The following is a 142,963-nucleotide window of genomic DNA, read 5'->3' on the forward strand; positions in this document are numbered from 1 at the left end:
CTCACGTGTTGTGCTTGCTACTATACAGGCGCGTGAGAAAAATTAAAATTATAATTGATCAAAGGCAAAAGCACGACGGCTGAGCGGTGGAGGACACACACTATGCTCTGTCATTAATTCCGCTTCTTCTTCTTCTTCTTCTTTTTCCAAATCATCATTAAACGATTCCAATCAAGTCCAACAAGGTTTAAACGTCGCTTTAAAAATCCATCCTTGTGTTTTTGTCCGCCACCGCGGCGCTTTCTGCCTCAAATGAACAACAAAAACACACCAACAACAGGTTATTAATGGCCCCTTTACCTCCGGTGTCTCCTCTCTCGCTCCCCTGGTTCGTGCCTGCTCCCCCCGCAGCAGACCCTTTTTTCTCTCCTAGCGGGATCCTGGAGGTGGTCTCTGCCGGCCGGACCTTGTCCCTCCTCAGCCAGTCTCCATCAGACAGAAGGGAAGCCCCCGGTGCCGTCCGTCCTGCATGCGCTCCTAACGCGCCGTCCAGCAGCAGAGGAGAGGAAGCGTGGATGGATGGATGAGGAGAGTGAAAGGGGGAGGAGGGAGGAGGAGGAGGAGGAGGTGGTGGAGGAGGAGGGGGTTGTTGCCTCTGGCTGTTCATCTTTTGTAATCAATCTTTTTAAAAGCACTAACAGAGCTGAGGATGAAACCGTAGAAATGCATGTTAATAACTTTTTTTTCCCATCACACAACCTTTTGCATAACGTCTCAGGCGTTCTTTAAATAATTAAGAGTGTTTCTGTACACATAGTAAGTAGCCTAAAAATGTATTTCATAGCAGTAAAAAGACCAAATAGATTAAATGTTTTAAAAAAGAATAGTCACCACAGACAAAAATCCTCTCTTTACTGTTTATATAGTCTAAAGAAACCCTGTTTCCTATAAAAATACACTTAGCTGTATTCTAAACACATGGTTCAAGTTGTGAATTAAGAAACTACTTGGTTAGGTTCAGGCGCAGTTGGTTAGGTTTAGGAAAAGATCATAGTTTGGATTAAAATAAGTACATTTGTTACATAACAGGTTGAAATAAGTTTGTTACCTAACATCAGTTAGATGCATTTATAAGTATGTTTTGAATGTAACATCAATTACGGAAAGTAGAGTATTCCTGGGTAAAAAAAAACAAACTAAACCTAACTGCCTAACTTCTTCCCGACATGGACCTTCATTTAAAACATATATGCGTCCCAGTGGATCTCTGGTAGAGCGCATATACCACTAAGGCTGAGTCCTTGTCCCAGTGGACCAGGGTTCAAATCCAGCCTGGGGTCCCTTTGCTGCACGTCTTCCCCTCTGTCTCCCTCTTTCATTCTCTCTGGCACTGTCTAATAAAGCTGAAAAATGCAACACAGAAAAAAAATGTTTTAATTAAAAAACGTATTAGCTACTGATACAAAAAAATGTCACCAATACATTTCTCTCGGAGCATAACTAACAATGCAGTTTTCTTGTGTGGGACATTTTTTTTTTTATCAGATATGAATGTTTTGGTCAATTTTGTGGCATGGCTTTTCACATATTACACATACCACTGTCAGAGAAGTAGCCTGTTGACATGTTCGGCCCACAGTACAGTCACACAGTCACGAATGCAGCCGGATGACCGAGGCGACATTCATTGGTCAAAGTTCATCAAAGTTGAACTCCACACAATGCAAAGATTGTCTGACATAGAAACGGGAGGAACATATCCATTAATGTTACATTTTTGCATGTGTAACTGTGCCCAAAAACACTATAAACAATACTCATGCTACTGATTATACTTATGAGCATAGAGAGAAAACATTAGAAAATAAGATAAGATCGCTTTATCACCTTAATGGTTTTTCATTTAACATTTTTTCCCAATTTTATTTGCATGTAAAGCACATGTGCTGCTAAAGCGTAGAGATAAGAACACCAGTGGATATGAAAGGAAAATGAACAATAGAGGAACATTCACACACACACATACACACACAATACAATTTTGGCACTGGAGCTTCTGTGTGATTGACAGTTTTATCAGTTCAGTTCAATATGCTAATGCTTTATTATTGGCAGGGGCTCCGTCATATTGCACACCCCCACTGCTGCCATAGAGGAGCAGAGCCAGATGGGAATTAGCTAAATGGTATGGCTGTCTTTTTAGGTGTGCGGCACAACAGGATCTGCTGCTGCAGCTGCATTGTAGGATGTGAGGTTGTGGGTTTGAATCCCATTTTTTAAGAGTCTTTGCATGCTTTCTAATAAAAGACACGGTGAGATTTTTTTTTGACTCAGCTAATGCCAAAATTCATTTAATCTAACTGTTGGCTCAACATCACAGATCACATCAAAGATCAACTGTATCAAATGATGTAATGCATCGTGTAAAAGGTTTATCCCATCAGAATGCTGAATCTGTTCCGTGGTGAATTTATAGCATTTACAAATAATATCATGCTGATCTTTTGAACATTATGTACAGAGAGTTTCTCCTTTGATATTCTGGATTTCTATTTCTGATTTCACCAACATCCCGCACACTGGCACATATGTGCAAGGAAATAATCATCCAGTGATGTCCATCATGATGGGAGACCCACAAAGTAAAGATAAACTGCAAAGGGCCAAAACACATGTAAAAATATTCAGTAAATAATGCATGTATTATACAGAATGTAGCTCATTATATGCTGCACATGCACAAAAGAAATGTCTGCCTATTACAAAAAGAACAGTACATTAGTAAAGCAAAAGGCGCTGTTAGCCGCTTTTCTTTTCAAAGCCATCTCAGCTTTAGAGAGGCACTAAACTGACTGTACTGGACCTCCTCCTGAGACCTCCATCTTCATCCTGATTGCATGCTTCATTGTTGTTGGTCTCACACTTTACACACAGGGGGACTGCTCATTGTTCTGACATCCAACTAGCTGGGTGCATAGAATTATGGATTCAGTGACTGCCGATGTGCTTCTTAAAAAATAATTGTTGTAACACTGTTAGGGAATAGTTCCTTTAGGCACAAACTCCACTTGGTTAGAGATAGAGAAGGATCGGATTCAGATTCTTTGGACTATTGGGCCGATGGCATGACACTGCACACAGAACTATCTGCTGATCTGCAGCCTGAAGTTTCTCTAGTTTTGACAGCAGAATGAGAATAGAAATAATCAAGGCAGTAGTTTGGGAGTTTTAAATGATTTAACATGCTTTACTGTACAAGCCCCACAGTAGAACATATATTTTACCTGTCGTGGCTTAAAAAAAATGCTGTCTGCTTGTCTTTAGCCATGCTAGGAGCTTGGCTCTCTGGTCCCAAAATATTGCAATAACTGTAGGATGGATTGAATGCCCCTCAGAATAATTATCTTAATAGTATTGCTTTTGATTCCCCGACTGTTCATCTCAAACAATCATCATGTAAAAGTTTTAAAAATACTTGGTTTATGACTTAACACCTGTAAAACTCTTCCCAATAAGTTCTGTGGTTTGTCTTGAGTGCTAATTAGCAAATGATAGCAAGTAGCATTGTAACATTGTAGCACATCTTGTTACATTTACATTTAGTTGTTTAGCAGACGCTTTTATCCAAAGCAACTTACAGAAAAGGGAAACAATCAAGGTATAGTGTGATAAGAGGCGTTAGTGCAGCAATAAGTGCTGGTGACGATTCTTTAAGGAGTAGAATTGTTGTACGGTGCTAGGAGAGAAATAGTGTGTTACCAGCACCTGTAGATCAGTGGAATACTGTGCTGCAGTACTTTGCATCACATTATGTGTGCACTCATCTCTATAAACAGATTCTGCAGCTGAATGCAGAATCTTTAGGCAGCAGGATAGTATTTTGGTATCGGAAGTGTTCTAGTTTTTCGACTCTAGATGTGATTGGACTTCAGTCTGAGTGGGCTTTGGTGTGTGGAGACCAAAACAGGAGGAACTGGCTATTTGTGAACCAATCCACCAACTCTGACCGGCGCATGGAGGAGGAAGTCTTGTCTGTTATCTGTTATCTGTATTCTGGCATTCCTAGATTGTGTGAGCACAAGGTAAACAAACCAGGGGCTCTCTCACAGAAAACTCCATAGCACTACTAGAGGTTAAAAAAAAACTCTGTAGGGAACCTTTAAATAGAAAGCTTCTTCCTGAATTATTTTCAGTACCTCAGTGCTATCCAAGGAAATCAAAACACAATTACCAGTAACGGTGACAAAAAGACAAAAAACTGTAACAACAGCACAAAAGCCAAAGAAACACTTAGAAACGCCAGCAGCATTTGAAACAGCACTGTGCGGACAATGAGACTACACTAATCTGAGATTTATCAAGCAAACTGTTCTTTATGAGGCATACAAACATATCGTGTGGCACAGCAGGCATTTTGACGCCGGTCCAGAAACACGTTCTTGAGATGAATTTAATCTGCGTAAAATCCTCTGGATCACGAGGGCGTTGCTTTCTGCTTGTCTGCCTGCTTATCTCTTTAGCTGGCTGTTTGTTCACCTGTCTGCCTCTCACTTTACCTGTCTGTGTGGGTTATAGTTGACTTGCCAAATTTCTGTCTTTCTTTCTATCAGTCCTGCTCGTCTAGCTGTCCATTTGGCTGCATGCCTATATTTCTCTCTCTCTCTCTCTCTCTCTCTCTCTCTCTCTTTCTCTCTCTCTCTGTCTGTGGCTTGTTCTTTCTACCCGCTCAGCTTGTGGGAAGGCTTGCAGCTCTGGATTTATGCTGCGTGTTGAATAGTAATGGTTTGTCATGTTGTTTTAGCCCACAGCAATCTGTCCAGCAAGAATGAGTGTTGAGTTTTTGGTGTGTGTGTGTGTGTGTGTGTGTGTGTGTGTGTGTGTGTGTGTGTGTGTGTGTGTGTCATAAATATTTTTCCGGCAGCTCTCTGTTATAAATGTGTTAAAAGGTCAGACCATGTTCCGCCTCCTTCACTTAAATAGAATTATTTTTCTGTACAACCAACACCCTGCGGGACTGTACTTGAAGTAAGTCCGTGAAAGTGTGTGTGTGTGTGTGTGTGTGTGTGTGTGTATGTGTGTGTGTCTATCCCTCCATCCACTCATCCATCCCTCCTTCCAGCCTGGTAAAGATGCTGAGCCTCAACAGTGTCTATATTTAGCTGCTGGTTCAATCAATGACGGCAGAGCCACAGCGCCATGACTCTGCATACTGATAGTACTACCGCCCGTCGACACCTCCGCTCACCTCTGGAGAAAGAGATAAAGCAGGACAGAGAGAGGCGGGGAAATAGGCAAATTAGAGAAATGATGACAAGAAAATGAGAGCAAAGCCACCAAAACCGACAAAAAAATTTCTAAGAGAGAGACAGACAGATGGGAGCTTAATCCTATCACATGGATAGAGGAAGACAGGAGAGTGAGAGAAATAGGCACAGAGAGGAAGAAAAGGAGGAGGTAATGATTTGTGAGGCAGGCAGGTGAAGAAGAAGGGGGATGAAAGGGAAGAGACAGGTGTAAATGCAGAGGCAGAGGGATCGAGGGATGAGGACAGATGGAGAGAGAGAGAATGAGGGAGGAAGGAGGAAGAGGTGGGGAGTTCAAACAGGCAGAGATGAAGATTCGGGGACAGAGGAGGGATGAAGACAGAGAGCTAAAAAAGTAAGAGAGAGAAGAAAAGCTGCAGTGTCTGAGGAAAGGGAGGCAGAGAGATCCTTAGAGATGGAGAGACTGAGGGAAGAGAGGGTGAAAGAGATTTCAGGGGAGGAAAAAGAGAAAAAGAGAGTTCACACAAGGGCAAGCAGAATGAGCTGTAACAGACTGCAGGGTTTTCTATAGCGAAAGAGCAGAGTGTACTCTACGGGTGTGCGATGTAGCCGAGTGGATTTGGAGGGAAATGAAAGCAAAGAGGCGAATAGAGAAGGCAGGAACAGGTACATTGAGAGAGAAAGAATCAGAGGGAGAGAGAGAGAGTATTGACACTATTGAGACTCTATTGAGATGTGACAAAGACAGATAGAGAAAAGAGTCAGAGAAAAATAGATGTATTTCTTCTGACTTGCATTCAAGCACTGTGTGCTGGAGAGAGAGGTCAGGATTGAGTCATTGCATGCTGGTGTTACACTTAATTCCGTCACCTGATTAGGAATTTAGACATACTATTCAAAAGTATACAACCCTGATTCCAAAAAAGTTGGGATGCTGTATAAAACATGAAAAGTAAAAACACTAACTAAAACAAAAAAGCTAGACTGGCTCTGTCAATGGCATAGACTGAATAAAACAAGTGGACATAGCCTGAAAATTGACATGAATGCAACAGTGCCTTAAACCTGAGTATCATGAGTTTATGGTCTTAATCACCAGTTTGGTTCAGTATTTTTTGTTTTTTGCTTTTCTTATTATCCTATATTGTGATTGTTTTTTGTAACTTTGGAGCAATCTGGAACCAGAATTTCATTCAGGATTAATAAAGTTATATTTTATCTTATCTTATCTTCAACACAGAATGATGAATCATTTTGTAAATTTAGAGTAAAATTATGCACCTTGCTATCCAAGCTAGCTAGCTAGCCAGCACTAGCGTTAGTTGGAAATATATAATTTGCTATTAATATGGCACCTGGCCCTGCCCAGCTGGTATTCTCCCCAGCTTCACCCCCTAAAAATGATCACTTCTGGCATCTCCCAAAAAATCTACCTACCTGCACATAAAATGGTTGATAATTAACATGCTAAAAATGGTTGTTTACAGATTAAAATAAAAATGTGTTAGTTAGTGAGCTTTAAAGATATGTTCATCTACATGTTGGAGTGTCCTTGGGCAAAACACTGAACCCCTGTGTGAGTATGCATGCATGGTAGCCTCTGCTACCAGTGTATGAATGTGTGATGTTGTAAAGCACTTTGAGTGGTTGCTATATATCCATACAGTTGTGTTCTTTCTATTTCTGCAGGCTGCACAAATACACACACACACACAGACGCATAATCTCTCACTGCTCTCACATGCACAAATTATATCTGTATCGGTTTCTCTCTGAAGACATGCATAAAAATGCAGACACACTCCAACAGAGTACACACACTTACACACACATGCTTCCTCTCTAAGTAGCCGTGAAAACTGGAAAGCGCCTTGAGCACTTGGAAAGCACTTGCTGTAAATCCACACTATTGTTATGTTTGGCTGTGATCCGTTCTGGGCTGGAATTACATGACGACACAGGAGCAGCACAGCGTCTCTCTCCGTCTTTTACTCTGTCTGTGTGACACACAAGCACATATACATCCATACATACAATCATACAGGAGCATTCAATCAACACATACAGGTCATGTTTTGTCATGTATGAGGGCCATCTATTGAATACAAAAATTCACACAGCCCTCTTTATCCCACAAAGCTGAAACTAATTCTAAACCCAAAATTGATTTCAGCTAATCTTGACATTAAATATTTCTTAAAGCGAGAAGATTAAATATAAGGCTAGGCACCTGGTTTGCTTAACTTCAATCTTGGAACCTATCGCCTATCGGTCTGATATTTATTTAGCCTCTGGGGCCAATATTTCTGGGGTTCTGGTGTAGCCAGCAGATTTACAGATATTGGCTATCCTGCCCCAGACTTCTTCTTCTTTGCGCTGGTTATTGTATACAGTATGATAAGCAACTTGAGATGCAACAAGTAGACAGTTTAGCTAAGTTTGCTAAGCTTTAAAAAATCAAAATCATCGTGGTACGATAGTCTACAGACTGACTGTTTAACTGCATTCAAACAAAGCCTTCTTAAACATGAGACAACAAACAGAAACTAGCACCCTTCCAATATCAAAAATAGAGAAAAATAGAGATGAGTTTAGCTTAGCATAAATACTGGAGATGGGGAAACAGCTAGCCTGGCTTTGTCCAAAGGTAACATTTAACACCTACCAGTACCTTCAAAGCTCATAATTCACACTTTATATAGAGTTCCCTGTCTTGTTATATTAATATGAAGTATTAGGTAGGCTAACCTTTATGCTAAGCTAAGTTAGCCAGCTGTTAAATGTAGCTTCTTATTTACAGTACAGTAGAGAGTGGTGTCAGTCTTCACATCTAATTGTGCTATTCATAGATAGATAGATAGATAGATAGATAGATAGATAGAAATCTAGATAGAAATCTAGATAGAATAGAGAAATCTTCTTTGCTGAGATCATTCTATTCATAGTTCCTCTCTGTTTTGCTGTTTCCCTTTCAAATCTGATCCATGCTCTCTGGAGAGGTTTGTCTCTGTGTGTGCTTTTGTGTGTCTCTGTGTTTTTGTTTGCATGTGTGTGCTTTCTCTCTCAGTCAGTTCAAGCTTTTAGAGCTTTGTTAAACACACTGTACACTCGCACAAAAACATGTCCTCAACAAATCCCTGCTCTGAAACACTAACTCCATGTAACCAAAGCTCAGAGACTCTCAGAGAGCCAGAGTTCAATTACTCCTCTCCCTCGCTCCGTGTCTCTCATTATCATCGTCTCCATCTTACAGACGTTGTTTATTGAAGGTTGCTATGTAACAACCAGCCCCTTTACCATTTCAATTACACAGCCCTGCTTGTGTGTGTGTGCACAAGCAGTTGTGTCCTCAGTGTTTGTGTAAGTGTGTGTGCGCGCTGTAATTTTATTTTTCTCTGTCCTCAGCTGCAGTATTTCACAGTAAAGCAATAGAACCAATCTGTGTCTAATCTGCTGCAGAGGCTTAAGGCCAGGTCGACTTCACCTTCCCCTGCCATTCAGACAACACTGTCACCCAGTTCATTTTGTCCTGCAGTGACGAGTTAGGAAACAAGTAACACTGCTTGAAGATTGAAAACACTACAGTATTTTATTAGAATTTATTCAAATCTAGAGGCTCTGAGACTTTGAGCTAAATGCTAGTATGGCAACATGCTCACAATGACAATTCTCACATGCTGATGTTTAGCAGGTTTAATGTTTACCATGTTCACTACATTAGCTTAGCATGCTAATATTTGCTAATTATCAGTGACCATGTACAGCTGAGGCTGATGGGAATATCATTAGTTCTGCACCCTGCATTCATGTGGTGTGCGGATAATCAGAAAAATACACAATCGCCCATAAAGTTAAAATAAAATATTTTTTCCACTCTTTCCATGAAATGATTGTGACAATGTGTATATCCTCTCAAAACTTTATACATCAAACCACAAATAACAGAGGATTGTGTCTAAAAAAATATTTTAAATAATTATTACAACTTCATGGGCTAACCCTAACCCTGTATGTTCCCAACTGGGAAAATTAACCTGAACGCCCCCTCAAGTTAGAACAACAACTCAGAAATTTTGGTACACAACTTTCAAAGATGATTTCTTGTTACACAAAAACAAGGCGGACTAATATAAATGTTAGGTTGATGGTAACGGTTAAATCAATTGTTCTCACACGTAATTTGTAACCATTATACTGTAACTGTGCGTTGCTGTGCGGATAGAGTTCCCAAAATTAGATAGAAAAGTTGTTTATTTCCATTAATCCTAATAACACGACAGGTAAAACAATATTTTAGCTGTCAGCGTGTAGTTTAAATAAAAATATAAAGCATATTCCTTCTAGAATCAACCTTTTTTCCACATTACAACTTAAAAGTCGTGAACACAATAAAGTTGAAAGAATGACTTCCCAGCTCAGGGAATGGGAACTTCCAAAGAGCATGTGAATGCACCATTTATAAACCAAAATATTGGATAAATTGTGGCTTGATAACGGTGGCACTAGAGGAGAGTTAAGGGATCATACTTTCGCTCTGTGCTCCAATGCTGCTGTGGCTAAAATAGTATAAAAGCTGATAAAAACAGAGAGTGGAAATTGGATCCAATTCAATCAAGGTATCATGAGCTTTTTCAAAATTTAAATTTCAAAAGAAGTATTTTCCATTTGTAGAAAAAACGTAGACACTTTATCTGTTTATCTGTCGGATTTACTCAAAAACTTGCATCTTGCAGCTCCCGGCTTCACATAAAAATCTGCTACACCCAGCTCTTTATCTACCGGCTTGTGCAGTTCCATTTTATAGAGACATAACTGCGTCATTGCAGTAACAGTGAAGATTTATATTAGGTCCAGGAAATAGCCGGGCAAAGTGGAGGAGAAATGGAGGACAGCGTAGGGCCAAAGATGCTACAGGCAGTTTCTGCTCAGAGTGAGGATGAGTGGGTCAGATCAACTGAGACTTTTCACTGGGGAAGAGAGTAGAAAGCATCTTCCAGAAAGAAAACCAGCTTCACAAGCCATCAAAGAAACTAGTATAATCCATGGAGTTGATGCATATACTGTGATCTAATACAAAAATAAGTTAATCGATCGCAACAATCTACTTTTCTCTTTAACTGCAGGAGAAAAGTGGTCATGGTAACAGAAAAATGCATAAAATGCATCGATACAACACGCAAAAAGACTTAAGAAAATAATATTCCATTTGTTGATATTAGACTAAAATATTAGCTCCATTGAGGTGCCCTTTAGCAAGAAGGGTTATGTACGCTGTCTGTGTATGACTGAGGAAGAAATGTACACAATAAATCCCATCATCATTGAATCGAGTATCAGTGATTAAGTGTATTAGAAAAAGTTATCTAATAGCTGGCGAACATGGAGGAGCATTTAGCAGCTAAAGAAACTGATATTTTTCTCTTGAGTTGGTGGAGTCATGGAGCCAGAAACTGTTTACTTACAACTTACTGATGATAATATTCAGTCTTGTATTAAGCTTGTTGGACAAAGCAAGGTGTGCGGTTTCCCCTTGCCTCCAGTCTCATGTAATGCTAAACTAAACTAAGCTAATTTAGCTCCATAATTAATCTACACACAAGATGCATGAGAGTTACATCAGTCCTCTCATCTAGGTGTCAGAAAGAAAGCAAATAATACATAAAGGTTGAACTATCAAACTAAAATGGAAGCAATATCTGTTTGTATGTCAGTGTATAACTGTTTGTGTAGGAGCCAAGATATCTATTTTTGAACCTGGTCTCACAGAAATCCGTGAAATAGCCACGGATTTCGCTTAACTCAAAATCCGTGGAATAGCCACGGAATCGCTCAAATTTCCGTGAAACTGACACGGATTTCGCTACAATGCAAGTTAATGACAGTCATGTCCCGTGGCTATTCCATGGATATTTGTTCCTATTGGTTTGTTCCAATTCACGTGACTTTCAAGGTTCCGGCGGTCAGAACAAAAAACATGGCGGACAGTTCTCTCATTTTTAGTGAAAAAATTAATATTTTGACTTTGTTTCTGCATAAAAATGGATTTTGATCACATTTCTAGCGAGAAATATATGTTTTATTTTCTAAATATTCACTCAGTGAATGTACATATCACTGTGTATGTTGGAATAGCCACGGGATATGACTGTCATTAACTTGCATTGTAGCGAAATCTGTGTCAGTTTCACGGAAATTTGAGCAATTCCGTTGCTATTCCACGGATTTTAAGTTAAGCGAAATCTGTGGCTATTTCACGGATTTCTGTGAGACCATGTTGCTATTTTTGCCTATGTTGCTTATTTTGTTAGGCTGCACACATCTGTTTGGTGTATGTCCCTTCTGGCGATGGGACAGAGGTGTGGTTTCACCTATTTACCTGCTCAGTTGTATGGTGGGAGGTAGAACACAAAAAGTATAGTTTGTTTTATTGACAAGCAGTTATATGAGAAAAAATAAAGAGTTTTTTTGTTTGCATAATAAACCAGTTTAACACATCTGAACTTCATGGATTCTCTGGAAGTATTATTTGAAACGCGTCACAGTAAAGAACACCTTTAGCCTCTCAGCGGCTTTAACAGATACGTAGTAGCTATAGTCGCTATAGTCTGCATGTTTGTCCTTCGTGTTGTGTAAAAACTGTTGATCCAATCAACTTCCTACTTGGCGGGTGTATTGCTGTGGACCCAAGAAAGTGCAGTGTTAGCTCTTGAGATCTACTGGATATATTAATTAGCTGTGTTTTATGTAAACACTGTAGTGTATTGAGAGGGGACCCTTATTATGCAGGGTAGCGCTTGATCTCCGTCGCTCTCTCCAAGAAAGAGACCAGCTACGTTATTAGCAAACTATAGTTTATTATTATATATAGATATATTTATATATCAATGTAACTTAGAATGAAAGTTTTGCTTCTGATAAATAGCTTGTTCCAAAATAGCCAGCTGTTATTAAATGACACATATAGTCAACCAGGGTCGGAAATTTACTTTTGAACATCTTTTGAACAAAATGTGAACATGTCACGGATCAGGTTGGATCCAAATGTAGCATAAGCGAAGGTTAAAGCAAGGACTTTTATTTCTCCAGACAAAGCAGGTAACACAGGAAACAGAAAGCAGGAACACAGTCTTGGAACTAGACTCTCTGAATGAAGCAGGATGAAGTCCTGAGCAAAGCTCTGAAGCAGGGAAGGCGAGCTAGCAGGAGAAGCCGGGTGAACTCTGAGCTCCTCAGGAAACTCCAGAGACAGCCGGCGAGTAATCCTCCACAGAGAAGTCAGAGCAGCCAACACAGGAACGGCGAAATCCAACCAGGAAACGCAAAGGCTGGAACCGGAGTCTGGGATGAATGGCAGGCAGGTTTACCAGAGCAGAGATGAGGAAACAGAGTCAGGAACAGACGGGATTGGAACCGGGATATCAAGCCGACGAAGAGCGCTGGAAAGTTCTGCATGGCACAACGACAATGTGGCATCTAGTGCTGGGCTGGTGGGGCTGTAATGCTGGAGCTTGATGATCTCTGAATGAGCTCCAGCTGAGCTCTGCAGGTGCAGCAGCTCTCCTCTGAGGGGGCGTGGCACGCTGCACCAGAGCCCATGACAGACCACCTACCTGCCACTGATAAATGTTCAAATTCACCAGCCACTCAATAGTAAATCATTATTTTGTGTCTGAAATCTACAGCCACTTTCGTATCTTAGCAGCATTTGGCAGGTGGCTGGTGCTACTTTTCCACGTTGGGTGCAACGATGTCAGAGCCGGACCAAAGGAACCATAATGTTGAGTGTGGAGTTGTTTCGATGAGCACTTCTCAAGAAAACTACAAGCAGCATTAACGGGGACCAAGCAATTACCCAGTTTTGAAAAGGCATTTTCTGTAAGTAGAGAGAAGGACAATTATATTAAGCGTAATAGCTTGTTCTCAGCGAAGTCTGACAAAATTATAAAACTGATTGAATTATGAGGCTTTGTGTTTTTAAACAATGCACACCTTGCCAAGGTTAAATGAGAATAAGTACAACCTTTATCTTTTCTACAAATGCTCCACAATTTTAGAACATATTTATTCCACAACCAGATTTAAGCAAAATTTGAGGTGTACTGCAGGTCTATTTTGCACTGTGCACCGTGTGCTCTGCTGTATTCTGCAGAGGTGTAGCTTCGATTAGTCAACGTGCCATTAGAGCCCATTACATTTAAGTGTGTAAGTGAATGTGAATAGGAAAGTTTGATTTAGTGGCTAAAACCATTATCGCTGTGAGGAATGAAACGGTCCCTGTGGAGCCTTTCTGCACATGTAATATTCTCTTTCCTGCTCTCTTTATTCATCTATGTCTGTCTCTCTCACATACACACACACACACACACACACACACACACACACACACAGGTTTCCTCTGGGACCCTCATCAGGCCAGCGAGCTCCTTTTAGCAGCTCCCCAGTTGATCTCCATATCTCTAATGAGATTATTGTAGTAATAGGAGAGATGATAAACCTATTACCCACAACCCACCCCTTGTACCCGCCGGCCGGTCTATCTGTTTGTCTGATTTTTGCACTTCTTTCCACCTGTGAGCTCTCGACCATGACGGAGGAGAGGGAAAAGAAACACACAGGTCACAGAAAGGAGGAGGAAGTGAAGAGGAGAAAAAAAGAAGAGAGACACAGAGGGCAAAAGAGCAGGAATGGAGAGGAGAGAAATCGATGTGGTAGAGAGCAGGGAGAGGTAACAGGAAGTGTGGGACAATTACAGACGGGGAAGAGAAATCGCTAGCAAGGGCAGCAGAGAAGTGGCCATTTAAAAAACACACGAGGGGAAGTCTTTAAAATGAAATCTAAGAGGATGTGGAGCATGAAGGATGGATGAACAGGGAGTGACTGGGAGAGTGGCTGTTTAAAGGTCATGTGTATTGCAGAGCCGTGTGCAGAGACATGGACTCAGTCCTCCTCTTTTCCCTCCTTTATCCTTCATCTGCCTCCATCATTCTCTTCCTACTGCCAGATTCCCCTTTTGTACTTACAGTCTTCATCTCCTTTCTGCCCTCTCGTCCTCTTTCATCCCTGTCTCCTCTCTGTGTCTGTCTATTCTTCACCCACGCGCAAACTCCCTCCCTCTATCCCTCCCTCGCTCTTTCTCCCTCTATCTCTCTCCATCAGCATCAAAGAGCTGTCTCTGTGGCAGACCCCGAGGGCACCTGCCTCTTGAGGTGGAATAAAATCATCCGTCCCTTAGTGCTTTTGTCTGTGTGTGTGTGTGTGTGTGTGTGTGTGTGTGTGTGTGTGTGTAGTCGGTGCTCTGAAGTGCAGCGAGGCCCTAGGCAGCGCTATAACAAACAAATAAACCAATGAACAAGCAGGTGAGCCTGGACCACAGGGTCATTTCCACGTATGGGTTTATTCTCCAAATGAGATTATGTTACAGTGTTGTCTGTAACCTTTACAGGCCAAATTAAATGTGTGTGATTTCTGCCTGGTTGCAGAGTGTGTCAGTCTGTCATTGTGTGTTTACGTCTCTGTATGTTTGCATGTGTGTGTGTGTGTGTGTGTGTGTAGGTGTTCAATGAGTGCATTGGGAATCTGGCACCTCTGGGGGTGAGTGCTGGCTTCTCAGCTGCACAGAGTGAGATTGGATTAGAGGTTCTGGCCCGCACTGTGTGTAAATCAGACAGACGCAAGATGTTGGTTCAACCAAGTGTGTGACTGAGTGTGACCTTCAAGAGGAGAGGAGAAGTGTTGCCAGACTGGGAGGTTTTCTGTCCAACTGGCCACCTTTTTTTATTGGGCCTGTAAAATTGGTCATTTGGGACATTTTAATTATTGAGGAGATTAACACTCACGCTGTCTCTGCAGTCAGTTTGCGCATTTTTATATTTGCTAATAAAAAATTACTTTTAATGACTGTAATGATGAATCTGCAGAGAAATTACCACCTGAATCTGCAGCTCTCCCCAGCAACTCCACTGGTTGCAAAATGAAGTCAGACATTATAAGGACAGCCTGGTCTCCCTCCCAAATCATTCAATACCGAAATGCACCAGGGTGCAACTCAGTATCAGAAAAGTTGGGAGTGAGAATGTGTTGGCAACCAAACGCTGAAAAAGACATTTTTAATGAACAAAACCTTAAAGTCATAAAGTGAAAATACAGTTTGAAAGGGTCAAAGTTATGAGACCAAACCACTAAACTGCCTTTTTTATATCGATATCGAACATTATATATAACCTTATTGACACGTTGTAGTGGATACGCATTGCTCTGCTTCTCTCCTGATGATGGCTCGCCTTGTTAGTAACCTGTCAATCAAAGGTAGCCACGCCCTCAAATCATACGATTCTTTAGATTTTTTACTAGCGATTGAGACCATAGTGTTTTCCTAAAAAAAAATTCTGAGGAAATAAATCAAGTGAGAAGTTTTCAAATTTTGCATTGAAATGAATGGACAGATATTTTTTGCAGCCAAACTTAGCGCCCCCTGCTGGAATTTTTAGTAGAATGCAGCTTAAGGCACTTCCTGGTTTGCCTCCATGCTCAGACCTGGAGGTTGCCGCCTAGTTTCAAGTCTTCTTCAATACAACATAATGTTCATTTTGTAAATTATGGTCCCATTTCAGTAAAATAGAAGACTAACCAGGATATGCTTTAGACCGCTGTTGAGATATGACTGCCATTGGCTGCCTATTTCAGACGGCATTCTCCCTCCCCTTCTATCCCCTTCTGCAATCTAATTGGCTGGAGCACCACTGCTGTATCAAGCCTTAGCACTGCCCAAGACTATTGTGATTGGCTTAAAGAAATACAAACAAGCAGGAGCATTTTTTTCCAGGAATGTCAGAATGATAATATGCGAGACAACCTTGTGATTGACAGGTTGCTACTATGGCATACTGTGTACCAAAACACACTCCAAGGGATCAACTGTTTATTCGTATGCACCTTGCTAACCAAACTAGCTAGACAGCGCTAGCATTAACTGATAATTTAACATCTTCTTCCCCAGCTCCATGCTCTAATCCATTAATGGTTACTTCTGATTCCAAAAAGCAAAATGGCGACCAGAAAAGGCCAAACTTGAACTTCAAAATGATCAGTTTTACAGTCTATGGTCTCACTGCTCTTATAGTGTAGTTTTTGGCCACAACAAGCAGCCGAATTGTGCAAAAAAAGCTCTACAAACTGACACTCCCTCCTCAGCAACAAACAACAGACAAGCACAGTGAGCGACTAGCTGGAGATCATAGCGGAGCATTTAGCAGCTGAAGAGACAGCTAGTTCCCTCAGGAATTAAAACAGAGCAAATAGGAAAGTGAATATTGGCTGCCTTGACAACCAAAGACGGCTGACTAATGACCAGCAAAAACCAAATGTCATTTCTGTTCATTAGCTGAAGGATAGCAGTATTTTTTCTTCACATTAAATTTAGATCAGAACTCATTGCTTGTTAATAACAAATAATACATCTGTTCATACCGAAAGGAAAGATTTATTCTGTTTCATGGAACATTTTCCAGGAGACTTTGGGTTCAGCCTACATATAGCCTCCTAACTAAAGAAGAGTTAAGAACAGAACATGTCTGGGAGGCTCTCAGGGGCCAAAATCCTCACCAGGAAAAAAAAAAAATATATATAAATATATTATACTATACTCCTTATTTTTGGAGAATGTAACCAACTAAATAATTTATTTAAATCCCCAATCCTGCTTTCGGTTTTAATCATTGAGACTGAAAGCTCAATACGAGTGATTTTCACGTCATAATTGAAATGATAAAACCCCTAATATGCCATATTGCCACAACAAAAAACTTTTCCAATAGAAACATGTAGTCAAATCTGAAGAGAAGAGAAGAGAAGAGAAGAGAAGAGAAGAGAAGAGAAGAGAAGAGAAGAGAAGAGAAGAGAAGAGAAGAGAAGAGAAGAGAAGAGAAGAAACATCTGGGTCAACATGCACTAAAGAGAGCTGAATCATCAACATCAAAGCCCAAAAACCTGGTAAAAATTCATCAATGTTCAACACACAATGTTTTCATGTATCCACCTACGTTACAGGTAGGTGGATACATGAATACATCAGTTTTTGATGTTTCTAATGTGTATGTATGTGTGTATATACATATATATAAATATGTGTATGTGTCTGTGTGGTGAGTCAGAGAGAGAAGCAGAGGAAAGGATAAAGAGGAAGGGTGGATGTTGGACATCTATATGAGTCCTCTATCTAATGAAAGTCATTAGAGTGAAGCAGGAAAATCAGTCAAATAAAGCAAAGAGGTTACTGCTCAGTCCTGGATGAGAGCCAAAAACCACCACTACACACTGTAATTCACTCAGTGCGTGCATGTGCATGTGTGTGTGTGTGTGTGTGTGTGTGAGAGAGAGAGAGAGAGGGGCAGAGAGAGACGGAGACAGAGAGAGATGGGATGAGATAGAGAGGGTGTATTGATTGGTGGGTGTGTTGAGAGGGGACCTGAACTACAACAGCACCACCTCTGACACTCACACACAAACACAAACACAAACACCACCTTTAATAACATCTTCACTCTGTCTCCAGGTATATTATGTGTTCCAGCTTCTACTGGCTGTTGTGCTGCTCATTGATCGGTTTTATTTTGAAAAACAAAACAAAATCCCTTTGATCGTGTGTCAGGAGACACCAGTGTGCTAAACCCTGCAGGTCACTTCTTCAAAATGCATGAGATCTGACTGGCTTTTTAGAGGAGGTCGTACAGACACAACAACTGGGGAAACAGACCATGATGTCTGTGATTTTGAACATATACAGTATTCATACTTCAATACAAATCTGCTCAGCTCTTTGTGTGTGTTCAGAATTGATAATAAACATAATAATATACAGACAGACAGGACGGAGAGATACAAAAGATCTTAAAAAAAATAGATCCTACAGCCATCAGGCTGTCTCATTCTAATAGAGATTCTACCAGACTAACTGAATTTCCCCTCGGGGATAAATAAAGTAATTTTGATTGATTGATTTTTGATTGATTTGATTCAGTTTTCACAATAAAGTTTCACTATGGTAGTGGTTCCAAACCCCTCTTGTGTCTATGACAACCAATATTTTCTTGATTAATTACTCTTCCTAATAGTTTGTTCTTAAACGGGTTAGTTGATAAAATGGTGAAAAATACAGGGGCTTCGATTGTTTTGTCTACAGCATTTATCATTGCATAATACACCTAATTTGTTGTTGCAGATTTTCGTTGTTCTGTGTACAGTGTTGTGACTGTATAGCCTTTTGGTGGACTCCAGACTAAATCTTGAACCTTTATTCAAATCAATAACTGCATCAATATGCCAGCACGATTAGAGTCCTGAAGAATAGGAAGGCAATTAAAACTAACGATGTGTTTGTGTGTGTTAGACTGGTGATCCGTTCATTTGAATCTGCATTAATTTGATGTTAATATATATCAATAAATATTTTTTTATTTTTTTTACAAGAAAACTATTAAAATTATAATCCCTGTTGTTGTTGTTGTTGTTATTATTATTATTTTTATACTTTGTTTGTATATGTCTTTCTTAATAGAATAAAAATAAAGATTGTAAAGCCTTTTGGTGAACTCCAGACTAAATCTTGGACCTTTATTTTAATCAATAACTGCATCAATATGCCACCACGATTACAGACCTGAAGAATAAAAAGGCAATTAAAACTAACGATGTGTTTGTGTGTGTGTTAAATTCAATATTATATTTAATATTTATATTAAATATTTTATGTTAATATATATCAATAAATATTATTATTTTTACAACAACAAAAATATTATTAATGATAATACTTTGTTTGTATATGCCTTTCTTAGTAGAATAAAATAAAGGTTTTAAAGCCTTTTGGTTTGAGACTTCTGGTTTCATTTCGTCTGCTGCCCTCTAGTGGATAGACTAAAAAACTACATATTCTCCCATAATGCACTTCGTCGGTTAATACCCATCATTCCCCGCTGCCAGCCCTTCGCACCAGTCAAGATGGCGGACAGACCAGGTAAAACATCGTGTCCTCTGCTTAAATAATCACAAATTTTCTCTATAATGTGTTTTGTCGTCGGCATATCTTTAAGTGTTCGCAGACAGTGTGTGTTTAATTGTCTGACGGACCGTTAATGGGTCAAATTTAAGTGTTTTGTGTGACTGCAGGCCGCATTGAATCCTTTGAGTCACGTCAAGGACTTTGCGTGTCATTGATGGTTTTGCAGTTTAAATTAATCTACGAGTCTCTTTTGGACATTTCAGTGTCATGCACCGTTAATGTAAGATCCAGATATGACTTGCTGTTTGTTCGAAGCTGTCATAATTCAATTGTGTTTGCATATTTAAGTTGTATGACCGTTTCTTTTGGCTAGCCTGCATGATAGCCTGCAAACTCAGTGGCCGTTAACCAAAATTGATGTTAATGTGGTTAATTTAAACCCTTAAACATATTAACCGGAAACATGTAAAACACGAAAGGATGCTCTTTGCTTCACAGTTTGTTTTGGACGGTGGGTCAAGAGTACTTATCTCATATTAGCTGTCATTTCTGTCATAAAGCTTACACTGCTGGTTAATTTCAAATGTGTCAAAAGTTAGCTCCACAGATGAAAATAAAGGTTAGTTTTAATTGTAGGTTTGAGCTACTGCAACTTGATTTAGGTATTTACCGACTGAAAAATGTTGCTTTACATTTTAATGAATGAAGTTGTTGACCAATTTGCAGGATTTAGGCCTGTAACCCATTGCTGGAAAGTAACTAAGTATATTTACTGTGATTACGTACAGTTATAGGTCCCTGTTTTGTCTCTCGAGTTATTAAATGTTAAACTACTTTATTCTTCTACGTCACTGCAGTTCTGAGTAAATGATTTAAATTTTCAGGATTTGTTTACTGTTTTGTCTACTAGTTGTTTTGCACATTCAGATTCATGGTATGAAGTATTTTCAACAAATAAATTATTTAGCATTATATCTACCCTGCAGTAAATATAAAGTAATTAAATGTATTTTACCAGCTGCAACATCAAATTGATGAACACATTAATGCATTAATAGGACTAGTACAATATATTATTCTGAAATTGGACATTCTTCACAATGAGTACCTTTTCTTTTGAGGATATTCTTATACTAGTTTTGTCTGTAAAATGCCCGAAACTAGTTAAAAATAGCCACAAGGACTCAGAGTCCAAGGTGACATCTTCACATTGCCTGTTGTGTCAAAGTAAATAAAAGCATCAAATGTAAAAACTTTTAATCAGGGAAAGTGTCTTTTTGTTATTGATTAAGCGATTATCAAAATATCTGACAGATACGTAATCAAACCATCTTTGTTGTCTCCTCTTTTGAATAGTTCCCGTAGCTGACAAGCGGCTGATGGACGTGAAAGTGAATGAGCTGGGAAGCTGGCTCAGTGGACGAGACTTCACCCCCAATGGCATCATCGCAGCCATCCGCAGGGGTGAGGAAACCTGTTCTCACTTTAACTTTGTTGTGGACCCAGAAACACAAAAAATATCACACCAGTTTCAATAACAAAGGCTCTGTTAGAGGTTTTCGGAACACTAAATTTTTAATATTTTATATAGTAATAATAATTAATTAATAATCTATATATTTAGATATTTTTATAATAAATTATAAATAAATTGAGAGCGCTGCAGCCACAAAATGGGCACCGTCAATGGAAGTCCATTGTCTGGCAACATTATGGAAAGGATGCTATCAAGAAGTGTTGTTTTGAACTGGTTGTTGGTATAATGGTAGAAACATAAGGAGTGTCAGGGAGAGTTTGTATCGGTAGTACAAAAAGTGCAGCTTAGTGTAAAGTATTTTTAGTCTCATGGCCGAATATCAAGATGATTTCAGTAACGCCTTTAAATTCGGTGGTCCTGAATACACAGATGAAGTGCTCCTATGAATTGAAAAGTGGATGAGGAGGGAGAAAAAGGGGGCAGAGGGTGTGTATCGGCTGCTGCAAGAGACTGTTGGTGTTCCTGTGGGAGCTGGAACCTGCCTACAGAGGAAAAAGGTTTTTATTTAGAAAAGAGTGTGACCTGTTGCTGCCTGATATTCAGAACAAGACTTGGTTAGACACAATAACAGTCCGGATCAAGCGAAAGAAGCGTAGTATTTCTCTGGGTCCTTTCCATAATGTTGATGGACAGTTATACTAATCTGGATGTACATTGGAGGTCCCCGTTTGTCACATCGACAAGGAAATTGGGTCCAGGTTAAAAAATAAAGTTTAGTGTAAGAGGAAACCCCTTAAGAACTTTAAACGTCATTTTTAAATAGGCCCTGAAAACAAGATGCATAATGAAAATGGCTAGATGAAACACTGGAGAATGTGTTTGTAGCCCACCTCATTTAGGGGATTTCTTCTTTTCAAGCCAATATTACACATGCTCTTTCTCTGCATTTCCTCTTTCACCATGTTCACATGCATGTGAAAATCAGCACATGTAACATTTGCATTAAGTCCTTAAAGGTTGTTCACAGGTTTGATTAGCTTTTACACTTTGAGGAAGACACAGATCTTCAGGGATCAGCTGTTGCTCATGTTTGTTTATTTTTTTCTCTTCCAGGCCACGACAGATACTACAACAGGTATTTTAATGTGAAGAAGGGAGGCATCGGCGGTTTGGCTATGGTGGTGGTTGCCTATGTTGGACTCAGCTACCTGTGGGAATACGACCACATCAGTAAGAAATGCATACAGCCCCTTACTTCCCTTTTTTAGGATGCTTTACCTGATACTTGTTTTGCAAAGAGTAAATGTCACTTCTCCAGTAAGTTAATTTTAACTTCTTTTACTCCATCTTCTCTTGCAGAACATGATCGTTGGAGGAAGTACCACTAAGCTCCTTCAGCAGCCATCAGACCTTCAGGGGTTGAACTTCAACAGCTTTGTTCCCCTGGCGCTTTCAACTCTCAGCTCTGTGTTAAATATGTGACTGTTGTGACCAATAAACAATACTAAGATTTATTGTTCGATATCTTGTTTTGGTGTTTAGTCTCCAGTTGTTTGCTGCATTGAAATTTCAGTGTTAAATTAAAATTCTCAACTATCAGGTGTGGAGTAGGGATTGACCAATTATCGGCCGCGATATTAAGCATATTTACGTTATTAGGCTCTGATGCAGATTTATCTCCATACAATCTTGCTCACCCACTGCACTATTTGTTAGGCTATTACTTGTGACAATGGTCTGAGTGCAGTGTTTGGAGCATTATACCTGACCAACACCAGGGGAGGTGGTCCACATTACATTTAAAGGGGTTTGCATGGGAAGGCCAATTGTGTTTTTAATTAAGATGTTGAAAGTCTATTTTTCATCCAAGTCAACAAATCATTTAAATAAGTTACTCTAATTTTTTTTTTTACTGATTTTCATGTTAAGGACTAACATGCATTTGTCAGTTCCAAATATCAGTTATTGGTCTCCTTCATATCACTTGTAGCTGTCTTACTGTTGTAGTTATTTGAATGAAAGTCTAACAAATAACATTTATTTGTACAGATTGAGTTCAGACTGTCAACAACAATGAAAGTAATCCTCTGACAATACCTTTTTATTCTTTTTTTCTTTGAGCTGAGCTAAACTGTTGTCCTCCCACATATCCTCTTGGGTACAATCTGAATGATCTGTTTACTCAGATTGAACATCACAGGGCTTTCAAGCACAACTGGTAAATAATGAATTACTTCCAACATTTAAAATGTTTGCCACAAAAGTGTGGTTATGGTTAGAAAGTGTAAAATTTGACCATATTGTGATGAAAACAACCCATTGGAGTGTGGATTTGGGCTCGGATTAATTACAGTAGTTTGTGTACAAACTGCATTAATTTATTCCTACTGGCATTTATCATTTCTGTTTCACTGATAAACATATGTATGCCCTCTGTTGGACCCTGTGTGTGATACAAATATTGTAGAAAACTCTGAAGACAAACACACAAGTCATTCAACCACAGCCACACAGACTGTGACCTCTTTTTTTGTTCTTTGTTATTTTCATGTATCCACAAAATAGAAATAGTAGCTATGTTTATCTTTCCTCCTGCCTGTGTCTGTATGAAGTGACACACACAACAGTGGCAGTCAAAGTCTTTCAACTCAACTTGAGCCGGTGGAGCAAAGGGGCTGCCTCTCTTCTTCCTCTCGTCTCCTCTGCTCACGTCAGGGGGACTGAGCTACAGCGAGTGGTGACCTCGAGGCCGAAGGTTACTGTCCACTCAGGAAGGCAAGATGGCCTTTAGTGCATTTGTTGGCATAGTGGCCCTTCTCTCCACACTGCAGACACAGGGAAGACAGAGAAAATAATCTATTAGTGGCTCCCTATTAAAAGCAAAAGAAAGATGAAAATGGCAACTGTTTTCTTGGCCTGGAGCAATCGTCCACAGACAACAAGCACAGACTCCAGGCACATAACCCCAATAAAACAGTCAGTATAACATAGGGATGGGCGTTTGGAAGAAACCTGCCATACATGGGTAAAATAAAAGATATTTATACAGTACTTTGCAAAAGCCTATTTTGATAACGGATGCTTTTATTTTGAAAGGACAAAAAGAGACTTCCTGTCAATCGCAAAATTATATCAACTGAAATGATACTGTAAAGATAACGTCAAGGAGATCAGTGTTTTATGTTTTAGCCCCCGAAGAGGCATGGTTAGTTTTCACAGTAATCTTCATATTTAAATATGTTTTGTGTTTAAATAAGTAAATTAAACTCAGTCATTCATGCTACTAAGGTTTGATACAGTAAGCTAGTTTTGCTCAAATTAATACTCTTGTATTTCTCTGTGTTCTATAATTGTTATTGCAACTTTCAGTTTGCAAACTGTACCTTTATCCAAAATAATTCTCAGCTCATAGGCTTATTCACTTATGGCTACAGAACTGAACGCTCGGCCGTGTTTCAGTTCAGTGATACTGATAGGCAGTCAGAGATTAAATAAAAAAATACACAGATCGATTAAAAATTCCATGTGATTGACCAAATTCTTAATGACTATTCATCAATCATTGATTAATTATTCCCATCCCTAGTACAACATAAAGGTTATACAAGAGTATAAATAAAATGTAGGTTTATGGGGGTTTGGTACACACAAAGACAAATGTGCTTTAATATGAAACCCATTTCTAATTTCTATTAAACATTTTATTATTAATTTACTTAACTGTATCATAATGACGTATAAAGCCTAATTGAATACTAATGCTTCTATAGGACTGATGTAAAACCATCAGCAAGAACGTTGACTATTTCTATATAGTTTTTCCTGATTGCCTGTCCCCAGGTCAGATTCACCGCCAAAATCAGACAAAATGATTTACAGCAAATTGGCCAAAACAGCCCTTATTTCCATTTTCACAGGCAATGAGAAAATTGTTTTGTTTTGTTTTTTTACTTTTGCAATATATTATATAGCTTAAAAGGGACAGTGATAGAGAAATAGATCCTAAATTGGCCCTCTTCATACTGAACAGGTTTGTAATATGTATATGTTTTATGTATTATATATGTTCATTTTTTAAATACATTACATGATGTGTTTTTACATCAGTTTAAGGTTCACCATCTTCATGTTGCAATTCTTAATCTTGCCACAAATATTTGCTCAGCGCTATGCATCCTGCAAACAGCAAGACATTTAGATAAAAAACCCTCAAAGTATTAAAATATATCACATCTTTCTTTCACTCACTTCTAAAACTAATGCATGTGCTCGCCAAATGGCGATCTTTATGATGCAAAGAGGTGGCGTTCAAGAAACGGCAGGAGACGACTGTTGAGATGACTCACCTTGTAGCAGGTGACCTGGTCCAGTGGCCGAGGCCCTCTGTTGCCGGTCATGTTATTTTGCTGAGGAGCAGACATCTGTGTGTGGTTCTGCATCCGCTGGCCTGGACTGGAGTTTGTCAGCTGGATCAGAGAGAGCGACGAGCGTCCGATGGTAGGCACAGGCTGCAGCGGGGAAAAAATGTTTTATTCTACTGTTCAGCAACAAAGTAGCAGTTTAGTAGCACAGAGCCGTCACTGATGAAGAGGCTTCAGCAGATGTGAGATTTGGGGTGTTTATGCCTCTCACCTTTGTCTGGTTCTGAATTTGCTGTGGTAGAGGAGGCTGTTCAGAAGCTCCCATCGGCAATTCAAAACGAGGGCTGTGGGAGAACATCACACTGTTAAATCTGCAAAACTGTGAGGAGAGGTCTGACTACTCTTATTTTATTGCCAACTCAATCTCTTGTTAAAATATATATTAACGGGTTACATAACTCTTCAAAAAAAAATAGGCAGGAAGAGAACTATCCAAGTTGTGGCTTTCATTTTAAACACATTTCTTTTTTGTCAGTATCAAATAAAAATGAATACATACTGCATAAATTTACAGGATTTTCCCTCTGGACAGAAGCCCACCAGGTAATTCATACAGATCACTCTTCTTGTGTGTCTGTGTCTGCAGTCAGGACCTGAGACAGGAAGACGGATAAGGTCACGAACAGAAAGTAAAGTGGCTGTTTTGCTGCTGATGAAGAAATTCAGACCACCAGAGAAAGTCTTGGTTTATAAATCGTATGTTTATGGCTTGTTAATATTAGTCTGCTGGAGGGTTTTGTGAGCAGGACGCACCGTGTTTGCAGAAGCCTCGGTCATACCAGGGACAGTCTTTGATCTTGGACTCTGGATCAATGTGCAGGAATGGACATTCCTTGTTGCTACATTCGCCTGCCAGAATGAACACCCACACATTAAAAGAGGAAGAAATACTAATTCTATAAATTCTATACTCTTAAGAACTGTGTGCTGATCAATCGTCACAATGCAAATATAGTCTTGGTGCATTTTTGTGTGATTTTGTAAAACATCAAGTCCACGAACCAAACTTGGAGTAGAAGTAACATTCAGGCATCTTGGTCATGTCGTATTCATGGAGAAACTCGCACTGGTCTCCCTTCTTACAGAGTCCTCTGAGCCAGTGCTTACACACCACCGTCTTCTCTCCACTGATGTGACGGAACGGACACATCCCACCTGGCAGTGTGGGGGGGGGGGAAGATGTAACACAGACAATGGCACAAATTTCCTCTTTCCTTATTGGACATCCAGTGTTCTGCCATTTTTTCCTCAAATAGTGTGACACCATTTAATCACACAGAGGATGTTATTGTGATGTAGCTACAGGAAATGCATTATATTGGTCACTCAGGTTTACAAAAAAAAAAAAAAAATTTGACATTTCCAGCACATTTTTTTTATGTGGTCTACTACTTTTGAACAAAGGATGAGCAGGATGGATATAAAGTTGGTGGTTTTGTTTTCAGTTTTTATGGCACTAATATGTGGAATGGGAGCAAACTCCCTTGTGTTTCTAGGATTTGAAGGCATTCAGAGTTTAGCTGGGCCTCTGTTGGGAGGATTATCCCCTGGCACTGTTTTTTGTATAAACCAGCTCTATTTTGATGCCTTTTAAAATGCACTCTGGTACCTTATATGTATTCAAAGTACAAAAATGCATTCCAAAGTACACTATTGTGAATCTATATTTATTCATAGTGAACTAGGAAATGGTCAGAGGGTCACTCAGCACCCTGCAGCAGGCCAGATTTGACTCCTGTGTCATAAGTTGAGTATCACTGTATTCAGTGGTTGAATGTAACTAAGAACTGTACTTTACTTGAGTATTTTCATTTGATGTAACTTTATACTTCTACTCCACTACATTTAGCTGCCATCTTTAATTACTTTTCAGGTCAAGAATTTAACCCAAAACACATGATCAACTTAAAATAATTAGACTTTTTTATTTTAAATACAACCTCATAACAGTATATTAGGTAGATAAAATTAGTCCTATCTTTAAATAAATAAAAAACCTTATGTAAATGCAGCAATACAAATAATCTAATTATATATTTAAAATAAATGTAACAATCTGAGTGGGTCCATTCTACATAACGATTACTTTTACTTTTGACACTTTAAGTACATGTTGATGCTGATACTTTTGTACTTTTACTTCACTAAGTTTTGAATGCAGGACCTTTACTTGTAATGGAGTAATTTCACAGTGTGGTATTAGTACTTTTACTGAAGTAAGGGATCTGAATACTTCTTCCACCACTGACTTTATTAAAGAGTGGGACCTGTTGCTGCCCAACATTCTGATTTAAAAACAAGACATCTCCTTTAGCAAGACTTTGAACATTTTATTCTATTTTTTTATTAATCATTTCACCTACTGATATTATTTTCATAAACTAAAACAAATCATCATTTTAACAGGATACAATTACACTTCAATGAAAGTCCATTTGAGTGGACTAAACAGTAGATCTCAGCTGATATTTGAACATAAGACATTATCTTTGCTTGGATAATTTATTTAAAAGGGTCTCATTTAAAGATGACATTTGCTGCATTAAGGGAAATGTAGGATCCAGTGTTTTTGGAGCTTTAGTCGTACTACAGACTAAGAGTGAGGATACCTCTAGCTCTGCTGCTATCTGTAATCCGACTCCCATGATAACCATCTTTTGTGTAGGTAAAACTAAAGTGCTGTGTTTGTGTCACGCTGTGTTTTTACCTTTCACACAAGCAGCTCTCATGAAGAACTCACACACTGCAGACCCGGACTCTACAGGGACACATGGGCACATAACATTATTAAGACATGGGATTAAAGCCAACATAACCAGTCACCTTGTGTCAGTGTCCACCTGCCGTTAGTTAGCATCAGTTAACTTTATACTATAGTTCACCTATAGCGGCTATCACAAGCTAGCATCCCAACACTTACTGTCCATGCCGGGGAAAGGTAGCGGCTGGGCTCCTAGCTGCTGCTGCACAGCCAGCTCCAAGTCAAACTTGAGGTGATCCACGTTAGCCAGCATGTCCTGCATGTCTGCGGTAGTTTGTCGGGCTCCGCGTAGAGAAATGCAAGTTTCTGTTAGCTAGCTTGAGGTTGAGCTAGCCAGGTAGCTAGCTAGTACTTTCTTCTGCAGCCAGCTAAAGTGGCTAACGAGGCTAGCAAGGCTAACCGAAAAGCTAACAACAACCAGCGAGCTCCCTGGTAAGAAACCACAACAGCTACGGTTCTTTGCAGCTTTATGGGTCTGTTTTAAAGAAAGACACCGACCATTAGTCGTTCTATCAGTGTTTGTTTGTCACGAAATGCTCCTTGTTCAGTGGATGGAAGGCGCGCAGACTGACCTCTGACCTGACGGAATAAGACCAGACTAGACGATCCCCGAGTGTTAAATTAACTCACGGATTAAGAGCTGAGAGTAATTTATAAATACTATTTTTTAGGATAAATTAACATTTTTCATCAAAAATAATTAAGTGGAAAAAAAGTAATAATTTCCCAAAATACCCCGTTTTACCCTAAGAAATAACCAAACCAAACATAAATAAACAATTTAAATCACAAATGTTTTCCTAATTGTTGATATTTTCCCCTATTCTTTTAATATGTATTTTTTTATATTCTATGTTTTTTGTTGCCATATTTAATTATCAGTAAATGTTAAAATACAAAATGTCTAAATATAACTTCTGCATACTGCCAGAAAAAAAAAATTAATTATTCATATTATTTATTTTGTTATTCATTTGCTACATAGAAATAGAAATGTAGTCTACGGCGTCTTGCATGTGTCACGGAAGAAAAACGCAAATGATTCATTAATAAACACAACTTTAATTCCATATTTTTTTGTGCACTTTTCACCCTCATAAACTCAATAAACGCTTAGATTTATTCTTTTTATTTTGACTTCAGGATTTGATTTTTGTTTAGGTAGCTCATCAACACAATGCTGTAACATTTATGTATATAGTTATAGTGACAAATTAACCAGTAATACATGAAATTATTTTTTATAAATTTTTCTTTTCTTTTTTTCTTAGTTGTGCAAGAGCAGAGACCAGTCGTGGTTACAATAATTGTATTCTTTCTTAAATGCTTAGGAATTAAATATCTTCATATAACCCTGGACATTCCAGGTAGTCATATGGTTGAATACATTTATGTGGTGGTATTTTTTAATTTTTTTATTTTTTTTGGTATGGCTCTACTAATGCTAGTCGAAAAAAGTTTCCCCACTTTGGTTTAAACTAAATTATCATGACAAATGTTGAATTAAATTTTGTACAAATATTCATGGTCCCCAGAGGATGAATTATATTTACTTTGGTGACTGTTGGTTGTTTTTAGTACTACCATAAGGTTTACATCTATTTTTGTCTCTACAACTATTGGATAAGTTATAACTTTAGTGATCTCTGAATCGTTCATTTCTAATATTTCCAATTTAGCTTCAGCTGGACTTTGTGTTTAGTGCCAATTAGTAAATGTGAACATGGTAACACACTACACATTGGGGAACATTATACCTACTTCACATCATCATTGTTAGCTGATGTTAGTAGTTATCTCAAGCACATGCTGCATCAGTGCAGCCTGTCAGAGCCATTAAAGCATTATGTTTTAGCATTAATTTGTCATAAACGTAATCTTATTTGCACCAAAGTCCCAAGTAAAGACAAACACAATGTGCTTAACCTAATACCACACAAACAATTATAATATTTCATGTCTTTATTGAACACATCCATTAAACATCCAAAGTGATGGTGGAAAAAGTAAGTGAACTCTTTAGCGTAATGACTCCATTAAGAGCTAATTGGAGTCAGAAATTAGCAGAGATATTTGAAAAAAAAAAAACAGTCAATCTTTTTGAGTTTGCTATTCACAAGAAGCATCTGCTCATGTGACCCTGCCTCGCAAAAAAGAGATCTCAGAAGACCTGCGATCAAGAATTGTTGATTTGCATCAGACTGTAAGGGGTTACAAAGTAACCTCAAAGACTTTAGGTATTCACCAGTCCACAGTTAGACAAATGGTCCACAAATAGAGATGATTTAGTGCTGTGGCTACTCTCCCTAGAAGTGAGTGCCCAGCCAAGTTCACTCCAATGGTACAACGCAGAAAGATCAGTGAGGTAAAAAAGAACTCCAGAGTAACAAATAAAGACTTGGAACTGGTTAGCATCTCTAGTCATGAGTCTACCACACACACAACATTGAACAGGAGGAGGCTGCTGCTTTCCAAAGACACATAACTGCATGCCTGAAGTTGGCCAAACCTTGACACAACACTACTGGGAAAATGTTTTGTGGACTGATGAAACTGAGGTTGAATTGCTCATGAAGAACACGCAGAAATAGGAATGGTGTAAAAAAAGGCCCTGCATTCCAATATGAGAACATTGTCCCAACAGTGAAGTATGATGGAGGAGCATCTTGATTTGGGGACTCAAGGACTCCTACAGGTTAATGTCAGGGTGGCTGTCTGCCAGCTGAAGATCAGAAGAAGTTGGGTGATGCAGCAGGACAATGAAGTTAAACATCAAAGTAAATCTACTTCAGAATGACTTCAAAAAAGATAATCTGCCTTTTGGAGTGGTCCAGTCAGAGCCCAGACCTCAAACCAATAGAGGTGCTGTGGAATGACTTTAAGAGAGCCGTTCACACCAGACATCCTCCAAATATATCTGAACTGAAGCAGTCTGACCTGCACTCATCCCTTGTTCAATGGTACATTTTTTCTCAGGGAAGATGATTTTGGAGGGAAAAGGACTGTTTGGGCACTTGTTCTTATAATCTTTGCATTTAAGCGATGAGTGCAGCTATCAGAAGTGTTTGGTTGAGGTTATTGCTGCCAAAGGAGGTTCAACCAGTTATTAATTCAAGGGTTCACTTACTTTTTCCACCATCACTTTGAATGTTTAATGGATGTGTTCAATTGAAACATGAAATATTATAATTGTTTGTGTGGTATTAGGTTAAGCACATTGTGTTTGTCTATACTTGGGACTAAGATGCAGATCAGATCACATTTTATGACAAATTATTCAGAAAAACAGGTAATTTCAGAGGGTTCGCATACTTTTTCTTGCCACTGTATGCTGTCAGGGCCATTGATTTTGCAGAGGTGTTACGCTAGTTCACATTAAAATTAAATTATCATACAAAGGTGTGGTTTTTATAATTAACGATTCTTTAATGAAATGCAACAATTGTGGGTTTTTTTTTACTTCATCAGTTACCATTCATTACATTGCATGTGTACAGTATGTGCTCATATGTGAAAGTAATTGTCACAGTTTGTGTTTCGCTCTGCAGTAGTCTGTAAGAAAATTTTGGGATTGTAAATTAAATACAAAAATGGTAATTTCTGACAAAATTAAAGCTTAATTGTGATCGTAACATTGGATACCAAAGCTACAGCAGAAAAGAAAATTCCTTCAAAAACAGCAAAGGACACATTGGAAGACAATGAAGATTGTAAATCTATCTTTAGTCGGTCCCAAGCTGAAACTGAGCTGCTGTGAAGTCCTGAGGAAGTATGCTGATTTGAGCAGTGACAGACTTAACAGGTGTACATTCAGAACAATTATACACACGAAACCATCAAATTTGGCAATATAATGTTTGTTATAATTATCCGTCCAGCATCCATCAGTGTAAACAGCTGCCCTCTACAGCTCAGGAAGGCCAGGCATGGGGAACTGACCAGCGAAAGCCTCCACCTCTGCTCTGATCTCTGAGACTCGCTGCTGGAACTTCTCTCCCTGGCCCAGCGCCTGGACAAACTCCTTAAGAGGGGCTTTGGGATCCAGGCTTCTCTGCAACTCCAAGGTCAGCTCAATACCTGCAGGAGGAAGGAGAGCATGGAGGGCTTTCAGACTGCAATCCTTCTGCAATTTCATCTACGTGAAACCATGTTTTATTTCTGACGAGGGCACCAAATACTGTGACAGCCATAAGCCTTAGGCCCCGTTCACACGAGGACGGTCTGAACAAGACGCAAAAGTGGCGTCGCGTCTTCACTTTTTATTCCTCGTTTAGACGAGCATTTTCGGGAGGAAATCTGCGTGCATACGGTGACGCAAAAGTGTGTGAAATTCGATTGTATACATTCCAGGCGGCATCACTTAAAGCGATAAGAGCATCTTTGGGCATGCAGAAGTTTTCACGCCACACATTTCCATCAGCTACTCCTTCCACAAAGTTATCCAAAATGTGATAGAGGTAATTACAGATCCTTCTCTGTTCACTAATACTACCTCTACATATCCTGTACATTTGGTGGAAAGACTCCTGTAAGTTTATTAGAGCTGCCAGAGCAGCTTGAAGGTCCGACGCATGGAAATAATCCCACGTTTGTTTATTTTCCTGTACTGGAGCATGTATGTGAAGTTAACACGTACGTGACGTGAGCAGATCTGATCAGAGTTTTGCGTCTTGGCAGTGTAGACGACATGCTACGGCGGAACGTATTTAACTTTTCCACTTTGGAGGGTTGTTTCAGATTTTTGCGTCTTCAAGCCCCCAAAACGCCGTCACCGTCTAAACGAAAGGCACTTCCGATAAAATATTTTGTCGTTTTTACCCGTGAGCGTCCTCGTGTGAACGGGGCCCTAGTTTACTGAGATTCACTATAGGGAAGAAGCGAAGCAGAGGTGTGAATCAGAAGTAGCAAATTCACATCACTTCATTGCTGCAACAGAGAAAAAAAACACAAAATTCACCCCAAATTTAAGCTTCTTTTATTTTTCCAGCTGTAACCAAAATCTGGCTAGCAGCAACCGTTACACTTCTTTATTAACCATTAAAGAATCTTTGGTTTTCTGTGTAAAAAGCAAAATGTGAAAAGGGATTCTTTGTGGTTTTACAGTGAGTTCGCTTCAGTCAGCATGACTTAAAACACCACAAATCCAATACTCTGGCAACCCTACAGTAGTCTTGTCATTTCTCAGAGAACATCTTATTTTAGCTTTTTTTTTTTGTGTGGAATTTTTCATGCTTTTTATTGAAAGTGACAGATAGAAAGGGGGAGACAGAGAGGAGGACATGCGGCAAAGGGAGCTCAGGCCGGATTCGAACCGGGCTCTGCCGCAGCAAGGACTCAGCCTTAATGGTAAGTGCTCTACCAGTGTGAGCCACCGGGACGCCCCTTATTTTAGCTTTTAAAAAAAAAAAATATATATACATAGGGCTTTGAAAAGGTTACCTCTGTGAATGAACTCGGCCACCTTCTTGAAGTCGCCCTCTGTCAGGCCTCTGGAGGTCAGAGCTGGAGAACCGAGCCTCAGACCGCTCGGGCGCAGAGCACTCTTATCCCCTATTCAAACACATGGATATTAATGGAAACATTACAAGTGGTGCTCTGTAGGAAAATAAATCACACTTTCACTAATCAGCAATGGCTACATCTAAAGCTGCATTCACAGACAAAGGATTACTTATGTCAAGTGACACACTACCTGGACAGGTGTTCTTATTACAAGCAATGGCACAGGCTTCCAAAACCTTCTCAGCTCGCCCTCCGTCACTTCCTTTGTTGCGCAGGTCCAGCAGAATGAGATGGTTGTCAGAGCCGCCTGCACAGGAGGAGAAACAGATTTACTACTACATATGTAGTAGAGGTGGGGGGAAAAAATAGATACGGCAATATTATCGATTCATGGCCGCCAAGTATCGATATTTAGCTCCCCGACAGCCGGTGGGACATCAGTATTTTCGCCGTTTTTTTCCCCGTTTTTTTTTTTCAGAGGCCGTAGCTAACAGTAGAAACTAGAAGATCTACTAATCTATAGGCACCATGTGTGTTGGGAAGTTGTTGAAATAACCCTGGAAAGTTAGGCTTTTTTTATGTTTCATTCAAATAAAATTCAGAGCAGTGAAGCTTAAATTGAAGGAAAGTTTGATAAAATGCTGCAGTTGTTGTCGTCCATACATGTTTGATAAAGTTCAGTTCAGTTTGACTGAATACTTTGTTGGTCAGTCTGTGGGTTTGACTCTCATTGTAGAGAAATAAAAAGACTGAAGTGAGATGAATAGACTGAGAATTTTCTCTTACTGGACAAAACAATTCTTGATTGAATTTAATTTTGTGAATACAAAATGCAGTTAAACCTCAATATATTGTATCACAAGTATCGGGATAAAATCGTATCGCGGGGCTGATTCACACCTCTAATAAGTAGACTATGAAGATATCAGAAATCTGCTATTACTGCCCGTATTTTAACTAAACAATCAGTAAAAGTAAACACAGATTCTATCACCCTTTGTTTTAAAAATTATGTCTATAAATATTATAAATTGTCATCATTTGAAATGTGTAATTAAATGTGAGGTTGTCATCTCAAATCTAAAGAAGTGGAAAACATTTTCTGATTATATTTAAGAAAACCCATCTATGAAACATGCTGTATAATTATTAAGGCATTCTTTTTTGATAATCAGTGCTTAAGCCTTTGTCGATTGCTAGTGAAACGTCAAATAAATAAGAATGTGCTTTATTTAATTAATGAGCAAAGTAATTTTACATTCTCACTGACAAATTGACTGACTGACTAAATGCATTAAACTAAGGAGGAAATAAAAGCAAAAGCCTGGTGCTGAATCTAATTTGCTTCTGTGCAATAATAACCAGTGGTGGAAGAAGTATTCAGATCCCTTACTTAAGTAAAAGTACCAATACAACACTATGAAATTACTCTACTACAAGTACAAGTCCTGCATTCAAAACTTACTTAAGTAAAAGTACAAAAGTATCAGCATCAAAATGTACTTAAAGTATCAAAAGTAAAAGTACTTGTTATGCCAAATGGACCCACTCAGATTGTTTTATATATTCTAAATACCTTATTACATAATTTGTATTGATGATTTTATGTAAGCAGGGTTTTAATTTTGTAAAGATATGGCTCATTTAAGTACTTAATATACTGTTATAAGATTTAATAAAATAAAAAAAGTCCAATCACCTTAAATTGATCATATGTTTTATGTTGAATCTCGACCTGAAAAGTAACTAAAGCTGTCAGCTAAATGTAGTGGAGTAAAAAGTACAATATTTGCCTCAAAATGTAGTGGAGTAGAAGTATACATTTACAGAAAATAGAAACACTCAAGTAAAGTACAAGTACCTCAAAATTGTACTTAAGTACAGTACTTGAGTAAATGTACTTAGTTACTTTCCACCACTGATAATAACTGATATTGTTTTGATATCTAGTTTGTTTCTATTTGTGTTAGTGGCACTTACCAGTGACAATTTTGTAGCCGTGGTCAATGAGGGCACTGGATAAAGCTTTGCAGTTAGCGAGAACCTGCGTCTGGTAGGCCTTGAACTCTGGCGTCATGGCTTGTTTGAGAGCGACAGCAACACCTGCCAGTGAAACACAGGACCTGAATGAGATAGACGCTGCCAGAATGACAGTCGAGATGAAACAGAGGAGGAAAATGATGAAAGTGTACCTGCAATAGCGTGGTTGTGGGGTCCTCCCTGCAGCCCTGGAAACACAGCCTGATTGATCAGAGACTCCAGGTTGTACAGAGTCTCCTTCCCCTTGGCGTCGACGCTCCGTACGCCTGGAGGACGGACACAGAAACACAGAGAGGTGAAAAAAAGTGCATTAATGGCATCTCAAACAGGAAAGTGGTTTGTTTTGGCAGAATCGTCAGTTTCTACCTTTCCTATAGAAGATGAGTCCAGCGCGGCAGCCACGCAGCGTCTTGTGTGTCGTCGTGGAAACGATGTCACAGTGCTCAAAGGGTGAGGGCACCACTCCAGCAGCCACCAGTCCACTGATGTGAGCCATGTCTCCCATCAGATATGCACCGTTCTCGTTAGCGATCTGCTTCAGACGGCCATAGTCGAGGTTGCGGGAATAGCAGCTTGTTCCTGGAGAAGAAAAAGATACAGAGGTGAACGGGATTGTTTCAGGTTCTTTGGATATACGCTCCTCCTTATTTGACTGATTTGTTTTATTGTGTGGAGGTGAATAATAATAGCAGAAGTACCTGCAATGATGAGTCTGGGGTGGAACAGCCGAGCGTTTTCCTGCAGTCTGTCATAATCGATGTAGCCGGTTTCTGGATTCACCTAAAAACAGAACCATGTCAGATCAAATACACAAACAGCATCTGATGTACAGAACACAATATATTTTAAAAAGGATTGTACCTCGGCCATAAGACCATTAAACATCTTTAATCCATCAGGTTTCAGATTTCTTGTATTTTGCAGAACTCTGCTTCTAATGTGATAATTTGCTCATCCTTTATGACATATACATATACTATACTAGTTAAAACTAAACAAAGACACCATATTGTATGTTCAAACTGATACTTTAGCTTTTGAGAATATATAAACTGAATTTTATGCATTTTGTTTTATTTATGTTTTACAGACCATCCCAACTTTTTTTACAATTAGGGTTGTGCTAACATCTGCTCATTATGAACTACAGATTTTTCTACAATATACACAGGTGAATACAAAAGCACAGTAGCTTAAGCTAGTCAAAGAGTAAGGGCAGAAACTAGTCCACAGGTTTGTAAAAATGTTATCCCACTCCCCAGTTTTTACTCCCCGAATTTCATCAAATTGTGAGCCTTGTTTTCATTTCCAGCTCTCAAAAGGAGCCACAGGCCAATGCCATGTGCACATAGTTGCACTAATGAGGACTAATCTTGTTCAACTTGTTCCAGGACTCCATAATAGAGAAGAACTTACTCCAAACAGAAAGCCACTTTATAAGCTAGAATGAGGAAATTAAAGAAAATGTTGGGCCGCTGCTTAGAGTGTAAATAAAAAAGCAATGTGTACATATGAACAAAAAAAATATTTACCAGTTTTAACATAGAATATACTGTCTTTATGCAGTTATCTGAGCATATGTCAGAAAGGATTATCAAATTATCACATTCAGTTTATGTACATTTTAGATAACGTCACAACTTTTTTCTGAATCTGGGATGTACACGTGATTGTTTTCTACCTTATATGGCATGGACTCAAAGAAGATGGACGTTGCTGAGATTTTCTTTTTCTCAGTCATGAAGCCGTGTGTCAGGTGACCTCCGTCAGGAAGGTCCAGACCCATGATCCTGCCATGAGGCTCCACAACCGCCGTGTAGATGGCAAAGTTAGCAGGTGAACCTGACAGAGAAGCAGACACAATAGTATGACAAATGGAAAAAGCGGGTGGACTGTCGTTGAGTTTAAAGGTCTGAATAATCATCACATCAATACGAATCTGCACCAAAGTTTTATATGATTAATCACTATCTGATACCTGAGTATGGCTGCACGTTGACACCCCATTTCTCAGAGTTCAGACCGTAAGTCTCCAGTGCCCTCTTCTGACAGAGTCTCTCCAGCTCATCAACATGCTCCGTACCACCATAATACCTTCACACAAGGATCATAGTGATTATTACTTTTGTAAAGCACTTTTGAGTTGCATTTATATGTATGAAAAGTGCTATATAAATAAAGTTTGATTGATTGATTGATTACTGCTATATTTATTTATTTAAAAAGGTAGGAGAGCTGAATGTAGTGTACCAACTATACAATCCCAATAGTGGGTTTCATAAATAATTGCATTAATTGGTGTACCTCTGACCAGGATATCCCTCAGAGTATTTGTTGTTCATGCAGGAACCCAGAGCCTCCAGAACCGCTCTGCTGGCGAAGTTCTCAGACGCGATCAGCTCCAGACCGTACGTCTGCCTGTGCTTCTCTTTTTTAATGATGGAGAACACCTAAAACACAAATATACACAAATAATTGTATTGTTCAGGGGACAGCAACAAGTTGTTACACAACAGTCAAAAGTGAAAAAAATGATTTATTTTCAGCTCTAGAAAGAAATGAAACAAAAATAGCTTTCACAACTCCAGTCTCCACGACATGGCTGGCTGTAGATTAAAAAAGAAAACTTCTATTTTTAAAATCCACTGAACACAAACCTCAGAGTCGTTGACGCTCAGAGGCTCCAGCATCATTTTGTTGTGTGAATCCCATGTTTCTTTGCTCACAGTGTGGCCATTTATCAAAGACATGGTCGCTCGTTCTCTGGTCACACAAAGTGGAAATCTAAAGAAGATAATCTTTATTAGTGAGTTAGTTCAGTTTTAAGATATTCTATTCCCAATAAAAGGAAATTGTCTATAGAGTTTATGAATGTGGTTAAATAATCATATCAAAAATAAAATAAAAAGGTTATGATATTCTTTGAATACAGAACTTACTCCGTCCATCCATATTACTGAATAATGCAAACCTAATTGTACCCCAAAAAGCACTAGCATTAAAGCATTACAAACAAAAATAAAATATAATAAGGAACCATGACGTCATATATCAAAAGCAGATAAAAAACAACAAAGACACTGGTCGAAATAAAGTATAACAAAAAAACACAATTAATCAAGAAACAAGCTCACAAATCAGAGATTTTTCATGCGAACCATTTCTCTGTGTAGGTCACATATTTTGTGTATTTTAAGTAGAATGTTTTTGACCAAGTTCATACATTTTCATATGACACTGCATTCTGTTAATTCATTGTAATAATAAAAAAAATATATAATAATTCAATATGATTCAAGATTAACTCAGTTTTGTGCAGTCTTGCAATACATTTAGACAGTTTTGAGTTAATATATGCGTTTAAGGTCTATTATCACTCCCAAGAATTTGTTTTCACACATTTCTACTTAAAGTGTCACTTTTCAATTTCCAAACACAATGAAACTAGATATTCATCATATGCATTATCATCATAATCATATATGCATAAAAGTATAAAACCAAATGAGACTAAAAAAAAATTCTGTAAAAAAGTTGTAATAATAAAATATTGTGGCTGATTATATTATAGTATATCATGCTAACAATCAGACCTTTATTACAGTCCTAAGCCTCAGACAAAGGAGGACACATGCAGCGGTGGTATGGCGTGATCGTGGGCGTGACATGGCCCCACCAGTTAAACGTTGAACCATCACACAGACCGTTAAGTAAATGACCTGCGGGATCTGCCAAAACACAGGTTATTAGGTAACTCAGATGACTCTATGAAGATTACATGCGTGTTTACACTTGCCAAATCTTTATCTGAGGCTGTTCGCCCTCAGGAGTCACTGCAGGTCAGTCATGCATCTGTCAAATGCTGCACAAAGAGCTAGTAACTTAACAGAGCGCATGACTTTTGTTACCTTTATTATCTCTGATCGACTGACCCAGAAACTTGGCTGCAATGTGCGGAAACAGGTCGGTAAAGTGAGACAAGTATTTATAGAGTGAGGTAGTTGTTAAAATTAATCTCAAGCGCTAAAATATCCACAAGCAAACTGTTACAACAACTAACTACTTCTAGCTTGATAAAAAAAAACAAAAAGTTATCATAAAGTTGGTCATACGGAGTGCTAAACGTGAGGTCAGAGCTGTCATTACAACACCGCGGGAAAACAAACAACCCACAAATGGTACAAAACAAGTCGTTTAAATGCAAAACATGAGTTGGTTCTGCTTGAAAAGTTATTTCTACCGGCCAACACAAACATCTCCATGGTGTTCACATTTCCGTGTGCTCTTTAAACATTAACTGACCTTATTGTTAGCTACCGCTGAGTTAACTCACCGGTTGAGAGGCTCTGCTGCTGTCACAGCTCTGACTCCGGCTCCGGCTCTGAAGAAGAAGAAAAAGCTTCACTCCGGAGGATAAAGTCCGCGAAACTTTCCACCAATCAGCTCGCTTCTTCTTCTTCTTCTTCTTCTTCTTCTTCTTCGTGATAACTATGCAGCATATAAGGCGCATTAGCGCCACCCTCTGCCCACAGTGTGGACACTTTTTGTATATTTCTGTACTTCTGTACACTGGAATTAAAGCCAATGTTTGAAAAAGCTATTTTTAAGTAAAATTAGAGATACCACAGTCAAAAATACTCCATTACAAGTAAAAGTCCTGATTTAAAAATGTTACTTAATAAACTACATGACTATTATCAAATAAGTTATCTGAAATTATCAAAAGTAACAGTATTCAGTATTTTGTATTAGAGAATAGAATATTATTCTGTAAGGTTAATTGTAACCTTACCAAAATAAAGTGCGTGATGTGACATAATAAAGCCATCGGCAGTGGTAAAAGAGCTGAAATTCAAGGTCACAGAATTTGGTGGCATGAAATGGATTTTAAAAAGGATTTGCACACTATTCATTATGTCCAATTCCTGCAAGCCTCAATATATTAAAACCTGCAAGTGGAAAAATTATGAAAGATAGTTCTATTTTACAGTTATGTTGACAATAATCTTTAAAAAAGTTAAAGGATATATAAGTATATGTAACCATTATGTGAGCAGTGGTAGAATGTACTAAGTATATTTACTCAAGCACAAATTTGATCTTCTTGAGTTTTTTCATGTGATGGCAATTTCTACTTTTACTGCACTACATTTCAGAGGTGAGTATTTTCCTACATTACATTTCTTTTTTAAATAAGGTACTTTGCGTACAGACAGACTGACAACCTGACTTAATAAAAACGAATCGGTGTTATGTGATAACATGAAAGGTAATCCAATTTAATATGAAGCATTTCACATTATAACAAGATAATAATATAATTATTTATTTCTTGTTTTCTTTTTTTTTTCACTTTTACTATGCCAGGCTCAAATGTCTGTATTTTGTGCACTATTATTGGTGATATGTTTTCTGTTCTCTCTGTCGCTTCTGCTTTGCAAGAAAAAGTTTAATAAAAACATGTTTGAAAAAAAAGATAATAATATATTGTTATGTTATAATGTCATACGTTTGTATGTCTTAACGTGAAAATACCTTATCATAACATGAAAAATGTTTTGTTATGACCAACATTTCACGTTATAATAGGTCACTGATCTATTTTTCTTTTTATGGTGTGGTAGCACTATGCAATTCAATTTTTAAACAAACAAAAAAAAGAGCAGAATGATGTAATTCTTAGAAGCTAGCTTCATGTACCACTTGATAAACTTATCATCTTCATAAAAATCCTCTTTAACAGTCCAAAATTATTTTATTTTTCTTTATCATATCAGCTGTTGATGGCCTGATTATCTGATGATCTACGATTTTATTTATTTATTTAACTGATTTAGCTGTTCAGTTATATTATTTGCACACTGTCTCCCCCTAAATGCTGCTGCAAAGCCTCGTCTGCACCGTCAGATTCTACTGGTCTAAAATAAACACCAGCTCTAGTCCTCGTCTCATTCTGACATCAGCTGATCCAACATGGACTCTTGCTCCTGAGGCTGGTAAAGCCTGCTTCAAACCAGTCGGGACAGAGAAATGAAGCAAATAAAGAAAAGAACACATTTTTACTGGTTTCATCATATTAATCTGAAATATCTTCATGAGTCAGTTATATACAATAAATGTAAGAACCCCCGAAAAACATAGTGGCAAAGCTCAGTTAGCAAAGTCGTAATTGTACAATGACAAGTACACCATCACTGATATCATGTTAGAAGGTTCATTCCATGTGAAGACAGATGTGTTCGCAAGTGTAGCTTAACTTCCTGGAGGGATCAACAAGGCCATTATTAATCCATGCCAAAATATACACACCTCTTCTCCACAGGTGTCTCTGCAACCATTTTCCAAATGGTCATATGTTACAGTAACGTCACAAGCATCTTTCTTTAAAAATAGTCATATATATATATATATATATATATATATTGCGCCAGTCCATGAGCATGTAAAAACGCCTCTGATAAATACTCTGCATCATTTCATTGAGAGGGAGTTTATTCCTCTCGCCGCTGCTGCTGCTGCGTCTTTCGCTGTAAGCAGAAAAATAAAAGACAGACACAATTAGCTTGACATACTGCATTGACATGTGCAGTATACATGGAGGCTGTGGCTGCTATTTGAGGGTATTGTACAAAAAGACTGAGGCAGAAGCTGCAAGACCGAGAGAAAGAGTCGGCATCCTCACCAGCTGATGACCCATTTAGAAGACATGGAAATAAAGAAACAGCACTGTTCTTGTATTGCAGTTGAGTTAGTTAGTTAGTTAGTTCTGCTTCTTTAAGTATGATAATGAGGCAATATCACACTAAAAGGGAGTGCTGCTATACTGTATATCATCACTGCTGGGATTCAGTTCTAGGTAATAATCTGTCAAAAATAATAACATCTGTGATAATTGGAGCCCGACTGATATGGGATTTTTAGTAACGATGCTGATACTGATTTTAGAGGGGAAAAATTCATCCATAACTGATCTGGTCGCCAATATAGTAATATTTTTGGAACAAAAGCGGACCTTTTTTATGCAGATTGTGCACCATTTTTCACCACTCAAAGATACCCATAGAGCTACTTTCTCAAACATAAAACTTTAATAAATAATATTTAACATTATAGTACATTACAAACAATGCATTACATTGTCAGCCAATTCTATAAATGATAACGGTGAAAAAAAAACCCAATAAATAGGAATCAAATAAATAGTTAAATAAAGATCATTAATGTTCAGTTTCAGTCAATGCTGACTATTTAAAAAAAAAGGATAGCTAACATCAATTCTAAATCACGGCAAGCAACCTTTTTCTGCATTATATATTGTGTAAAAAAAGTTTTTATAACGGCACATATCAGACAGCATATACACTGATATGCCTTTAATAGGCCAATATCAGCCGATAATATCTGTCAACTGATATATCTGTCGGGCTCTAGTTACAATAATACAAATAAACGCTTTAAAAGTGGAAAATAATATTAATATATAATTTTGCGGCATCTTTCGTGGACATTTTAATGGAAAAAAATCTGTGTCATTGGATTTTATTTTTTTATTGGATACTTATGCATTGAAATTATGTATCTGAATATTTTTCAGCTTTAAAAATTTTTGAATCTAGAATCGATTGCTCTTCCTTGGGTCCCCGGATATTAACACTGAATTTTTTGCTGTTTAATTTTTTTGCTGTTTAATTTTTTTACATTGAAAGACGTCAGATACATAATTTCAATGCTAGAAATTCAGGGCTTTTTCATTTCAAAATCCGATGACACAGATTTACTCCCATACATTTTTGTCCTCTGAAGACAACAGAGGGACTTTTTTAAAGGGATGAACAGGGGTTAGGAACTAACTTTTGTAACAGATGGATACTGAATTTTTTAAACGAGCACACAGCCAGGTTCCAGCTTTTAAAAATGACTCCTCATGCTGCTCTGAGCATCATTTTGCTGACAAGAACGCCAAAATCCCCAAAACACTACAAGAAAACATGTTAGTCCATGATGAGCTGCACAACAACAGTGATGTTTAATGGCCACATCAGGTCACAAATTGTGTTTTCTTGGCTCAGAGCACTTAACATTTAAACACTGCATTATGTAATCACAGCTATATATGATAATAACCTTGTTAAGGGTTTTGCTCACCTTTTTTCTCTTCTTCTTTCTTTTTTGCCGCATCTTCTCTCTGTTTCTTGATAATGGCGAGACGAGCGAGGTCGGCCTTGGCCTGGTCCGTCTTTCCTGCCAAGTGCATCTTCATGTAGCGCTCCTTCGCTTTCTGCTTCTCAATCTCCTCTCTGTGCCACAGAGTGTGTGTGTGTGTGTGTGTGTGTGTGTGTGTGTGTGTGTGTGTGTGTGTCAATGAGGGGAAAGTAACATAAGGAAAGTCATTATTAAACAACGAAAACAAAACCAACACATCAGCCTTTTATTGTCAACAAGAGCCCGAAAGATATGTCAGTTGACAGATATTATCGACTGATATTGGCCAAAAGGATATCGGTATGAGTGTATATGCTGTCTGATATCTGCCATTATGAAAACTTTTTTTACACAATATATAATGCAGAAAATGTGGCTTTGCGTGATGTATAAATGGTGTTAACTATTTTTTTTTTTAAATAGTCAGCAATTGAGTGAAAATAAATGGTAATAATGTTTATTAATGAAAGTGTCCAGGAAGGACAATAGACAATGGATATTTTCTGTTTTGCACTATTTTCCTGGTCATCTTTGCAAATGTTTGATTTATCTACACATTATTTTATTTAATTTCCTGCAAATGTTTAATTTCACAGTAATGTCCAATTTCTCTGCAAATGTTTAAATATTTTAGCAAAGGTTTTTAATGTAAATTCAGATTTATCATAGGTTTATTATTTATAGGTTAAGTTTAATTTTCATTTTTCATGTATAGTGTCTGTTCAATGTATGTTTGAATGCTGCTACTGGATGCTTGAATTTCCTGCGGTATAAATAAATGATCTATCTATCTCTATCTCTATCTATTTAGCTATTTATTTTATTCCTATTTTTTATCTATTTTCTCAGTTATCATTTATAGAATTGGCTGACAATGAAATACATTGTTTCTATAATGTATAATGATGTATAACAATTGTAAATATTATTTAATAAAGTTTCATGTTTGAGAAAGTAGCTCTCTGGGTGCATTTGCAGAGTGGTGAAAAATTTGTGCACAGTCCACAGTAAAAAGGGTCTATTTTCATTCCAGCTCAAACAATGACTATATCGGCCACTATATCGGTTATCAGTGAATTTTCCTCCTATACAATCAGTATTAGCAGCGGTCTCAAAAATCCCATATCGGTCGAGCTCTAGTGTTATTGTCCATTTACAGCACAGTAAAGCTCAGGATCAGAGCTTCATATTGCTCCAAACTACTGTCACCACATGTAACTTCTATTGTTAAGTGTTTTTACTATATACTGCTTGTTAAAAATGAAGTTCTGGGACTGCCCGAAAGTACAAACATTTTGGAAAAATGTCAAAGAAGAACTGGAAAAAATTTTGGCAGTAGAACTTCCAATGGACTCTTTGTTATTTTTATTAGATGTGTTTCCTGACCACCTGTTTACCACAGAACAATGTTATATATTACACATTTTGTTGATGATTGCAAGAAAAATTATTACTATAAATTGGATGAAGAAAGACCCCCCCATGATCATTCAGTGGTTACACAAAGTAAAACATGTCTACATGATGGAATATATGACTGCCTAATTACAGCTAAAAGTACCTGTTTTTATGAGAAGGTGGGCCCCAGTTACATACTATATTGCTTAAGACTCTTATACACTATTATTATCTAAATTAGCCCTTTTTATTTATTTATTTATTATTATTTATTTTTTTTTGGAATACAGAACCAGATAAAATATGTGTAATACCCTTTACAGTGCCATTTGTGTGACAGATAAAACCCAATCTCAAGATGTTTTGATTTGTTTTCCTTGTGATGTTAATTGTCTGTAAATGTGCATAAAGGCAATAAAGTAAAAAAAAAAAAAATGAAGTTCTGTTTAGCACTGAAACGATATGACACCAAACACACACCTCTCTCTCCTTGATAACTGCTTGGGCTCGTCCAGCTCAATCTGCGTCACCTTCTTGGACTTCTGAGCCACTCTGTTGGGATTCTCGATTTCTATCAAGCCCTCCACACCTGCTCTCCTCCTCTGCAATCACATCACACCAGCTCATACAGTTTGAAGTAAATAACTCATTATTATACTTCATTAATGTGTATTTGGTAACAGAGCAAGAAAGTTATTTTTAAAAAATCACTGTGGATGTACGTCTGAATTTTCATCATCGCTGTCTTCTGATCCTGATCCTGGTAGCTTCTCCTCTCCCGTGTCATTATTAGCTGCACCTCCCGCCTCTTCTGCTTCCTGTTCCTGCTATAACACATAAATGAGCAGAAAACATACAGAAAAACCTGATCAAACCAAGGCATCAGGTCAAACACATGCACTTACAACAGGGACTACATACAAGACCTACAGGATGCAGGATTTTACTCCGTTCAAACTTTTGCATCAGCTCCTCTTCTCTGGCTTAGGATTTTTTGCAGTGTGGTTATATGAGGAACTTATCCATAGTCAGTGTATTACCTACAGTAGATGGCAGCCATTATGCCCCTAGTTTGAAGAAGTAGGCAGGAGTATGGAAGCTAAGCATGGTTGGGGACAGCAACTAAATTTATTTTTGGCCACCTAAAAAAATCTATATCAGTGTAAGTGTATGCTATATTTAGAAAAGTCCCCCCATTTTATTTTGCCATCAGCACTTTCTGATGTGGAACTGAAGCCATTATATTGATCTAAATGCTGTGCAACACCACCAGACTTCTTTGACAACATCAGTTATTTTACCTTACAGAAAACAATCAATATCAGTTTAAGTATACGCTATATTTAGCATATTTTGACTGCTTTAGCTTATCATCAGACAGCCCAGTTTAACTTTATTTTTTGGGGAAACTGAAGCTATTAAATTACAAAAACAGTAATTTTACCTTGCAGAACACAGAAGTCCCTGGTGTGCTGCTGTCTTGATTGGTTTGTTTGTGTTATTGCGCAACTTTGATGAATCAGAAATGAACCTTTTATGATGCCAAAGACACACAATAACAGAAAGTAACTAGAAAATTTCCTCTGGGGAAATTCCGAAATGGCCACGGGGGTTACTGCTGGTGTGTGTACACTATGATGAGATTATTCAGAGATTTCAAACTATGCCCTTTAACCTCCAAATGTGTGTGTGTGTGTGTGAAACGTGTATCTGGAGGAGTGTGTGTGTGTAGCGAAAATCGCATAAAGTTACTGTGTGTGTGTGTAATTAAAGTCACATAAAGTTACCTGTGTGTGTGTGTGTGTGTGTGTGCGCGTGTGTGTGTTTGAAGCATGTGTATGCATGTGTGAGGAGTGTGCGCACTTACGCGCATGTGTGTGTGTATGTATCTGTAACTGTAATCACATTAAAGATCAAAGGCAATCAGAGCAGAGCAATCAACAGAATTAACTGCCACCTGAATGTTCCGGAAGTTTAACAGCAGCTAGAGGTGGACAGACTGGAATTTCTGTCCTTGAACAGAAAGCATTTTTGGCAAAACCATAATACCTATCATTGATCCGACTTCACTTTGAGCGTCCTGAGTTCTTCCTGAACGCCTGTATATGTTTGTTTTTTTAAGAAAAATGAAAAAATAGCTTTGTTAGAGTGATCTAAAAAAAACCTGTTACAGCTCCCTTTTTCGGAAATCTTCCTGTTTTCTTAATATGGGAGCCAATGAGGCTGTTGGTGCGTGTTGGTGGCGCATCTGTGCATCCTACGCCCAAACTATAACTCTGACAGCTTTACCAGAGGATTGTGAGTGAGAAGACAAATTTCCCTATGTTTCTATGTATAAAAGTGGAATTTGCTGTCTATCTATCTGTCTATCTGTCTATCTATCTATCTATCTATCTATCTATCTATCTATCTATTCATCTATCTATAATTTTATCTACTTAATATCAGGGCTGCAACTAACGATTATTTTCATTATAGATTAATCTGTCGTTTTTTTAAACGATTAATTGATTAGTTGTTTGGTCAATAAAAACATCAATCAGTGTTTCCCAAACCACAAGATGACATCCTCAAATCTCTTGATTTGTCCACAAACCAAAGACATATTCAGTTTATTGTAATAAAGGAACAAAGAAACCAGAAATATTCACATTGAAGAAGCTGAAATCAGACAATTTGGACTTATTGTCTTTAAAAAAACTGCTCAAATTACTCGATTGTCAAAATAGTTGACGATTAATGTAATAATCGATTACTGTTCAATTAATCAAATAATTGTTGCAGCTCTACTTAATATACTGTTATGAGGTTTAATAAAAAAATATCAAATCACTTTAAATTGATCATGTTTTTATGTTAAATCTCGACCTGAAAAGTCACTAAAGCTGTCACCTAAATGTAGTGGAGTAAAAAGTACAGCATTTGCCTCTAAATGTAGTAAAGTAGAAGTATAGAATTACATAAAATGGAAATACTCAAGTAAGTTAGATGGGAATGAAACTGGGAGGTTTGTCATATGGAAGTGTATGTTTCCAAAACCCTGAGGAGAAATGAACAGTGGTGGAGAAAGAATTCATATCGCTTATGTAGTAAAAGTACTAATACCACACTGTGAAATTACTCCACTACAAGTTTAAGTCCTGCATTCAAATCTTACTGAAGTAAAAGTACAAAAGTATCAGCATCAAAATGTACTTAAAGTATCAAAAGTAAAAGTACCTGTTATACAGAATGGACCCACTTAGAATATTAAACATATTCTAAATATATTATTAAATTATTTGTATTGATGCATTCATGTAAGCGCTTTAATTTTGTTGACAGGGCTCATTTTAACTACTTAATATACTGTTATGAGCTTTAATTTTAAAAATATCTAATCACTTTTAGTGTATAATGTTTTCTATGATAAATCTCAACATGAAAAGTAACTAAAGCTGTCAGCTAAATGCAGTGGAGTAGAAGTATAAAGTTACATAAAATTGAAATACTTAAGTAAAGTACAAGAACCTCAAAATTGTACTTAAGTACAGTACTTGAGTAAATGTACTTAGTTACCTTCCACCACTGATTAGCATGTGCACTTCACTAACCTTTTTCCTCTCCTTCTCTGCCTTCATCTGAGCGTCTATTTCCTCAGGGCTTGTGTACGTCCGCACGCGACCCTTGTGGCCACCTTTCCTACCTGCAACAACAACAACAACAATGATGAAAAATGACATCACACACAGATTTGCATACACACCCATCCTGTGGTGGAGAGCAACGACCAGACAGGTGTCAACACAAACAAGAGTAGTTAATAAACACGCTGATAGATTACTTGTTTAATGTTAAAACACCAGCCAAAGCATAAGTGTGTAACTTAAGTTACATACTGGATTGTTGCCTGTTGTTAGGTGGCTAACAGTAGATTAACAGATGTACAAAACTGATGTCAACACAATAAAACAAGTTATAACACCATTCTTACCTCCTTTCGGCATTTTGTCTGACGAATCCTTCCTTAAAAACTCTCTAACAACTCAATGCTGACAGAAAACATAAGTGTCAAACAGCAGTGCGCGCTGACAGCTGGCTCAGTCGGGATGAGTACAGAAATACTCTGAGTAGTCCAAATATTTGCCTTTCGATAAGTCGTCACACAGGGAATTTTTCAAGTATTTAGTAAACATATTTGCTGTCATAAACTAAATAAGGTACATTTTAACACATAATGTTTAGTTAATTGACTAAATGGATAAAACACAAAAACTTAAAAATTGTTGTTTATCTTAAGGCAATTTGCTAGTATGCTAAAGTGATGCAATATGCCAGAAACGACAGAAAAACATCTACTTTGGCTTAATTTCAGGAAACATCTATATATTGTGCTAAATAAGTGTCAACATAAACTTAAATACTGTGTTAGCCTAAAAGAAGATTAAAAAAACTATTAAACGGCAATAAATGGTTTGTGTTTATTTGGGGTGGTGACGTCATTCAAAAGCCGAGAGTGTGAAATGGACCCCCGCGTGACGTCAAATTGTAGCGCCTGGCTGAGACGGAGTTCGCAAAAGCAAAACGAAAACACGGAGCGCTTTTGTTCTATTTTTGTAAAAAACAAAGGAAAATGCCCAAAGTAAAGAGGAGTCGGAAGCCTCCTCCAGACGGCTGGGAGCTCATTGAGCCCACTTTAGATGAGCTGGATCAGAAAATGAGAGAAGGTAAGCCGGGAAACGATGATTTCACCGAAGCTCCTCACAACACTTGGCCGTCAGGCTGCGACCACAGCACGTAGATAGTGTGGCGGAGTCATTTCAACCTTCAATACGCACTTTCTTTAAAGGTTGATAGATCAATATTTAGTTGTTGTTGTTTTTTTACAGCTGATTAATCCATGGGTGGTACTGATGACATTATGGAAATGACTTATTTAACATGAGTGAAGGAGAAGACGAGCTACTGGTGTTGATCAGGCAGTTGGTTAACATTATCGTCAATGTTTTCTATATACATATACACTACGGGCCAAATGTTTGGATGCAACTTAAATTTTCTGTTCCCAATGGCTTCTTTAAAAACCAGTCTGGATTCTTTGGATTTTTGGATGTGTTTATTACATGATCAGACTTTGCCTTTATTCAATTGAACCATTTTCCTCAATTTACCTTTAAGTATACATTGATGTTACCAGACCATTGCTGAATAAATGTTAAGAAAAGAAAAGAAGAGCTTAGATTAGGGTTGAGAAGATTTTGGAAGAGTCACAACTTCAGTGTAAAAGTAAAAAAGAAATCACAGTTTGCATTTTTCACTTTGGCTCTTTGGCTTTTAAGAGTTTGGATACAAAAATTCCAATAAATCTCAACTGTGTTCATATCTCTCAGACAAGGACATTAAGGAAAGAAGGATACACAAAGTCTAAGCAATAAAAACCCAAAGACCTGATAATTATAGTAAAAATGTGTTCTATTAAGTGACTCTTTATATAATAATCACGTTTATTTTGTTGCAAAGTACAGCAATGAAACTATGATCTTTTTTTGGACAAATTTGATCTTGCTTCCAAACTTTTGTCCTGTAGTGTACAAAATGTAAAGCTTTTATTGTGTATTTCTGTTGTTAAAATCTGAAACTTTGGATCTTATAATTACCTTGATTTGGTCTCTTCCAAGTAGTTTTAATTAAGGTCAGTTTAGTCTGAATGCTACTGTAAACAGCTGTAATTAACACACAAGTCAATATATAAAAAATATATTGATATATTTTTAAATGTGATATGGAATTGGACCATATCGCATATATCAATATAGTTCAACTTTTTTTTCTTTCTTTATATATAAATGCTGGGTTACTAGGGTTTGTCATATTTAGTTATTTTGTAATGTTCGTTATTCTTTTCTCATATAAATATATTTATTTCAGAAAAAGATTATTTGGCTAATTTTATTTAAGATACTTTTATTTAAATGTGCACTTTATGGAGCTTTGATTTAAAAAAAAAAAAAAGAAAAAAAAAGTACTCCTGTTATACAATATTTGTTCACTTAAATAAACAGTTTCAATAAAACTACTTGTGACATGTCATATTTGACTTTGACTGAACATTTGCTCTCACTTAAGATCTCACAAAGATAAAAAATATCGGGATATATATCGTATGTCGATATTCAGCCTAAATACATCGGGATATGACTTTTGGTCCATATCGCCCAGCCCTAGTCTGACCTGCACAGAGCACTACCCTGAACCCCATCCAACACCTCTGGGAAAGTACTCTTAATGAAACTGGAGGCTGTTATAGTAGAAAATCAGTGGCTTGTATCACTTATCACTATCCTTGATTACCAAAGCAGGTGCACCATCGACTTACATTTTCACCAACTAAAGATTACTTTCCTGATTTTCCTCTATGACCCAGCTGAAACAGAACCTCACGAGGGAAAGCGAAAGGTGGAGTCTCTCTGGCCAATCTTCAGGCTGCACCATCAGCGGAGTCGGTACATCTACGACCTCTTCTATAAAAGAAAAGCCATCAGCAGAGGTAGAGTTTTCCCTCTACATTTTGGAGTACTTGATGTCTAATGTTTCTTCTTTCATTTGATCTATCTTTGTCCTCCTTTGTCTATTTCAGCATTTGATATAAGCCGGCCTTACAATTCAGCATGACATATTTAGTATGTGTGGAAACGTGTTTGAATAACATTTTACCAGTACATTAGTTTGTACTTACCAATATTTTGTTACAAGTACATGTCATACTTTCTGAGGTAACAATTGCTTTAGAATTCAGCACTTTTAAGATTCTATTATTTAAGCTATTTGTCTAGCACATTTCCCCCTTTACAAGGTGGGTTTTCCTTTCTTTGTACTATTTTAGTGTTTGCACATGCAAGGTATATGAAACCTGTTATACTATTTGTAATAGATGCCAAACTAGTATTGTCTTCCTGTGTATTTTCTGACAGAGCTGTATGAGTACTGTATAAAGGAAGGTTATGCAGACAAGAACCTGATTGCCAAGTGGAAGAAGCAGGGCTACGAGAATCTGTGCTGCCTGCGTTGCATCCAAACCAGAGACACCAACTTTGGAACCAACTGCATCTGCAGAGTCCCCAAGAGCAAGCTGGAAGTTGTAAGTCAGAATTTCAGTGATTCTCACTTTGTCTATTTTAGTCATTTTGAAAAACAATCCATGGGAAAGCTTGTATTAGGCTGCTTGCCCCCTCTGCTTTATGTAATTGCTCATTATTGGTCTGTACAGACAAGAGTGCAGACAGTTGCCCACCTGAGATAAAGGGAACACAACGCTGTAACACTGCAAAGACTTCTCACTGCACCAGGGAGAATCTCTGATACTTTTATTAGTTGACCGAGGCCAGAAGGCTCGCCAGTCACTGTATCAGGAAACCCTTCAGGCCTTTTTAAAGTCAGGAATTTCAATAATAGTACATTTTTTGTTATTTTTCCCAGACTTATAGTCTGCAGCCATGCTAGTGCCACTGTGAGGCTGTGCTGTGAGCTAAATGCTACCGTCAGCATGCTAACTTTTACGATGACAACTTAACTGCAAAGATATGAACAGCTTATAAATGGTATAACATGCACTAAAAGTGAGTGTCTATTTTCAATTTATGCCTATTTTCCGGTTCATGCTTGTATTTTGCTTTTCTGCTAAAGGATGTTTACATGCGTTGATGTTCCAGAAACGCATTCTTTTTTTTTTAATTCTTTTTTTCTCATGAAAAAGTACATTTTTCATATGTCCCATTTTAAGGAGCAGGTTTTAGGATTTAGAAACAGGATTTGTCCTGAAGGAAAGAATATCCGTTATCCATTTAACCTTCCTGAATAGTGACATCATGGCACATAAAATGGACCTTGAATGTTTTTTTTTCTTGTGTGTCCTTGTAGTCTAAATCTGGCTGTTTTTATTCTCTGCAGGGAAGGATCATTGAATGCACCCACTGTGGATGCAGAGGATGCTCTGGCTAAGTGCAGTTTTTGGACATCAGTCTATTGTCCGTTGGGCAGCAGGGCTCACCCAGTCTCCATCTGTGCACTCTCAAAACCTCCGAGGAACTTCATCTTTATTTCAGTCACCTGCATCAGAAAAAAATCCCTGACATCTTAACCATCATCCTCAGTTGCCTTTACAGGGTCAGTATTTAATACTTTTGAACACAGAGGAGGAAAGAAGAACACACTGAGAGGGGCCATAATGTATGACTTGCATTTGTTTTTCTGTTGTTGTTTTTTAATTCCTAACTGAAGCCTTCAGCTCCAACAGCTCAAATAAGGAAGTTGAGGTTTGCCGTCTCTGGATCAGGCCTGTCATTCCAGCTAGTCATACCCACTGTGATGGTCATTTAAAATCTTAATGAGTTTCATTTAAAGAGGGCTGGGAGGGAAGTGATTTTTGTTTTTGAAATGTCATTGTTTTAAACATTACAAGTTTTTCTTCATTGTTTTTGTTATTTTAAATAAAACAATTCTGATTTACCTGTTCTCCTACTTTTTGTATTTCATAATGTACTAACTGGGCACTAAAATGTACTAACTGGGCACTAAAATGTATTTTTTTTAATATATATATATATATATAAAAACATGACATTAGTTCTATCACAATGTAAAAACAAAAAAAGTCAGTAGCCAAACTATGTTACAGCAGTATTTACATCATTAGGATGAGGCTTTATGTTCTCATTTGTGCACATGGGAGCGAGGTTGGAGCGAACCATAAAGTGGCTGTTTTGCTAACATGAAGTACAGGTGCATCTCAATACATTAGAGTATGATGGTAGAGTCCATTTCCAGTAGTTCAAGTCAAACAGCCCCAACCAACTATTGAGTCATATAGATGGACATACTTTTCAGAGGCCAACATTTCCTTATTAAACATACTTTTTAAAATTGGTTTGTTGTAATATTCAATGATTTCGAGACACTGAATTTCAGTTCTTCATCAAATGTAAGCCATAATCATAATTAAAAGAAATTAAATAAATTAAAACATGAAATGTTTCATTCTGTGTGTAATGGATCTATATAATGTGTTATTTCACCTTTTTGAATTTAATTACTGACAAACTTTCTATGATATTCTAATTTATTGAGATGCACCTGTGTATGAAAAATGTATCTTGGCCACCTTTAAAAAGGCCCATCTAAATCATTCTAATTCTTAAGTGCCAGCAAACCCTTTCCAATGGGAAACTAAAGCCTTTATCGAGACTCTCCAAAGTCACCAGACTCCTTTGACAAAAACGGTAATTTTACCTTGCAGAATACTGGGTATGCTGGTCTACCGTTGCTTCAATTGGTTAGTTATATTTGTGTGACTGTAACTTTCATTCAGATTCCCTTAAGACACACTAACACAAGAAACATCTCGCCAATTGAGACAAGGGTGGATCATCAAAAAGCGTATTCTGCAAGATAAAATAGCTGTTTATCAATGGAATCTGGAGTCTCTGAAGGCAGCATAGAAAACAGCTTCAGTCCCCTTCCACAAATCTGAACTATCCCTTTAAGTACAATACTTGGATGTAAAGATGGAAATTAATTTCCACTACTGTCAGGTTGTAATAGTATAAGATCAGACTTCCTAATAAGGAATTGCAGATATCTTTTAATTTAAATTCCTCATCAGGCTGTTTCTTAAGCTACAGTGGTAGAGCACATCTGTTTGTGTTATAAGCTCCACGCACAGCCGCCCACTCACTCTGTCCCTGCAGAATTGGAAAGATTGTAAAGAGCGAGCATTGTTGCATTGCTTGTATCATTCATTTACTGCTACTTTCTTCTTCAGTCCTCCACCTTATTGCCTTCTGCTGTTCCAGCAGAGCAATTAGTTGTTTTCACAGATTAGCATTTATTATTCATGACACCTCAAATGCTCTCACATCCGTCATCGCGAAAGCAAGTCACACAGACAGGAGCCTGTTGGGAGTGTTTGGCGTTTAATGATGATCTGTAGGATGCAGCGGTCTGTTCTTCCACAGTGAGATTCACCACCATCACCCGACAGGCATCCACAAAAACATGAAATAGATTGAAATAATTTAATGGAATTAATGAATATTATAAACATTTACATAATAAAAGCGTCAAGACATTCACAACGTGCTTTATTAAAATCACTGGCAATGACGCCGTCTCACAGGGCGGATATGAGCACGACACCCCCTCGTGATGAGATACAAAAGGGGCATGATATGGCAACATAAGGACACTGAGTGACGAAATGTTAAGCACACTGTGGTATGGCTTATTCAGATTACATTCAACTTTTTGCATTAGAGGGACAAATCTAAATCTAAAATAAAAAAAAAGTTGCTGTAACATCTTGGCAGTAAAATGTGTTATTCAAAAAGTTAAAACATTAAAAAAAACATGAAATGTGGCAACAAAAAAAACATACTAAGCATGAAATTGAAATAATACATTAAGTGGAATTAAAAATGAGAGGTTGCTGTTAGTTAAAAGAATATGCCTTGAAGGGATAGTTGTGATTATTTTGTAGGATTGTATTGTACGCTTCCAGTTCCAGCAGGCAGGAGTAGCAACATGGAAGCAGTGTGCTGCTATGGTAGTATAGTAGTACAGTATTTTCACCACTTTACTCCGCTGACAGACCGCCTTGTTTAAGGTGACAAGAGGGGTACTGAAGCCAATATATGTTCTCTTCAAGGCCACCAGACTCCTTTAACAAAAACAGCAATTTTACCTCACAGAACACAGGAGTTGCTGATCTACCGCCGTCTCAATTGTTTAGTTTGTTTGTGTTATTGTGCAACTTTGGTTAATCCAAATTAACCTTAAAAAGAAGAAAGTCACACAAACACAAACCAATCAAGGCAGCAGCAGACCAGCATATCCAGTGTTCTGTGACATAAAATTGCTGTTTTTGTCAATGGAGTCTGGTGGCTTTGAGGAAAGCATAACAAGTCTTCAGTTTACCCTACATAAATATAAAGTGGTCTGTCTGATGGCAAGGTAAAGCAGTGAAAATATTCAAAATTTAGCATATAATTAAACTGATATTTTTCTTTTCAGTGGCTAACATGTTTTGTTGCTATCGCCATCTACTTAAGTAATACACTCACTGTAGATAAGTACCGCATATTAGCCGAATGAAAAAAAATCAGAACTATCCCTTTAAAATCAAAACGTGTCTTGTTCACAGCAGGAATGACAGCAACCGTGATCCCAATTGTTTAACCTTTCACATTAAAACTCTGACCATGCAGTCACAAATACAGTTACCATTCTAGATACAGAATTACAGCTCCATTACAAACGCAACAGAATTAGGAATGAAATACTATCGAGGACGCTCCTTCAGTGTCGTTTCACTGGCCAATGAGACAGAAAAGAAAAACTTTCAGACTTCCTCCAGCATCCTGCAAAGAGTAAATCTGGGCGTACCGAGCATGATGGTCATGATCATTTTGTCATAAAGCAATAAATACAGAACACATGTTCATATCACAGATCCAGCGAGGGTTGTTCATAACAAAATAAATAATAGGCAACTGTCCTAATTCAAGTGTCAAGCTTTGAGTTTTGCTTTTGATGGCACAGGGAAAGTATTTTTCCCCGTAATAAAATCTATACAAGCACAACATCATCACTGTCTCAGCAACATCTCCTCAAACTGTTCAGCATCTTCTTCAACCGAATACAACAAAACAGAAATACTATCAATACGGTGATTCACCCTGGCACAAGACAGTCTCATGCTGACACCACAACACTCTCACACAACTTTAAGACAACAGTGAAATTCAATACATTTAGGTTAAGTAGCTTTAAAATGTTCCTGAACATGTGAGTAATATCCATGAAAATGCTGGCCAGCACTTTATAGTGACAGCTTCTGGCCGCCGCTGGCCCAACATGGGTGACTATGGTTTGTGATGATGTTACTTCTGGACATGCAATTATCAAGTGGGGCCGACTGCAAAATACACTTCCTCATGCAGCGCAAACCTGAAAGCTGGGAATGTTTTCTCCATGCTCTCAAAAGTCAAATCTACTCAGCTAAAATCCAACGAGGTGTCTCTATTTGGAACTAAATTGCTGCAGGAATGTATAAAGAAATATTAAAAAGGATTTTTTTGCCAGTAGAAGTTATGTGGAGAGGCATGTCACAAAACCAGCTGCAACAAGCCCGCCTGGTGATAATAAGGTGTCACGGACAGTTTAGGAGAGCCGTCTGATCTCCACAAGAACAGTATGCGAGTTTGTTGGAAAAACATGTTTATATATAGCTGAGATGATGTCATAGCTGACAAACTGCTCAGTGATTGGTGGGTAATTCAACCTCTTAGCGAGCTTGCTAACACTAACAACACATGCTGAACATGTTGGATTGAGTTTTATGCATGTGTCTGTGTGTGTGTGTCTGTGTGTGTGTGTGTGTGTGTGTGTGGAGAGGAGAGTTGGTGACTGACTTTAAAGGGACAGTTTCTCCCAAAATCCAAACTTTTTTCTCTTTCCTGTGGTGCTATTCATTCATCTAGTCTAACAGAACTAGATGACACTTCACTTGTGATGCTCAAAGCTTAAAAAATAACTGCATACATTTACATACACATTTTAAAAACTCAACAGAGATGTCCCTTTCCAAAAATTGGACTCTGTCTCTCAAAAAAAAAACACATTCCTTTTTGTGAGCAGTCTCATGCAGGACAGAAGCAATTCCAGTTTTTTTTTTGTTGAATCACAAAAATGATATCATAAATATTATACATACATTTTCCTTAACCTCTTATCTGCACTCGAGACATTGGGCGAGAGGTCTGGTACACCTGGACAGGCTGCAAGGTCACTATCGCTGGACAGACACATAGACCATACCATTACAGCTCAGATGATGTTTACATCTCACACTATCTTGACCATGAGTAGATGCACGCTTGCTTCTGTGCGATGTCTCCTGGGTGTAGTTCGGTAGAGAGAAAATAGTTCCTATGCTCACAACATGGTATGTGGATTATCTTGAGTAACTGGGTCATGATTTCTGGAGAGAGGCATTACTGTTAAATTTTTCAAATGTATTTTTTGCGCTCTGATCACCACAAGCTGAATGTCATCTAGTTCCATTATATCTGAGATGGTCAGACAGCTCTACGGCAGATATCTCCAACACTCGGCAACTTACACTAAAACGGTCTAAATTGATAAGTAGTACTATAGATAAGGGGGAAAATGTATCTTTGATTTTGGGGTAATGTGTCCTTTCAAATACCAGCGCAAGTAACATTTTTTCCCATGTAGCTGAAAAACACACAAATGACTTAAAGGATAATAAGTAGGACCGACCTTCGTTTGCTCTGTTATGTGTGTTTGTGAGTGTCTCTGGAGCAAATACAGGCAAAGTGAACCACTCACTGACATTCACACCTCACTCTGTCTCCTTTTTCCTGCACACAGAGGAAAGAGGAGGAGCAGAGAAAAAACAGCAAGGCAGAAAGAGATTACACAGATAAAACAATAACCAGTGCAGAGTTTGTCCTGAAACTAAAACTAGACCTTATTAAAAACGCTTTTAGTCCACAAAAAAACAAAGATATGCTAAAACATACGTGTGAATCCTCATCCCAGTATAATATCAGATTTTGTAAAAAACGCTGGTAGTGTAGTTAAAACTAAAACAAGTTGCTGCTGCGCTGCTCCCGGTGGCGGGCCGCAGGTACTGCTGAGTGATGAGCTGGCTGAGGTAGAGCAGTATCTGGCTGTCCTCCTCGCCCAGCCCCAGCTGCTCCTGCAGGAAGCAGCGGCGTCGGCCCTCCACCACCTCGGGCCCCTCGGTGGAGCTGACCGGTAGGTGGAGGTGGTGGGTGAAGGTGAAGAGGAAGGCCTTGGCTGCTAGTTGACAGAGGGTGCTCTGCAAGTGAAGGAAGTAGGTGGAGCCGCGGCGGATGTAGGTGCGGTGGTCGGCTATGTTGGCGAGGAGCTGGCCGCAGTACGGAGGACAGCGCAGGGTCTTCTGGTCGGCGTCCAGGATGGAGATGTAGCGGCTGTAGCGGGACAGTGAGTAAAGCATGCTGGAACCCACAGGGGACGCCACCCTGTGGAGGACACACAGACACACACTGGTGGTGTTAATTTGTAAAGGCAGCTTGGTAACACTTTGTAATAAGCGTTAGTTAACAGGTCATAACGCTCCTGTAAGTCCTCATGAGATGCTTATTAACATTATTATGTGTTAATGAGACCATGTAAGTGTTAGCAGCATTTTTAGATTATTAGACATTCATAGACAATTAAAAAAAAATTGTTATCAGTTTATAGATTGCTTAATTAAACCTTGAGACTCAAGGATCAAATCCCACTCCTGACACAACGTTTTTTATTTTATTTTTGTGTTAATTGTTAATACTTTTTATATTTCTACTTGTTTGTATTGTAAATTGTTAATACTTTATTCTATTTTTACTTGTTAGTTGCTTATATTTCTAGTTTATACTGTTGTTTACTATTTATTGTTTTTTTTTTGGGATCCACTTCGCTGCTGTAACACTTGAAATTTCCCCATTGTGGGACTAATAAAGGAAATCTTAATCTTAATCAAATGCCCCGTCTTCCCCCAAACATTCCTGTTGGACTAGTCAGGCTTCACTTGATAAAAACTTTTTTGTGTGCTTTAGTGGAGTTTGTGTTGCTGCTGATGCCAGTCATTTTTTGTGTGTTAAACCACTCAATTTCTAAGGTTATATTAGCTAGTGTTGCACACAGACGTCCTTTATATTTTCCCAGAATAGAACGTCCAACGACCTTCACATAGAAAGTCGGAGAAGTTCTTATTTTTTAAGTAACGTTACAATCCGTTAACATATTGCCAAAACAGTTATTAATACAAATAAATAGAAAACTACAAAAAATGCACATTATACCTTTAAAGTGTGTTTTTGTGCTTCACCCACTAATTTCTTATTCACGTTTAATCAACCTTGACCACATGTTAACTGTTAATAAGTGCATGGTGGCTTGTTCTTGTGGCTTCAAAAAGCATATTTAACAGGTAATAAACGCATAATAAAGTATGTATTAATAAAGCAACAAAACAAGCTAAGTAAAGGTTTATGATGATATAATAGGTAAGTTAGTTAATCTCAATAAATATGTTTATAAGAAACCACTAATGCTTTTATTAACAATCTTAAGAAGTCTATAAACTGTTAACAAGTTCCTTGCATTTGTGTTGAAATTAATATTTTTTTAAATGAGGGTAAACATATTCAGCACCATTGGGTTTTCACATGTAGAGGCACCTATATACAGTATGTGTGTATGTCCGATTCATCCTGCAGAAGCACCAAATGTTTTTGGTCCAGAATGCTGTGCGGCATTTTAAATTTTGTACATCAAATTAAAAGCTAATATATACACGTATACAGATTTGTCTGCACAGATGCTCGACAGGAAAAACGTAGAGGTGTAAAGACAAAGAAAATCTAAAGCTTGGTGCGTCAGAGTGGTGTCACGATTCAGTACATTTTGAATACAACTGTGTGCATCCACTGAATCAATATGATAAATACACCCAGAGCTGCTCTGATGTAAAATCCACACGTCACGATTCCCCCGGACCCCCTCACTCTCACCCCCACCCACTCAGTGCCTCCAACTGTCACACAAAGAAATGACATCAAGAGGTCTCCTCTAAATGTGAAATAGTGGAATACTTTGGGGGCCCACTCTTTCGTAAGAAAGATGAGTAGAAACAGAAAAACAAGTCCAAGGGCAGATGTGAGGCTGCAGGTTCAGCGGCTGAATGATTGGCTGCGTGAGTCATCGAGGACTGAGTCACACCAGATGAGTAACAGTATAGTAAGGTACTATACAAAGCATAAACGGAATACACATACTTATTTTCAAACTTCACAATGTTGGAGACTACCTCATGTACAAAGAGCATCAAGCAGAACATCATCATTATTTGTGCAACAGTGATGTTTTTTTAAAGGTGAGGCGCTACAGGCAATAACATTGTTTTTTTTCATGAACAATTTTTTAAGATTTTGGTCGTCTTCCTACAGATGAGTGGAACAAAAACATCCACACTGCACATTTAGGTGTTTATTTTACTACACTCTGTCTATTTGCATCTGTTCATTTCCAGTGGTGGAATGTAACTAAGTACATTTACTCAAGTACTGTACTTAAGTACAATTTTGAGGTACTTGTACTTTACTTGAGTATTTCCATTAATACTAACTACTTAACTTTATACTTCTACTCCACTACATTTAGAGGTAAATATTGTGATTTTTACTCCACTACATTTAGCTGACAGCTTTAGTTACTTTTCAGGTCGAGATTTATCATAAAAAACATTATGCACTAAAAGTGATTAGACATTTTTTTAAATTAAACCTCATAACAGTATATTAAGTAGTTAAAATGAGCCCTGTCTTTACAAAATAAAGCGCTTACATAAATGCATCAATACAAATAATGTAATAATATATTTAGAATATATAACACTATCTAAGTGGGTCCATTCTGCATAACAGGTACTTTTACTTTTGATACTTTAAGTACATTTTGATGCTGATACTTTTGTACTTTTACTTCAGTAAGATTTGAATGCAGGATTTAAACTTGTAGTGGAGTAATTTCACAGTGTGGTATTAGTACTTCTACAACATAAGGGATATGAATTCTTTCTCCACCACTGTTCATTTCTCCTCAGGGTTTTGGAAAGATTCACTTCCATATGACAAACCTCCCATTTTCATTCCCATCTATATTCTGAAGGTTTTTTTTTTGTTTTTGTTTTTTACAGAGGGGGTTGTTCATATATCATTCATAAGATTGCATTCCCATTATGGCTGTTGACAGTATTTTCTGATTCCCTCCCTATAATCTTGACTCTAATATATCATCAAACTGAAACTAAAATAATTTTGAACCCCTCGCTTCATCCAACGTTCAGATTTCTGTTCTGGATATATATGCAAATGAGAAACCTTCAATAAGGTAATGCGTGTTTAAATATAACATTTCACAAAACCTGTAATACAAGAAATAACTGAATTCATGTAAGTAATAAACTGGGGGGTTATTACGTTTCATGGTGATATCTATTAGTTTAAACTTTCCTATTCACTAAGTCAAGCTGTAGTCTCCACACTACTGAATTTAAGCCATAGGTCTACAGAACCTTTTCACATTTTATTCAAAAATAAAAAAATAAAGAGATGTCTCCAACCCTTCAAGAAGAAGAAGTCACTGACAATAAATTAATAAATGAGACAATAAATAACTATGTCATTATTAGACTTGTATATTATCATTTTACAATAAATTAAAGAATTGGCGTTCCACAAAAAAATATATGTATACATTTTATGTTTTTCAATCTACTTCACACATCATCCCCGTACACACAGGAGCTTTCTCCAAGACTGCAGCTGCATATTGTGGACCAGGTTGGATTTTCTCCTTTTCAAGTAGCCTACTTTGGTACGCAGGATAAATGGCCGAAGATATAGAACATATATATGTTTATGTATCTGTTGTTTTTTGTATGTTATATGTCTTGCTATTGGGTCTAGAGCCTGTAATAAAGTTTACATATATATATATGTAAGTGATGATAGAAACACTTTCTCTTAAGTTGTCCTCTGGTCAAAGGCAAAAGTTAGAAAATGCATATAAATCAGCCCACGAGCTTGTGGAAGCTGCCTCTTGCGGCGTTTATAATGTGCACCGCGAGCGCAGAAATAACCCTCGAGCAGCAAAGCTGCTTCTCCTGCTCAAAGGATTCAAATCTGCACGATGGTTAATATCTGTGCGTTTGAAATCACATGCATTGCTCGTGAGAGTTTTCCACATTTAAATGTCTTAAAACAACTTTTTTAGTTTTGTGTCAAGTTGTGTACTCACATAATGCCAAATGTTGCCAACCTTTTTTAAACCCTGAGAAATCTGTTATTTTAATCACTCCGTGTCCATAGCCTGTCAGTGGCCATTTGTTGTTGTCTGCCAGAAGCTTTCATAAATGGACTTTTTATACAGCTTTAAGCCCAATTTTTACTATTAACTCATTAGATCTTGGTTGTTATTAACTATATTTAGATTTCAGTCATCTGACATCTGGATCTTAAGTTATCAGAGAAACAAGCTGAGGAAAGGTTAGCAGCAGCTCAGCTCCAAGCCCTCTGCTGATGTTTTCAGGTGAAACTGCTTTATTCAGTGTCTTTTTACCAGCTTTGATCACCTGGTCAATTTATTTTGGCAAGAACAAGAACTCTCGGTAGAAAATGACATATACAATACAATAAAATGTTTTAAATATAAATTCAGATTGTAAATACCTTTGCAGTCCAATGAGTTTCCACCTCTGGAGGTCGGTAAGGGTGAAGGGGCAGGACAGCCAGGCCTGAACCCTCTCTCCACACTTCCCAGGACCAGGCACAAAGAGGGCCAGGGCAGCAACCAGTCGGCGGACTCTCCCCTCATCTGCCCCGAGCACCACCAGGGTCCTGCCGCTCAGCAGACACCACAGAGCTTGCATTGCAAATGGGTACTGTCGCACAAACCTCAAGGCTCCCTGTCCAGCCTTCTTCCTCTGACGCAGGGTCACCACTCCCCCGTAGCCGAGAGGGGAGGCGGCCCGATCAGACCCCGTAGAAGCACTCATGGTGCAGTCTGACCCATCCTCCACTGAGATACGGGAAACTGCATCTCCAAGGAGCCCCACGGGAAGCTCCAGTCCAGCTGCAGGGCTCTCGGAGCAGGGAGAACCCACTGTGTAGTCGTCCTGGAGTGGAAGCAGGGCTTGGGGCTCCTGATTGACCACCAGTGTTTGGCAGGGCAGCAGGTTGGAGCCAAGATGAGTCTCTGGGGTAGAAGCCTCATAAAGGAAACCCTCTTGGGCCATACAGCATGCTGTGTCTAAAGGAACCAAGTCAGACTCCATGTCACAAGCCCCATCAGTCAGTCCCTCACACTCATCCTCCCTGCTGGCCTCCAGCTCAGACACCACCTCTAGCAGGGACACGGGCGTCTCGTCCCCGTCGTCCTCCCCAGCTGTGGTCTCCATCTCTTCACTGCTGCTCTCCCTCTCCAGGTCAGTGTTGAGCTCAGGGTCAGGGGTCAAGTCAGAATCAGGATCAGGAGTTTCTGACTTCATGCTCACCAGGTTCTGTTGCCTCTCTGGGGGACCGACCCCGCTCTTATCGCTGCTAAAGCTTCCTTTGGTCTCCTCCGAGCTCTCCTGGGTCTCCAGAGTCGGGTCCGAGGGCGAGGACTCCAGATGGCTCTCCGTAGGACCAACTTCACTCTCATGAGTGTGGCTGGTCTCGGTGGCTGGGTCCAGAGGATCCGGAGGCTCCAGTGCATTTAGATCGAGAGGTTCTGGTGCGAGCACGATAGGTGGTGGATTTAGTGTATAGTTATCTACAGCATGGTTCACAGCACAGAATGGTCTTAGTGTTCTCCCTTCCTCCTCCTCATCATCACCGAGGTCCTCCTCAAACAGGAAGTTGGTCACTCTCTGTTTCCTGCGTAGTGCCTTGTCCAGGCGGCGTGTGTGCAGGTAACACAGATCCCCGCGGAAACTCCTCTCCGTGTCCTTCAGGAGCTCCACGGTGGCCTCGTAGAAAGTATCATCGCACAGCTCTTGCATCGTCTTCAGCCGCTTGTCGAAGCACTTTGCAGACTTTGCTTTGATCAGCTGTGGCGTGTAGGACGGCCTGCGTTTAACATCCTCCTCCTCGTCCGCTTCTTCTCCACCTCCTTCATCATCAGCCTGACCCTGCCCGTCCTCCCTCGTCTCCACTTGGTCAGTGTAACTGAAGGGCTTGGCAAGCTTGGCGTATTTTTCTAACAGCTGCTCACACTCACTCAAGCACTCTGTGATGCACTTCTGGCAGGTGACAGCGTGAGGATCTCGGCGCGGGCGGTGATGGTAGGAGCTGATCTGTCTCAGCAGGTCTCTGTGTTCGTAGATGCTCTTTTCTACATTTGCAAGCTCGTTGGCCTTCTCCACAGCATGAGCAGAGTACATGCTCTGAGGCCGAGCCTCTCTCTGCAGGCCCTCCTCCTTCTGCAGCACAGAGTGAGTGTACCTGAGGGGAAGGAAACACAGTTACTAATTCACATGTGACCATAGAGGAGTAACAGTCTGAAACAATGTGACTTTCTCAAGAGGAGAATCAGTGTAAATGAGAAACCACAATACAAGAAACACTGAAAATCTGCAACATGGGACATCAGGAACAGCAGGATTAGGGTTACTAATCATCTTTGCAGTGCTTGACTCCTCCTAACTCCTGGCTAATCCAAAAAAACTAAAAAAATGTGGTGTGTGTGAGCTGAGGAGGGCTGAATGCAACAACAAGCCACCTATGAAGGCAACTGCCTGTCACTCAAAGTGGCCATATCCTTAATTAAGCATCGCTTTAGGTGTCACGAAGGGACAATAGCAGAATTTTGGCGTTAACAGAAATATGAATATCTATTCAAACAATTTAATTGATTACTATGAAATTTGGTTCAGATATTCATCGCCCCTAGAGGATATGTCCTCATGACTTTTGGTGAGTATCAGACTTTCCTGCTGACATGAAGATCATACTTGGAGTTTTCAGCTAAATACCTCCATGAATTTTAGAGATCTACTGACTTTTCATTCAGCTCCATCATCACATTAAAGGGACATATTATGATCATTTTCAGATTCATGCTTATATTTGGAGTTTCGACTAGAACACGTTTATATGTTTTAATATTTAAAAACACAGTTTTTTTCTCATAATGTCTGGTAGAAGGACCCTGTTGGTCAACAGCAATTGTTTCTCCCAGGGCTTCCTAACTGATTAATCCAGCCATGTGATTAACATTTTTAAAGGATTACTCAGCTCATCCTTAACCTACATGACTCAACAAAAGATTTTAGCTCTTACTCCAGGTCTCGGAGCTTCCTCTGGAGTTCCTTGGCAAACGCTCTCCTGTTCCCAGCCTTCAGACACTCTGAGGCCTGAGAGAAGCGGAGGGACAGCTCCTGAAACTGCAGCATGATTTTCCTCTCGTCTGCAGAGACGTATGCCATGCAGAATGGTCGCACAAAGCCCCTGGCCTCCAAGTCGTAAAGCGTAAGGTGATGGACGTAGGCGAACGCCCCCTCCTTGGAGTCGCCCAGCACCACCCTGGAGTCCTCCACGAAGCTGAGCCTTGGGTAGCCACTGCCAGGTGGATGTCCCACAAAGGAGGCCTGGTAGTCCACTGACATGATGCGCAGGGAGAAGTAGTTGAGATCGAAGGTGCCGCAGACTTTGGGGTCCTCTGGAATGGTGAGGAGAGGCTGAGGGCCCACCTGCTCAGAGAACTCAGAGATGAGGATGAAGTCTTTGGTGAACTTGGCATAGGAGGTTTTGGCCCAGGGGTTGGAGTCAGCCAGCGGATGGAGAGGAACAGAGAACTCCTCGGGGAGAGCCCAAGGGTCGGGAGTCGTCTGCCCGTACTCATCCTCTTTAGTGAAAGCCACCAAATCAGGTGAGCCTATCATAGTGGTGTTGTTGAGCAAGGCATGAGAAACACAACACACAGTGCAGCACAGCAAACAGTCATATAGCAGCTGTCAGAGCACAGCGGTGCAGGGCAGCCACACTGATCATCCTGCTGTTTGTGAGGTTAAAACAGCTGGAGTCCAGAGATGGAGACGGTCCACACAGAAATCAAGCTGATTATATAAATTAAAAAGGGGTCCCAGAGCAGAGTGGGCCCAAAATCCAGCTGCGCCCCTGCAGAAGAGACTCAACACAATAAGAGCATCGATATTTGCCCGTTAAATAACAGCAGGCACCTCGACACAAATATAAATCAGTGTCTCTCTTAACAAAAGCAATTATCGTGCGCCAATCAGAGTGTCCGGGCTGACATCAGACCTTTCATGCTGTGCAGACAGAAAACATATAAAGCAGCATCAGAGACGCGTCTGTCTCCCTTCATCTCTTCATGCGTCGTCTCCAGCACGTTTCTGTGTCCTGGGTTACAGTGCGGGACGGAGGTGTACCAGAAACACCTTTAACAGACAGAAGCGCTGTTCACATCCAGAGACGGACGCCATGTTTACCCAGCTGGTTGTAGTCTTGTCAGGTGACCAGTCCACCTCCCCATCTGGAGGAATTCCACCCTAAAACAGGAATGTTAACATTGACCGCCTCTTGATGACTGACATCAAAGTGAAGGACTCTAACAAGAGAAAAAGAAAGTCACTCATTGTCAGTTTTCTAGATTAGAAGGACATCTGTCTGTATTTTAGCAGGGTCATTGACAGGATTTAGACGTACTGAAGCCAAGAGTCAGTCAGTTTATGCCACTGAGCATTTGCAGGTTTACTAAAAACAGCTTAAAAACTCAACAGTCTCCAGCTAAAAGAGGACATCAGAACATTATTTTTCCTATTTAGTAGCCTACTACATTGGGTCTAACAAATGATGAGCAAAGTATTGACCTGTACCATAAATCTTGAAAGGAATAATATTTTTGTGGAGTAACACTGACTTCAGTTTATTAATTTATTCGGCCAGAAAGTAGGCAAATTTATTTTATTTTGTGAATCAGGAAGGAAAGTCTTGTTCCAGAAATTGCCCAATTTTTTCTTCTTCTAGAAAACAGCACAATGTGTACGTCCAAGTTTACACAAAACCCCTAAAGAACTGAGGGCATGAGCTCTGTCTTGGTCTGTAGATGTAATGGCAACATGGAAATTCTGATTTAGGGTGGATTTCCTGTTTGACGTCGATATAATTAAACGAATTAAACATTAATATTTACACAATCATTGTTATTGTGAAAAATGTATTATTAATAATTATACGTTGCGCATATAAACCACAGTTATTCTGAATGCGCTTATTGTACTGTTTTTATGAAATAAAAATAAAAATAGACGTTTTGTTTGTTGCTGAATTTTACGACAGTGTCACGACCCTGATTACGGCAGTATTTGACAGTCGAGCGCGGAATTTGTAAACAGAGCTAGCAGTCCCACGTTAGAGGTCGATGTTCTTCCTCGTAAAGTTTTTAATCAACGATTTTTGATTGGTTAAAACATTTATTTCCTTATAATTTCTCTATTTAATTCCTTGGGAGTGAAGTTTGTAGCCTGGCAACCACTTTTTTTAGCTCTTTGTGCAAGTGAAAGTGGTAGCTGAGACCATGGTTGTAGCTAACTCCGTTAGCTAACATGCTAACTGACATGAGCAGGGAGGCTGCCTGGAGGACCGGCTGCTTGATGTGAAGGCGGCCCGGCATGCTAGTGCACCTCCTGGGGAAATCGTTGCTTCGACCGGGACCACTACAGCGGCTCGGGGTCCAGCGGAGGTGGTTGTGTGCGGCGCAGGGTGACCGGTATCCGGACACCCAGCAGCAGGCAGACATGAACCGGAGCCGGGCTCAGATTAGACGGGTCCTCTGCGTGGCCGAGAAGAACGATGCGGCCAAAGGCATCGCGGAGATCATGTCCGGCGGCAGCTCCAGGAGGGTCAGTCATGTCCTCTCACAAGCAGCACAAACACCCTCTTAAAGATCATGTTGTTAGCCAGCAGAGTGCTGACACGCTTGGCAAAGAATGAATCTGCAACATTTTTAATAACCGACCAAACATTTAAGTCTTAATTCACACAAAACTGATATATGTGCTTTTTCCAATTTGGTCAATTATTGTTGTTTGCACTTACAAACATACAATCATAAAGAAAGAGCAGTACAATAAACAGTTAAAATGTGCAGGAAAGATTAAAAAAAAGCCTATAAATAACTATACTTTACTTAAATAACATAACTAGATGAAGAAAAAAACAACACTATAATACAAAGGTGATTAGGACATCTGTAGGGAGTTTTTGAGCTTGGTCTTCATTGTATTTAAAGTTCTTCTTTGCTTCATATTGTAATATCATAACACGTGAATATCAGTTTGAGTATGTTATAACTGTTGGTCAAGGACAGCTTCTTAAGCTCTGGTAACTTATGATTTTCACTATTTTCTGAAAGTTGATCAAATATAAAATATGACTTAAATTAATTAATAAACAGTAATAAAAAATGTTAGCCCTAAATCTTTTGATGTTACTGTATAGGGATCAGTGTGTCTCCTCATTAGGGCTGTAACTAATATTATGCTCCTATTGAATAATCTGCAGATGATTTCCTCAATAGTCAACAAATAATTTGGTATCTGAAATATCAGAAAATAGCAAAAATGTTCCAGTTTCTTCAAATCCAAGATGATGTCTTAAAAAGTCTTGGTTTGTCAGTCCAAAAGCCAGATAGTCACTTTAATGTGGTATAAAACAAATAAAAGCCAGCGTTATCCATATTTGAAAGGCATTTTTGCATGAAAACTGTCTTAAAAGATGAATAGATTATAACAGGCAGTTAGCTGAGTAATTGCTGCGGCTCTAACCTTGAATGTCTTTGGTTTGTAAACTGTTGGTCAAACAAGACGAACAATATGAGGACAGCAGTTTGGGCTGTAGGAGCTTGTGAGGAGCATTTTTCTCTGTTTTTGGATTTTAATGACTACACAATATTACAGAAACTGATTAAGAAAAAGTAATAATTAATTGAAAGTCAGTGGATCAAATGTTGAAGTTTATCTCTTCATTGTGAGCGTCACTTGAACAATTTGTCAGTAAGTCAACTAGTTTCGATATTTTTTTCCTCTAGCAAAAATTCACCTGTTTTGGCTTTTGTCTTGTTGTCTTAGTCTTCTATTAACTGAATGACTTCAGGTTCTTTGGCTGATAGCTGGATGGACATGTTTTACTATTTTCTGATATTTTAAAGTTCAACAATGAAACAGGAAAAAATTCTGCTGATTAATGGATTGATTGATCTTGAAACTTTTAGCTGCACACTATTGTTGAGTATAATCTTAATCACAGCAGTTACTGGCTAATCCATTGAAATAATATATGTGACCAGTCAATGTGAGATTTATTACATCGAGTTATTAGATTGCTTCAGTGCTGATTGTCTTCTTTTTCATTTCAGAGGGAGGGGATGTCAAAGTTTAACAAAATATATGAGTATGAATATCATCTCTTTGGTCAGGTAAGTGAATACAGTGAAATAAGTAGACATGCTCCAGTATGTCTGTTCTTTTGTTTTTACATTGTCTCTGTGATTTTTTCGGTTTCATTACGTCCTGCTGCAGAATGTGACCGTCACAATGACGTCAGTATCAGGACATTTACTGGGTCTGGAGTTTAAAGCACAGTTCCAGAAATGGTAGGTTGACAAAGGATTTTTTTTTGTATATTCAGCATCATCATAACATCGTATCATAACAAATGTCTTTGTACCTTTTCTCTCCAAAGGCACAGTTGCAATCCTGTGCTATTATTTGATGCTGAGGTAGAGAAATACTGCCCGGATAACATGATACAAATCAAGGTATGCTTGTTTACCGTCCTCCCAGAAATATACCAAAACAAATCTATACTTTGTTGTATTAAGTTGTTGATTCTGTCACTCTGTCAGAACCATTTTATGTGTTAATGTGATGTGTGATTTGTAAAAAAATCTGTTTTTTGATCAGGATTAACTCACAATCCACGACTAGTTTTCTTTTTGCAATAAGTTATAAGTTGTGCTGTTGCAGAATCACTCTATATTTATGAAACCAGGATGAGCTGTCCCATGTGTTATTTGGAGCTGACGGCAGATGATGTAGGATGCAACAATTTCCATTCAGAAAATGTCCATGATGAATGTGCATAACAGAAATAAACTTGTCCGATTTCCTCCCTCTCCATGTAACTCTTTGTCTTTGCTAGCGGACACTAGAGAAAGAGGTGAGACAGTGCCAGGCCTTAGTCATCTGGACTGATTGTGACAGAGAGGGAGAAAACATCGGCTTTGAAGTCATAGACGTCTGCAAAGCAGGTATGACGTTATTATACATGTGTTGTTTTTGTCATTGTGTGAGTGCAAGTCAACACCGGAAGCATCAGAACTCCGTTTTAAAGAACTAGTTCAACGTTTTGGGAAATATGTTTATTGCCAAGGGTTAGATGGGAACATTAATATCACTCTCATGTCTGTTTGGTGAATATGAAGCGGCAGACAGCAGTGGTGTAGCTTAGCCTAGCTTAACGTAACCAAGTGCAAAGACTGGGAAAACAACTAGCCCAGCACTGTACAGCATGTTTATATAAATAGACAAATTAGACAAAAGATGCCTTTAAATTATTTACTGAAATAGCCCAGTACTGGCATCAAAACCTATCCAGTTAAAAGATACCTATATTCTACATTCTAATATAGACCACATTAGGCCTATATTAGGCCTTCTGTATTTTTCTATATTATATATGTCATATACCACTTATACCACTGATGTTCATACTACAACATGCAACAACTTATTTAACCTATTTTACATGATAAAATATATTTTCTCCTATATGCAATATCTGTAAAAATGCAAAGTACTCTCAGGAAACAAACAAACACAAAAATATATATTATTAATAAATGCAAAATAGCAGAAATGTATATATAGAATGTAAGTATATGTCTTATTTTTTATATTCTTTATTCTGTCTTCTATATCTATGTGTCTGTAGCTTGAGCTACAGTGAAAACTAAATTTCCCTACTGCGGGATAAATAAAGTATTTTCTTATCTTATTCTAATTTTTTTTAGAATAAGATATATATATAGATCTATCTATATATATATCTATATATATATATATAGATACAAACATGATTTCTTCCCATGAAGCCGACATGAAAACTATTCAGCAAATCAGTCAGTGTGGATTGTACAATACAACATATACAACACGCTGCTCACGCATTCTCAGTAAGGGTACTGGTATCATCATTTTACCAGCTTTTGCCCATTTCCAGTCTTTGTGCTAAGCTAACAGGCTGCTGTCTCATGTTCACTGTACAGACAATTCGTCCCAACTCAACATTTCTAACTATTCCTTTAACAATGTACACACTGGTATGTAGAAAAACTATTAGCATAAATTCATCTTTAGAATTATCAATGTGTCTGTGACTTTGTCCGGCCAATAAATAGCACATTTTGTGTCACAAAAAGCATAATAATAATTGTGTGTATATTCCTCTTGCGTTTTAGTGAAGCCCACTTTGTCACTTGTATTTTATTAAAGTTTTCAAGTCAATACAGAGAATTTAAAAATATATTGAAAATAAAATAAAATAAGGAAATAAGAACAGGAGAACATGTTGCCAGACATTATCTCATATATGTGAATAACAGTTACATTGTTTAGAAAAGGCACAATGATTATAGCATGAAATGGGTTGATGCAAAGAGAGAAAGATCCAGGATTGTATTTTATTTTAAATATATTTTTTATTATTACTCCCTTCTCTCCCCTTTCTCCTTCTTCCTCCTCTCTCCTCCTCTTCATTCCCTAGTGAAGCCCAATTTACAAGTCTTTCGGGCAAAGTTTTCTGAGATCACTGCCAACTCTATTCGGAGAGCTTGTGAGACTCTAACGGAGCCAGATGTTAATGTCAGCGATGCTGTCGATGTCCGTCAGGAATTGGACCTGAGAATAGGTGAGCTGGCACTGAATAAATACAAAGTGAAACACTGATGCAGGTGCAAACGATGTTTTCATTTTGGGAAGGCTCAGCAGATAATGCTGTGAGCAGCGTAATCACAAATTAAAATGTATTAACATGATCCTGTCCTCTCTGCAGGTGCGTCCTTCACTCGATTCCAGACGCTTCGCCTGCAGAAGATATTTCCAGAGTCTCTGTCCAACCAGCTGATCTCATACGGCAGCTGTCAGTTTCCAACTCTGGGCTTTGTGGTGGAGCGCTTCAAAGCCATCCAGGCTTTCATACCTGAGACTTTCTGCAAGATCAAAGGTACGCACTCATCCCTGCACAGACGCACAGATCTGCAGTATTCAGGTTTTAAACCGATCCTCACTCCTCTTCATTCCTTCTGTTGTTTGTGTCTGTCTTTGTATCAGTGCTGCACGAGGTGGAGGAGGACAATGTGGAGTTCAGTTGGAAAAGAAACCGTCTCTTCAACCACACAGCTTGCCTGGTGCTCTACCAGATCTGCATGGAGGTACGTGCATGTTTCTATCTGTATGTTTTTTATGAATATAATGCTGATACTCTTATTGATTCTTTGGGTCGTACTTCCCTCCTGAATCCCTCCATTCTTTTACAAATATTATGGTCTGTTCTCTTAACATGCTACTTAATAAGCTAAATTGAATTGCCATAATGCCTACACACACGTGGTATTTAGAGATACCTGCAGACTGTTTACCTACAGAACCAGATGGAAATAATCACTCAACATGTGTACAGTATTTACTTACAAGTCGTCAAAGAGAATATACGTAGTTGAAGAAGTAAAGAAATGTTACCTGGTCTTTGCCACAGAATTGAAGTATGTTACGAAATTCATGCATAAAAACAAGATATTTCGTTATCTCAAAAGCTGTAAACATTGAAAAATGTTTCTTAAGAAAAAAAAATATTTTAAAAATCCACAATATAATGATTGCTAAATCAGGTCAGAGCACTGTGCAGTACTCCAGTGATTTCACAATCTTTTCAAATCTTTTAGCTAATATCACTTATTGTGTATTGTACTAGTATGTGAGTGAGAATATCCTAAGTTGTTCTCATACTGTAAGGGGATCTGAGAACTCAGCCACAATCATTAACACAATCATTTATTGAATTATAGCTAACATTTCTTGTGAAATTCCTACAATCTCTTCTGATTTTTAAATTTACTTGAACTTTTCCTCATGAAAGTGTCATAGATTGACTTTTTATCCAGTTTTGAGCCACATTTTTTATGATGCATTGTTTTAGATCTTGATCCTTTGTAATTATATATTTTAACTGGGTTAAGTATTTTAGTCATTGGACACCTGGATCTTAGGTTATTAGAGAAATTAACTGAGAAAACGTTAGCAGCAGCTCAGCTCACAGCCCTTCAGGGAAGTCCTGTGTCTGCCAAACAGTCCTGGAAAAACTCCTTTTATTCAGTGTTTTCACTGGTTTTAGACCCTGTTTAGAACGAGACGATCTGGACAGAAAACGCAAAAGTGGCATTGTGTTCTCACTCTTTATTCCGTGTTTAGACGAGCATCTTCAGGGGGAAATCTGTGAAATTCAATGTAGTATGCACGCCAGGTGGCTTGGTGGTACTGTGAAGCACTGCCACACAAAAACCACGAGAGCTTGCGCATGCATAGACACTCTCCTCTCCTACTTCTCTTCCTAGTAGCGCGAAATAGAATAGAAATAGAAAAAAAATGCCCGAGGTAATTAATGCACCTTCTCTGTTCTGTTCTGTTATCTGTGATAATTCTGCTTAACTGCTGAAATGACTCCTGGATAGGTATCAGAGCTGCAGGGCAACTTGACTGTCTGACTGATGGAAATAGTCCGACATGTTTGTTGTCGTTTGCCTGGACTGCACATGGATGTTACGTAAAGGTGTACTTGACCAGAGCCAGTGTGAGCTGATCACAGACACTTTTGCGTTATTAAGATTTCCGATTTCCGTTCTGGAGGATGGTTTAATTGTTTTGCGTTTTAAAGCACCAAAAATGCCATCACAGTCTAAACGAAAGGCACATCTGATTAAATATTTTGTCGCTTTCACCTGAGAGCGTTGTCGTATAAACAGGCCCTTAATCATGACTTTAACGATGGCTCCCATGATACAATGCTGCTTCAGGATTTCAGCAGCTCTGTCTGTTGTTATTGTTTTGTGTGAGAGACCTCTAGTAGCAGAGAATGAATGAATGTGTTTGGTATATACCTGCAACATCTCCCGGGGACCTTGTTTACATGTCAAATCCCGTGTTCTTTCCTATGTTTCCTGTTTCTAACTGTTGCTATCAAACCCGCCACAGCAATAGACATAAGGTGTTTTTGGACCAAACTGTTCTGGGAACTTCCTGAGAGGAAATACCCACTGGGGAGCTCCCCTGAAAACTACACACCTTCAAGGGCTTTTTTTTCTGTTTACATTTTCCCCGCCACATACTGTATGTTGTCAGTAAAGCTTGGACCTCACTGTTCTCTTCCAGTTTTTTTTTTGTCAGGAGTTATTTGGGTTTTGCGTTATTTTCACAGCTGTATGCAGATGTACACTAAGGTTACTCAAGTTCCTCTTGTGCTGGGAGAGCACCGACTCTGAAATTTAAGTTAAAAAGTCCCTCAAAACATAATTCTAAGAACTATGATCGCTCCTAGTTTTGTGGTGCGGACAAAATAAAAAGGGGGATTCTTAGTTTTTGTACCAGAGGAAATTTTTCATAATTCCATCTATATATGTCTATATTGTGGTTGATTGAATAACATTTAAATAAACTGTGTTTGTGTTTGTGTTTGTGTTTGTGTGTGTGTGTGTGTGTGTGTGTGTGTGTGTGTCTGTGTCTGTCTGTCTACTTTTTGCTATTAGAGCATCAGAATCAGAAATACTTTACTGATCCCCGGGAGGAAATTGCTTTTGTTACAGTTGCTGCTGTTTAAGAAATAGAAAAAAGTAGGTAAATAAAATAAAGACAAAAAATATACACCAAATATACAACAACAATATCAGATACAAATGCAACAAGTCTTAAGTAAAGATGTGTACAAATATGTATATATGTAACAGCAGTTTAAGTGACAAATTGATTTATTGCACATGATTTCTCTAGAAAGTCTACATTGCACAGATTAATTATTATAAATAAATAAGTTATAAGTTATGTGGTCGTAGCTGCTGACAGGTGGAAATAAGTCCAGTGGGCGGTCTGTTGACTCCACACGTGTAACCTCAGCAGTAAAGTTGAATATGTTGTTGATCCGTCTGAATAAACGAGAACATCCTTTCACTCATTTCCAGGATCCCATAGCAACAGTCACCTCAGTAACCAGCAAACCCAAGAGCAAGTGGAGGCCGCTGCCTTTGGACACTGTGGTGAGAATATAAATTTAAACACACACACACGCACACACACTGCAGCTCAAAGCACAGTGTGTATGCAGTTGTTTTGTTTAGTATTTCAGTGTCTTATGGAAACAGTTCTCTCTTTATCTGACCTGCAGGAACTGGAGAAACTTGCATCCCGGAAGCTCAGAATAAACGCCAAAGAGACCATGAAAATAGCAGAAAAACTTTATACCCAAGGGTGAGTGCATTAGGTAATGTACACGCTTACTGCGAGGCCATATGCTAACTGTCCTCAGCAGTTTATCAACCCACAGTAGTATTCACATTTCTTTTGAACTTGTTTCAGTCAGACCACTGGCTTGCAGCCACCTTATTAGGGGGTACTGAAACAGTTGGATGTATTTTTCGTTTACCGGGTTTTTAAAGTCTTGGCTATTTTTGTACTTGGAAAGACACCATCTGGCAGCGCGTTGTCTTTCAGGCATTTCATAGATAAGTTCACATTTCCACTTCTCTGTTAAGTTTGTCTGTGTGACAGTGTGTTTTTTTCCCGCTCAGGTATATCAGCTACCCTCGAACAGAGACAAATATTTTCCCTGAAAACCTGCCCCTCGGCCCCCTGGTGGAGCAGCAGGCACAGAGCCCCGTCTGGGGGACGTTCGCCCAGAGGGTGCTCGACCAGCCGGGAGGTCCCAACCCACGACAGGGCAAGAAATCTGACCAGGCCCACCCCCCCATACACCCCACCAAGTACGGCGGTAACCTGCAGGTCAGTCAGCAGAAAACTGGAGCTCAGTTTTTTCCTCTCTTAATTAGAATTTTTGTCCTCAGAGGAAATGTTTTCACCAATAATGACAAGTTGACAAATTCATTATTTTTCTGCAACCCAACTGTTCTTTTTTGTTTTTCACATTTTTAATTATAATAAATAATCTTAATAAAAAACACCCATTGTTGATAACAAGTGTCAGGTCTTTCTTCTATTTTCTCCCATTTAAATCATATTCATTATTATTATTATTATTATTATTTTTACATTTTCTCAAGTACAGAGTAGTCCACAGGAGAAGACACATAATTAGAGAATCAAAGATAAAAACAAACCAAAAAAATGAATTACTCCCACGAGAACAGTTCCCAACTACCACCACAATAGTATCATAGGATTATAGGGGAAGAGATTAAAAGAAATAAAAGATTAATACAAATAAAATAAAATCATGTTTTTAAAAAACAATAAAGAAAAGAAAGGTTGTTTCTTTTTTCAACAATAAGAAGGAAACAATTCAACTCAAATGTTTCACAGATCTCTTCTGTTTCTTCTGTGTCCAGGGCAACGAAGGGCGTGTGTATGAGTTCATTGTACGGCACTTCCTGGCTTGTGTATCCCAGGATGCTTTGGGGCAGGAGACTGTGGTGGACATAGACATCGCGCAGGAGAACTTCTCCGCTTCGGGACTCATGATCATTGCAAGGAACTACTTGGATGTTTACCCGTATGACCGGTGGAGCACCAAGGTGTGTGTGTGTGTGTGTCTCTGTGTATATGTCTCTGTGTATGTGTCTCTGTGTGTGTGTCTCTGTGTGTGTGTCTGTGTTTGTGTGTGCGCATAATTCATATAAATGGTTGTACTGTATAAAAGCTCAAATAAGAAGCAGTCTCATCTTAAAGCTTCCAAACTGACTAAACTGAGAGAAAATTTAGTTCAAGCTGCAAAACCAGCTTTTTTTCTACAGCTTAAACAGTTAAACCTGTTTTGTATGTGTGTCAGGTGATTCCCGTGTATGAGCAAGGCTCCCAGTTCCAACCCTCTGCGATCGAGATGGTGGACGGACAGACGAGTCCTCCGCAGCTGCTCACTGAAGCCGACCTCATATCGCTGATGGAGAAGCACGGCATCGGTACGCCGCAAACACACACAGACACACGTTCTTTTAGTGTGTGGTCCCTGCCATTCACAAAATATTGATGCATCCCACAAAAGTTGTTGATTTGTGTTTAACTTTGCATGTAACTAAATATTTCTACCACAGGATACAGTCATGGAAAAATGATTAGACCACCCTTTTTCTTCAATTTCTTGTTCATTTTAAAGCCTGGTACAACTAAAGGTACATTTACAAATACAATGATATCAACAAAAAAGCTCATAAGAGTTTAATGTAAGAGCTGATATCTAGCCATTTTCCATGGTTTTCTTGATAATAACCAACTTTATTATCAATACATTAAAATGAACAATAAATTTAAGGAAAAAAGTGGTCTAATAATTTTTTCCATGACTATATGTCCAGTAGTCATGAAACATCAATACACTGAATATTTTGACACTTTAAAAGATCACACTACATCACTTTAGACCTGATTTTCCACTCACGGACAAGCTCCTTACCAAAAGCTGCAGATCAGAGGCCATTCTGCATTTTGCACTCGCAAATCGGCACTCAAGCGATATGTGTGAACTGTTCAAAGACTCGAGCCGAGAGACTTACTGACGCAAGATTCAATCCAGATATCCAGCCAGCAAAATATGAGAGCACAAGATACAAGTCGCTGGGAAACCTGCGGGAGATATCAGGCGCATCATGTGCTGTATGTGTTTATGTTCACCTACAGGAAGCAGGCTATAAATAGTAAAGTATGTGGAAGGAGTCTATTTTGTGAAGACATGTGCCAGCAACAATATCAACAAGAGTGACAACAAGGAAAGGTCTGTGGGCTGTTTCGACCCATGCAATGGATGACAGATTATTATCGCTCGTTTCTGGCACAAATACATTTTTGGAACAAAAAATCCAGCCAGTTGCTTTTAGTGTGAAAATCACAACTACTTCAAGTCTCCAGATAACAAGACAACAAGTTGTGTAGTGTGAAAAGTACAAATTAAAAAAAGTGTAGTGTGTAATAAACATCAGTGACCAACTTGTTGAGGCAACATAGAATTTTTATTTGTTCAGGATTAATTGTTTGTGTAACTGTACTGTGTGAACTGTGTGTGTTACAGGCACAGATGCAACACATGCAGAGCACATCGAGACCATAAAGAGTCGCACGTATGTGGGCCTGACAGCTGATCAGAGGTTTCTGCCTGGAGAGCTCGGCATGGGGCTGGTGGAGGGTACGTGCACACACTTCATAACCAAAATTATTATATATACAGTAGAGGTTAAAACACAGAGATGTTACTTCCTGTATCAAACGTGTATGTGTTTGTTTAGGTTACAACTCCATGGGCTATGAGATGTCCAAACCAAACCTGCGTTCTGAATTAGAGGCGGACCTCAAGCTGGTGTCAGAGGGCAGGAAGGACAAACGGAGCGTACTGCAGAACCACATCCAGAAATATAAAACTGTCTTCATTGAGTCCGTCAGGAAGGCAAAGAAGTAAGTTCTCATTCACCTTGGAGTAGATATGCGTGTTTCTGATGCACCGTCTACACCCAAACGAGCAGAATCGTGTTGTGTTTTACAATATTATTTACACCTGTCCTGTAGTCGGGGCGGCTGTGGCTCAGTTGGTAGAGTTGGTTGGCCCCAAACTGAAGGGTTGGTGGTTCGATCCCTGACCGTCGCAGCCTACATGTCGAAGTATCCTTGAGCAAGATACTGAACCCCGGGCGTCCCGGTGGCTCACACCGGTAGAGCGCTTACCATATATGCCGTGTGCTGCGGCGGAGCCGGGTTCGAATCCGGCCTGAGCTCCCTTTGCCGCATGTCTTCCCCTCTATCACCCCCTTTCTATCTATCACTATAAATAAAGCAACAAAATGCCAAAAAAATAATCTTTAAAAAAAAAGATACTGAACCCCAAATTGCTCCCGATGCTGTGTTCATCCGTGTGTGAATGAATTCCCAATGGTGGCAGGTGGGACCGTTTAGGGTAGCCTCTGCCACCAGTATGAATGTGTGTGTGAAAGGGTGAATGAGCGCAGTAGTGTAGTGTAAAGCGCTTTGAGTGGTTGCAAAGCGACTAGAAATGCGCTATATAAGTGTCACTGTAGGCTGTTGGTGGCAGAGTAAGAAGTAATTTCCTGTTGTTGCCTCAGGTTAGATGAAGCCCTGTCGCCATATCTGGGTGCAGCTCAACAGATCACTGAAGCAGAGCATACGGACATGGAGATGCCGCTGCCGGTCAGGAAGTGTCCTCACTGCGGGCGCGACATGCTGCTGAAGAAGAAGAGGGAGGGAAACAGGTGAGATGAGATTTGATCATCATACCAAAAAAAAAGTAATGAAAGCAACCATGGAATGGTATAGTATGGAAGATGAACAAGGTGACAGTCGGTCATTATTCTCTTTTGTCCCCCTGCAGTAAGTTCCTGTCCTGTACGGGCTTCCCAGCCTGTAAGACAGCAGTGTGGTTCCCTGACACGGTGCTGGAGGTCAGCAGAGACGACAGCATCTGTCCCACCTGTCTGCCGCGCCCTGTTCACATGTAAGAATCCATTTAATACTTACTTAAACTTTTCAACCACTGTCCCAAACTATCCTGAAATACAGTTTTAACCATCTTGTAGTAAACATCATCCAAATTATGAAGTGACCACTCTTCTACATTAAATTATTTTTTCAATCAAAAGAAAATCATTTTACACATGTGCATGTGATAAGGCCTCCTGTCTCTGGAATAAAATGAAAAGATATGGGGTTATCTGCTCAGGCTGTATTTACCATTTCATACGCAGATTAAAAAAACGTCTGTCATAGCAAATCTATTTAATTGCCAAATACATATAGTGTGAAATGTGGTCATTTAGTTAGCTCTAATGTGCACTAATGTGGAAGGGTACTTTGAGGATTTGTGCCGACAATGTAGGCTGCGTGCAAACTTAGGGTTTAAAGTTCACAAGTCATTTATAAACTATTTATTTTTCAATAAAGAACGAATGGAAACAGGTTGAATAAAACTCCTCAGTTTGCAGTAGCGCGCTCATTTAAGCTATATATTTCTCTCGGCTTACTATCTCCTGGTTAACTGAAATATCATGCAATACAAAAAAAATCTTTTTTATGTTCAGACTGAGAAACTTTTGTTTTTGTAAATGTACACACTGAATGTTGAATTTGATACAATCTGATTTTGTTTATGTTTGACCAAGCACCCCAAACTTTTTGGGAATCTGGGTTGTAAAAAGTATAAAACTGAACACTGACTCCAGTAATATAATGAAAACTGACAGCATGTAGTTGGCTCAGACAGTACAGTGGTGCAGTGTGTACAGCAGTGTGGGCTGCACATGTGATGGAAATGTACTGTGCATGTAGAAGGTTTAATTTCACTGTATTCCAGTTTTAACAGATGCTGGCAAATGATCTGCATATATGAATGCACAGGGCATACTTTTACTCATATCTATAATTTATTTTTTAATTTGTATTTTCCCCCTGAATAAGTTCAATATTAAAAGGTCACATATTTATATTAAAACTGCAAAATCCCCCAAATTCCAGAGCTTAACTTCCCTTTGCAACTGAATTGTTGGCTCTTAGTGATTTACCCAACAAAGGCTGTTTTTCCACTCTTGGTTGTCATAAAACTTGATGAAGGCATAATTATAATATATTATAAATACTTTGTGTTCAGTTAACTGATCTTAGCACTATTTAGACCCACAGTGACCACACATTAAATATTGAAACACATCCTGTTTTCAGCGGTCCCTTCCTCACCCAGTTCCTTATGTCGCCTTGAACACACAGTTTTTGTCTCAGATTAATGAGAAGTAAATGTGGGTGCTCCTCTCTCTGCAAACACAACAAACACAGATGAAGCTTCAGCAGAGCAAGAAAACTTGTCAAATTTCTTGTTTACACAAGTGGGCGTTAACCCCTTGAGCACGTGCCTCAGCGCAGTCCAAATATAGGGCACGCTCACAAGCATCTAGCCAAAGTGCTCCACACCAGCATCTGTTTCCATAGCAACCAATCTGGTACAGAGCTCAAAGTTGAACTACAGCACTTACTCTAAAACAATATCACTGTTTTTTTAATCAGATCTCTCCCAGCAGTGTTGGATAACTTCACATGCTGTTAACTTCAGATGTGTGCAGTAATAAAGTATTTCTCACAGTCGCCACAGCAACTTGCTGTATTTTTTAAACTTTTGTTGCACGTGCACAAAGAGTAGGTTTCTTCAGCCACCTTTTAAAGTAGTGTTACCTGAGTGTACTGAGCGTGATTTTACAAATGGTTGCATGCATTCACTTCAACACTCTTCACACAGTCGACACAACAGCAGTCAGTGAGAAATAAACTGTGGATCGTCTTTCATTGCTTTGACTCATATTTTATTTCAAAAGCTGACCAAAAGATAAACAAAAAATCTTTTTTTGTGCACTCTAAAATGTGTGACCTTCACTATACCGATTTGTATCTTGCAAAGTTAATCACTTAAGAGACATTCCACTTTGAAGGAGGAGATGACTGCTCACTTCCTTAAAGTCTGAGACCTGGTTACACTTGGTTTTAAAATGTGTCTTTGGCGATCAGATCACAAGTGGCTGGATGAGACACACCAGTGTGTATCATGCCACTTCCTACGCCGCCTCAGATAACAACAATAACAACTCAAGTCACTTGTTTTTAACTGTTTCTCGGTCTAGCTAAGAGGATGATGGATAAATTATCCTTATGTATGGCCTATTGCAAATCATTACATTAGCGGGACAAAATCATTTGCAATTAGGAAAACGTTGGCGATCTGTCATCAAAACGACCAGCACACGGCTGCATTGATGACATATATTCCTGTTATGTCCTTGTCGGGGACGCATCATTTACACTAAAAATGTAGTCAGTGCATTCTAGACCACATCAGCAAGTGATCTGATCAGAATGCGTCTTGGACCCTGTCTACAATTGTATTTAGCGCTGACCACCTGTGATCTGACCGTCCAAGATGCATTTTTAAAAAATGTATTTTCTACGAAGAGATTTGTATCAATATTATTTGTGTGAACATATCAACAATCTGTGTAAATGAGTTATACATATAAGACCTTCCAAAAAATAAATTAAAACAATGTAACGCACACATACATTGCAAATATAAAACAGGTCTGACATTATAGAAATTCCACAAATATAATATGTGAATTCATATAATTAATTTACAAATAAATGAAAAATGTGTCACCCAGCGGGTTTTTTGCTGATGTTGGTTCTGCTCCATCAAACGACGTGTATACTGAGGTTCATTAACATTCGTCTCCTGTGTGTCCCACATTCTTCAGGTTGAAGTTCAAGTTCCGCAGGGGCAGCCTCCCTCCCATGATGCCTTTAGAATTTGTTGGCTGTATCGGTGGATGTGATGAGACACTCAGAGAGGTGCTGGACCTAAAGTACCTCAGAGCTGGTGGAGGTGGAGGAGGAGGAGGAGGTGGGGGAGGAGGAGGAAGAGGGGACGATCCCCGTCCACCAGCTCCAAGGCCCCCCAGACCAGAGCCACCCAGGGCCCCTTGGTCTTCCCTCCCTCCGGTCCCCTCCTGGACCCCGCAGCCACGACCTCCAGCAGGTGGTGGAGGTCCCAGCAGAAACGGCAACAATGATGTCATTGTGTGTAACTGTGGTCAGGACGCCGTCCTCCTGACCGTGCGCAAAGACGGTCCCAACCAAGGTCGTCAGTTCTACAAGTGCAACGCTGGGAGCTGCAACTTCTTCCTGTGGGCCGATCAGCCGAGTCAGCAGGGGGAGCAGCAGGGTCGAGGGCCTTCGCTGCAGGCGCCACCACGGCCCTCTCTGGGGTTCAGGAACACCCCTGCAGGAGGCGGAGGGCAGGAGTGGGGTGCAGGAGGACAAGCAGGACAGACGATGTGTAACTGTAATGAGACAGCGGTGACACGCACGGTGCAGAAGGACGGTCCCAACAAGGGCAGGATGTTCCACACCTGCGGGAAACCGAGAGAGCAGCAGTGTGGCTTCTTCCAGTGGGCTGACGAGAACGAACCTCCACAAGGCAAGGCTCACACACACACACACACACACACACACACACACACACACACACACACACACACACACACACACACACACACATCAAAATTTAACACTACTTTTCAAATGTTCTTCTTGTTATTATCCTGAGGCCTGAAATGAATATTCATTGGATGAGACATATTTAGCGATGCTCTGAGCCTTAGAATGTCAGTGTCAGTCTGGCGGTCCACCACTTTCGTCCACACTGAAACATTTCTATCAGATAGAGCAGTCCCTCCGTCTGTGAGGGAATTTCTTCAGATCTGGCACTTGAGGATGAACTGCTAAGATTTTGGAGGTCACAAAATTGGTTGAAGGCACTTCTGCATTGGCTTTACTTTTTAGACCTGCAGGTTGCCACTTGTTTTATATCCTAAAGGTCAAAGGTCAACATCACTTTGAAATCATAATGTTCTGAATAAACACTTTTCAGCCTGTTATTCAACGCCATAACTGAGGAACAGAAGGGGAGACTGTCCATATTTTACATTTGGGCAAATACTAAACTGGTGACATTAACCCATTGAAGCCTGGAAAGTGGATACGTCGTTTTGTAGTATTTGTATAAGCTCTCAAATACTTTTTGAATTTCATTTCTATCTGCTACAGAGGCTGAAAATCTATTATTTAGTAGAAGCGTTGACACTTCTGTTGAATTTCCAGAAAAACTTCAGGTTTTAGGGGCTTATTTTAATCAGTGGGTTAATCTGGGGTGCTCCCATGAAACTGTGGTGACTGTATAGTTTGCGATGTATCCACATTTTGCAAATAAAATAAAATTGAGAACCCTTTAAAGGATAGTTTGTATTTTTGAAGTGAGGATGTATGAGTTCTTACCCACAGTCCATGTATTCTGTGCAGTAGATGATGGTCTGTGTGTTCCCAGTTTGGGAAACAAATTAATGTATTGCTGCAGACAGGGCCTTTTACAATATGTATTTTTTTAACCACCTAAACAAAGACTCACCCTAAAAATGTTATACTGGTTTATGTGTACGCTACAATAATGGTACGTCCACTGATTTTTGTTGCTTTCCACAGCCGTTTCATTTGGCACTTCTTTTTCTCAACCGTAGATCTTCCATGTTCCTACGCATAAGCGCAGCAGATCGGCTGTTTTGGTCCGAATCAAACAGAACCAAGTCCAACTCATGGCAGCAGTAGTGTGTAGGCATGGGTTTACAGTTTAAACACCAGCACCAGCAGGGAGCTTGGGCTCTTTCTTGATGTTTAGTTTCCACAGAAGTTTCCCCTCTCTCTATTTCAGCCCATTCAGTCTCCATCTCCAAAACTACTTCTGTATATTCTGGTTCATGAAGATATCCCTTTGTCTCCCCATTGAACGACATTTCATTGCCGCTGTCATAATTACTCATTTTTATTTTCTTGTCTTTGTTGTCTCTTACAAAAACTAGCAACTGCATTCTGATCAAAACAGCTTTCTGCTGCAGTGCGCAAAGCATATTAGTGTTTATGCGTAGGAATATGGAAGTTCTATGGTTGAGAAAAAGTAGTGCCAAATGAAACGGCTATGGATAGCAACAAAAATCAGTGGAGGTATCATTAATACGTATATCATAAGATTTTTAGGATGGGCCTTTGTTAAGATGGTTAAAATATGTTGTGAGTGCGCGGTCTGGATCTCCAAACTGGGAACACACAGATCATCATCTACTGCAGGTAATACAACGACTGTGGGTAAATACCTAATACAGCCTCACTTCAAAAGATCTGGACTATCCCTTTAATTCCTTTGACTGGATTCCTATACAGTCTTCACTGCATATATTATGTGAGTGTGGGCAGTTGAACTGTAACTTGACTGGATGGCAGAGGCATACAACAACAAGCTCTATTGGCTCTATTAAAATAGATTACTGAAACACCTTTTTAAATAATGGAATATAACTGCCTTACAAGACACAAAATTAGAGTATTGACTGTCTGCTGACCCGAAGGGGACTTTTGGAAATTCCCTTTTTAACTATGTTTTGGTTTCAGTCTGTGGTAATTAACAAACCATGATACTTCACTGTTTTCTTTCTCTTTCTGTTGCATCACAAGCAGACGCTGTTTCATAATGAAGGGAAAACAGCCATTAACAGCCACATTCACATATATGATGCATTACTGACAGACATTTGCAGTTCATTTCATTTCTAGCAGTTAAATGTCTCACTGCATTACCGTGGCTGTCAAATCATTTACACCATACGCCTAGAGTTATGCTTCTTGTGTGCTTTGTAAAACACACCGCGTTTATTTAAAACATCTTAATACGAGCACAGCGGGAAAGATGTACACTGAGATCAAACACCAGAGAGAGGGAGAGAGAGGGAGAGAGAGAGGGAGAGAGAGAGAGAGAGAGAGAGAAAGAGCTCCTCCTCACCTACATCTTTACTTAATGATAAAGAAAAGCTGTCACGACTCACAAACACTCCTACTGAGACCTTGAGGCATTCACTTACCAGGCTGACACGCTGCTGACAGTCCCATTGTACACAGAAAAATCTTCTGCTTTGTAAGCAGTGACCTTTTAGCCTGCTCATGTTGTGTTTCACCTCTGTCCCGTGTCAGGTGGGTTCGGTGGTGGATTTAATGGGGGCGGAGATGGAGGGAAGAAGGGAAGGAAGGTGACGGGGGATGCCGCCGCTAACAAACCTCCAGGTGCTAAGAAAACACGCAACTGTGGCATCTGCCACATGCCTGGACACACCCGAGTCACCTGCCCCCAGCGGTGACCGCTGCCTAAAGACACTATGTGGACTTCAAAGTGCAGAGTCAGATTTTATATCTCAAGTATGCAGCAACTCAGATTGTAAGTGCCTCTTCAAATGAAGTGGACCTCTTCTCGTGGTATTTAAAGAATTTTACCTGGAGCCTGTATCCTTCCTGTAAAGTTGCATTTTGATAACATTTCCAGAAAGCGCTCTGAGCACCAGCCCAAAGTCACGTAGGGCTCAGACAAAAGCAGAAACTGTTTTCACAGTTCAGCAGTGGAGCACAATGGCGGCTCTGTTAGAAATAAGGGGAATGCCATTTTGCTGTCTGATGTCAATAGAAACTTGACCTTTTCTCTCTGTTCTCTATCCAGCTCTCATTACTCAGGTCTCCTCAGATCTGTGGTGTGCTTCTTCAAGATGAATGGCTCTTTTTTTTGTTCCCCAGGAGGAAAGTTAGGAGGCAAACCAACACATTCTCAGCCAATACTCATCAAATGTTGATGCTTGGTCAATGGCACTCTGGGCACCTCTCTAGTGTCGGCTTTAGACTTTTCAAAATAAGCTTCCGTGGTAACAGGAAAGCTACAGTTGGGTGTAGGCACCCAGACACCTTGGTTAAGGTTAGGAACAAAGGCAGTTTGTACAAGATGTACAACATGACGTATCTAAGTACAGAAGTTAACTTACAGGTAAAATAACATCACTGACTGGTTTCACATGGGACATGAACAGCGGTTTCCTGGTGAAAGTCTGTTGTTTTTATGTTTGTTGGATTTTCTCCACCACTGCTCCCGCCCACCCTAAAAAGACCTCTGCAGTCTTTATATTGTGTTAGTTGTCCTGTATGTCTAATAATGACACAGATTGGTTGATATTGATGTCAATTTAAATCCCGGTGCGTCTCATAGGCTCAGAGGCTGCCTCCTGTGTCCATATCTGACACTATTGTGTCTGTACAGGAAATATGAAGCAGGGGGTGGGGAGTGTATTTCCCAAAATTGAGATTTTTTTTAAACTGCTTGCTCAACATTTACTTGGAAATTTGCTCAGCTGCCCTTGGATCAAATAAATCCACTTTCTGTTTCTGTATTCACAATCCTGAAGCGTGACTGAGGTCAGTTAACGGAGGATGATTCTGACACAAACATTGCTGTCTTTAATGAATAAATGTGTGTTTTAAATAAAATAAATAAATGGTTTAATTATTAGTGTGTATTAATCTGTTTACTTTTCATCATTGTTACATCCCTAACTGCAAAAAGTGCAAACAAACAAAAAAGTTCTCTCTGTAGCCTGAGGAATGTAAGTACAGTACAGTTTCTCTTGGTTCCACTAGTTTTTGTTTCATTTTGAGTCTTCAACTTTCAGCCAGCTAAACTTTGAAAAGAATACAGACTCAAAACGTTTTCCTTTCTACTGTACAACCTTTATCTGAACAGTATTTTGCTTTCAGATTCAAATTAGTGTTACACTACATTACATCATCTCAGTTAAGTTGGTGCACAATGGAGCAAAAAGTGCTTATTCATCATACTTTCTGTCCTGACCAGTGGAAGAAGTACTAAAGTTAAATGAAATTTACATTAGCACACTATTTTATTTTACATCAGAAAACTACAAAAGCGTGTGCAGACCTATCTTCAATGCAGGAAAATGTCCCCTGTGAGAGTTGTTAAATTACACATATCATTGGATGATTATTATTACTATTAGAAGACTGGTTTGAATTTTTGAAGTGGAGTTGTATGAGGTACACCCCCAGTTTGGAGAAGCAGGGTGCTTGCACAGATTATTTATATATACTCATGCAACCCCACTATAATAAACCACAACTATTAATTTAAGTATCTTTTTACAGCACTAGTTGGTGAAATTGCAATTTCAAGTAGTCTATAACAAATATTTTATATCATAATCAAATGTTTTATTTGCAAATGTATAATCAGAAAAATAACCAATAATAAGTGTAGTGCAGACAAAAGTACAATGCTTCCCTCTGACCTGTAGTGAAGTGGAAGTTGCATAAATAGCTGAAAACTTTCCATCGCTGACTTTTTTTTCTTCATCAGAAATGCACACTGTGTGGGTTTAACTGATACCAAATGTTGGATGTTAATAGTTCTGTTGCCAAGAAAAAAAGATGTCTAATAATCATACATGTTTTCAGATAAGAAGCAGGCAAGTTTTTTTTTGCCGTGCAGCCTCGTATTTCACTGCAGCATTTGCATGGTTTTATTTTCCCAGAAGTGCTGCCTCTGAACCAGGCCAGCCAAATGAAGTGAAAGCCCCCAGGGGTGTAAGGGCTGGGACAAAGGGAAGTAAATCAGAAACGCATGGATTCCCGGTATGAGCCTGTAAGTTATCCTACTGTTTTTTTTCCTCTGTTGTTATTCCAGAGAAGTGGCGGTGATCTTCTTACCGTCACGTTTGGTGAGTCATGTGTGAGTCATAACATGTGGGTGGGAGTGAGCGCTGCCTGTGATCCGTCCTGCCGTGTTGTTTTTGCCGCTCCATCCTCAGCTCCCAACTCTGCTACAGTAGTATCCGGGCAGATAACGAATCATGTGACTGCCGTGTTTCTTTTCTGAATTGCTGCGATAACCTCCTCCTTACGGGAAAAGCGCTGTTTTCCTCCCTTTATTACATTTTTTAAAGCGATACCGTAACGCTGGTCCCTGCAAGGGCACTCACTATAGGAGCACCATAAAGAGAAACACCATAAAGCACAATGAGATCACCACATGGAATTACCGGAGATATAAGATCACCATCAAGCAGGATCAATGTGCAAACTCATCACAGTCCCTGCTAACATATTTCATTATATTAAAACACTACAGTGCATGTAGTGATCTCTAAGAATCTCCAGTAAACAGACCATGACTCCCAGCAGGAGTCCCAGAACTCCTGGAAGATTACTGGCATCAACTTAAAGGGACAGTCCACCAATTTTACATACGTTCAGTTCACTTGTCATGCTATGGACTTTTGGCACTGTAAAAAATTTTTTTGTAGAAATGACAGTTAAACGCTGTCAAATTGCATCAGAAATAGGGCGTAAAAATAAAAAATTGAATATTACCGTAGTAGATGCTTATAATTACCGTAAATCACGGAATAGTACACACTTTTAAACTGTACAAAACACTTTTTTTCATGTAAAATGAAAGGAGAAATACCATAATGTCACATGGACACAATTACCCTAAAAATAAAGGGACTACTCAGTCTAAATTAGAGTTTTTGCTGATATTTACATTTAAATTTACAGTAGAGAAACCCCACTCGCTGAATTTTTTACGGTGAAATTCTGGCAACCACAGATGCCGGTATTTTACCGTAAATTAAACAGATTTTTTATTCGATTCTTGTGTGATTCGATTCGAATTGGGTATTCGGTTCAACTTTAAATTTTAAGGGCACACTTCAATTCATTTTTTCATTTGAACTATACTAAACATACTGCGTCTCCGCAAAAGTTTTGTGACGACCTCTGCCAGCATTTCACCTGAGGACATTCATACTGATTAGTGGTGTGTCCGTGAACGTTTTGTTCACTTTGAACTAACCTTTTATAAGACTGAGGAGTAATGAGGAGTCTCAGTGAGTGATTTGTTCATTTTCACTCAGTATATTCCCTCATCATATGGCATCTGCATCAGTTCAGTCAGGACAGGAAACAATTTTTTAGTGAGTGACTCAACTATGCATCCTCAAGTTTGAATCTCTCGTTCATTTGACACGTGACGGCTGTAGAAGTTCAGCCGCAGGACGGTGAGCACCACGCTAGTTAAAATGAACAAAATTACTTAAAAAAAGATTTGTCAAATTTACTGTCCGAGAGTCAGTGATCTGAGTCAAAGAAAGACTCGAACTTCCCAACACTAGTACAGATTCCCAACAACGTAATATTGGTGTCTGAATACACATTGTAATCTGGCATCGTGGAACATCGTGGGAGGAGAAGGTAGTGCCGCGTGACGGATCAGCGGCAGTATGTGTACGATAAACGACGGCAGCAGCGAGTGAATTCAAAACAAAAATGGCAGAAGAACTGTCTGTAGAAATTCTACAGACTCAAACATATTTGTTCTGTATTTTACCTTACATGATTCCATTTCTGTCAGATTCAAGTGAGAGGCATGTTTCTGATTACCAGAGTGTTGCAAATAACATATTTTCTCTCGAACAGTCTCACTAATTTAACTCCTTTGTTAGTAGCTATGAAGGCGTTACAAGGCCGTGATCACTTGGTCCTCCCGTTACACTCAGACTGAAGCGAAACGTCACAGAGGCGTAAACATCACGACTTGAAGCGGCACTCTGTAAGGGGCTATTGAGACTGACTGTCCCCATCTGAATCTTCCATTTGCTGCTAGTCAGAATATGGTAACATACATTAGGTCAGAGAAATATGTGCCAACTGACCCCAGTCTCAATGGGGAAGGTGAAACTTTCCACATCGCTGACTTTAGCAAAGCAAGAGGATTTTCCAGTTCAATAGCTGTTCTTCTGTCATCTCCGAGTCCAACAGTGGCTATGGTGTCTTGAAAAGTGCAGCTGTAAACTTTTTGTCTTTGAAGTGATGTTTTTGTGTTGTTTTTGTACACACGTATGACGGTGGCAGCACAGGTCATCTACAATCCTGCTTTTTGATTTCAATGATCAACACTTAAAGCTCATGAAGATAGATTTTTTTTAGGTAGAATTGAAATGACACCACTATCTCCTCTGAAGCAAGCTGGATCAAAAAGTCTTAGAAAATAACCCAGATGATGTCATCAGTGTTATTAGTTTTGGGATTGAGACAAAAACTAGGGATCCACTATGGATTAAGGCTGCATTCACACTAAAACACCAGTCTTTCTATTTATTTGTGACAGGCTGGAGCCTTTAGGCGGAAGCTGTTTTTTTCTTGTCAAGTGAATAAAGATGACTTCAAGTGCACTTGAAAATGTTGAGATAATAAAAATGCACTGATGGAAAAAATAACTATGAAATGTTGAGTCCACTTGTGTTAGACTGGGGGTTAAAGTTGACGACAGGACATCACATATATGGGCCATTTAAGTGACACTCCCACAGCACCACACAGACCAGTGCTTTTCGCAGCATCACCTGATTTGGTGTGAATGCAGCCTAAAAGTCAGGACATCTTGGCCTCTGCAGCATCAATTTCTGCGACTTTAACTACTCTCTGGAAGTGACAGACTCAGTCACTAGAGTAGCCTTCAGCTGAACAGCTGCAAGGTCAATAAACTATTGAATGTTCTGCACAGACACAGTAAAGACCTTTATTTTAGGAATATTACAACATTTGCAGTTTCACAAGTTAACGTTTGTGAATATTTCTGGTTTTCTCTGTATTCTGTGAAAATAGGAGGTCAATTAACTGATACCTTTGGGTTTTGGAGTGTTCCAAGGACAATTGCAATAGGTCAATTTGGGTTTTTGGAATACCTGAGATTAAAAAAAATGTTGTTTAATTTGATTATATGAAAATAATTATTAGTCACCACTCTTGTTATATCCAACCTCACCAGAACAGCTATAGCCTAAAATCACTACAGGCTGATTTTTATTCTACTTAATACCACAGATGCTATAAATAACTCTGAGAATACCATCAGATTATCATCGGGATGTTCTGATTGTGTTGGTTACATAATCCCAGGACTAGGAGGTCAAAGGTCACAGGTGGGTCAGTAGAGGAGGATCACTCTTCAGTCCTGAACTGTTCATCAACTCTTCCTGCTGTCTCATCATCATCATCATCCCGCTCTTCAGTGGTCGCCGTAGAAACAGTTGCCATGACACCCATTGCCCGTAAGTGATGCAAGTGTTCCAGGTGCAGAGAGACCGCGGACCGTATGTGTGTGTGTGTGTGTGTGTGTGTGTGTGTGTGTGTGTGTGTGTATAGTTACAGAGAGTTTTACTGTAAACTGATCCACAGCAGCTTCAATGAAAGATAATAGGAAATTGGCTCTGGGCCTTTTTTCCACAGCAGTCACTTTATGAGCTGTCCCCACCTGGCCGCCGGACGAGCACACGTTCAGGTATGAAGTTAGGTAAGTGTGTGTGATGGGTGGCTGGGACCACATCACTGCACACACACATGTAAAGAATCAGTCCTCTCTAATGACAATAAATGTTGCCTGCAGCGTATCACTGGTCATTATCATCAATGAGATCTTCATCTGTGTCGTGTTTCCAGCTTTCTCTTCTGCAGAGATGTTGCTTAGCATTCAGGATGTAAAATGATTACAAGATTTTTCAGTCAGTGTTTAGTTGTTTAGTTCCATATTTGGATCAAACAAGGCCGGAGGGGTGAAAATCTCCACCAGAGAGTGAAATAAGTCTTTCATTTCCATTGCAGATTCTGATCTTTCCTGCCTTTACTACTGTTACATAAAAACATATGAGCTCACACTCTGTTCCATACTCAAGCTGGAGTTCAGTGTTGTAGCTGCAAAACCTCATTTCACAGTATTTCATCCGTGAAACAGCAGAAAGCATTAATATCAATCACAGTAGTCCTGCAACCCCGACTCCAAAAAGTTTAAACAAAACGTGAAAAAACAAAACCCATAATGACATAATTTGCCAATCCTTTTTGACATATATTTAACTGAAAAAGGTACAAAGACGATATATATATTCAATGTGCAAAAATACACTCAATTGTGAATCAATCTTGATTTGATGCACTGTTTTATTCCCATTTTGCACAGTATACCATCTTTATTGGCATCTGGGTATATAGAGGCTATAATTGGATCACCATGTTTGTTAATACCTCAAAGAAATTGTTTGACAGTTTGGTCAAAACACATATTTGCTTTTCTGGCAGAGAATTAAGGTTACAACCAGGAGTTGCTTTTCTTATCTTAGCATAAATACTGGGAAACAGTTAGCCCGGCTCTGTCCAAAAGTGGCAAAATCCACCTCTCCAGCATCTCTGTGTAAATGAGCTTTAAGTCATAATGTGGAAACAATTTCGGCACTACAAAGAACATGTGTTGTATTTTATAGCTCGACATGTTGATAACTGTTAACCACTAAAATATTGCTTTACTTGACTTGTTATCAGGCTTAATGGTAATAAATATCTCTTACGACTATACTAGGTCACGTTACATGGACAGCAACTAACAGTTAATACAATATTACAGTTTACATGTGAGAAAAATGTTATTGAATACTCTGTGGTGATCCACATACGTCATTTTATGGGATAAGACTTGACTTCTTGGTTACTTTCTTAAATAACTTTCTTAAGAGCTGTAGGGTTGCTGGTAGGTGGATTTTGTTTCCTTTGAACAGAGCCAGGCTAACAGTTTCCCTTTGTTTCCAATAAGTGTATGTCCCAACATATAGTTTAAAAGCATACTATGCAGGAATTGCCACTTACTGTTTGTAAACACAACATTCAATCTTTGCCTCTCTACCGGCCAAATGAAAGTAAAAGCAGTCCCCAGATTCACTTTCATTTTGGAACTAGCTTTGTGCTTTGCCTCAGTATATTTATCTTGTGTTCTTGGTGACGCCCATAAAAGTCCCAAAGACAACAAAATATAAAGAAAGAGAAAACACAGACAGAGAGCAGGGTCTATGCAGCTACACACCCTGTGATACCCTGTATTAATGCATTTATGTAAGCAGCGTTTTAATTTAGTGCTCATTTTAACTACTTAATATACTTTTTAAAAATGTCTAATCACTTTAAATGTATTGTGTCTTTCATGTTAAAAGTTTACATGAAAAGCAACTATGGCTGTCAGCTAAATGTAGTGGAGTAAAAAAGTACAATATTTACTTCAAAGTGTGCTGCAGTATAAGTAAAAAGTTCCATAAATTGAAATAATCAAGTAAAGTACAAGTACCTGAAAATTATGCTTAAGTACTTTGCTACATTCCACCACTGGTACTAAGTGATGATTGAAAGGGGTTATTTTTGTATACGTCTAGACAAAATTCTGCATAGTATACCTTTAAAGTAGCAAAAAATGTGTAATAATTTTACAAAGAATTATGTAAAACAAACGTTATGCCACTTTGGATCTTACAAAAAAGTAAAGTTTTATACAATGTAGCCCTGAAATGAAATGAGAGTGAGCTGATGTGTGTTTGCCTCTTAATTGGAAAAAGTGGAGATATTTCTAATGGAAAATTTCTAAGTGAAATGACTCATAATATGTTTCCACGCCCCATCCTAACTAAAGTTTCACATAACCTTGTCGCTTTGACCCTCCGCCCCTCCTCTGTCCCGCTTCTGCACTCTGCTCCAATTTGCGTGCGCGCCCCCGCGAGCCCGGGCCCGCACATTGGGGGCTCGGCCCTACGCAATGGAAAGGCGGCGCGCTCGACTTAAAGCAGCGCGTTGTCCTGTGCTCCTTTGTTGATGTGTCGCAGATTTTAAAAAGTGAGGCAGGCAGGCAGCTGGAGAGAGGAGTGAGGGCAGCGGAGACACTCAGCGCTCACAGCAAGTGTTCACACCGGGAGCGAGCGGAGGCAGGGACACTTTCCCCCCTGTCCACTGAAACTATTTTTATTTCAGCACTTCGACAAAAACAGCAGAGACCCAGTTTTGCGTGTTGTTTGGAGCGTGCGGAGCAGCGCGCGGAGATGGAGCTGTCATCAATCGGAGACCAAGTGTTTGCTGTGGAGTCAATAACAAAGAAGAGAGTGCGAAAGGTAAGAAAGACAAACATTAATACACTTCTTATAACTTAAATAACTTATTTATCTGTGTTTTTACCCCACTGGACAATATGTTCCGTGTGCCACCCGCTGTCCTTATGCACAACAAAACTAGGCTACGCACTTTCCCTATAGTTTACGCAAGAGACACGCTCACACTATCTATTCTTCTAATTAACTGCGCCGAAGTTTAACATTGTTTAGCAGCCGAAGTCGCATCCTGAGAGATCCCGTGCAGCAGCTGAGATGCTGCAGCATGACCGTGTTGTGAGGGAGCCTACGCAGTTGTAGTAAACTGGAAAAGGGGGTGTGTATCCTGAAAACGGGTATACGGGCAGTGTGTGCTGGGAGCTGCGCAGTTGATATAAGTTACGCCAGAGAGCGAGCGGCGGAGCATCGGTGTGAAACTGCTGCGTAATGTCACTGAGTGCTGCGTAACGGTGACCCATTGATTTACAGTGGAGGAGATATAATAACATGATCATCACAGCGGGGGGGATTGAGCGGCACTATTTGACGCAGCATGTGCATGAATTATTTTCAATGCAAAATGAATAAAAAGTGCAGTGCGACATCAGCTCCATTCAGCCTAAGTGTTATCTGTTGTAAACTTTGGAGCGATATAATTAGGTTGTAAAACTCCGTCCGTATGAATTAACAGTTTTCCTGCTCATTCGCACTCTGAGTATGCAGGAGCTGCTACAGTTATTTTCACGCGGGATGACTGCGATCAGTGTTCAGGGATCGCTGGCTGACCGTTGCGCAACACCTCGTTGTTTACATGTTCCGTGGCCCCACCTATCACAGCCACTGGTGTAATGTTCTAGAAAGAGCCCGTGCATTATTTTTGAGACCGGCTCGTGAAGCCATGCGCGCTCACATCAGAGCTGCTGTTTGGAGGCCGCCCAGCCCCGCTGTCATTGACGTCATCGCCTCTATGAGAAAAACACAATTTGAAAGGGAGAAAAATGTCCATGACCCTCCCTCCCTCCTTACTCCACGCTTTAAAGTGACAGTCGACTTTTTCTCTCACACGGCAGCTTGTGTCTGCATCACACTGCACGAGATTTAAAATACAGGTTGTGTGAATGTGCACCTCCTCTAAGCACCCCCCCCCCCCCCTCCTCTCTCTGTCTCTCCTCAGGGTAATGTGGAGTATCTACTGAAATGGCAGGGATGGTCCCCAAAGTGAGTAAGCCTTGAGTCATCATCCAGTGACCTCATCCCTTCACTATAAACCCTGTGCCCTCTTCAAATTATTTTTCTTGATATCTGCGCACCATGTCCCATGAAGACATAGATAGATAGATAGATAGATAGATAGATAGACAGACAGACTTATTGTATGTATGTGTGTTGGTAGGTACAGTACTTGGGAACCCGAGGACAATATTCTGGACCCACGCCTGGTGCTGGCCTACGAAGAACAGTGAGTAATCTTGGAAAGCTTTTTTTATTGCTTGCTAAGCACTTTTTTTTGTTGTTTTCTTTGTATTCTCTTGCTCACAATCTGTTTCTCTCTGTCCTCTCCCGTTCCTTTTGTTTCTACCGCTCTCTACCAGTCAGGAGAAGGTCAGAGCTCTGGCCTATCGCAGGAAAGGTCTCCGACCCAGGAGGGTCCTGCTGCGGGTAGCTACACTTACCTTTTTATTCTTGTCTCTCAAGGCTTTGTTGAGGAAAAGTGAAACAAGTGCTTTAAACCTTTTAATGGCCACCAGGGGGCGACTCCTCTGGTTGCAAAAAGAGTCCTATTGTATACAAGTCTATGAGAAAACACTAAGTTTATGGGTTATGTAAATTGTGGTTGTATTTAGAGTTAAATATACAATAAAGTAGGGCATGTTTAGGGCATGGGTACCTTGTGATTGACATGTAGCTACCATGGGGCATTTTATTAAATTTAACTCTTTCACAGTATTTTCAATTTATCAAAGTTAATTCTAACATGTTCGTCATTTAAAAAGGTCTTGTTTACTGTTCAGTTGTACGAAAAGACACTCTAAAGAGTTGGCAGTTTATTTTTAGTTGATGCACCATACTAACCAAGCTAGCTAAATTAGTAGCATTAGCTGATAACATAGTATCCTTCTAGTTCCTGATCCATTATTCTCATTTGCTTGTTCTCCCAACAAAACCAAGATGACACCAGCCAAAATACCAATCTTTAAACTTCAAAACAGTTCAGAAAAATGGGTGACACAGAGGAATAAAGCATGTTAGCATGCTGACATTAGCATTTAGCTCAAAGGATGGCACTAGGCTATAATCAGGCTTTTGATACACAGTCAGTAGTTATAATCACTGTTTTTAGTCTTATTATGGGTTTTGTTGACAGTAAGAAAAACATAGGTGCATATTTTAATACTACATTTCCCATATATGTTCTTCGTGTCACAAAATTGTCCTGCAAATACATTCTGTGTGGCCAATAGCAACATAATGTAGCTGTTGTCTCAAAAGAACACAGTGACTATTCATGTGCTAACTCGCCACCTTTGCTCTGCCCCAGAACATCTTCGCCATGGACCTCCGCAGTGCCAACAAGGTGTTGGAGAAGCCCCCGCCTCGACTGCGTCTCTCCCTCACTCGCTCCATGAGCACAGATGTGGACCAGGGCGAGCGGGCCAGCCTCTACCAGCGCCTCGCCAGGAGGAAGAGCAGGCAGAGGGTGTCCAAACGGGGACCACAGAGACCTCAGAACAAACCCACCATGCTGCCACTGATGAAGAGGGAGGAGCCCATTGAGGAGGACTGGGGTGGCACCAGCGAAGAAGAGAAGCCTGAGTCCGAAGGCACTTCGGAGGAGAGACGTGACGACAGTTTATATGGTTGGTGTCCAGTTAATCACGTAGAAAGTCAGCAGCTTTGTTGTGACCTTTCAACCTTTTAACAATCTGTTTTTTCTTCCTTTAAAGGTCGGTCAGAGTGCAGCTCCCCGCCGCTGCTGGAGCGTCAGGACTTAGAGATGGAGCAGAAGGTAGACACTGACCTGACAGGGGTAGGTACAGAAACATGGACAGGCGGAGGGACGGGACAGAACCAATCAAAAGACAGTGCCTCGGTGCCTGAGGCCGTACTGGAAGATGAGGTTTCGGTTGGCGACAGGTCAGACTGGGACGTAGGTGAGGAGTCAGAGTGTCCCACGTTAGAGTGCAGCGTTTGTCCCAGCAACAACACGACCTCGGTGGTAGTGAGCATTCAGGGGAGCAGCGAGCCGGCAGGCGACTGCTCCGCTGCTGAGGCAGGAGAGGAGGAAGCTGGTGGAGACAATCAGAGCGCTAACATGATGACAGCAGACAGTCAGACAGAAAAACATCCCAGGAAGGTGATTTTTACAGATGTGACTATCAACTCTCTGACGGTGACTTTTAAAGAAGCGATGGTGGCTGAAGGCTTCTTTAAGGGCTATTGAACGACGAGACAGAAAGATCAAAATAACCATAATTATACTTGCCACTCATTTTGTTCATGTAAATAGTTGTGTATGTTCAGTAATTCCACGTTTACAGCGCTAAACTCATTTCCTACTGAGTTAAATGAAGACATTGTTGCCTTTGAATTTAAAAAATGAGTGGTAATTTTATCATTGTGGCTCTTTTATTAGATGAGATAGGAAGCCCGAGGCCCTGAAATGTCCTCAAATCATCCATCGCAGCCCAGCGGACTAGATGGATCCCAGTGGCAGGTTTCACTCCTGGGGTCACTGGGTTTACTGAGACAGATGCAGAGACAGCAGACAGTCCACACTACTACTTCCATGCAGCTACCTTTTTTCCAGTCGCACTCGGTCACACACTCGAATCTGTTCTCGGGGCCTGTTTTCAGTCGCTCCTCTTTCTAACGAATAATGTTTTTGTAAAGATATCGCTCTTTTTTTCAGTATTTGCACAGAGATAACTGCATGCCCCGTCAGTCTGTGCCACACATGCACAAAGCCCTGTCCTGTGGTTTGTTGAAGAGGTTTATTTATGTCACAAAAGAAATGAAACAAAGAGGAAAAATCAATGCCTGCCGCTTATGAAGTTCTGCATATCAAGGAGGCTGGATGCACAAAAAGAAGTCGTGTTTGCTGTCTGTCCGTCCTTTTACTTTTCAAGTATGAAATGCTACCTGGTTCTATTTTTGTATTACCAATTGATAGTCCACTCTTTTCACTAGCCTTTGTGCATTTCAAAAGAAGAGGCATCAGTTTACACCGCCGCTGTTCCGCTGTGTACAAATGGAAGCAAATGTACGTTAGGTCAGACTGTAGTGAGCTATTATTTATTGCATGTCACATGTATAAGCTAAACTAACTTATGTCACTTATATGTGTCTTTCTCTGACAAAGATAAACTGTCAAACATGTCTTCTCTCTGAAAAATTGATTTTTATTTTGACTGCATTTCCAATAAATATGTACTAAAATAAGTGTCTTCTGGAGCTTATTACAAACATTATATAACAAATAGTTGGATGGGGAAACTTCACAACACAGCACAACTTTAAAGGTATTTTCCTGTAGTTATTTAACTCTAGACACAAAAAATAGCATGGAAATAGTCCTGATATACAAATCCAAAATTTACTCCTGTCAATAAGCAATAAGATACATTTTCTGCAACACAGTTGTACTTGTTTTAAAGATGGACTGGTTTTGTTTTGCAAGCAACAGCGCTCCAAATCCCAGATACTTCTTGAAAGTTAATAATTGTAATTGTCAGTACTCTACAGCATCAGAGTACTTTAAAGGAATATTTAGTGCTTAAAATAATGACTGACCTCATGTTACCTTGAAATGAAGAGCAACATCAAATTCTTGATGAATTGTGAAGGCATGGAGGAAAACAAAAAGTTATCTTAAAGAATTCAAGGTAACATTCAAGGATTTTCTTTCCTTGAACAGTTTGAGTGTTCAGAGATATCGGCTGTAGAGATGTCTGGCTTTTCTTAAATGTAATGGAACTGGATGGCTCTGGGCTCCAAAAATGTTCTCGAAAGAAAATACATAAAAGAGCTCACAGCTAGGTGTGTGGATTATCTTGAGTAGTCGGATCATGACTTATGGGCATTTTAACAGTACAATTTTGAATTTTTAGAACAAAATTTTGTTGATTAAAAAGTTTACCATAAACAAATGATTTGCATATAAAAGATATGCATTTGTGTCTATCTGTGATATTCAACTTGTTCTAGTTCACAGATACCAAAAATGTCCTTGTGCTTGAAGCGTCTCAGATACAGCTGTTTTCTTATGTACTATATTTAGTCTTTGGGCTCTTGGGACTGTTGTTTTTGTCCTTTAAAATATAATGACACATAAATATATACATGGTCGCCCATAAAGTTGGAATAATTGTGTTTTCAGACCACTTTCAGAGACAATCTTCTGTTAATTGTGGTTTCATTGTCATTGTGATATGATTGGAAGAGATTGATTAATAAAGTTTTAGAAGATATACACTTTATCTGTCAGGAATGAATCACATTGTCAGAATAATTTCATGGAAAGAGGGAAAAAATATTTTATTCCAACTTTATGGGCGGCCGTGTATATATAAACAGTAGTCCCATGGGCCCAACGACTGAATATGATGTGATAAGAAATACAAGGCAAATGCAGAAAACACAGTTAAACCTTTCCACCACTGAAAGTGTTTTGCATCCACTCTTACTGCCTGGAGAGTGAACAGCGTGCTGCCACGTGTCACCACTAGAGGGCGTGTTGTTCTCAGGAAAGACAAATTACTGTAAGTGACGCCATCGGGTGCAAGTTCTAGTCTGTGAATCATCGGCTCAGTATGTCTCAAGTGCAGCAGGAGGGAGGGGGCAGACACTAACAAGAAACATAATTTAGAAGATATGAAGCTCTGAGTGCCTCTTAACTATGAAGAATATGTAACACACTTGACAATGTTAAAAGCAGCCTAATGTTAGACTGTTTCCGCTGCCAAAGCAGAGAGGGAAAGGAAATATGTGATGAGGTCCATCTGATCCAGATGTTGCGTAATTTAGCTCACTGTTAGCAGTGCTTTTTTTTCTCCTGATAAAATAGTTGTTTTTTAATTTCATAGCCAAGCCATGTTTATTTATATTGTTATATGTATTTATTTCAAAAGTATATTTATTTATACAGTTGCCCATAATGTTGGAATAATAAATATATATATATATTTTACCTCTTTCCCACGAAATTATTGTGACAATGTGATTTATTCTTGACGGATAATCAATAATCATTAATTTTATTGTATTAATCAAACTCTTCCAAACATATCACAATGAAAATTAAACACCAAATAACCTCCCTGTTAGTCTGTTTTTTTTTTCAGGAACAGCAATAATTCGGGGCATGTTTAATTATCCAAAAGTGTCAGAAACTAAAAAATCCAAATAAGCATTGTTTATATGTCATCAATAACTCGAACCATTTCAATCAATATTTAGTGAAATTGTGCTCTTTATCTCTCACAGATCATGGTTCAATGAGGATAATTCACTTTTTCCATAAAAATTGCATGTTGACTTTTTTTATGTGCATCGGAATGACATACATATATAATACAATGGTCTTACATGACAAATTAAAAAATATATATTTTATATCCATTTTTTTTCTTTTTATGAAAAAATACTTTTAACTTTTTATTTTTATTTCTAAACTTTGAAATGGGTCAATTCCACCCACAACATAAGAGAGTTAACAGAGGATTGTGTCTGAAAACAAAATTATTCCAACTTTATGGGCGGCAGTGTATATTTAGTTTAATTAAGTGACCTAAATGGTTTTCCATAACTTCCCCAGTCCCTCTACCTCACTCCCTGCCACTATTACATTACTTTAGGCAAAGACATGACATTTAAATGCAGCTATCAGTCACTCAGTGAGGTAAACTGTCCCATAGTTTGTTGGTGATATTTTAAAACCAGAGTGAGACAACTGGAACTATAATTACTTGTTACTTATTGTAAAGTCAGTACTTAAGTCCCTGTAGGAATGATGCAGAGATCTGATTGGTTAGTGGGCTGCAGGTGAGCTGCACAGGAAACCAGCTTCATACGAATGGAAAAGAAGAGTTCAGGCCAAAGATGAACACACTGTCACTTCATGATACAGGTCCATGGTATTGGGCTGCAACTAGTATAATTTTCATTATTGATTAATCTGCAGATTATTTTCTCTTCCAATTGTTTGTGCTATAAATGTCAGAAACTATTGAAACATTCCTATTCAAAGATATTCAGTTTTACATGTATAACAGACAAAAGCAGGACATTTCCAAACCAGGATGTTGACATTTATGCATGAAGAATTACTTATTTTTTCTAGTTGTTGCAGCTCAACTGATGTCTCTTTAAAAAGGTGCACGAATGATTTGTTGTCCGTTTCATATTCACCAACACACAATGTTATTTCTAACAAACAGCCACATGCAGGACACGTCACTGTTGGTAATTTTCATTTTATTATAAAAAACAGTATTTGAGTCCACAGTTTGTGTTTCCTTTGTACAGTAAAAAATATTAAATTAAACTCCCAAAGTTCTTAGCAGAAAGATAAAGAGGATGGAGTTTGAGGGTAGGGGGAGCAACTTCCCCCAGAGGAAGAGGAGGAGGAGGAGGGGGAGGGGATTTAAAGTCCGAGGGGAGCAGCAAAGGGGACGAGGCAGAAAGAGACGGAGACCGACTGCTCATATCTCCTCCTTTTCTCCTCATTTCTGTGCAACACAGTTCATTTGGATCAAAAATCCTCTGTTTACTCCAAACAGCGGAATCCTAAAAACACTAAAAGGAGCCCACCCCACCCATTTATTTTCACATCCCAGCCCATGTACTCAAAATGTTTCAGGCACACAGGTATGCACCCCCCCTCCCCAAGCCTCCACTGCTCCAGATTAAGTGTCTTTAAAGGAAGGAGTGCACACACATTCGAGGGAGAGGGCTTGCATGTTTGCGAGGGAAGAGTCGCTTCCAGCATGACTGATGTCCGATACCGAAGCCGGCCGGGACGTCACAATATGTCCGTTCAAACTCACAGCAGACCCTCAACCACTGCAATAAACACTGACATTTAATTATTCCCGCCTGGACAGACCCAACTAAAGACATCTAAAGTGAAATGAAATATCCACTACCCTTGTCATAACAGTCAATAAGAAAAATATATTTCTATACGAATTGTAGCAGTCTCAGGGTACGTAACACCCCCAAACCCCGCCCCCCCCCAAAAAAAACAATAAATAAAGCAAACCCAAACATTAAAAAAAAAAATGAAGATATGCATCATGTTTGGATTTACATTAATAATAATCCACATCACTCTGCAGAACAGAAACAGACAGACAGACTGAATGATGGGGAAACAAAACCGATAAAAAAAGTTCTTTGCATTAAATCATTTCCTCTTTAATTCTCGACCACTTTTAAAATCTTAAAAACATTTCTTAAAAAAGGCAAGTACTCCTATTTACCCCCAAAACCCCGAAAATATCACCTTTCTTCTATTCAGCGAGAGGTGGAGGTAAGGGGGGTGGTGCAAGAGAAACCATCCCCCTCTTTGTCCACAATTGGCAAAAAAAATATATTAACAGCAATAACTTACAATTCATTTATTCTAATTTATTTAACGACTGCTTGATTTATTGTTCATCTCCCATAGGAAGGTTCAGTTCAATGCATCTTTATTGAAAACATTTTAAATAACATTTAATAATAGTATAAAAAAGAAAGGCTAAGTAATAACAATAACACTGTCCTGGGTGAGTGCAGTTTGTGCGAAGAATCACGGAGCGTCTCAGCTCGACTTGACACGTTAAGTAGAATTCCTACATGATGTCTAAAGGGTTGTGATTCATGTTCTGGCCCAGCGGGTCCTGACCGTTCCCCCCCGGCCCGTGTAGACCGGCCATGCTGCTCAGCTGAGACAGCATGGCGCTCTGGTCCGACCCAAACTGCTCCATAGAGTTCTGTTGCTGCTGCTGCTGGGTCGTTGGCTGTTGTTGTGGAGGGACCACCATGCCCGGGTGGTGCTGGTTCAGGTGGCCCGGGTGTGGAGAACCCGTCTGCATCTGAGGGGAGATGTGATGTGGGGAAGGCTGGGGCTGCATGCGCGGGGACGGGCTGGAGTGTGGTGGCTGGGACTGGGGTCTCGGTGAAGGCTGCGGAGATCGCACCTGGTTAGCTAGCGACGTGGACAGCGCCTGGCCCTGCAGGTGTTGGTGCGGGTGCGGGGACTGGGCCATCTGCTGCGGCTGCTGAGGGCTCATGGGATTGCTGTGCTGGGCTGGAGACCCACCAGGGCCCAGATGCTGCTGCTGCTGCTGGAGCAGCCTCTGGTGGAGGGCCTGTTGCATCAGAGACGATGGTGGGGGGCCATTCGGATTGGGCTGTGGGCCCGGAGGTGGTTGCTGAGGCCCTCCCCCTGGCCCTGCGTCACCCCCCGGCAGGCCAGCCATGGCATTCTGCTGCTGCTGCTGCTGCATCTGGAGGTGGTGCTGGTGCTGGAGCCTCTGCTGGAGTGCAGCTGTGGCCTGCTGCTGGGCCACCGACCCTGGGTAACCTTGCCCCTGCTGTCCTGGAGGACCACCAGGCTGCTGAGGGCCAAGAGGCGGGCCTCCAGGTGGTCCCTGTCCCACTGCAGGAGGCTGCATCCCAGGCTGTCCCATGTAGCCCTGCCCCTGTGGCGGCTGTGGCTGCTGGAACTGACCATGATTTACTCCCATTTGCTGCTGCTGCTGCTGCTGCTGCTGTTGTTGCTGCTGCTGCTGCTGCTGGAGATGCCGCCTCATGAGCAGCTCTCTAAACTGGGGACTGTTGATATTTCCCATCTGTAGCCCCTGGCCCTGCATACCTCTTCCTCCACCTTGCTGTTGCTGTTGTTGCTGCTGCTGCTGAAGAGCAACCTGCTGCTGTTGTAACCCGCTGAGCATTGGCCTCTGCTGCTGCTGCTGTTGTTGTTGTTGCTGTTGCTGTTGTTGTTGTTGTTGCTGCTGCTGTTGCTGCTGTAACTGCTGCTGTTGCAGCTGTTGCTGTTGCTGCTGGACTTGCTGCAGCTGAGCCATAGTGGCCATGTTGACATTTGTCCCTCCCTGTCCCCCCATGTGCATGCCGGGCTGGCCGCCACCTGCAGCGTTCATGTTCACCTGTGGGCCCCCTCCTGCCATGACATTACCAACAGGACCCCCTGTGGGTCCAGGACCTCCAGGGATACCACCCGGTCCCCCTGGGCCTCCCTGACCCCCCTTGTATTTTGAGGCTCTCTGCTTGATAAAAGCAGCCATGAGCTGTGGGTTAGACCGTAAGATGTTGAGGACTTGCTGTTGCTGGAGGGGCGAGCTCGGTGAGCGAAGAGTCCGTAACAGCTCCTGAAGGGCTGCCTGGGGGATGTTCCCACCAGCAACACCACCCGGCACACCAGGAGCTCCAGGGACAGCTCCCCCAGGGATCCCACCACCAGCCCCTTGCTGCTGCTGCGCTATGCTCATCAAGGCAGCATGGCCCTGAGCTTGTTGGTGCTGCTGCTGTTGCATTTGCTGCTGCTGTTGTTGTTGCTGTTGTTGTTGTTGTTGTTGCTGTTGTTGTTGTTGCTGTTGTTGTTGTTGTTGAGCTGCCATCATGGCAGGATGGCTCATTTGGTTCATCATCGCTTGCCTCTGCTGAGGGGGCATCCCCTGACCTGCCCACTGCTGCTGCTGCTGTTGAGGGTTCTGATGTGGAGCACCCATTCTCTGCTGCTGAAGCTGTACCTGAGGGGGGAGCTGGCCCTGGGGCAGGTTACCCTGCTGAGGGGGTTGCTGCATGGGCCCACCAGCACCAACCATCATCCCTGGTGGAGCTCCTTGTTGTTGATCCATGTGGGCCCGAGCAGCTGCCACTGCTGCATGGTTCTGTGGTGGCATACCCTGGGCTCCGACCATCCCAACCGCCCCTGGGTGTCCCATGCCCATCTGCTGTCCCTGACCTTGTTGATGGTGAGGGTGAGGAGGCATCAAGCCTGCCGCTGCCTGGGCTGCCTGTCTCTGCAGAGCCATCTTCCTCTGAGCGTCAGCCACCTGTTGGATCTTCATGGCGATTTCTACTGCAGCCGGTGGCGGGCCAGAAGGGGGGTGCTGTTGCGGTTGCTGTGGAAGGGGAGGCTGGCCCTGTGGCTGGCTGGGAGCTTGTTGGCCCCCAACATTTCCAGGCATGACAGGGCCACCATGGGGAGGTGTCGCCGAGCCGAGGACCGGTTTGCCCTGGGACTGATGCATTGGGGAGGAGCCCGGAGGTCTGCTGGCATATGGAGGCAAATTGTTGGGGTGCTGTTGGAGCTGTTGAGGGTTGGTCCCTGCTCCACTTTGCTGCTGCTGCTGGACCTGAGGAAGCATCTGCTGCTGATGTTGGGGAGAGCTCATTATCCCCCCAGCCCCGCCTCCTCCACCCGCCATCTGCGAGAACTGGTGATGATGGGGGTGTTGAGGAGGCATGGCACTTTGTGGGGGCATTCCACCGGGCTGCTGTTGCTGCTGAGGTCCAGGGCCCATTCCCTGCTGCGTAACTGGAGGCATGGTCTGAGTCGGTGTCTGGGGGGTTGGGGGTTGGGTTCCACCAGAAGTTGGGGTACTGGGCGCTGTGGTACCATTGTTCCCTGGTGATGGAAGCCCTACAACAGGTCCTCCCGGCGGCCCTCCGGCCGGCTGCCCCACCCTCTGCATGCTGGCCATCCTCCTCCTCAACATCTGGGCCTGCTGGAGCCGGTGCTGCAGCTGCTGCTGCCGGAGCTTTTGCTTGATGTTCAGACAGAACGGGACGGGACATTTGTTCTCCTGACAGTGTTTTGCGTGGTAGCAGCACAGAGCAATGAGCTGCTTGCAGATGGGACAGCCGCCATTTGTCTTGCGCTTGCAGCCTTTCGTGTGCTGAACCACACGCTTCATCTTCTGGCAGGACGGCAGGGAGCAGTTGGCGTTGCGGCACTGGCAGGCGTGGACCAGCGACTGGATGCAACGCTGGATGCTGAGGCGGCGAGAGTCTCCTGGGCTCTGGGTAGCTGCTGCTGCCTGGTTGTTGCTGTCATCATCCAGGCCAAGCCCCAGCTTATCCATCTTGTGCTCATGACCTTTAGCGTTGTAGCAGGTGATGCACAAGTCATAGTCCTGCAGAAGGAAGGAGAAATAAATATCAACCCAAATGCTGAAATACTTAATACATTTTAAAACTTTTCTGTGAAACTGTCTCATATCCTGTGTGCTTTTGATTAGTCTTAACTGCTTCATCCTTTATCTCCTCACACGACAGCAACATGCCCACCCAGCACCACCTTTTTGCAATTTTTTGGTGTTGTGCAACTGTCGTGCTTAAAGAAACAGGAATTACTCTTTGTCACTCTTCCTGCCTTTATTTTCCAAAATGATCTGGTATTTCTAAGAATGAATATTCCACTTTGAAGAATGATTGTTTTCACCCTCTGGTGTCATAGAAAACAGTTGCCCACCATCGCATAGCTCATGACTCAGTCTGCTGCAGCAGTCCGCTCCACTGTGCACTCCAGTGAGCACAACTGGCAATAGTTGGCAGACAATCATATCTTTCTTGCTGCACTAGCAGCTCATGTGAAACCACAGGCGACTACAGACCGCATCTGTACCAAAGGCTGCACATGGCTCGCTACAACACCCTCGTCAGGCCAAAGGCAACAGTGGAGTTAGCAGCACCAATAACCACAGTATAAGACTAAGCTGTTTCAAATTGGATTGGATAAAAAACAAACAAAGACACCTGTTTAACCAGCTGGCTACTGTTGTTTGCTTTCAAATAAAACCTCTGACCTTAACAGAGAAAATGCAAAATCTATATCTCTTAGGCTAAATGATACAGTATGTAATATCTGTATGTTTACCTTTAATAACCTGTGCTACTTTTGTTGTGCAGTTTTAATTGATTTAAAAAAATATATCTTAATTGATTAATTTCTGTCATATTAGTTTTTACTGTACAGTGCTGAGTTGTATGCATGTTAAAAATAGAAAAACTGCAATAAACTTTATATCATTAAAAAATAGAAGAGAAAACTAGAGGACTGTGACTTTTTACCAGTAATTGCAGTGTAAGAATTTTGCGCACAAATTATTTAAAAAAGAAACAAAAATAAAAGTTACATCCCAGCTCCGTTGGAAACAAGAAAAATAGATGGAAATAAATTGTGCAGGCCAATGAAACAGCAAAGGCATTCCAGTGCCTCTTTACATCCATATTATAGTGGATAAATGCAAAAAAGCTGCTTATATTTGTACATTTGTACAAACAAGTACATGGGTGCTCAGCTCATTCGCTCTGAAATGACCGAGCAATAACATAAATGCTAAATGTGTTTTCCGAGCTCCAGTCGAATTCAAAGAGTGAAAAGCAAGATCTGAGTTAGTCTTGATTCTCACCTCGCAGACCGTGCAGTGGAAGCGCGTCTCCACATGGTGTTTACACTCATTGCAGGTGTAGACGAAGCGGTCCTGGCTCTGGTTGTGTAGCTCCACCAACATGCACATGGTGCTCCACTTGGACCTCCTGAGAGAGCTGAACTCCAGGTGCTTGTCCCGGGCCAGAGTCAGGAAGGCATCACGGCCGTCCATCAGGTCACAGGCCATGAGGGGGTCCGGGTCAGTGATGGGGGGCAGCGAGTTGGCAGTGGGGCCAGCAATGAGGCGGATAACAAAGAAGACCTGGGAATGAAAATGGAGAGGATCAGCTGTAAGAGGGGTGATTCTGGCTCGGTCTACTGTTAAAAAGTGCTGCAGTAATCAGTAATTATCTTGTTCATTTAGATTGCTTAATTATCCTTCTTCAATGATGCATTAATATATAATTGTCTTGTTAATTATGTTTCTTAAACTAAAACCCAAGGTGAACAAAAGTGCACCACACCCCTTTTAACCCATTTAGACCAGATGCAACATGTTTAAGCCCTTCACAACAGAGTGACATCTTCCATGTCCAAATCACAGTAATGTCAAAATATAAATATAAACAAAAATATCTTTCTTGTGATTTACTCAGAAATAATGAGGAACGCCCACACAGTGCGTTTTGTGTGGGGAGCGTGGGAGTTTTTAACAATAGTATTCGGTTGCTTTTTGTTTTAGTTTAGAACAGTGGGTCACTTTTCTCTTGGACTTTGTAAAATAAACAAACTCAGCAGTCACCAACAGGCATCATGAGATTTTAAAACAAGGATTATAACACGCAATGGTTTATTAAAGTTCTATACATTTTAATTTTAAGGAACATTCATGGCCAGTGCTGTTTGTAGGTTTAAAAGACTAAGTGTCATTTTCACGCAAACAAAATTTTGATTAAATTTGAATGCACACAGGGGGACAGATAGATAAACAATGTGAAAATAAAAAATGACAATATTAAGCATAAAAGCCATTTATACCAGCAGGGTTGTAAACTATAAAAGGCACAAGAGACAAACCAGCATTGCAACTGTTGCAAGTGATTTAGGAGAACTTGACGCATTCACCAATTTTTTCATGTTTTAAACTTTCTCTCAGGCATGAACACAATTTATGAGGCTCCACATCTGTTGTTGGTTTAGGTGCAGGTTTATATCAATGGATTGTATGTTATTACTTTGAAATTATTTTTTAAATCCTTTATAAATTCTAAAGTAAGAGAAAGCTGAGATAAACAAAACTTTTCTTGTATGGGGCCCATTGTGTTACAATAAAACCTAAAATAGTTGTTTTCCCTGCATATTATTTACGATCTGTGTCATGTATTCATGACTCACAAACATTTTAAAAAATATACTGACATCTGAATTATTGGCAAAAAAATAAATGTGCAAAAAATGGTGCACCGCTTACATCGACTTACATGGAAATCTACCATCAGCAGATAAGTGTGAAACTGGCTGGTAGAAATGTGCATTGTGCTGCTGCTGATAATGGCTGTAAAAAGTTATTAAAGTAACGTGCCATTAATTCAAAACAATGAGCTGAAATAAGGACAGTGAAACCTCTGTAAAGCTGAGGGAAACTTCAGAGTAAGCGATAATTCTCTAATGCTTCAGCACAAATCAGTCATGTGATTGATTGTTCTTAAAAATATAGATTATTGGCACTTTGTACACAGCAGACAAATAATGGATCAAAGTTATGGCGTTCAAAAAGCAGCTGAACATTTGAAAACCTGCAGAATTTTAATGATCTGCATTCACAGAGTGGAGTCAACATGACAACTGATGACAAGTCAAAATAACGTTCTAATAAAAATAAAATCTAATCGAAGGGTAAGAGGCTATTGCTGTAATCAAATCAGACTTGCATACCTCCTTATGTTTCTCCATGGTGGCGTAGAGTTTCTGGGAAAGGTCATTGGAAACGTTGGGCATCCCTGGTTTCTTCTTATTGGCTCGGCTCATGCTGCTCTTGTTCTTACTCGTCTTTTTGTTGTTCTTCTTTTTGGCATTCTTGCTGTCTCCTTTTGTCACCTGAAAAAAAAAAAGTAAAGTTAGTTTCAAGATGTAGCGCTGCCTTGACAAACGTCAATAATTTGTGACAAAACTGAGCCTGAAAGTTGATGAGTTGATTACATTTGGACTCACATCTGTGCTCTCATTGGAGGTGCTGTTCTCCTCCCTCTTCCTCTCTTCCTCCTCCTGCTCCAGCTCCTTGATGCTCTCCTCCAGGACGTTGGGCCAGAAGTCGCCTTCAAAGTACGGCAGCTCCTTGGCGCTGGTCAGCCGGTCCTCTGTTGCCTGCTTGAAGACGTCCTAAGGGGAGAGGGAAAAAAAAGTGATTTCAAGAGCTTGTAATGCCTTTTCATTGTTTTAGGAAACAACAAACATACTTCTGAGGTTCAGGGTTTATTATTTGGGCTTGATATATGCACAATATTGGTACAATAACTAAACTGAAAGTGCGTCTCACCTTGTAATCATGGACTATGCGCTCTGCAACCGCCTTGTCCAGCATCTTCTTGTACCACTCCTGCAGCCGTTTTGGCTTTGGGATCTTCTGGTCCGCTGGGTGACAATGGAAGATGTAATCATCCCCTTCGCTGGGTGGACAGGCCCAGATATGACCCGTTGTATACCTGGCACAGGGAGATGTGTTGCTTATTAGAAAAGAAATGAATTGGTTTCCTTTTATTCCATCTGCCTGCTCATTTCCATGCACTGTTCTGTAGCAGTGCCTGGAACACAAAGCCCAGTGAAGCACTTCTCTCGACATAATGGGCTCATATTTAAACGCCTGTGTAGCTGTACTGCTCAAGTTTTTATTCAGAGAAATCTCATAACTGCTTTCATCTGTTCAGCTGAGGTCTCTTGCAGGTATTATGTTTGAGAAGGACTATATTTTTTCTTACCCCTGCCTCCTGACATACTCCAGGTAGCCTATCAGGATCTCGTGGTAAACAGCAGTTCTGAGGAGTCGAGGTTGGAAGAAATGCACGCTGTCCAGGTAAGAGATGTACACTCGTCTCTGATTGGGAGGCGGGCAGTCTGAGCCGTATTCTTGAACGTGCATGCCGAAAAAACACACGTCCGCTCCATCGATGTCCTCGAATGCAAACAGGGCTTTCATCCTGTAGGGGAAGGACTCGGACATCTCTCCGCTGTCAACAAACCTGGAGGGAAGAAGAAAACCAAAGTGAGGAAAACTGCTATGAAATCGAAGAAATTTTATCAGCAACTTCATGTGACTACATCACAACATAGGGAGGTGTGCAAATATGGACCACAACTCAGCAGTGCAATGCTTGTAATGCGTGACTCATAATTAGCTGGTTTAATCAGCGACAATGGCAACTTCTTGATAGAGTTGAGGTGTTGAATGTTGAAGGAAGTGGAATATTTACTTCCTCTGGACAACAGATATCAACCTTTAACTACAGGAATATTAACTGAATATTCAGCACACATTAGCCAGGACGCAGTACAAAACCAACGCACAGAATGGATTTGGCAATTCAGTGTGGGATGTGTGGGATCACTGTTGGCATATTGTGGAAAACAGCGACTGGTGAGTTTTTCCAAAATGTGTTATGAATTGGCATTAACCCTCTGAACCCCAAACCAGCTGGCAGGTTGTTGGGATTATTTTGGGGTTTTTACATTTCCAACAGTCCACTTGTGGCACTTGGATTCTATATAAATAACAATGTTCCGATAAATTCTACTTATTTTTTCTTTAAAAAAGATGGCATTTTAACTGTGTTACACTACACAAAACACATTTCAGCTCTCCCCACTTCTACCCATGCTACTTTCTACTATGGTCATGTATGAGTAAAATATGACAGGAGCAAAAAATGCCCAGAAACTGCTTTGGGTTCATATTATGTTTTCATTTTTAGATTAACTAGATGACACAGAAACTGCATTAGCGATGGGTGGTCTAAAATAAACCAGTGGGCTGTTGCACTGAATCAGTTTGTTGCCTCTTGTCCCACTGCTAATGTGCAGTTATGCTCCACAGTGTGCATAATATTTCCCACACTTCGCTCAACAAACTCTGCATTCAGTTATTTGTTTCAGAGTCTGTTACCTGCTCTACCATGGCCAACCAGCTGTTGCCTAGCAACAACAACCTTGTGCATTTGTTTTTGCATCGGCGTGGAGGAACCGCCGTTTGGAAACTGGTCCTGCAGAAGTGCTGCCCCGAGCATCCCTCCCCACCCCGACTGATCACAGTCATCAATGGTACAAGTCCGGCTGGTGAGTAGCAACAGTAAACTGACTGCAGCTCAACGCAGGCTCAATGTTACCAACATGTGATTGTTATTTCTGGTAAAACAGCGCCCCTACTGGCTCATTGGTAACAGTTCAGATGGAGATTGGTACTGCAGCAGGTGGATAGGCCGGTTTCCAAAACAAAAATTCACAAAATGATCAAAACTGAGAAGAAGTTCTGTGAGAAATTTATAAAGGAAAAACTGGAAAAACGAGGAAGACACCACACTAAGTGTAGAAACGCTGTGATGAGTCAAAGTGGTGTTTGTGAAGAGAATACTGCTCTCGGCAGGCTGCTTTTACTTTCAATCCTATTGTGTTAATGAGAAACATGATGGTGTCTGGAGAGAAGAGGCCGGATAGAATTAAAATTACACTTTATCACTTTCTAGCGGATGATGTGTTTGCAGATTAACAGATGTTTGGACCGATTCAGAAAAAATTATGAATCTAATTTTGTTGGCACATTTGGGTCGGTATTTAAGAGTTGATGGTTAGTCCCTCATCTGTAGTCTGAGAGTATTATACGCACATTGTGCAGAGGTGCAAGGCCGTCCAAAAATCATCAATGAAAAAGCAGAGAAAAAGCCTGCACGCTGACTCACGGCCACATGTTAGTTGCTGACGTTTTGATCAACATTGATTCTTACCTGACGAAGATCCACGTAAGCAATAAACTTGTGGCTTTGAGTCAGTGTGAAGGTTTTTTTTCTTCTTTTTCATTTGTGCCTTGTCTGTACCAGCAGAACAAGGCAAAAAAACAAGTTCTGCTGGTACAGACATCAGCACTTAGCAGGACTGTGCAACTGGTTAGTGGTACATGATCTGCTTTAATCTTTTTGACTTCAACCTTCTGGTTAGCTCTAGTTAAATCCCCAGACCTGCAGTTTAATTGTTTGATCGCTGGTTCCCACCGGCAGCAAAGGTAGAACTGTCTGCTCCCACAGGATCCCAGAGCGATTGTGATCCTCTAAAGCAGAGCCCTTCACACACTGTTGCACATTGATGCATCTCATAGAAAAAAAAGTCTAAGGCTCCTTTTAAAACTGTCTTCCTTAATGTACCGATGCTAAAAAAAAAATGGGTTTAGTATGTTTTTTAAAGGCAGGGTATTACACTTGTATTATCAGTATACTGTGCAACACTACTCGTTATCAATGTAGTTACTAGAGGATTGTTTAAAAAATATCATGGCTCAACAGTAATGATTGCCTGGGGAAAAGAAAATGCCCCTCCAGGCTACTAAATCTAGGTCTAATTTACCCGATCGGGTAAGAAATAATCCTTCTTATCTCTGTTGAGAGACACACAGGCGCAATACCGATCAGGCACTCGTGAAAAATTAACGCCAGTTAAAGACAAAAAGTTTATGAGCTGAAGTATGAAATTAAATAATCAGGAGTTTGGTTGGGTGGCCTTAGAAGATGTGGGTGAAACTCCAACCTTGGATAATACTGTTTTATAAACTATGTATATTTAGTTTGCTGCAAGGTTGAAAGCGAGGCAGATAATACTGGGTGTTTTAAAAAAAAAAAAAAAAAAGGTATGTCAAGTTTTCAAAAAAACACAGCTGGAGTGCCATAATAATGGTAACTATATTCTTAAATGGTGATTCCTACAGTTTATTTCATAAAATTAAATTACGTTAGATGTCAGATGTTAGATGAGATTGTGAAAAATAATCTTCATCCTAAATATGTTTAACAGTACTCCCCCTTTTCCCACACATCCGATGCCTGCAGCAGCAGTGAAATTTGACCTCCTACCTGGACTTCATGCCCGGCTTGACCTCGACCACCTTGTCTGAGACGTGGACCACACGGATGGTGACATCGCCAGAGTCGGGGAGGTCGTGCCGCTTGATGTAATCGTTCACTCGTGTCTCCAAATAGCAGCCCAACTTGGTCTGAGGAAGCCCTGCAAAAGACAGAACGAAGGATGAAAAAGGGATACAGAGAGGGGTTGGAATGGGCCGATGCTCACTTCCTTTGTAGCTATCATCATTTTATCACCCCCACCACTCTCTGCCTGAACTTTTCAGACAGGGTTTTCAGCAGCTGAGGTACAGAATCCGTGTCTATGACTACGTAATCAACAGAACAATGAACAACTACAATTTGCTAAAGGTTACTATGGAATTTTTGCTCAATGACGTCCAAAGAACTGCCTTCCTGAGCTTCAAATCACAGCCAAGACTGGAAACAGATGGCCTTGCACAGTCTAAAGGTAACAAAACCCACGTACAAGCACCTCTAGACTCACTAATTTACATATTGTTGTTTCTTGTTGAAGTGAAGTGTAAAAAGCATGTTGTGGTTTTACAGGGGTTATGTGTTGGAACGAAGATAACTTGGAGTCTCTGGTGGTTGTCTCACAGCGACGACAAGACTTATTTATCGTACAGGAGACAAAGTGTTTTTGGTGTTCCCATCCCACTTGGGCCACAAAATTTGTTTATTTCTCAAAATGTTGAAGTATCTATGTAATATATCATACATTGGTCTCAGTAAGAAACACAAATACTGGGGGACTCACTTTGAGTTCTTAAAAGTACTAGGGAGTGGAATTATTGGAAGACATCCTGGTAAAAAGAAAGAAAACGCTGTTTGGTTGCAACAGAGTTCATGTGTTGAAATGTTGGTATTAAAGCAAAAAAAAAAAAAAAACACGGAACAAAGCACTGGATGAAAACACAATAATAAAGTGAAATGTGATAAGTACTCCACTTACTTTTGGATGCATATTTGTTCTCTTTCCGCGTCTTATTGGCCGCTTTGAGGCAATTGTCACATACGAAGCTGTGGGTAAGGGAGGGAGTAAAGAGTAAATGGTTAAATCTGCAGGTTACCATGAGATCTATTACAATTAGCACAAATGACCGTGATTAAGTGGCTTTAATCAAGGGATGGCTTAGTCTTTCATGTCAGTCTTCCTTTCTTTAAACAGCTTTAATGACTCTGAAAGTGCTCACGTCTTTTAATTACAAACAGACCACACATGAAGGGAGATCAAACTCAGAGACTCTACACTCGAGCTGCAGGACTTTGTTTTCATGAGTGTCTTTTGCTGCCACATAGGCATCTGAAGCAAAGATAAAAACTTTTACAGATTCACAGTTTCTACTATTTAAAATCTTGGAACTGTGTGTGATTTACAGCAACATGACAATGTGTATTCATGCGTGCTAGGACAGAATACTTTCACTATTTATTTTATTGATGTTTTTTTTCGATTATTCTTTTCACAAAAGAGCAAATTTATTTTCCAGACCGAGTCACATAACAGAATGTACAGAGTGTGCGTATTATAGCTGGCTTACCCCGACGGCCATATGGTATCATTATGCAGGACGCAGATCTGGTGCATTTTACGACCGCAGTCAATACATTCCACAAGTCTGAGCGAAGAGAGAACAGGAGACAAAAGACAGACACAATATCCAAAGTTAATAAGGCAATGTGTCCCACATTATGGAAATACCCTGTTTGTTCCTCTTCAGGAGCTACAGAGTTGCAAAATAATAATGAAAAAAACAATGTTAGGACAGCCATTTGTTAAATGAAAAAAGTATTTATCATCTTTATATATAAGCACATATTTAACTCTCTGAACCCCAAAAACCTTCGGAAAGGGTTGAAAAACTTTTTTCATTATGAAACAAAAAATAGACTAAATTATATCATCTATCATAGCCAGAAACTGTAAAACAGACATTATCGTCCAATTTCCAACAGTTCTTGAACAATTCTTGTGTGACAAATGCTTCCGTTGTATTCTAAGTGTTTCATTTGAGATTTGAGCACAAACCAAATCCTGCAAAACAATAAATTCTGCGCTCCTCAGCACAACTGTAAAGCCGTTAATGATTTTGGCGAGAGCGTCAGTCATTTGTCTGAACTGCAGGCTTTTTACACAGAGCAGAGAGGAGAGGACAGGTTCTTAGTAGTAGGTTGCAGAAAATGTAAATGGTACAATATGCATAGTATGTGGAGCCCCCAGTTTTCTCCAATAATGCTAATGCACTTTGGAAATGTTGTCTATATATTCAATTTAATATCAATTGTGCTGTTTCCATAGAGGTGCAGGACTTCTATATCGCAGTAAAAAACGAGGTCACAATGAGTAAAATGTGACAGTAGTGAATATAATGTCCTGAAACTGCTCTGGGGTTCAGACAGTTAAACTAAATATAATTATTCATTGAATTTACAGAATCAAATAGATGGTGCAAAGTGGTAAAATAAATGAGTTAATGAGTTAAAAAGGGTACATACAGCTCGGGGTCGAGTGTGTCGTTCTTCTTCCGTTGGAACTGGTCTTTGTTGATGGACCTGTGGGAAAGATTAGAAAATAAACACAACAAATCCTCTGAAAACTCCATTCAGAAAGTGTGTATAGAAAATTCGTAATATCTAAATATTATACTAGGATAAGCATTATGAACTCTCATCTTAAATATAACATGTTTAATATAAAACAGATTTTTAGGACAAAGAAAAGATCACTCAATAAGAAAACTAGTATATGTATCAAAGGTTTTCTTTATGCATTGTTGTTATTGTACACATTAATATCTAAACACTAAAGCTGAGCTAAGACTATTAATGTTATTTAACCGTTTAAATCCCACTGTGGCTCAGTCGTTACAAGGTTAAACTTTAGCTACAAGAACAGTTATTATCATTATCGATCAAACTGATTTGTTTTGAATAAATCAATTTAGTCTAAATGTCACAAAATAGTAAAAAATGAAAAAACCCACACAATTTCACAGGGAATGAGAGGTCATCAAACATTTCATTTTATAGAAACAAAGAAAAACAAGAGAAAAGCAACTAATCTCCACATAGGACAAGAAGGAACTATGAAATGTGTACATTTTTTACTTTAATTTTTTTTTTTAACAACTTATAAAAAAAAGCTGGCAAATTGTTGCAGCTCAACAGAATTTTCCAAACAGACATCTAGTGCATCATTTGCATCAAAATGTACAATTATTTTGTTGAATATGGCGATAACAATATGCCTTAAGACAATTCAACAGATATTAAGGTGTTCTCTGTTCGGCCTTTCTGCTGCTGAATTGATCAGAACTCATAAGTCTCCAATAGAAAAAGTACATTTTAAAGTGCTGTTTTCTATGGATATGCTTTTACAACTAACTCAAAAATCCCTGAGTTTAATATCACAGTCTCTCACAATGCATGTTGCCGAAACAACAATATATTGTGCCGTTACTGTATAATGTTCCAATTTGATGGAGTTGTGCAGCCATAAAAGAAAATCTCCATAAAGTTCAATGCCTGACTGGAATAAGCTGGTACTGAATATATGAATCCATCATACATGTTGTGGAATGAGATGATTCTTTGAACCATACAGTTATTTAAGGAGAAATAAAAGGGAAAACAGGAAGTTAGAGAGATAATACCACTGTCAACTGGAATTGCAATTTTTTGTCTCTATATTCTTCTTTATAGTTTTTCAATTTTAATTCCATTCTTAATTTAGTTTTCTCATTTACCTTTTATTTATTTCTTTTACATTCTGCATTTATCTGTCCCCCCTGGGGATCAATAAAGGTTTATCTCAGATTATCTGTGTGTGGTCTTTTTTTAAAGTTACAATCTCAAAGATCTCCATTTTAAGTCTTTGGCGGCACCTATGGTGATAAGCAGTAATTGCAGCTTGTGCTTTTGTATCCCACTTTCACCGTCACCTACCACACTGTCACTTGTCTTTAAAGTTTCATCGCCAGCAGAGACCGGAGAAAGCAGTCTATAGCAAGTCTACCTGGCAGACCAACCACTGTTCCATTATCTCAGGGTTCATTCAATTTATGAAGACTAAACTTAAAACACTTTTAAAGCACTTTAAGGTACCCAAATAAAAAAAAATGTTGACACTCTTGAAGCCTTAATGATCATATCTAAATTCTTACTATGAATGCAACTGAAAAAAATAAAAAAAGAATTAGAAAAAAAAAAAGGAGGTGGTTGCTCTCATGTTCCCCCTTTTATTTTGGTAAAAGTAAGCATTTTCCAAACTTTCAAGACTTTGTACAAACCCTGCGAACTGCGCGCCTCTTGTGTTTTTTCCTGGGAATGTTGCCACAGACATCGAGTTTGTCGTACTGGAAATGCAAGGGCTTTCATCAGTGGGCCATAGGCTCAATAACCATTGTGTTACTTATAGTGACTTAACAGACTATTTAAATGAAAATCTTTGAGATTATTACTTTAACAATAGCTTTTTCGGGGTTTAGATAACCAAAAAAAATGGAGAGTTTGTAACATCTGGTACATTCAATCTTTGATGTTTCTAATATCAGAATAACTGCTAATCTGGAGAAGCATTACTTGAGAGACTCTAAGGTGTGATGTGAAATGGGAGATTGTTGTCTGCTGTGTGTGAGAGGAAGGCAGGAGTGTGATGGTACTCACGTCTGAGGCTGGGAGGGATCGTCCCCCAAGGACACACACTCGCCCTGGATTTCGTTGAAACACTTCTCACAGAAGTGGTACCTGTCAGCAAGAAGCCCATATTTTGGTGAACTACACCGTTCGTCATCAGCACAGCCAATCACAGAGAGGGCACGAAGAAGCAGCCGCCAATCAGGGCAGGGCAGGACAGGCCAGGGGGCGGACACACAGGAGGAGGCAGAGGGCAAGGTAGGTCGTCGCCAGGAGGAAGCAGCCAATCGTGATGCAGGGTTTTTGTGTGGGCGGGTGTTTTGATTTTGCGCGTAAATTTTGGAGTGGATGATTGGTCACACCAAAACAGGCCAATGCAGACATCACAAGCGTTAAAAAAGGAGGGAGAGAAGGGAAGGGGGGGACGGGGACGGAGATGGGGCAGGGGAGGTCAAAATGAAGATTAAAAAAGCGTGAAATAAATCGTTACAGGTAAGACGAAGACAATGAAAGGGACAGAGAGGGACAGGGGGGACATGGAGGAGGGAGGGACGGACAGGATGTGAACAACAACCAACAGAGGACAGAGAGCCAAGGCAAAGCAAAGATTAGCGTCAGACGTCCAGTGGTAAACAACAACAACATTACAGCAACATGAGAGACCACTAGGAGCTGTGGAGGAGGAGGGGGGGTGAGGGTACGAGTCTCCCAACATGAAAGGGTGGATGAGGAAAAAATAAATGGTAAAGCAACAGAGACCCATCATCCTTTCAGTTCATTTATAAAGTGGGAACCTTTCTTCTAAAGGTGAGAATGGATAACCCCACCCCATCACAATATCAGAAAATGCAAGCCGTCATGTGTTGTGCATGTAATTTTACTCAGTGGGAAATAATGGTGCAACAAAGAAAGAATAACTGCTGAAGAAGACAGGAGCCCACTTTATGAATGACAACATAATGGAAATTAAAAAACGGTGAACTATGAGGATGGAAGATGGTGCCAGGGTAACCATTTGAAGCCAAATTAAAACTCATCTGTGATTGCACTGATTGCATGTAGGAAATATAACCAATGTGCAAAATACAACAAGACACATAACAAGCCGAGCTCACTGGCTGCGTTTTCACATTAAAATAATACTTTCTAAAGGTTTTATCGAAAGCCCTTACCTGTTCTGGTAGCTAAAATAAGCAGCGTCACGTTGGATGGTGCATAATTGTTTTCCATAGCAGCATAGAGTTTGGGGGGAAAACTCAAACTGCAACAATAAAAGAGAAAAAGAAAATGTTGGTTGCAGACATTTTACTCAAACCCTAATTCCAAAAAAGTTGGGATGCTGTGTAAAACGTAAATAAAAAGAGAATGCATCGTATATTTACAAAACACAAGGTTAGCAGTTTGAATAGAAAATATGTCTTTGTTGTTAGACTTTTTCAGACAACATCACAACTTATTTAGAATCAGGGTTGTACATCTTCACAGAAGCATGCAGTACTAGGATCACTAAGAAACTTCTGACTGAAAACACGCCTCCATGTTCCTATGACTTCTGACTCATTTATATGGTCACACCTAATTTAAACCTCGTTCTAATCTGGCCGCTTAAAAGAATAGGTCAACATGTTGGGAAATACTCTTAAACATTTTCTGGTAGAGAGTTTCTATAGATGAGAAGATCCACATCACTTTCACAAGTGTCTGTTAAATATAAAGAGAATGCCAGGAGGTGGTTAGCTTAGCTTTGACCCTGGAAACAAGGACCAGTCCAGCAGCTAGTCTGGCTCTGTTCAAAAGGAAACTAAATCTGCCAAGCAAAACACCTCTAAAACTAATTAACATGTTCTATCTTGTTTGTCTGATCCATGTCTCGTCTAGGAGACGTTCCCAGGCTGGGGTAGGCAGTTTTTTTCTGGTGTCATTGACTTCTACCATATTGTAATTCAGGTAGTCTGAGAGAAAACTTCTGCATCTTCTCTTGGTTTCACTTTAGAAGATCTAGCCCATGATGTGAGACTTTGGCCAGATGCTCCAATGTCATGAAATGGTAGACATTTCCTGTCTCCTAAGTGGCAGATTTCACAAGAGTTTGTTGCAGAGGAAGGTTACAAAGTTAATTTTCTCCCATCTGAAAAATGCCATTTCAGTGCCCGGAAGATATGTGGCTTGTGGAAAAATTAGTGCAATATTTCAGATGGTAACTCAGGCGGAATAATTGGTTATAATCTGTGTAATTTCTCCCATTTAAATTAATAGACAAGGAGCATGTCAGTGGTTATACAGTAACAGGAAACAGCAAGTCAGTAGGCCCTCTTATTTCTGAACTGTCTCTGCTTTGGCTAACCACAGATCACTTAAAAAACAACAGCAAAAATGCTCTTATTGGCTGTTCTACAAACACAGATGTGCATGCATCCCTTCAGATGGTGAAAGCCTGATTCAATGGCAAAAAATCCTGCAGAAAACAGGAAAGGAAAAAAGGAAGACTGACTTTGCCAAAAGATAAATGCAATAAAAATTCGGACAATATCAGCAAAGCCTTTCAAAGATGAAGAGAAAGTGTTGCTAATAGTTTAGCATTCTGCTAAGTGGCTGAAGCCTTTATCTATGCATGCATTTCTCCAAATGTCACTACAAAATTATTTCTTTAAAAACCAACCCTGACTATAAATCAGCAAAAGAATATAAAGACAAGCAAAAATATTCCTTGTTTAGGTGATTTAGAAACTTAGAAAGACAAAAACATGCATGTCTCACCTTTCTCCCACAACAGTATCCCAGGCCCTGCATGACGGGATCAATCTCTGACTCGAACACCTCCGCCAGCTTGGAGCAGTACTTGTAGACGCGGGACGTCTTGCGGTTGTACAGCCAAGCGTTGTTGAACATCAGCCAGATGTCCTCGACGTACTGCCAAGGCTCCTGGTACTGTCCTGTGTCCAGCTTCCGCTTGATGGTCGACAGGTCCATGGGGTTCTTCACGATGTCAAAGTAGTCCTGATTAGGGAGAGGCGCCGTCCGTATCAGAGTGCCGGTTCGAGGTAAGGTTGAGAAGGGTCAGAGGAGAGATGGTTTGGTAGGAAGAAGAGTATGATGATCAGCAGCAGCAGCAGCAGCAGCGTTGAAGGTGTGATGAAGTCGACCAGGCGGGACCAGAGTAGGGAGAGAAGAGGGTGCAGGGGGACAATGTTGTTGAGCGCTGCAGAGAAGAAGGTTCGCGTGCAAACAGAGAGACATGACAACTTCTGCCCTCCAGCTCTCTGCTTTGCACCCCACATGTAAAGTCAAGCACCTATCTGTACTGCGAACAGGGACTAGGCGACCGCCACAAGTCTGCCCGATCCTCTGCCGCTTGGTATTTTTAAAAAATAGCTGAAAATGTTTGCATTTTACATATCCTACTGCAACTGAAGCCTTGTAAAAATCATTATAGAACAATTTGACTTAGAAAGGAGCTCTAATTTTTTTGCCACACAGTGCTAAAACACTGTCCGACAGCTTCTCTGCTGAAGTCTGAAAGAAACAAAGCTTTCAGGCCCAGAAAGCGATCAGGGTGCAAAACCAAGAAGAACAGAGCAGTGGCAACAGCAACAGGCAGACAGATTTACTGTTTTTAGCAACATAGTGGTTGGCATTAACAACGCCAGCAGCAGGAGTGGCAAAATGATGGCAGAGTTAAAGCCAACAGTGCTGAGGGGGGAAGCACATGTGAGAGGGACGGCTGAGTCTCCAAGTTGTTCTTCGTTTCCTGTCACCTGCCCTCCGCTTCCTCTCAAACTGAAACGCCGTTTGAGATAAAAGGAGCGGAGAAGAGGGCAAGGAAAAGAATGGCCCTTTGGAATTTCACCAAATAATTAAAAAAAGAGAAGGTGTATGTTTCAAAGAGAGGGGTCCATCTCCGTGTCACCATGGCAACAACAGTAAGGAAACAGACCCTCTGTCTCTGAGTAGAAACACTCACACGAACAAACAAGTGATGCAGATTACAGCCCAGACAGCCAAATGTTTATTACAGAAGTGTTTTAAAATCCCACTGGTTTTGAAAGAACTTAAATTTTAATTCATGTTTAGGTTTAAATAGTATTATTACATAATTACACAGCAGTGGGAAGTCACATCACTTGACTGTGGAGGTTCCTGTAGAGAGGGGAGCTAATAGTCTGCCGCTCTCTTATTAAACTTAATATCATAACTCTCAGTGACTTATCTGAGAACATATAGTTTCAAGCCAAATCCTGTACGCTTTCCCCTTAATTTGGATGCAATGAGGGTAAAGGTATTGTCCCACCTCTACACACTGCCCACCTGAACACCAACACACTACTACTGGTGAGGAACTGAACTAGAAAGCTAGCAATGGGATGAAAACTACAAAAATCATGATTCAAATTAAAAACCTAAAATGTGATGTAAAAGGCAAAAGTCAAACAAATTAAAGTGATAAATCAAAGCAATTGACTCATGAACAAAAGCAAATGATATCCTTCCTTTGGACTCTGCTCATTAAAATACTTATGGAGACCTGTCATCACTGTTGTATTTGGAGAGCTATGAAAAGACACATTGAGCATGATACAAAATTCTCTCTCTTTTGTCTTTTAGATTAATATAAAAATAAATTTCATTGTGAGAATCTGTAAAAAAAACTTTAAACGTTTGATTTTTTTATATCAGATTTGCATATACAGAATCATTTAATTTTTTTGCTCTTCACAACAGTTCCATCAAAGGAAAGGCAAATGTTCATAAGAGTCATTGCTTTGATTTAAAGATGACATGAAGTTTCAAAAAAAGAGAACAGACACTCACACATACACACAAACACACGCACACAAATCCCACTTTCTTAACTTCTGACATGCGATGGGAGAAAAATCAAGTGAAAGACTAACGTAACTGTAGACAGAGTTCTAAATTAAATTCAGAAAATATGACAACTATGACAAAGATGAAAAAGGAAAACAAACAAACAAAAAAAGCTACGTTTTCAGAGGAGTTGAAGCAAAATGGCAGCCAGTGCAGTCCCTTACCAGGTTAGTTTTGTTACTAGTTCGAATACGTACGGGTATTCCCAGTAACTGGGGGTCCACCGGCTGACGGAAAGGCAGGGACTCAGGGTCCTGCCGGTACAAAGCTTCCAGGGTGGGCATCAGAGCCTGACGCAGCTCCTCCGGCTTAAAGACTGGAAAAGATGGAAAAAACAAATGAATCTGCTGCATTTAAGGCAGTGAAACTCTACTGAGCTCATCATGTGGCACATTTAACAAAAGGCCAGAGTACACATTAAATGCACAGAGATTATAAAGGCCTTTTGCACATCAGGTCCATATGTTTTACCTTAAAATGTAACGTTAAAAATTATACAACCTCACACGGTGTCAATCACAGTTACACACCAGCTCCGAAATGTTATTCAAGTTTTTTCTGACGTCATCCTCCAAAAATAACCTCTGAAAAGGCGATTCAACACTCGACCCACCCATTGATGTGCAGGTAACGTGGCCGTTAATCAACTTACTTTTCTTCTTGCTCTGAGCACTGGCTGGAGAGCTGCTGTTGGCCGTTGACCCTGACCCCTCCTCTTCCTCTTTGGGCTCTTTCTTCACCTCCGGTTTCTTGTCTTCACTTGCTGCTACTGACGATGACGCTGATCCTGATGATGTATCCATGGGCTCGCCTTTACAGCCCTCTCCTGATGGCTTCTCCTTCTTTATCTGAGATGGAGATTCAAGCGTCAGTATAACAATTTTCCTCATCAATGTGATTCTTTTAAATCTTAACCTCAAAAGGCCCCAAATCAAAACCCTTTAGGCCTGAAATTTAGACATGATTACAGACATTTCCAGGATTTTCAGACACCCAAATAAGCCCGTCAGTAAGTCAACGTCTTACCTCTGGTTTTTCCTCCGTCTTTACGTCATGCTGACCCTTGCCCATCTTCCCCTTGCCTTCTCCTTCTGCGTCTCCGTCATCCTCCTCCTCCTGCTTCTTCACCTCCATCTTGACTTCTTCCTGGCTGGGAGCAGAGCCGTCCGCCACGGTGTGCTGCGAGCTGGGATCAGCACTGCTGTTGACCGAGGCGGGAGAGGACACCTGACCATCTGCTGTCAGAGAAGGCTTCGGAGATAGCTGCGGCAAAAAGAGAGGGATAAAGTGAGGTTTACGTAGAAAAACGGTAGGAGTTCACAAAAAAGACATGTTTTTCAAGGGCACCTTTGCTAATTGTAACCAAAGAATCACTGAACCAAAGCGAGCAGGTAGCCAAAAGCATCCCTGAATAAAGCTTCAAGGTGGTTTAACCTTCTGAACCCAGAGTTTGAAAATAAATAAATAAATTACCAAAATGAAACCCTTTAATATCGTCCGAAAGTTTAAAATCCTACAATTATTCCTGTTTTTTTTTTCAATTTCTGTCTGCCATTGAACATATCATGGGACAAATGCTTTTGTCAATAAAAATAACTAAATCAAAGCTTAAAAAAAGCAATCATCTAAAGCACTTTATTCTATACGCCCAATTTAAAATTTTGCCCAAAATATACTGTATGCATTCCATACCAGTTCCTGTAAAAAAAAAAAACCACAACATTCTGCACTCCTCAGTGCAATTGGAAAACCATGAATAACTCAACTGAATATTTAGTGAACTTCGGCCCGACCACAGGCGGATTACACAGAGCAGAGAGGAGAGGACAAGAGAGGGTTGTAAGTAGTGGTAAAAAGTTCAATATGTAAAGCATGTGGAGTCCACTTTTAAAAAAAATATTTGCATCGATAATTTATTTGATAATTAAATTGTTGAAGAAAAAATTCAACTTGCAATTTATTTTTCTTTATGGTACTATGACTATTATACAGCAGAAATACCATGAGTTATTCTTACTTCTAGCTATTATTGTTCCATTTCAATAGAGCAGGACTTTTATAGTTAAATACAGTAGAAAAAAAGGTCCTGAAGTTGATTGGGATTCAGAGGGGTAAGTCAAGTCTGGGTTGGGGAGAGAGTGGGCAAAAAGCAGAGTGATCTACTCACTGGGGTCTGAGGCCGCTGCAATGGCACATGAGCATTCTGGGTAGGCACAGAAGAAGCTTGACCTGCTTGGGGAGCTGAAGAAGCCACACCCCCAAGTGTCTGCTGTGGAAGCTGATTGGCCTTCTCAGAGTTTGCTGCCTGCCCCGATGGCGGGTGCTGCTGTGAAGCTTGTTGTTGTTGCTGTTGTTGCTGCTGCTGCTGCTGCTGTTGCTGCTGCTGCTGTTGTTGTTGCTGCTGCTGCTGTTGCTGCTGCTGCTGCTGCTGTTGCTGTTGTTGTTGTTGTTGTTGTTGGGGATGCTGTGGAGGGGGCAGCTGGGGTGTGCTGGGAGTCTGTGGCTGTGGGGTCTGAGAACGAGGTAACGTGGGGGGCGTTTGATGCGGCTGAGGCGTTAAGCTGCGTGCCGGTGAGGGCGAGTTTGTTCGGATGGGTGGGCAGTGAGGGTAGGAGTTAGGCTGGGTGGGGGTCGAAGATGGAGGCAGGTTGGGTAAAGGCCCAGCCCCACTGGCACTCCCCGACCCCATGGAGCCTACGGGGCCTGCAGAGCCTGGAGCAGAAGAGGCAGACTGTGCTGCAGGGCTGCTGGCTGGGAGGGAAGGCGGCGTTGACATCTGGTTCTGCTGCAGAGGAGACAACACAAAGGTCAGAAATCTTTCTTACAGAAACTTTGGATGGAACTCCAGAGTATGAGAGAAACAATGAGGAGCAACATGGATCTGACTAATTATAAAAAAAGGTTTTTATCAGGTACAAAACTCTGGAACTTCTGAGACACAACACTTTATTTCCAATCAGACTGTTTAAAATCTATAACGTGAATTAATTAAATAGGGAAGACGGCCAAACAGCACAAATAATCAGTTTTCAAACTTCTAGATAGAGCCAATAAGAACTGTGATCCATCTCTCACAGCAGTCATGATTTATGTGCCAAAACCCCATAGACAGTTCAGTTAATTATAGAGTATTCATCACTATTCATAAATTCCTGTAAAGCTGCTCAGAGAGTTGATGCTGATGTTTGTCCTCGTTCAGCAGGTTTCCCCTCATCCAACTGAAGATATGTTTGAATCACATTACATCACATACATAATCTGCTGCCCGTTTCTAATCAAACTTTGCGTTACAAGGTACCGTCACTCTGTCACTTACCGGTGGCACAGCAGTCTGTGCTCCTTGCTGGTTCATGCCAACAGGACCAGAGCCAAGTCCAGGGCTGGACCCAGGAAACTGGCCTGGAGGGAGGTACTGGTTCTGTAACTGTGTGGCATTGGGCTGACCCATCCTTGTTGTTCCCATACCCATCTGTAACGACACAACAAGAGGTGTGTGAAGTTTGGGCTGAAATTATGCCTTATTCATCCAAAAGTCAAAAAAGGATTTCAGATATTCTGTGGCATGACGATTAAATAGTTTTTATGCAAATGTGAACTTCAATACTCTGCTGTACTTAGGTTAGGAGAACAACATGTATTGACCTTTAGGAAGCCTGAGTATCAATTTTGGAAAATCTTTTTTATATAAATCCATACAAAACCAAAGTAATCTGTAGTAGAGATTGTGACAGCAATGCCAACCTGGTTCATTTGAGCATTAAGAGGAAGAGGAGATCTCTGACCCATTGGCTGCATCCCCATCTGACCAAATTGGTTCATCCCTAGAAGTGAAGACAGATAGAAATGAGACATGTCAAAACAAAAAGTAAAGAGAACACAAACTCCCTGGTGTGTTCACACTACGGCTGTCAACTTTTATTTGAAAGTCAGACAGCTGTTGTATTTGCTCATATTTACAGTCATTAGAGACGTACCTGCTGGGTTCTGCATCCTGCTGACCATCTGATTGGGTCCAGTTGGTCGGACCATGGACGGATCGGCGTGAGGACCATCTGACAGGGTGATAAGAGATACGGGAATCACAGACCTTGGCTTCATGATCACTGAATACCAGTAACATGATGACTGAAAGATGTTTAAAAGGGTGGGAAAAACTGCAGAGTGGACCAAACAAACTTCATCATACTTAAGAGTATGAGAATACTGGTCTGCAAGTTTGCTCGTTCTGTTTTTCCACTTCAAAACTACACATTTTTTAATGATCAGTTTTCTGTGATTCCATGTATATAAACATGTGCTAGGCAATGAGTGAATATGACTGATCTAAAAGCTGAACAGTCACATTTTTTAAATTATTTGCATGCATTTATGTGTGTCTACAGACACGTAGGAGTATGTGAAGGAGGTAAAAACAGCATGTTTGCTTACTCGGGGGTTGCCCAGGGGCCATGGGCGGCTGTCCCATGCTGGGAGGCACCTGCGGGAGGCCTGGGGAGGCTATACCAGGCTGACCGGGCATCATGCCCTGCTTCTGGAGTCGTGTCCTCCTCTTTTCCTCCAGCTCTTTTTGGATCTTGTAGATCTTCTCTGCCAGCAGGTGGTAGTACTCCGCCTGGAAAGGGGAGAGAGGATGTTACAGGATACATCCCAACAGAGCTTAACATAAACACTTTTATTTCCTCATCCCTAACTGGAAACTTTTGGTCACATGTGCGTGTCTTTTTTTTACCCTGCTGTTTGCTGACTCGTACATGTCCCCTTCTACTTTTCGAGCGTAAGCCACCAGATTCTCCATCCGCCGGTCCTTCAAGGCCGCTGGATCAGGAGTGGGGAAGATGGCCTGCACGCTACTCTCACACATGCACAAACAAGAAGGACACACAGGTACAATTAACTTGAGGCAAAAGGAACACAAATGACATGCGGCGCTGAAAACGATCTGATATTCAAGCTGGAACATATTTTTAGCTCCTGAGCAATACTAAGCCTTCTCTGGGGCGCCTGCAAGACAGAGCAAACTCACAGCTTGTGGACAAGGTGGTTGCGGAGGTCTTGTGTGATGTCTTCATGCCAAGACTTCCTCATGCCTGCAGCAGAGGGAGGAGTTGCCGTGGGCATGGAGCCCAGGTTCCCCACACCGTCATTCATCAAACTGGGAAAGACAGGACAGGACAGACAAGAAGGTAAGGAGTGAGACTTCAGCAAATACAGAACTAATTTTGACTTTCTTAAAAGTGATAATTAAAAGTGGGATATATGAAAACCAGTCCTACCTCTGTGGATTCATGTTACCATGCAACAGGGCGTTTGGCAGTAGGCTGGACTGCTGGTTGGGGGATTGCACCCCCACTCCACCATTTACTCCCATAGAGTTGCCACCTGGAAAGAGTTGTAGAATTTGAGTTTGGAAGACATTATTTTATAAGAAATTACTGACAACAATGTCTTGTTAATATAAGATGCATCTTCAAATCGGCACAATTTCAAGCCAAAGACCTTCACTGATTCCCGTCAGTGGGAGATTTTCTTCCTTAGCATAACAATGATCAAGGGGGCCATTCAAATCCAAAGACCATCCATACAAACATTACTTAAGTTCCACCAGAAGTCCTATGATGACACCTGGGCCAGCCCCATTAGCTGGACCTCTGATTTGATATTATTTTTGTCAAACATGCTGTCAGCAAGGTCAAGAATAAAAACCTCCACGCTTGGTATATAGTCCAATATGCACGGTAGAAATACAAACTAACCCATTGTGTTCAAAGTCCTCATCCCAGGTTGCCCCTGCAGCCCCTGGTTCGACATGTTGGGCTGCGATGGCTGCTGTGGTATCTGGTTGCCCTGGTAAGTGAGGCCAAGTGCAGCATACGCCCTCTCTATAGAGCTGGGGTCAATCTGGTTTGGAGGGTTCAGGTTTGGAGTGTTCGACTGTCCGCTAGGCACGCCTGAACCTAAAGAGTTCATCAAACCCATCCCTGCACTGTTTACAAGAGCTGTGGAGAGAACAGGAGGAGAGAAAGAGAAGAGGTAAGAAAGCATCTGTGGATTAGAACAGACTGTTATTGCAGAAATGTCTGTAATAAACTGAATTAATCCTGGGTTCTTAGAGTTTTATCACATATGAAAACTTTCCAGACTTTTGAAGCCTTTGTCAGCACATCTCAATCTACAGCAATACTTATCTAGCCATTAGCTAGCTTAGCTTGTCAAGTGTGAGACACCAGGAGACAACAAACAAATAAATATGATGTAATCGTTTCATTTCAACTGTTCTGGTTTACATGAATGATTATGTAATTGAAGCATCACATTATGTTGAAAATCAAGAAATTCAAGCTTATTTCTAAAAACAAAACATGGTTAAAATTAAACATTTCCCAAACTTTCAAGACTTTGTACTAACCCTGTATTACAAATTAATAGAAAAACAAATAATAAAGTTTAACTTGCAAACTTTATAGAGAGATTCGTCTGTGATCTGCCCCCAAGCAGAGACAGAAAACAGGGAAAGCTGATATCTTTTGTTTGAAAATAATACATGCGCTCATAAAGAAGTACACCTGGCTTTCTTATCTCTCCTCATTTCTCCAGAGACAGAGTATTTTAATTTATATGTGACAGCAAAAGGATAAGAGCTCGCTTTGATTTAAGGTCTCTGCACAACAAAGGTCAAAGTGACCTGCCAGCTGACCTACACACTACAGGAGACACAGATCAAACCTTGTTTCAAAAAAGTTGGAAGAAAAGAAAAAGAAAACAGAATGCAAAGATTTGCAAATCCTTTGCAACCTAAAATCGACCAACAGGGAATCTAATGCTCAAACTAGGAAAATTTTGTTTTTTTGGAAATATATACACTCATTCTGACTTTGATGCATTCCGTTTTTATTCGCGTTTTCACTACGTCCCAACTTTTCTGGAATCTGCACTGTATTTATATTTAAAATATAAAAAGTAAACTTGGGAATAATATAACTAGGATCTCCCACCGTGTTATCATGAACTTCACTTTTTTTGACAGGATTCTCCATCATTCCTTGGTGAATAATGTGAAATAATTGAATCGTAACAGCCACGTATACTGCTCAAAGACAGACACACTCACACTGCTGATTCCTCTTGTCTCCAGCGTTTTTCAGTGGCAGGCATACAGGACAGTCATGTCGTGTGCAATTCTTCCAATGAGAGATGATCTGTCTGGATGAGGCACAGTGTGCCACTGGGGGGAGAAGAGACAGAAATGGAGAGAAGTTTGAGAAAAAGGGAAGAGACGAGAAAAAGAGAGAAGAGGGAGAACAAGTGAAATTGTGACAGAGGGAAGGAGGGAGATGAATAACGAGACAAGGATGAGAGTCAAAGGGAAGAGAGGGAAGCCAGAGACTAAGAAAGTTATTGTATGAGTCATTCAGTACAATAAAACTACGTCCAGATGAGAGAAGGAGAAAGGAAAAAGTACAGCACAACAGGCAGCTAGAGAATAACTCATTCTGATACAATGAAAAACTGGAAGGCAAACCAAGAGGGATATAAACAACATACAAGAACAAGCAAAAAAAGAGGATAAAATGAATTGCAGATACATGACAACTTTAAACACTGCCTTGTGTTTATGATATAAACCACCCACCATAAAACCAGCAATCAGCATAATTCAACAGACTCACCCTGGCAGGACTTGCCAGCCTGGCAATGAGTCATGTGGTTGAGCACGTTCTTCATGGTGCGGCAGTGGGGCAGGTTGCACTGCCGCACTTCCCCGTTGGCCTGCTCCCTCCGCTGGCACTTGTGCGCGTGGAGCAGGAGGACCAGCTGCTGTTGAATCAGCTTCCGTTTCTCAGGGTCTGCGGTAGGGGGCGCTGCGCCGGGACCCGCCCCTACGGCATTTAGCCCAACCTGAGCGCCTCCCACTGCTGCTGCTCCGCCGACGGATACACCACCAACTGCTCCGGGCTGCTGCTGCTGAGAGGACAGAGAGGAGAGAGGAAGCAGAGATGAGTGTGAGAAAGAGTCAAAGCTGTAATGATCAGGTATTATGGGAACGCTTACGATAACCAATTTGGTAGCAGCCCTGCAAATACCAAATCAATCCAATGTGACCCTGCATAGAGAGATATTAGGGCTGTGCTTTTGCAAGAATTTGGTGATACGGTTGTGATTTTTTAATCTTATTTTAGGTAAACTGCCATCTCAAAAAGAATGCAGCACATATCCAAAAAAAGGGAGATAAATTTGCAGACATCCAACATCATTGCAGTACTTTTCTGCATCTGCACTCTGCGAGTCTCTGCACCATCATTGCAGCCGGAGAATGTAAGATCACTTTCAACTATATATAGTGTAGTTGTGACATCACAACCATGGTAGTAATGATGGCTCATTTAAAAAGGAACAGTTACAAAATATGGGCTGTGTGCCTTTATCTGTCCAACACTCAAATGCTCATAAAACATGAAGCAAAAAAGTAAATTTCAGAATTCTGCTTCCAGCTATTCTGTAATTAAAAGAGTTAAAGCACCTAAAGTCTGAATGACACTGTTCTTTTTTTAAAGGAAAAAACAAAGCATGTGTTTGATTACAGCCAAATAGCAAGAAGAATAAAAAATAATGCAACAGTGCTGCCAACACATGCTCTGCTGACTACTGACCACTTCTTTATGTTGAAAATGATCAGTGCCTTGTTGATCAATAATACCATAATGTCCAACTTTCACTCACATTACAGCTTGACCAACATTCGATTTTGAGGCTGATAGATATTTAAAGAGTTTTTAATATACGTCTCTGTTGGACAAACATCTGTTCGGCAATTTCTAGTTACTCAACAGCCGATCAGCTTGTCTAGCTTTAATTTGAGTCACTGACAATTAAGATGCATGTGACGGTGTGAGGGACATGAGAGAAACAAAGAGTTTGAATCGGCAAACAAACAAACGGGGCAACATCTTTCCCTGAGATGTCGTACATTTACACAGTTCAAAGACGTGAACAGGAAGGTTAAGAACGTACAGTGACTCACTGTAATCCGACTGAGAAGTCCATGGACATTTGGGTAATCTTACTTCAAAAGGATTAATTTCTCTGAATTAGGTAAGATTATTGTAATAGTGATTTGAGCTACTTCTTCAAAGACCCCGTCCATGACAGTCATTCTGATGATCAGGCCAGGCTGCTTCCCCTTTGAGATGATTATGAGTTCATATAAAACATCTGGAGGATAACTTGCAGCTAATTTAGCAACCAGTTACTAATTTTTCACTGTCAACTTTAGAGTTGTCCGTAAAAATTAAACTGGTATGTAGCTACCTGGAAAAAAGCTGTTCCTTCATTGAAAAAGGTCTGATGACTCATGGTCAATGATGAAACAAGGATGTGGATGGGACCTCCATCCTTCCCTAACTCAACTCCTAATGCACAAATTACACAACAGACCTCACGCACAGTCAGATTCAAACGCTCTTATTTGCACAATCCGTCATAAATCTCTTGTTTGAACTTGATAAATGCCACCTGTTCAAGCGTAGGTCTGCATTCCTGAAAGTGAAAGATTGTCATATAATAATAACCCTCCCAACTTGCTATACATGCTACCTGTTCCATTCTCTGTTTGTAGGCAAATTTAATATACAAATACACTGTCATCACAGAGTTGTCGTTACAGAACGAAAGAGGAAAAAGTATAAAGCTAAATACCAAAACACAGCTTGCTCCAGCAGACTTTTCCATGGCTTGGATCTGAGATGGTCAGGGGAGGTGACAATCAAAGGGATGAATGATAGAATGTTATAATGTGATAAGGTTGGTGTAAAAGAAAGTTCACCTCTACATGGACTTCAATTAAAACCCTCATGCCAGACCAGTAAAATATTTATATAGTAAGTTTTTAATCAGGTCCTTTGCCCTGTGGTTCTTAAGGCGGGGCTAAACCGGAAACGCACTAGTTTGTTGTTAGATCACCTCGAAAAGCAGAAACTGTTTACAATGGTGGAAAACAGCAAAACTCAAAATCTGCGAAAAGAGCTTGAGAGAGAAGTTCATAACCTGCCTGGGTTTTCACCTCCACACACCCTGTGTGAAGTGGGTAAGATTGTAAATTTTGAAAACACATGGGCAGGCTGCCTAGACCGCACTAACTGAGAAGCGTGAAAAATATTATGGTTCATTATGAAACAGGGGTATACACAATGAAACTTGGCCCAGTGGATTTTAGGATTGTCAAATAGAAAAAAGGAACCAAATCCAAAAATTCTGATTAAGGTACAGCCCTACTTAACACTACCAAGACAGGGATGGATCTGACACAAAATGCATTTGAATTATAGTTAAAATGCAAACTTAATCTACAGTACCAGAAGTGGCTTCTATGGTGGTAGTTTATCCACCTCTTCAAAAACAAAAAAACAATCTTACCATCCCCGGCATGCCTTGACCTGGTGCCTTCTTGTCCATGTTGAACTGGGAGGCCATATTGTTGGGCAGGCCCGCCTTATTCTGGAGCTGAGGGCCCAGCCCTGCTCCAGGCAGCCCCTGGCCAGACTGGCCGTACGGACCGCCATAGGGGCCCGCATTGGCCATCATACTCATCTGGAGAGCAGGGTGAGGGGAGGTGAAAGATGAAAGAAGATGGGCAGGAAAAGAGATTAGGTGTGCAGACAAAAGTGGAAAATAAGGAAATAAATACATTAAATTAACACCACCTTTAATGACATATAAAAGCATGAATTAAGCCACCAGCCAACTGATATAAACTGATGAACATTGAAGGAAACAATGCATTCTCACGAGTTTAAAAACGGCAAAACAACTACATACGTATCAAACGATATTGGACTATTTAAACTTGTTGACAGTATCACTGAGAAAAGTGTCAGCTAAATTGCATGGACTCATCTTCCAATACTATTAATGAATCCTTCTAAATGTGCTTCCATTGCTCAGTTACAGTATTAGCTTCCCTTTCTTAGGGCTAGATGATTCGTTTTAATTTAAATCAAAATTTTGGCCTCCAACAAATATGCAAACAAGGTAAAATGTGTTTGTGCCATTTTTTCCCCCATTTTTAACATTTTTTCTGTTTTATTCCGTTTAAAGTCCAAGAAAATCTACAGGTTAAAAGATAATTATACCAAAATAATTGCTTTTATGGTTTTTGCCATGAGCGACGAGCCCCCTTTCTCCTGACCTTACTTGACTCTACAAAATTAACATCACAACCCAATCTAAATGCCACTCTTTTAGGCTTTGAACACAAGGTAAACAACTCTTGTCTCAGATTCTGCCTACAGTTTTTCAGCTACTAACCTGGTCTCTCTTTTAATTTGATTTGCTGATGTTGCTATGTGACAAATGAAGTCTGATAAAAATTGTTCAGCTAGTTGCGCTAAACAATTTAACACAGTTGTTTCGAGTCTTGCCTTCACACCTTCAATCAAAACAGTTTGCCTGTGGCATATTGACGAGCAAAGAGGTTAACCATCGAGACCACAGAGCGGGGAGTGATGCAGCTGTGAGTCCAACACACAACCACACTCAGGCCTGCACCTGCTCTGGAGAACTCGTCCTCAGCAGCCTCACATGAGCAGCCACTACAGGTCTACTTCAGCATCAGCCAGGTTAAAAAACACGTGCCTTTCATGATTTGAACATGAAAATACCGGTTGACTGAATCAACCCCCAAGTATAACTTACAGGGCGAAACAACCATGAATCTTCCTTTTTTAACTCAAGAAATTCCATTCAGACCAATTACATTAACAATTATTTCTGCTGCATTTAAAACATGTATGTGTTCCCACTTCTACCAAATGGCCAGAGTGGAACCAGGGTTACTTGTTAATCATTTTCAAGCTTTTCCATAACCTTATACTTGTGGTAAATTACAAATTTATATACAGTAAAATAGAGTATACTGATCATTTCACTTCTATATCACATTATTGAATGTTTTTTAATCAGCATTCTATAGAACAAATTGCGTTAAACACATTTTTTTTCATGTTTCACCTGTTCGTATGGATTGACATAACTTAAATTTCATGCATATTTTTTAAATCCAATTGATGCGCTTTCAAGGATTTCCACAGCTATAAATATTGACCAACCATTTTTTTATACCAAATTCTGTGTAAACAGAAGGACTTGGATTCAGTGGAGCACTAAAACCAAACTTGATTCAGGCCTGCAGGCATTTGGAACATTTTAGTCTCAATTCAAATTAACAGCTCAAGAACAATTGATAATTTGCTCTAAAACAGTTTTTACTGAGACATTCAATTCTGGCCAACAACCAGAGTATCTGCAACGTGTAGCCATGCTAGGTTCAGTGTCCTTACCTTGTTCAGTGCTCCCGGTTGTTGTGGTCTCATGCCTGCCTGACCCCCGGGTCCCATTTGCTGGTTGCCCTGCTGCTGTAGGGTTTCCGCCAACAGATTACTATTGTTACCCATGCCTGCACTGCCAGGGTAACCCATTCTTGGTGAGCCATTCATCACCTGTCCCCCCATCAGGCCTTGCTGCTGTGGTCCACTGTTGCCCTTCTGGGCACCCATCATGGCAGCTGCCCGATTGAGCCCAACCATCCCAACCTGCTGCATTAATCCAGGTTGCTGCTGCTGGCCCTGGGGGGGCATGCCTTGAGGTCCACCGACACCCCCCATCATCCCCATGGAAGCCCCGGGTGCTGTGCTGTTGGAAGTGGGGCCACCCTGCTGTGCTGGTGCAGCACGCAATAGTTCAGACAGCTGTTTGTGTTTTGCAGCGGCATCCTGGCCTCCCAAACCGAGCCCTCCTCCTAGTCCACTAAGACTGGTATGGAGCTGGCTGACATCCCCTCCGTTGGTCAGCCCCAGGTCCGAGGAACTGATGAGCTCGTCTGGGAGGTCATGCTCCAGGTCAAAGAGCGAACCAAAATCTAGGCACAAGGGAAGAAAAAATGTATTGAATAGAAAAATAGAGATTAGGTTCACATCTCAGGAAATCTAGGATTTCTACTTCATACAGGTTACACTATCAACCATTAATCTGGAGCCTATAGCTGGACAGCCATAGCAGCACTGGCTGCCTCTCACAGCCTGGTTTTCTCTCCTGGGCATCAGTTTGTGGTTTGATGGGGCGCCAAACATGGAGAGTGAACGCAGTAGGGTCAGGGTGAGAAGCCGCAGAGGTGTAAACACTACAGTACCTAGGTCGGTGTGTGCATTGGATCTACATTCTTGTGGACGAACAGCATGAAACAGAAACTTATCTTAAGTCATATCCACCGCGACATGAGACAAATAAAAAGGGAATGTTGTTTGAGATTATACTAAAATCACAATAATTTGCCTTGAGTATAACTTTAATGCAACATAATACAGAAAAGGTTATCTTTTTAGTCCAGTGGCCACAAGCCCTTAAGATGGCCCCACAGAAACATTACATGCATGTTTGATTTTAATGAATATATAGCTTCTGGCATGTCAACATTTCACTGAATTCTCCTGAAAAGTTGATGCTATCATGTAGATATACTATGCCTGTGTTCAACTTCATGCATGGGACTAGTCACTGCATTAAGAAATCAGATACAGTAGGAAATTAAACATGCACCAAGCTTGAAATCCACATTTTTTCTGACACAGTTGGTGAGGCAAATCTTTACACAGTTAACATATTTATACTACAAAGTCGAGTTTTATGAAATATTGTTTATGCTATATATATAAAATATCTATATATATTGCTTAATTCCCAGTGGAAACGGCCTCGATTAAATACTTGTATCATCATGGTTTCCTGTGTCTCTGTACAAGAGGATGCAACAAGAATAAGCAATGCTTCTACCTCAATATGTGTAAATTTATAAATTTGCAGTTTAATTTGGATTCAGTCAAAATCAAGGGGGCGGCATTCAAGTGCTCTGCTTGGGATAAGTGTTGAATTGTTTGGAAAAGTAAAGTGCAGCGCGTTGTCGCCGTGCAGAGTCAAACAATGGAGGGTGAACAAGAATGGGCTCCGTCGGTACTACAATTGAGAAACTATAAAAGCCTTTGAACAAAAGACATGAAAGAAGACGTTTCATATAGTGCGGCTGGTTTTGGCCTTTCATTTAAACGCTTATAGACAAACCACATTTACACACAACTACATGTTCGGCTGGGCAACAACGCTGTGCGCAACTTTAATGAAGTGTCGAACAATAGCTAGCTGGGATACGACAATAGTTGACTACAAACAGGAGTGTATGCTAACAACACGTGAAGCACACCAAATTCATAACCCTAAACGTTTAAGTGCAACTTTAGTAAATGTTAGTAGCCACAGAAAAGTATTCTCTTGTGCCCAGTAAGGTTTAAATAGTTAACAATGGCTTTTTTTCTTTGCTAGCCAGCTTCCGAGCTCAGCTGAGCTGCTCCGGTGGTTATCTGCCTAGCTAGCTAGCTAGCTGCCTCGGGTACCGTTACTTTCCCTTAAAGCTGCTTCACAAACACTACTTTGCCTCAATAATTACAGAGTGTGTGTGGAGCATGTTGTTTAACGTGTATGTGTTCTCGCCCTTCCATTTAATTAACTTTTAAAGAAGAAAGATAACTTGAAGCAAACTGGGGTGACTCGACTCTTCCATTGTTTGGAGGTGGATCTTATAGTTGGTAGCTAGTTAGCCTGTTGAGGCTAACGCATCAAAACATCCCTGCAGGAAAGTTGCTCCTGCCGCCAGCACTACATCACATTTTATTCTTTAGCAAAACAAAATCTCAGACATGCTTTTTTAAATCAAGCTCCATATAAATTCCTGATTAAAATCATTAGTTATGGAGTAGCTCTGTGTCAGACCAACTAAGTTGTTGTGCAACTCTACAGAGACTCTGTACCACCACTGACCAGCAATTACTGCACCAACAGTCGAAGCTAGTTTATAGTTTTATTTCCAGCTTAGTAACGCATGCAATATATTTACCATTTCCATCACTGGCAGACACCGAGAGAGCTGGAGAGGACAGCTTGGGCCTCTTGGCTGAAGGCGGGCCGGAGTCCAGGACATTATCGGCCATATTTTTGACGAATTAAAAAAAATGCTGTAGATCCACGGAGGGCAAACGTATTTCCTTTATTTGCGTCTCCTTATCCCTTTAAGAAATGCTTCTGATCTTTCCCCCACCGCTTGGGGGACGGTAGGGGAGAAGAGAGCAATGTTGAACTCTTTTCCCTCACAGTTCTCCCTCTCGGTTTATTCCTCTCTGCAGATATCAGTCCCCCTCCCCTGTCGGAGATTGTGTTTCTTCACAGATTTGAACAGGAGGAGGTGGGAAGGTGGAGTCGGCAAAAAAGGCAAGCGTGCGGCCCTCTGACAACCTCATGTAGCCTCTTCTGCGACACAAAAATTGTCCCAAGATCCGTCTTCCGTGCTGCACTCAGTCCTGTCCGCCATAGTCGGCGGAGAAATCCTGTATTTCAGGTCTGAAACGCTCCAGTGGAAAGAGTCTCGGTCGGGGCACGGAAATGATAATTATGATCCAAAAAAGCACAAACCAGGAGTGTTAACTTCTGCAGGCCGTCCTCTCATGCAACAGTTATGAGATCCTCGGTTACATTTACCATTTCTCTCACCTGACCACCACACATCCAACTGCTGTCAATGCCACCGATTCCTTTACGTTTCCAGACCCTAAAGGCAGTCAACCGGTGTGTTGAGACCACCAGCAGTAGTCCTCAAATACAATTAAAGCGTAAGTGGGAGGCTCTCGTGTGCAATACTGAGAAAAAAAAAACTTGCATTGGCTTAACAGCAACTGAATAAATAGTTTAACAGTTCTGCAGAAAGATGAAAACACTAGTCACACACCTGCAGTTACTCAGATAAAAGGAAAATATATTGCGGATGTATATATCCAAGCATGACTTTTCTTTTGCATGTGCATGCTGACTAGAATGTGCACTTAGTGTTTGACCATGCAAGGCACTGGGTCAGAAACTAACTGACTCGTATTGCACATTTGGTTGTTGCAACCCGTTTACGCGAGTGTGCCTATTGCAGTCAGCAGGATTGGCAAAGGTTGAAAATAGAAAAATCTTGTCAAAAAAATCTCTGCTCCTTTGCAATCGATTCTGATGCAGACTATATTTCTTTGACAGTATAGTTCTTGAGGGCAATCACAGCGCTAATTGCCAATCAGCAGGCAGTCAGATTGATCCAATTAGTTTTATTTTGCAGAGGACGATCTGTGGGGTTACTTATCTCGTGCTCCACAAGAGGTTCCTCCTCCGGATTTCGCTTGGTTTGAGCACTTGAAATCTCAGATAATGCAAAAAAATGATAAATAATCCAAAAAAATATGTCAATCACTGCTTTAAGGATGTATTGGTCGTGCAAGTGAGGAGGAAAAAAAGATGTTAGGCAAAAAAAAAAAAAAACAGAGCACAGCTAGGGCGACAGGCGAAAATGTGATTTAAAAAAATGACGGCGGGTCGTTAAGAAATTATGGCTATTTCGGAAGCGGAAAGCTTCAAATCGGCACACTAATGTTGACACCCCCCTAAAATATTTTGGGCTGACAAAATCCTCTCATTGACTCTTTGTGATGGAGAATGCCCCCCTTCGTGTTGATCCTGGCAATTTTCCCTTCTCTTTAAACCCGTCTTTCTTTCCACCTCTCCCTTCTGCCCGGCAGCAATTTATTTATATAATTGTCTATGCGGACTCTTTCCTTCCTCCGCGACGGACACATAATGAATTTTCATGTTGATGTTTTCCCTTTTTCGCAGGTTTTTCCTCGTTACGATAATATATAGCCCTCTTCCGCCTCTCCTCTCTGTCTCCGCTCCGCAAAACACCCCCTTCCTTGGATTTGTCGGAGTATTTCCTTCTCATGCATACATATATATCGCCGACTCGGTTTTCCCTCCACTGACGTCTTATCTTTTTTTGGTGATGCTTTCTCTCCCCTGATAACACGGACAGGATTTCGCCACTCTTTCTTCACCCGGTGGTTCCCGGAGTGGCTGCCGTCGGTTGGCGGAGTCGCTCCTTCTCTCGGTTATCTCCTCCTGTTTCTGACGGTCTGTCCGCACAAACAAAATGGCGGCTTGTTGTTTCTACTCCTCTGATACGGGGGGAGGGTTGGAGGTACAGCAACATTAGGCGTGAAGGGGAGGAGGGAGGGAAGAAGAGGGGGGCTTGTCTTCGTAGGTGTTCGGGATTGTCCGGAATTCGGTTCCGTGCTCAGTCGGCAGTCGCAGATATCAATCTGTAGGGGACAGTGGCGCTCCGCGTGCATCTTCCTCTGTCAAACAGCAACAACAGCCTGTCCATCAGCGGCGGGAAGTAATCAGAGTACTGTGGTAAAAGTACTAATACCCAGTGGTGAAAAGTAACTAAGTAGGTTTACTCAAGGACTGTACTTAAGTACAATTTTGAGGTACTTGTACTTGAGTATTTTCATTTTATGTAACATTACACTTCTACTTCACTACATTTAGAGGTAATTATTGTACTTTTTACTCCTCTACATTTAGCTGACAGCTTTAGTTACTTTTCAGGTCAAGATTGAACATAAAAACATGATACATTTAAAGTGATCAGACATTTTTTAAATTAAACCTCATAACAGTATATTAAGTAGTGTAAATGAGCCCTACTTTGAGAAGTAAACCCTGTTTACATAAATACATCAATACAAATAATGTAATAATATATTTATAATAAATATAACAATCTGAGTGGGGCCATTCTGAAAAACAAGTATTTTTACTTTTGATACTTTAAGTACATTTTGATGCTGATACTTTTACTTCACTACGTTTTGAATGCAGGGCTTTTACTTGTAGTGGAGTAATTTCAGTGTGATATTAGTACTTTTACTTAAGTAAGGGATCTGAATGCTTCTTCCACCACTGATAATACCACACTGTGAAATTACTCCACTACAAGTAAAAGTCCTGCATAAAAATCCTTTAAGTAAAAGTACAAAAGTATCAGCATCAAAATGTACTTAAAGTATCAAAAGTAAAAGTATCTGTTATGCAGAATGGCCCGACTCCGATTGATATATATATATTCCAAATATATTACTATAGATGCATTTATGTAAGCAGTGTTTTACTGTTAATTTTAACCACTTAACATAGTAATGTGCTTTGATTTATAGAAATGCATTATCATTTTAAATCTTGACCTCAAAAGTAATTAAAGCAGGCAGATGAATGTAAAGGAGGAAAAAGTACAATATTTGGCTCCAAAATGTAGTGGAGAAGAAGTATAAAGTTACATTAATGGAAATACTCAAGTAGAGTACTTCAAAATTGTACTTAAATACAGTACTTGAGTGAATGTAATGAGATGAATTACATTCTACCACTGCTCACTACAGTTACTCAAATGTGGTGGAAGAAGTATTCAGATCCTTTATAATCTTTATGAAGTTAAAAGCTCCAATACATTTTTATATTATACTTTTTATCTAACAGCTATAGCTACTAGTTACTTTGGAGATTATGGTTTTATCCATTTAAAACATCTGATCTCTCAATGCATCAATATAAAAAATCCATTAATGTTTTATATTTGATACTTGAGTCAAATTTTGATTTTGGGACTTTTATTGGTGATGGAATATTTTTGGTATTATTATTTTTATTTCAGTGAATGGTCTGAAGACTTACTACGCTGCTGGTAGCAGAATTTATTTTTCTTAA

At 40.1% G+C, this 142,963-nt stretch overlaps 9 protein-coding genes across 10 annotated transcripts; 4 read left to right on the forward strand and 5 right to left on the reverse strand.

Annotated features, from left to right (window-relative positions):
• Positions 1–19,167: 19,167 nt before the first annotated feature.
• Positions 19,168–22,191, forward strand: atp5mf (ATP synthase membrane subunit f). The gene is made up of 4 exons (XM_059348832.1): positions 19,168–19,215; positions 20,557–20,664; positions 21,791–21,907; positions 22,037–22,191. Exons 1-4 carry the CDS (start codon positions 19,200–19,202, stop codon positions 22,063–22,065), a joined length of 270 nt encoding a protein of 89 aa, XP_059204815.1. The 5' UTR covers positions 19,168–19,199; the 3' UTR covers positions 22,066–22,191.
• A 665-nt stretch (positions 22,192–22,856) lies between these two features.
• On the reverse strand, positions 22,857–28,462 carry cpsf4 (cleavage and polyadenylation specific factor 4). The gene is made up of 8 exons (XM_059348831.1): positions 28,019–28,462; positions 27,806–27,856; positions 26,101–26,253; positions 25,852–25,947; positions 25,598–25,691; positions 25,310–25,382; positions 25,024–25,185; positions 22,857–23,502 (listed from the first exon to the last, which is right to left on the reverse strand). The coding sequence occupies exons 1-8, from the start codon at positions 28,119–28,121 to the stop codon at positions 23,434–23,436; spliced, it is 801 nt and encodes a 266-aa protein (XP_059204814.1). The 5' UTR covers positions 28,122–28,462; the 3' UTR covers positions 22,857–23,433.
• Positions 28,463–31,261: 2,799 nt separating this feature from the next.
• Positions 31,262–39,836, reverse strand: shmt1 (serine hydroxymethyltransferase 1 (soluble)). The gene is made up of 12 exons (XM_059348967.1): positions 39,735–39,836; positions 38,059–38,185; positions 37,706–37,851; positions 37,380–37,495; positions 37,083–37,243; positions 36,100–36,181; positions 35,768–35,980; positions 35,554–35,667; positions 35,342–35,464; positions 33,552–33,668; positions 33,299–33,409; positions 31,262–31,936 (listed from the first exon to the last, which is right to left on the reverse strand). Exons 2-12 carry the CDS (start codon positions 38,149–38,151, stop codon positions 31,764–31,766), a joined length of 1,449 nt encoding a protein of 482 aa, XP_059204950.1. The 5' UTR covers positions 38,152–38,185; positions 39,735–39,836; the 3' UTR covers positions 31,262–31,763.
• A 1,609-nt stretch (positions 39,837–41,445) lies between these two features.
• On the reverse strand, positions 41,446–49,372 carry pdap1b (pdgfa associated protein 1b). Its single transcript, XM_059348997.1, has 6 exons — positions 48,975–49,372; positions 48,595–48,686; positions 45,724–45,828; positions 45,482–45,603; positions 43,547–43,698; positions 41,446–41,928 (listed from the first exon to the last, which is right to left on the reverse strand). Exons 1-6 carry the CDS (start codon positions 48,985–48,987, stop codon positions 41,873–41,875), a joined length of 540 nt encoding a protein of 179 aa, XP_059204980.1. The 5' UTR covers positions 48,988–49,372; the 3' UTR covers positions 41,446–41,872.
• A 150-nt stretch (positions 49,373–49,522) lies between these two features.
• bud31 (BUD31 homolog) lies at positions 49,523–53,485 on the forward strand. The gene is made up of 4 exons (XM_059348998.1): positions 49,523–49,707; positions 51,405–51,527; positions 51,952–52,118; positions 52,928–53,485. The coding sequence occupies exons 1-4, from the start codon at positions 49,614–49,616 to the stop codon at positions 52,976–52,978; spliced, it is 435 nt and encodes a 144-aa protein (XP_059204981.1). The 5' UTR covers positions 49,523–49,613; the 3' UTR covers positions 52,979–53,485.
• A 1,616-nt stretch (positions 53,486–55,101) lies between these two features.
• Positions 55,102–67,068, reverse strand: smcr8a (Smith-Magenis syndrome chromosome region, candidate 8a). Its single transcript, XM_059348716.1, has 3 exons — positions 65,911–67,068; positions 63,319–65,073; positions 55,102–59,064 (listed from the first exon to the last, which is right to left on the reverse strand). Exons 1-3 carry the CDS (start codon positions 66,510–66,512, stop codon positions 58,605–58,607), a joined length of 2,817 nt encoding a protein of 938 aa, XP_059204699.1. The 5' UTR covers positions 66,513–67,068; the 3' UTR covers positions 55,102–58,604.
• A 774-nt stretch (positions 67,069–67,842) lies between these two features.
• On the forward strand, positions 67,843–87,822 carry top3a (DNA topoisomerase III alpha). Its single transcript, XM_059348903.1, has 19 exons — positions 67,843–68,492; positions 70,007–70,066; positions 70,170–70,243; positions 70,333–70,408; positions 70,792–70,900; positions 72,415–72,558; positions 72,703–72,873; positions 72,981–73,081; positions 75,878–75,952; positions 76,081–76,163; positions 76,484–76,694; positions 77,258–77,443; positions 77,698–77,827; positions 78,931–79,044; positions 79,145–79,310; positions 79,973–80,119; positions 80,239–80,361; positions 83,159–83,880; positions 86,478–87,822. Exons 1-19 carry the CDS (start codon positions 68,262–68,264, stop codon positions 86,639–86,641), a joined length of 3,087 nt encoding a protein of 1,028 aa, XP_059204886.1. The 5' UTR covers positions 67,843–68,261; the 3' UTR covers positions 86,642–87,822.
• Positions 87,823–95,036: 7,214 nt separating this feature from the next.
• cbx7a (chromobox homolog 7a) lies at positions 95,037–99,733 on the forward strand. Its single transcript, XM_059348279.1, has 6 exons — positions 95,037–95,317; positions 96,468–96,511; positions 96,687–96,752; positions 96,886–96,952; positions 97,833–98,151; positions 98,239–99,733. The coding sequence occupies exons 1-6, from the start codon at positions 95,249–95,251 to the stop codon at positions 98,733–98,735; spliced, it is 1,062 nt and encodes a 353-aa protein (XP_059204262.1). The 5' UTR covers positions 95,037–95,248; the 3' UTR covers positions 98,736–99,733.
• A 3,016-nt stretch (positions 99,734–102,749) lies between these two features.
• On the reverse strand, positions 102,750–141,373 carry ep300b (E1A binding protein p300 b). Of its 2 annotated transcripts, none has more exons than XM_059347477.1 (31): positions 139,230–141,373; positions 136,627–137,204; positions 134,705–134,878; positions 131,962–132,256; positions 131,403–131,516; positions 130,048–130,290; positions 129,568–129,673; positions 129,318–129,446; positions 129,024–129,141; positions 128,723–128,906; positions 128,269–128,346; positions 128,036–128,115; positions 127,611–127,763; positions 126,462–127,079; positions 125,321–125,557; positions 124,947–125,142; positions 124,492–124,610; positions 122,186–122,425; positions 120,601–120,689; positions 119,459–119,539; positions 119,083–119,148; positions 117,290–117,346; positions 116,335–116,412; positions 115,746–115,813; positions 114,782–114,932; positions 111,650–111,910; positions 111,211–111,376; positions 110,886–111,053; positions 110,610–110,771; positions 108,715–108,996; positions 102,750–107,436 (listed from the first exon to the last, which is right to left on the reverse strand). In XM_059347477.1, exons 1-31 carry the CDS (start codon positions 139,321–139,323, stop codon positions 104,128–104,130), a joined length of 8,694 nt encoding a protein of 2,897 aa, XP_059203460.1. In that variant the 5' UTR covers positions 139,324–141,373; the 3' UTR covers positions 102,750–104,127. The 2 variants fall into 2 exon arrangements, with proteins under 2 accessions (XP_059203460.1, XP_059203459.1); XM_059347476.1 differs by having other exon boundaries at positions 124,459–124,610.
• Positions 141,374–142,963: the final 1,590 nt, after the last annotated feature.

Source organism: Centropristis striata, chromosome 13, assembly GCF_030273125.1.
Source record: "Centropristis striata isolate RG_2023a ecotype Rhode Island chromosome 13, C.striata_1.0, whole genome shotgun sequence".
Lineage (NCBI taxonomy): Eukaryota > Metazoa > Chordata > Actinopteri > Perciformes > Serranidae > Centropristis > Centropristis striata.

Coding starts and splice junctions, on each gene's coding strand:
- atp5mf (XM_059348832.1), top strand. Junction 20,665..21,790: donor CATCGCAGCCATCCGCAGGG/GTGAGGAAACCT, acceptor TTTCTCTTCCAG/GCCACGACAGATACTACAAC. Junction 21,908..22,036: donor GTGGGAATACGACCACATCA/GTAAGAAATGCA, acceptor CTTCTCTTGCAG/AACATGATCGTTGGAGGAAG.
- cpsf4 (XM_059348831.1), bottom strand. CDS start 28,121: ATGCAGGACATGCTGGCTAACGTGGATCACCTCAAGTTTGACTTGGAG. Junction 25,948..26,100: donor TTACTTCTACTCCAAGTTTG/GTTCGTGGACTT, acceptor TCATTCTGGCAG/GCGAATGTAGCAACAAGGAA. Junction 25,692..25,851: donor CCGAGGCTTCTGCAAACACG/GTGCGTCCTGCT, acceptor TTCCTGTCTCAG/GTCCTGACTGCAGACACAGA.
- shmt1 (XM_059348967.1), bottom strand. CDS start 38,151: ATGTCTTTGATAAATGGCCACACTGTGAGCAAAGAAACATGGGATTCA. Junction 35,981..36,099: donor CCCCAGACTCATCATTGCAG/GTACTTCTGCTA, acceptor TTTCTTCTCCAG/GAACAAGCTGCTATTCCCGC. Junction 35,465..35,553: donor CCACAACCACGCTATTGCAG/GTACACTTTCAT, acceptor TTTCACTGGCAG/GTGTTGCTGTCGCTCTCAAA.
- pdap1b (XM_059348997.1), bottom strand. Junction 45,604..45,723: donor GCGATGATGAAAATTCAGAC/GTACATCCACAG, acceptor ATGTGATTGCAG/AGGAGGAGAGCAGGTGTGGA. Junction 41,929..43,546: donor GAAAGAAGAAGAGAAAAAAG/GTGAGCAAAACC, acceptor TTCTGCTTACAG/CGAAAGACGCAGCAGCAGCA.
- bud31 (XM_059348998.1), top strand. CDS start 49,614: ATGCCCAAAGTAAAGAGGAGTCGGAAGCCTCCTCCAGACGGCTGGGAG. Junction 49,708..51,404: donor GGATCAGAAAATGAGAGAAG/GTAAGCCGGGAA, acceptor TCTATGACCCAG/CTGAAACAGAACCTCACGAG. Junction 52,119..52,927: donor CCAAGAGCAAGCTGGAAGTT/GTAAGTCAGAAT, acceptor TATTCTCTGCAG/GGAAGGATCATTGAATGCAC.
- smcr8a (XM_059348716.1), bottom strand. CDS start 66,512: ATGATAGGCTCACCTGATTTGGTGGCTTTCACTAAAGAGGATGAGTAC. Junction 65,074..65,910: donor AGGAAGCTCCGAGACCTGGA/GTAAGAGCTAAA, acceptor CCTTCCCCTCAG/GTACACTCACTCTGTGCTGC. Junction 59,065..63,318: donor AAACTCATTGGACTGCAAAG/GTATTTACAATC, acceptor TGTCCTCCACAG/GGTGGCGTCCCCTGTGGGTT.
- top3a (XM_059348903.1), top strand. CDS start 68,262: ATGCTAGTGCACCTCCTGGGGAAATCGTTGCTTCGACCGGGACCACTA. Junction 70,901..72,414: donor CATAGACGTCTGCAAAGCAG/GTATGACGTTAT, acceptor TTCATTCCCTAG/TGAAGCCCAATTTACAAGTC. Junction 80,362..83,158: donor CTGCCGCGCCCTGTTCACAT/GTAAGAATCCAT, acceptor CACATTCTTCAG/GTTGAAGTTCAAGTTCCGCA.
- cbx7a (XM_059348279.1), top strand. CDS start 95,249: ATGGAGCTGTCATCAATCGGAGACCAAGTGTTTGCTGTGGAGTCAATA. Junction 96,753..96,885: donor GTGCTGGCCTACGAAGAACA/GTGAGTAATCTT, acceptor GCTCTCTACCAG/TCAGGAGAAGGTCAGAGCTC. Junction 96,953..97,832: donor CCAGGAGGGTCCTGCTGCGG/GTAGCTACACTT, acceptor GCTCTGCCCCAG/AACATCTTCGCCATGGACCT.
- ep300b (XM_059347476.1), bottom strand. CDS start 139,323: ATGGCCGATAATGTCCTGGACTCCGGCCCGCCTTCAGCCAAGAGGCCC. Junction 129,142..129,317: donor AACCACCTTGTCCACAAGCT/GTGAGTTTGCTC, acceptor GTGTGAGAGTAG/CGTGCAGGCCATCTTCCCCA. Junction 111,054..111,210: donor GCATAGTCCATGATTACAAG/GTGAGACGCACT, acceptor CTCTCCCCTTAG/GACGTCTTCAAGCAGGCAAC.